General features: G+C 38.3%; 3 protein-coding genes across 10 annotated transcripts; 2 read left to right on the top strand and 1 right to left on the bottom strand.

Annotated features, from left to right (window-relative positions):
* The first annotated feature begins 229 nt into the window (after window positions 1–229).
* On the top strand, window positions 230–84,791 carry NBEAL1 (neurobeachin like 1). Of its 8 annotated transcripts, none has more exons than XM_082763872.1 (55): window positions 230–339; window positions 831–1,130; window positions 17,413–17,504; window positions 22,668–22,829; window positions 24,200–24,281; window positions 24,502–24,629; window positions 26,548–26,630; window positions 27,833–27,918; window positions 28,639–28,945; window positions 29,900–30,006; window positions 32,993–33,079; window positions 34,491–34,574; window positions 36,085–36,183; window positions 36,287–36,867; window positions 38,194–38,326; window positions 39,015–39,134; window positions 40,332–40,635; window positions 41,562–41,647; window positions 42,083–42,172; window positions 44,369–44,540; window positions 45,512–45,645; window positions 46,088–46,247; window positions 46,344–46,446; window positions 47,176–47,332; window positions 47,957–48,115; window positions 48,465–48,624; window positions 48,901–48,989; window positions 50,044–50,622; window positions 51,152–51,327; window positions 51,708–51,861; window positions 53,768–53,896; window positions 54,494–54,799; window positions 54,911–55,060; window positions 55,932–56,089; window positions 56,702–56,826; window positions 57,852–57,978; window positions 58,928–59,076; window positions 59,930–60,063; window positions 60,925–61,026; window positions 62,304–62,399; window positions 62,507–62,631; window positions 63,916–64,056; window positions 64,150–64,280; window positions 65,531–65,640; window positions 66,146–66,263; window positions 66,976–67,073; window positions 67,390–67,506; window positions 67,987–68,076; window positions 69,321–69,430; window positions 70,022–70,194; window positions 70,853–70,947; window positions 72,952–73,068; window positions 73,743–73,904; window positions 75,011–75,159; window positions 75,848–76,677. In XM_082763872.1, the coding sequence occupies exons 2-55, from the start codon at window positions 1,080–1,082 to the stop codon at window positions 76,119–76,121; spliced, it is 8,211 nt and encodes a 2,736-aa protein (XP_082619998.1). In that variant the 5' UTR covers window positions 230–339; window positions 831–1,079; the 3' UTR covers window positions 76,122–76,677. The 8 variants fall into 8 exon arrangements, 7 of the variants coding, with proteins under 7 accessions (XP_082619998.1, XP_082619997.1, XP_082620000.1 ...); XM_082763871.1 differs by having other exon boundaries at window positions 312–401; XM_082763874.1 differs by lacking the exon at window positions 230–339 and adding an exon at window positions 78,606–84,791 and having other exon boundaries at window positions 448–1,130; window positions 75,848–75,983.
* Window positions 84,792–84,926: 135 nt separating this feature from the next.
* LOC309879734 (alpha-aspartyl dipeptidase-like) lies at window positions 84,927–91,211 on the bottom strand. Its single transcript, XM_082763878.1, has 8 exons — window positions 91,065–91,211; window positions 90,899–90,987; window positions 89,794–89,868; window positions 89,134–89,213; window positions 87,799–87,972; window positions 86,252–86,311; window positions 85,637–85,719; window positions 84,927–85,117 (listed from the first exon to the last, which is right to left on the bottom strand). The coding sequence occupies exons 1-8, from the start codon at window positions 91,163–91,165 to the stop codon at window positions 85,039–85,041; spliced, it is 741 nt and encodes a 246-aa protein (XP_082620004.1). The 5' UTR covers window positions 91,166–91,211; the 3' UTR covers window positions 84,927–85,038.
* Window positions 91,212–91,232: 21 nt separating this feature from the next.
* CYP20A1 (cytochrome P450 family 20 subfamily A member 1) lies at window positions 91,233–104,247 on the top strand. The gene is made up of 13 exons (XM_082763877.1): window positions 91,233–91,344; window positions 91,618–91,667; window positions 91,755–91,921; window positions 94,759–94,904; window positions 95,583–95,750; window positions 96,457–96,535; window positions 97,985–98,100; window positions 98,516–98,570; window positions 100,015–100,135; window positions 100,844–100,955; window positions 101,599–101,663; window positions 103,641–103,730; window positions 103,897–104,247. Exons 1-13 carry the CDS (start codon window positions 91,273–91,275, stop codon window positions 104,045–104,047), a joined length of 1,392 nt encoding a protein of 463 aa, XP_082620003.1. The 5' UTR covers window positions 91,233–91,272; the 3' UTR covers window positions 104,048–104,247.
* The last annotated feature ends 9,370 nt before the right edge of the window (window positions 104,248–113,617 follow it).

Here is a 113,617-nt window from a genome sequence, read left to right as displayed (position 1 = left end):
TTGTTCAGCACACTGCTGACGTGCTTGAGAAGGGCCACACCAGTAAGCAGAGCGAAGCCTTTTCACAATTCTTTTAGAAATCTGTCATTTTAGGAGTGCTCTCTCTCTACGCGAGCTGTGTGTATGTGAGGTACAGGCTCCCTCAGGATCCCAGCCCCGGGCGCTCCGCCCGCGGGGAGGCTGTGCCCGGCCGGCGCGGCCAAGATGGCGGCCGCGGGCTGCCCGCCCCCCGGCGGCGGCCCGGGGCGTGTGCCGGAATGCGGGCGGGGCGGGCGATGTGGCGAGGCCCGGCCCCCTCCACAGCCCGGCGTTGCCCGGCCGCCCCCCGCCGTGGCCCGGGTAGGCTGCGGGGAGAGGCCGCGGTGGTGCGGGGGGGGGAGCCGGGAGAGGTCGTGGGCGCGGTAGGTGGCGGCGAGGGGCGGCGGGGCTGGCCCGGGAGGCGGCGGCGAAGCGCGGCGCTGGGCTTCTCCCGCGGGGAACGGGAAAGGCCGCGGCCGGCGGCGGTGTTGGGGCAGCCGCCGCCTCGGCTTGCCGGGCTCTGCGGCCGGCTGTGGAGCTCGGGGCTGGGGCTGCGGCTGCCGAGCCGGGGCCGTGGCGTGCCCTGTGGCGGGCGGGCGAGGCGCGGTGCCGCCACCTTGCCTCCCCTCAGCTCGCTCCTTCCGAGAAGGATAAGGCAGCGAGCGTAGTGCCAGGCACGAAAGCAACGCGACCGGCCTCCGTGTGGTTCCCGAGGTCGTCTGTGGGCTTTAAAGTCCGGATTTGTGTTTTTTGTTTTTTTTTTTTTCCTCCTTCCTCGCCCACAGGCCTGAAGGGTATGTTTTCACTTCCAGAGATTACGCCCGAAGTGCCCCTGGCGAAGAACGGACATGCTCGACTGTTGTCTTCAGTCTCTTGTGTTGTGCTACGTTGTTTACCCAAAAAGGAGAGGCTGAGACCCTGTTATTTTAATCCTTGACTTCTTCTTGGGTTATGATATAACTAATAATAAACCAAAAACTGCGGAAAGAGCACTTGAAAACGGAGCATGGTAGGATCTTGAACAGAAGTCGCTGGTGTGAGGCAGAAGAGGAAGGGGAGGAATGGCATCCCGGGAGAGGCTGTATGAGCTCTGGATGCTTTACTGCAATAAGGTAAGTGTATTCTTCCTTTTATTTGTAAATTGGGTATTTAAATTTTTTTTGTAACATCTCTTAGCACAATTCCTTTGCTTAGAAGTTGCGTAGCAACTTGCATGGCTTCTCTAAGGGTATAACTGAACTTCTTATGCTATTTACAACTTCAGCTCTTGATTTACTCTTCAGGTTGGGCTTTTTTTGTGATGAGGTATGAATTGTGCAGGGTTATGGCTCAGCGTAAGCACTTATTTTAGCTATACCTTTTAGCTATGTGAATGCATGTGTACAAATTATTTTTTCATACAGCTGTGGCATTAAGATAGATTGTATTCACTTAATCCGCTGCTGTCTGGTATTTGGTTTTAACCTTAGGGTTTTCTGTGTAGGACCAGTTTTATTTAAACTATATTAGCCAAAGCCTTCTCAAACAGCAGATATATTAAGTTAGTTCTGAGTACTCCTTTGCTGGTTATCAACATAACATCAAAGTAATTAATAGTAATGAACTTCCTTCACCTAACAGGAATGTTATTAAAATACTGTCTTGTCTCTATTTGTACTTCATAGTGTAAAGCAATTCCTATGTTTAAAGCAGAGGTCTGAGTTGCCACCAGAAGTGCTGAGTATGTGCACAGATTAGATTCCAGATTATCTAAATAGATATTCATAAAATAAGAAACATGAAAAAACATACAAAATGTAAAGACTGGGGAAGGAACCGGCCTACTGTGTAGAAACCTTGTGGCTGTGGCAAGGAAAGCTTTTGGTGGCCTTGCTCCCTGGTTTCCTTTTGCCTTTTCTCTTTGCAGTCTTACATTACGTATGCATCACAGTCTCCTAAACTTTTCAAACCAGTAAGGCATTAAGGGTAGAGTAAACATTTTCTTGTTCTGTTTCCGGGTTCATTTGTAGAGAACATCCACCTCAAGAACACATAATGCGGGATTTTAAGTACAGACTGTCTTAATACAAGCACACAAAGTGGTGGATGAGGGTTGCACAAGGCTGTCTTAATTGTAGCTTTTCTTAATTTGTCTCAGTTTGTAACCCTAATGCTCTATTTGTAGTTAAAAATAAAACTAGTGCAAACATAACAGCACGGTGTGACATCTTACTGATAGCCACGTGGGTTATCTGTTGGGTTGAAATGTGTTTGTGTAGACCTTTGCCATTTAAACTGATGTAGTTTAAACTGATGATCAATGGCAGTGGGAACTAGACTAGTACTGAAGGAGAAGGATGTTTTGCCAGTGAGTTCATCGATGTGAGAAGAACAAGGACTCCTGGAACAGGCTCCAAGAATCCAGTCTTTCCTCAGCTTTGGGAGAGACAGGACTGGGGAGATGAGCCAAACTCCGAGTTTTCGTGCTTAGACAGTCTGTCTCTTTCTTCCCTAGTTCTTCGTAAATTTCTTTTCTCTCTTACACCTTTTCCCCCTTTGCTTGAACATTTCATTCAAATTGTAACTAGTTCAGCTTTCTTTATGCAACCTCCTTGCTGGCATACAGACAACACGGAAATGGAAGGTATACAGTGTGTGCTTCAGATCAGTAAGAGGATGCTCAGTTTCTTAATAGGAATGATGAATGTGTCCTCTGGTCTGCACTAACATGGCGGGAATAGACTTATTTAGACCCTAACAGGAAAACAAACAAACAAAACTTCTGATGTACTCAGCCATTGTAAGCTGTCAGAGACTTCACTTTTGGGATTTTGTTTGATTTTTTTTTTTTTTCCTTCTAGGATTATATGTTACGGGCACAATTACATGGATTTATATATTTTTTTCTCAAGTAGAAATATTTATGCTATAAAAAAACAGCTTGAAATTTCCAGGCAACTAGAGTGACTCCAAAAACAGTCTTCACTTCTTCCAAAAAAGCTGGGCACACAACTTTTATTTCTTTCTTTCTCTCTCTCTCTCTCTCTCTCTCTCTCTCTCTATCTCATTCAGGTTAAAATGATTTCTCTCTCTGCTTGAGGCAGGCACCAGAAAAAAAGTATTCTGTTTTGGGTTGAGTTTTGTGGAGTTAAGAGCAACTGAAGCAGTTTAGGTGTTAGGGTGTAAAGTGTTGTGCAGTTGTAATGTAAATAAGATTGTTCAGTCAGTCATACATCAGGATCATCTAGAATGTGCTGTACTTGGCTTTCCTTAGAGCATATAGCACAATGGGAAGATGTAGCAGTAATCACCAGTAACATGATAAAGTTAGAAGTGTAGCTCCATAACCTGCAGGTGACTTTGTTGTGGCTGACAGCCTTCTGGAAAGGCAAGATGTCTCCAAACTACAGAAACATCTGAGTAAATGATCTCGAGTTTACATATCTCCAGTGTACAGCTTTGGGGATTGCAGCCTTGTTAGCTAAAGCAACAGTGAAATCCTTTTCTTTTTTTTTTTTTTTTTTTTTCTGTGATGCCTGACATTGGCAATAATAACTAGCCTTTTAGTTTGTCTTTTTCAGGTGATCAGGCTCTCAGTAATAGTATGTAAAATACAGCACTGTGTGCTACAGCAACAAAACTTCTAAACTTCTTACTGTTTTAAAGTGGTGGATGATAGATAGTGTTAGTATTTTACCATTAATCCCAGTAACGGTTCTTGTTCTGTGATCACTTTACATCCCACTGCAGTGACAAGCACAAGCTGCAACACTTACTTTTGTGCAAAGTAACATTAGGAGGGGATCTCTGTATTTTCATTGACGTTTGTGCACTATCAGCAATTGGAGACTTGGGCAGACATCAGCATGTAGCCAGCATATCTACAGAAGCAGTCTTTGAATGATATTGCGTGTGATGTATTGTTTTATTTTTTTATCTTAAAGTTGTGTTTTGATGGCTGCAAAAGTTCGGTTTTAGTTGGTGTTCTGTTGTTTTTCATCTAGCAGTTTCTAATGTTAGTTTTGGTGGTGGTGCTTTTTTTCCCTCTGTGATTCTGTTCCTTTAAAAGCTGTGCTCTATAGGCCAGTAGCTACAAAGCTGCAGATTTGTCTGCTGTTTAGATGCCCGATGAAAGTCATAGCCACACGTGACTGACAGTGCTTTTGGTGTTGCCTGGAAGCAGTTTAGAAGCTCATTAAATTTAGTCAAGTTTAGTTTTGAGTCACTGGGACTTAAATATCACAGCACTGTATTGTTAATTGTTTGAGCTGTTTCTGCCTCGAGTTGTTCTTTTTCTTTTTTTTTTCTGTTCTTTTTTCTTTTTTGAAATGCTGTCAAAATTGCTGAAAAAAAAAAACAATGTTAAAGATGAATAAAGATGCATATTGCTGTCATGATTGTTTTTGGTGATTTTTTTTTCTAATTTTGATTTTCTGTTAATGTACAATGCTGTTACTCACTTGAATGTTGATATGAATGCAAGCTGCTGTCTTTCATCTGAATGGAGGAATGTGTGTTTTCTGAGGTAATTGAGATAAATGTAGAATAGATAACACAAGTCTTTTCTATAGAGTTCACTAGCAAAAGTTCTGCAGCAGGCTAAGTAGACAAAGGTAGTACCAAACACTAGCTTATTGATCATCAGTTTGAAGCCTTAAATATCATCTACATAGGAACATAAAACCCTTACTGAAGTGAGTATGCAGCAGATACCTGAAAATGCTTCAGTAAGCTAAGTTTATAGCAGGAGATATAAATCTCCATCTACTGGATGAACTGAGGTAGTCTAGGGAAAGGGCTGCTTTCATGGAAGTGTTTCTGTGACCTTTTCATGTTCATGTGACTGAAGTAATCTCTTCCATTAGATCTGCTCTACCAGTCTTGCCTTGTATTCTTAGACCAGCATAGCTGTAACAGTATTACTGTTGTAATCTTAGGTGATTAACCTTTTCTTAGATGTTAATTATGTACCAGAATGCAAAATTAATTCATGTCTTGTTATCCTCTGAAGTGACTTTTACTGCAGATTCAAATTAAAGAGATTCAACCTGCATTGTATCTGTGATAATTTAACCATGTGCATTTCATCTTCTCCAGTTTTTCTGATAGGTATTTCAGACTCCTTGACATAAAGTATGTTAGGATTTTTGATTTTTTTTGTTTGCACTGTGTTACTTATGGTCTTTAAAAGCTGGTCTTTCCTAGCACCTTATGTATTTGAAATAGATGCAGAAAATGTAGCATACAGAGTATCAATGAAGTGAACGTGGCTAAGTAGTACTGTGTGTGCATAGTTACTATAGAATTCTGACTAGATCAAAATTGATTGATTTTTATACTGGGTGGAAACTCGGGGTGGGGGAATGGGACAGGAAACAGACAATAAATGTTTGGGGGAAAATATCTTCTAGGAAGAAAGAATTTTTGCTTTTCTAGAAGCTGAAGATTTTCAGTAATCTAGTTTATTTAATAATATGAACAATGGCTGATAAGTGATGCTGAAACAAGAGCTGCAGCTTACATGAAAACAAAACCTAATAATAATGGTTAGATCCACTAACCCTCTACCATATTCTTTTCTTGAAATTGTTTATTCTTTAAACGTATAGAGTAATATGTCACAACTTCATACTCCTTACTTTACTTGAATACTTACAAATGCCTCTAAAAAAACCTGAATGCTTTGCAAAAGGAAGTTTAAATATGAAGCCCTTGGCTCTTCATGAGCATTTCACAGGGCTTGTGGGTAGTACAGTAAAAGCAACGTGAAAATCTTTTTCCTAAAAGCTTAATGATCAATTTTCAGAAGAATATGCTGAAAGTTGTCTATAAAACAGGGTTGACAGCTCAAAAAAGTCTGAGAAGAGCTGATGCTTTCAAGTAATATCTATAAAAACAGGTTGAAGCAGACATTGAGTGCTGCTCTTAACTGAGGGGCCAGGACAACTTGATGAATTGTAAATCCAAAATGTAATTTAAAATCATTTCAGGATTAGGCTTGTAGTGTGTAAAGGACACTGCTGCTGGGTCAAGACTCATGCCAAAGTTTTTTGAATGTGATGAAAGCGCTGTAAAAGGCTTTTAAACTGGGTTGGCTCCTTTAAAAACGAATCTGCTTTGTTAGGCAGCTAGTGAAAAGCATGCAAGATAGTGTATCATCAGAATTAGCTATTCAAAGGATGGTGGTGCTGTGTTAGCTGAGTCCTGTCAAGACGACTTTCTCCCCTTTCAGAATTGTAATTGTGCCAGGCAGAGTTTCACACAGTAATTGGTCCTGGGCTTTTTCTTAATCTTTCGTCTTCAGTAAAGTCATGCTTTCATTTCAGCACTTCCTTATCTGATAGGTGATACAATAGCTTGAAGGGAAAGCCGTGAGTCTGTCTGTTTGTCAGCCAGTTTCTAGCCTGTGCTTCCCCTTTCAAAGGAGGAGTATTCGATCTTAGCATCATTAGTAGATTCCATGTATTAACAGTTATAAGGCTAATTACAACGTTCTGGTCTTTACTAACACAGGCAGCTGAGACAATCACATCACTTTCTGTGATCAGAAGAGCTGACTTGTGGATAGCCCAACTTCTTAAGAAATGTACTTTCATATGTTGCATTGTATTGCTTTTTTTTTTTAAACCAGATACAATTTTATTGAGATAAATGTGCTGCCCTTTTTTTTCTGGTTTGGTGAGGGATATCTGTAAGTTATCTTTCCTTTTTAAAATAATATTACAGCATGGAAAGAGAAGTCATACTTCTTATAGGAGAGCATTTTAGTTCTAGATCAAAAGCTATACAGAAAAAAAAAATAATGAAATGAGTACATGCGGTATTGTAAAAATGTCCTGGTGTATTTCAAGTTCTGTTATTTGAGTTATTTTCTTCCTCGTCTGGGAAGAATCTCCAGTGAGATTCTGGGTCCTTATAGGGTGCCTCACAGGAATCATAAGACTTGAATGATAAAAATAAGTGGTCCTGTGGGAAACCACGATTTCTTTGTTAGTCGGGAACAGACCTCTGTGAAGAGTGAAGTGCTACAGGCAGTGGTGTGCTGGCAGTGCTAGCTTCTCTGTAATTCTATGGCTTTCTCCAAGATGGTAACACCATTGCAATGCAAATGCTTGAAGCTGGAGCTTTAACACAAACACACACATTTAACTTGCTTGAGCTAAACTTATGTTGGCATTATGAGGACTAAACAGTTCAATTAAATTAATGCATGCTCTGTGCTGTGAGAAGAGTCTGTGAAAGAGTAATTTCTGTGCATTCATAGTACTAAGATCTGTATAGAACTAAAAGAAATTTGATCCTAAGTTGTGAGAATTTAGGTTCCTTTGGATCCTTTCAAGGGGGGAATTCCATTAGCATCGTCCACCTTGTGTTAGGCCAAAAATGACAAGAAACTGGAATGATCTTTATATTTAAAGAAAAGTTGGCTTGGAGCAAGAATGTACCAGTTTCCTCAGTATGTGGTGTGACAGACTTGGTAAGCTGACCTACTAACTGGCTGTCAAGTGGTCCTTTAGTATTGTCAGGCAGTCCTCTCACTACTCGTTCATGAAGTATTGTTTCCTGACAATATTTTGTAGTTCAGTCTTAGCCACCTGAGTCAAAAAATGGGGATTTCATGTGGCATTCAGCAAGTGAGAGCAAATACATGAGTTCCAGAGGAGTATTATGAAATTATAAGGGAGTATTAAGTTTATCTTAAATATTGTGAAATTTGGCTTGACTTTAACCTGTATCTCTGTATAAAATCAGAGTATTTTTAAACACTAAAAAAGTTACGATCAGGTCAGCTTTTAGACAAGTTTCTTGTAAGGCTACATAAAACAGTATGATTGAACTGAATTTGTTCAACTAAATGATGTTACACTTTCTTTAAAAATGTGTTTTTATTGTTTTTTGTTTTTTTCAAAATTGTCTTTAGTTGTGATGAGAAGCATGTAATTCAACAACAGCCTAATCTTTGGTGTTAAATTGGAAGTTCTGTGAAACACTGACCTTTGCATCCTAAATGTGATCTCATCCTGACTTCAGCTTGCAGTTGTCTTCCTTCTTGTGCAATTGCTGATTTGACAGTGATTCATATCACATTGCTATATATTGCCTTTGTTACATTAGATAAAGAAGTATTCAGCTAACAGCTAGATGAATGCTTGATCAAACTAAGTGTTCAGTAAAAGTAACTCTTCATAGACCACTGTCATGTAAATTCATTCCTTTGCCAAAAAAAGTGAATGAAGATTTATGCAACGATTGCGTAATGAAATGTTCTATGCATAAAAGATTGCTTTAAATACGTCTCTGCCATTCTGCGAGTATGTAACTTGCAAAAGAACACGTCCCAAGTCACTTGGGGCAGTGGGTTGGTGACACTACCCTTGTTCTGCCTTCAAGATGCTAAACTAAGAATGGATAAGAGGTAAACAGGAACAGTTGGTCTTCCATTCTGATTTTACTGTCTGCTATTTAAAGGGACTTCTCATAGTTTGAGAGCTAACATAATTAGTGCTGGTGTTGACAGTTGTTCGAACCAGAACAGGGACTCTGCCACAGATAACGCAGGCTTCAGATTGAGATGAGACAGCAGATATATCTAAACAGAACAGAAATGTTAGAAAACCCTAGCATTTTGCTAGCTACAGGGAAATTATTTTTGTTCTGTATTATATATTTCACAATACGTACATGTAGCTGCTTTACAGTTTTAATGAGAAACATCCAGTTCAAAACATACCAGCAAATGTAGAAAATATTTCAGAGGAAACTTTTAATGAATTGAAAGAATTCAGTGTCTCTTCCAGGGATTGATTTATCACAGTGCAAGAAAAACAGCCTTCTGGTTCTGTGTGATGTACTATAAGAGTAAATACAGGAAACATTGGGCTGTTGTGTGGTATCTGAGGTATGGCACTTTTCAATGGATCATCTGATTCAGATCTGGGGACAGCATGTGTCCTGATAAAATAATATTGCAGGATCAACTCAAATGTGCAGTGTGTTTGTGCTCTAATACACAAATGGAACTGGGAGGAAGGCTTGCCAACTGCCCATTGAACAGCATTGGAGCTTAATGCCTGAATCCAAATGTTGTCAATAGATACTGTTAAAATATTTACAGGCTTTAGAAAGGCTGAACAGCTGCCATGAAAAAGAGCTTCTTTAATTACAGAGTTTTTCTTGATGAAAGAAATTTATATAAGGAAAAGAAAACCAAACAAACATCAAAGCATGCATACATCTCAACAATAAAGATAGGAATCCTTTTTTTTTTTTTTTTTTTAGAAGTCATTTTTTCAGCTAATTTTTCCAATTTATCTTCCAGTAAAAGAGAGGCTGCAATAGAGGAAGTTGGGAGATACAGCAGGAACACCAATAAGTGAAAACCAAACTTGATTATTCTTATATTAAATGCTGTTTTCAGATGCTCTATGCATCTGCAAATCCCAACATCAGGAGTTAGATTTCTGTGCTGATAAAATATTGGCTTGTATTGATAATTTCCCTGATATTTCAAGTATTTATGATAATCTGGTTGTCTGGTTTATGACTGAGGATTCCCTGTACCTGTAATAAGGAATAAAATGCATTAAATAACTGTTTGACCACTGAGTAACACTGTTAATTGTGAATGAGTAAATTTAGGAATTCAATTAAACTGCAAGAATAACTAATAATGCTATTATCTAAAAGTATAGTATATTTTAAAGCAGTTGAGGAAATTTAAGAGATTTAGAAGCCTTTACAGCTTCATTTAAAAACTTTACCTAAAGGATGTTTGAGGGAGGCATAAACAAAACCTCAAAATAAATTCATTGTTAAATATTACTTCTATATAACACAAAGAGAGCATGAAATCAAAGCAGGTGGTAAACCCTTAATTATACAATGGATAGTAATTTAACAGAGAAAATATACCTTTATTTAAATAACTAGTCCTAGTAATTCTGGAATTTGCAAGGGGCATGGGGATGAAGACAAATCTTTGAGGACATATTCCTGAAGTCTGGATGAAAGCAGTGAATACATTTGCTTTTAATTGTTAATGTAGGGAGAGCTAAGTACTTGTATTATTGTCCAATAACCTGTTCTGCATAAGAACCTGTAAGAGCGTCCCATTAATACATTTAAAAACTAATAGCTAAGGCAGGGGTTGAAAAGGTGGCGCTTATATTGGAGGTAAGAATTCAGCAGTGATAGAAGAAACATCCATAAAAAGCAGAGTAAAAAGGGGGCAATTTGACTCCTTTAAAAAGATTACAAGATTATTCTTAAATTAGAAGTAATCATTTTAGGAAACCATCATACCTTCATATAGTTTTCTATCAATTTTCACTTGGAATGTGCAAGGAGAGTAGAGGAACTGAAAAAAGTTTTAAAAGTTATTGGAACTAGAAGCATTAAACAAAGAGTAAATCCTTGGCTCTTCTGGAAGAGTGATTGTAGCTGTAAACTGACAATCCATGTGGGACGTCAGCCCAGAGTTTCAAGTGACATAATCTACATGAGTTTTGTAGAAAATGGTTGTGGCAGGTGCAGGCTGTGTAAGTCACATCACCAACTCTGGTGATAAGTGCTTGGCTAAAGTGTTCAATTACACAAAACTTGGCTTTCATTTACCTGTGTTTTTGCTGAACTTTTGACTAGGTGGAATGAACAATTTCCTTGATAAATGACTGAAGCTGCGTGGGAAGTGTCAGTTAAATGGTTTAGCAAGTTCTGAGAAGCAAGGAGGAAAATGGTTATATTTATGGAGCTCCTTAATATATGTCTTTTCAAAACTCTTTAATTAAGTCTGTACTGTTCACATGCTTTCAAGGGCAAACTTGGAATTTGGGAGAGAAAATATTGTGATGAGAAAGATGCATCTTTGGTATAACCTAAAATACAAAAATGGTTTTGAGAGTGCCAGTGAGAACACTGGCTCAGGTATGACTGCATACTGTTGTGTGTTTTTTTTTTTTTGTTTTTTTTTCCCTCCCCAGGTCCACGCAGCTTTGGATGTGCTGGATAGACAAAGCTCTTGAGGAAAAAGCAGGGCACAGAGAAGAAGCATGATATTTGCAGAAACCTGATCTCATTATTTACCTGTGATAATAATTTTAAAATTGTACCAGCAGGAGTGAAATGGATACCAAATAGAATTGCACCAGTAACACAAATTCTGCTATGTCTTAGTTTTTGAGTCTTTGATTTTTTCAGGGTGCAGAAAAGCTCATTTGGGGTTTTTGTACCTTCAGTTTGTTATTAGCTGTAGTCCAACGTTAATCTAAGAGACAATGAGGTTGAGAAGACAAACGCAAACAGTTAAATCCATGGCTAAGGAAATAAGAATTCACTTTAGGCAGAATTAGGTGGAAAGTAACCGTGTGATGCTTTGAAACGAATACAGATTTATTTGATAAGTTGTACCCAAGTTCTCAGAAGTTTTCTGTATCTGCTCAAAGACTCGACAATATCTAGCTATTAATTAGGTGAAATAATGGTGCACCGCCCTGCTTTGTTTTGGTCTCTCCCTGTTCTTCTATATTGTCTCTTGCATCACAGTGAAAGTTGGAAAGTGATGGGGCGAAAGCTGGCTTTGTGCGTTGTTGCTGCAGCTCAGTCCTTTTCTTATTTAAATTGATGACGGAACTTGGAATTTCAAAGCAATCAGGCATTAAACCCTAAACCTTTCTTAAGCTATGGTCTGCATTTGCATTAAATCGAGGCTTATCTTGACACTGCAGAATTTTGACACCATGTCATTCTGGTTGCATTTGGATTATTCAAAATACTTCTTATTCCCTGATTATTTTTTTAAATACATCTTCCATCTGTTACTGCTTTTCGTTGTATCAATTTTGAGGGGAAAAGTGAGTTAATAGATGATAACACTTCACAGCCTGGTAAATTTCTGGTAAGTGCACTGTGCAGAGGACTCTGGAGCACAGAAATGCCACATGCCAGCCTGTACGCAGAATTTACCTGTAGTTCTTTCTAGCAAATGCAAAGAAATTGAAGAGCTCTGGTAACTGGGCTCATCCCATGGATGGTGGCAGCCAGGTGCCACTTCCAAACCACAATTCAAACCTAACAAACCTGATCCCCTAATGAATAGCTTCTTTCAAACTGTTGATTTTTGCGTTATACAGACTAGTTCTGTTACTTTTAATACCACCTTTAGATCACGGGTAACACGGGTAAGTTGAATAGTCTTTCCTATATAATATTTAAATGTTACTTATAGTAGGTACAATTCAGCCTTAACACCAAAGGATTGCTGTCAGCTTAAACACAGTGCTTGGGGATGGGGGCATTAGTTACTATAGTACCAGTGCTGGTGAGATTTGGTGGCAGTGCTGGTAAACTGAAATCCACTTTGCAGATTGACTGACTATTACACGCAGCGGTCAAAGCAGGCTGGCTATTTTATGCCTGCACGTTGCATTTAAGGACTTCAAACAACTGCCTTGTGGGATGAGGCAGGCAGGCGCGCCCTGAGCTGCCCTGAAGGGAGATTTTGCCTTTGGAGCGTGGAGTGCGGCACTGAAAATAGCCTCGGGTGGATCCAGCTTTTGTTTTTAGCAACTTCCTCAACGTGGCTGTAAAAATTGTGCTGATCTTCGCCCATTGCCCTGCGTTTTTTTATTTGAAGCCTCAGCAGAGCATCATCTTCGAACTACACATAATAGGAAACTTTTGCAGAAATAGAGGGTAGCTAATTAGTACATTTAAAAAAAAAAAACAAAAAAAAAAAACACCACTTACATAATTGCATCAATAATGTTGATTTGAAGTCGTGGGTAAGTGTCTGCACTCCACAGGCACATGGCTGAAGACTTAGTGGGAGGACTTCAGTGCCAGGTTTGTGTAGAAAGTTTACATTTAACTTGGAGTAATCTGTAAGAGTTCAATACTAAATAGATTATTAGGAATTTTAAAAATGTTTTCACTGATGTAAAAATTGCCTTTTCCTGATGACCTTTTTGCTTAGGCATGCTAGTTGCTGAGAAAAAAAAAAAAGCTGGATTAGCTTTTTTTCACTTCGTCAGTCCTCATAAAGAGTAGACAAAGCTATTATAACTTGTAGATAACTTATTATATCAAAGATAAGAGCTTGTCTCAAGTTAGTGTAGATTTTACTTAGTTTCTTTAATTTTCATTGCTGTAGAGCGTATCTGTCAGAATGGCTTTAGACAAATCCTTTTCTTTTTAGGCTTCGCTTTAGTGCTGGTGTTAGGAGCTTGTTTCCCAGTTGTGCCAAGGCTAAGTGCGGCCTTGCTAAAGTTTCTGTATAGTGCAACTGTTAAAACAGCAGACTCTATGGGAAAATTGCCGGTTGGCAGCATTTAGCTGCAGTATTGTGTTACGTATTGGAGTACAGCGTGGAGATCAACTGATCTTACTTAGCAACTCTTTTCCTTTTAGTATTGCACTATGCATGTTGAAAAAACAATAACAAAGACTTCTGGGTGTTTTGTTGTTGTTGTTTGTTTTTGGTTTTGTACCTGTTGGAAACATGCTAGTGCTCAGACCTGGCAGTGTTTCATTTTAAAGGGCTGTGGTGACTATTACTGTGCTAAGGAAATTGTATAAAAATGGAGGCCTAAAGCATGTTTTTAAAAAATAGTAGTATTTAAATAAAGGGAGGTATAAGGAAGTGTTTTTACTTTCAGGTGCTCTGAGCTGGTTGGTTTAATAGGCTTAAAATAATTCTTTTCATTAGTGCAGGTGAATGATTGTTGCTATAGCAGTTTCACAGGCCTTTACTGCAATTCAGTGAGCTCAGAAGCCCAAGTTTAGGTCCTACGTGTTTGTGGTTTGCTTCACAGTTACCACCTAAAGAGCTTTGTAGTTGAGTTGTTTTTTTTTTCCTCCTCTTCTCCTTACAGCTTTGCACATATCCTTATAGTGACACAGCTTTGTTAAAAGTATGATTGTGTCATTCTGAAGAGAAACAGCCAACTGAAGGTGGATTTTAGCTTCTGGGAATTTTGAGCTTTGACAAAAAAAATTTTCCTGAATTTTCAAAACATGCATTTTCTATATATGAATTATTCAGATAAGAATGTGTGTATATATACGTCTGTCTTGCACAAAAGCTAGCCAAGTTTCAGGTAAAGAAATTAATTGCTTAAGGTAGTGACTTAAAAAGCTGTAAGGTTTCTACAATCAACATTTTGTTATTTTCTAGTGATTGGAAAGTTGTAATTAGTGGAAGATGTTTTATTACCACTTGCATCTTTTTTTTTTTTCCCCTGCTTTTACTGATGTTGTCCAAACCAAAAAGTTCCTTCTGTCTTTCTTGCTGACCTAATGGGGCATGTCTGCAGAGTGTGTGTGTGTAGGGAGGAGGTTGGGAAAGAGTACCGAACTCAGCTTGGTTTATCACGGTATGTCCTTGTGGTGTGTTATCAAAACATAGCTTGATTTGTAAGCTGTGTTTTAAAAGCATGGTATATCTCCAGCTAGCACAACTAAAAATAATTCAGAGCTGCAGTCTGACATACAGCCTCCAGCTACCTGTCTGCAGAATGATAACAAAATGGTAATTATGAAAGCAGTGAAAAAGAGAATATATTCCATGGGTTTCACCGTTTTAACTGGTGACAAGGCTTTTGAGTATTTAAGATGCTTTGTTATGGTCTGCTGAAGTTATACATCTTCCTTAGGAGGACAACAGAGAAAATGGGAGAGCTAACAAGTTACAGTGAATTGTTTGGAGCTGGGGTTGCAGGTCAGTGATTTGCTGCTCTCAGTAGCGATGCAGATCTGAAGTACTCCCATACGCCTGGGCTGCAACCTCCTGCTGTGTGGCTACACAGCCGTTTGTCGGATTGCAGCATGTGCTGTCGCAGAAAGTTCTTCTGTCATGAGAAAAGAGGGCTTAGTTGAAAAGGGGAGTGGGAAGAGAACAAATCCACTGATGACTTCAAAAAGAAAACCATCACAAGGAGGAAAAAAAGCAGGGACAGGGAGAAGAAAGATTATGAAGAAAGGTGAAATCAGAAATTAAATAGAAGAAGGGGAAAAATCTAGGGAAAATGAACAAGAAAACATAATGAAGGCAATGAAAGCAAATAGTCTCTCAGAAGATACATATCTAGCTGAGAGTTTCATTTGGTGCATGTTGTCACAGTATCTGAACATATGTAATTAATGGTGAAGTAAATTGTGTCAGGGTTTCTGGTACTGGTAGAGTTAAAGAGGGTCTTGGAGGCAGGATGAAGGGTCTAGAATGCAAAGGGAATTGCTATGCTTTACAGTTCGTGTAGATGCTGTGGAAAGAGCACTGAAAAAAGGTTTGCAGTGCTTCACATTCTGGGTTTGCATTTTTATTTTGTGCTGTTTTCCTCCTGGTAGGCTCTTTTGCATGTAGGTGTCTCGAACTGAGAGGACTCTCTGTGCAAGTCTGTCTTGGTGACTTGTTCTTTTACCTCAGCATTGCCCCCTGAATGCTGTGTGTGTTTGTGTTGTTTACAGATTGCTCCTTGGTCTTAACATGGCAGGGAAATAATCTCTTGTTTGGGAACATCTGTGGTAATATAAAGGCAACAAGGAAAAGGGAGGAGGTATAGAAAAGAGAGAAGGGAAGGATGAGCAAAACTTCAAAACTTTTTGAAAATTTTATAACTTGTGGATTAGATTCAGTAAAATCTAAAATACAGTATGCAAATATTTTAAAACAATTTAAAAAACTATAACAAAATATGGGACAGCATGGATGTGTGTTAATGGACACGAGCAGAATCCGTTGCTCAGTCCTTGTTAAGGAAGTTGTTGGTTTTGGTCTGGCAGCTTGCTACTGAAAGTTAAGCAGATTGACTCTTAAAGTGAGACTGTTTCAAATGACTTTTTTGAGAGAATTTTCCTTTTTTATTTTTTTATTTTTTCTTGTTTGTTGTTTTAGTATCCTCCTTCCTCCCTATCTGTAAGTCAATTACTTTGAGGTTTCAGATAGGGAACAGTGAGGTGACAGAAGAACATATTGGCGGCTGGGTTGGTCACATTCATTAATTATTAAAAAGGTAGCAACCATGGCCTCAGATTCCTTGCGCTGCATTGGTAATGGCATTTCATGTTCAATCAAAAGACAATAATGTAGTGAAGCTGATTTTTATCCTGCTTTTACTAAAATTGATTTTTTCCTTGATAATCCCAAGTGTGGTACTCCCACACTGCTTTATATGTAGTAAATCAGTTGTAAAGTGGATGGAGTAGGATTTTCTGTAAGGAGGAAGAATCAAGTTAAAATCTCTCTGGCAGCTTTCCTGAACTGAAGAGCTGACACCTTTCCTATGCGTGTTCATAATGCAAGGTGTCCCCTTCAGAGTGTATTATTAATGTCCCTTGATTTTTTTTCTTTGTTTGAATATCTTGCTATACTTAGAATGGTCTGATGTAAATTATAAGCACAATTGTGTTTGGAAATATAAAGCTTGTACATGCTTTTTAGGTTTAGGGCTACCACACCGAGATGCAAGTTTTCTGATGTGTTTGAGTTTGCCAGGGTGTGACCCCGCATGTGATACCATCATGACAGTGTGGCATAAGAGAAGCCTTGTTATTACAGCAAGTAAATCAGTAGAAGCTAGAATAAATAGGTTTTTTGTTTGTTTTCTTTGGTCTTATCCTAGCCTGAAGTTGTCAATGTGTTATCAGCCAAATGCTTCTGGCAAACGGTTTACCTGTTGCTTTTGCAAGTCTTGTCTGTTTGGCACCCTATAGGTTCTAGTATCTGCCCTCCCTGCTGGCACTGTATCTACTCCTGAGGGATTGCTGGTCATGAACAAAATGCATGTGCTCTACCAAGAACAGTTTGCATTTATAATCTATTTTATAGATATCTAGTGTACAAGTAGCTTGTACACTAGTAGCTCTGCATAGCTTCTGGGAACGCTTCATCTGATCTGCTGCTAGCTGCTGTGTTGATCAATGAATGAAGAAGAATGCAAATTATTTTTTGTGCTTAGAATTGTCACGAGTTATTGCTTAATTTCATAAGATTTATACAATGTTATTTACTAGTTATCTACTAATTTCCATGCTCTCAAGAATACAATATACTAGTAAATTTTTAAAGTTGGTATGTATTAGAAAACTAGTAACCTCTGAAGAGTAAGTAATGGTTGTTTGGGGAGTGGGGTTGGGAAGCTGAAATACATTGGTTGGCATTGACACCAGTAACATGAACTAACCAATAGATACCCAGAGCAAGAATGTCACATCGTGTAACATCGCTGAGAATTCTGAAGGACACAATTTCTTTAAACTACTTTTTAAAACTTTGATTGTAAAAAATGAGTCTATTCACTCCTTTCGCCCAGCTGAAATGTGTTAAAGAAAGCTTTCCATTCAAGTTAATACTACAGAGTTGCTGACTAATGATCTCAGGTACTGTATTACTTAATGTTCTCCCACCCTTTTTTTCTTTTACAGAAAGATCCAGATTACCTGAAGCTTTGGTTGGATAGTTTTGTTTCTAGCTACGAACAGTTTCTGGATGTGGACTTTGAGAAACTGCCAACTAGGTATGTAGAATTACAGATCTGTTTACCTTTGATATCTGAACCAGACCTGGCTGAGAGCCCAGTCTCTTTCAATATCAATACCGCTTTTAAACAAAAGAATGCTTTTAATTGTTGAGTGGCACTCCTGTTTTTTGAAGGTCAAGTTGGGCTGGGAATGATGAAACTAGGGAAATACTGGTGTTTGTATTATAGCAGCAGATGGCATCTCGGTGTTCACTTGTTCCTGCTCACAGAAATATAATCATTCTTCCTTGTGAATTTGTGGAATATGTATTCATTATTAAATGTTACAGATGAAATAGTATTAGTATTAGTATTTGCTATCTGTACCAGTAGTGTCTGAATAGAAGTAAGGTCTAGGGAGAGAGGTCTGTAATATTATTTCTGGCATTGCTTCAAGAGTGAGGATGAGGTGAAATGCTCAATTAATTTTTTTTTTTATCTGAAAACTTTCTAAAAATTAAAATGCACAAATGATGGACTTTCAAGGGATCTTTGCATCTGTGAAGACTTGAGTTCAGTGGCAAGAGCATTAGTGACTTCACCTATGATGTTGACCGCAATCATGAAAATATATTCATGAGATGGGTATTGAAGTCTAATTTCAGGTATTCATCTTTACTATTTTGAATTTGCTTTCTGTGCTCTCAGGATTGTGCTTTCAAGACTAACTAACTTTGCAAATGAGGAATAGAAACCTTAGACTGGATTTCTTTGAGATGCTTGCATGAACTAAGGGTTTTAAGAAAAAACAAATGTTAGAGCGCTCAGAAATCATGAGAACCGGTGTCAGTTATGTGGCTGTTATCGCTACCCGTGAGTGAATACAAAGAATGCCTCTCTCTGCATGATGGCTGCAGTCCAAGCCCTGTTGAAATCAATGGAAATTCTCTAATGGACTTTGGATCAGATCCTGTTTGAAGTGTAAGTGATAGCCTCTCCTGTTACAAGGAAATGAAGAATGCTGCAACTGGATCTCACTGGATGAAAACTGGGCATCTAATCTATTTCTATGAAATTTTTCTTCTTTGTGCTTATATTAATTCAACCACTAAGCAAAAGCTACAAATTAATTCTGTACTCTTTCAGAAGATATGTTATCTTTGCAGTGAGATATCAAAAATACATCATGTGTTTAGTTCAGGAAAAAGGTTTTTCCTTTAAGACAAGCTATCTTTTAACATACTATTTAATATTGAAATGTGATCAATGGAAGAGAAGGGTATTTTGGTACTCTTCTCTTTTTTTGTGCTCATGTTTTGTTGTTTTTTACAACAACTCAGTAAAATTTTAAAAGGAAACATGAAGCTTACCTGTGCAGAATAATAGCAGCATCTTCATTGTGCTAAATAATGGTTTTGTGAACGTAAAATCCCATATTTTTCCAAGGTTAATGACAGGATTAGTGGTTTAGCCTGAAAGAATAGTTTTGTGTAGATTCAGTCATTTGTACAATAGATGTAGAGAAAATGTATCAAAACAAGGTAGGAATGAAGGCAAGTTATTCTTGTGCTTTGATGGATGGATTTAAAAAAATTTAAAATTAACAAAAAATTCACACAAAAAAAACAGGGACTGACATGACCCTGCTTTTTTATTATGTAAGTTTTGGTGTGCTTTCCAGCTAAGTGCCTGAAAGACCTTGTGTATTGAAGGGCAAAAGCCAGGAAATGATGAGCAACTGTGTTAGGACAAGGAAGCTTGTACAAATTGCTGGACAAAATTAACCTTTTGGAAGACTGCCATGGAGTTTCATGTCAATGTAAAACATGTTTTGTTTTTTGTTCAAGAAAACAACACTTAAGAAATGTAATAAAAATATTAGTCTTTTTTTTTTTCTGAAAGCAGTACTCTTAAGTAGGAGTGTCACTTGCTGATTTAACTGATAAGACTGTTTCTTCTATAAATCAGGATATATTATTTCTTGAAATCTGTTTTGGAAATTGGAAAAATGCACATAATAGAGAACTTGGAAATCTCAAAACTTGGCGGATGAGTGTATCCATTGGTATGATTTGGCTGTAATAATAAGTAGAGTTTATACAGCTCAGTTATACAAAAAGTTATACAAATTCAGTTCTACCTACATCTTTGTGCATCTTCCCTATATTTTTAAGTGAAATGGTTCTCAATGGTGTCTACAGTGATTTTTTTACTGGTAAAATGAGGATATTGCACAAGAAAATAACTGCTGGCAACTTTGAACATTGAGCACAAAGGATTAATGCACATCTCTTCCTAAAAACAAAACAAAACAACAACCAACACAACAAACCAGCCATCTCATCAGTATTTACACTGGATAGGATAAAATGTTTACCAGCTGGTGGGAGGTTTTTTCCCCATCACTGAAGGGAATAAATTGTCATTTGGTTTAATGCTTTCAGAAACAACAAAGGTCTCCAGAGTGTTGTCATGCTCTTTTTCTGGCTTTGGTTTGCATGCTGTCGCACAAAAGAGCTTAAAGAAAACTCATGCAAAGTACTACAGACACCATACTTAATTAACATATGGACTCCAAACCCACATAAAAAAAGATGCAGGAATCATGAGAGTAAAGCTGATTACACGGTTACTAGAAACTGGCTGCTGGAAAGTGACGCCTGCTTTTCTGCAGCCTTTGTTCCAAAGCGCTTGCTCACTGCTTTGGTGGAGGTGCGGCTGAGTCCCACTGTGCGGATTTGGGCTGTAATTGGATAAATACACTGTAAAGATGAATTTAAGTTCCTTTCAAAACACCTGGGATAATAATTTATGCTGCTGCGTAACCATTATACTGTGGTGCAAGTAGATGGTAAATAGGAGAACCCAAATGCATCAAGAACTCAGATTTTTGAGGTAGGGTACTAGTAATCACATAAGACTATCAGTTAAGGTATGTTTTTTTTTTTAATTTTTTTTCCCCTTTTGAGTAGCTAGTTTATACAACAAGTCTTGTCAGGGGAAAAAAAAAAGCACAGATGTTAGATACATACGTCTAACTTTTAAATTTGTATGGTAATACCATGGTGACTTGCTCTGGGCTGGAAAGAAGTTCAATTGTTTAAGCTCTGCAAATATATTCAGTCTGAGAAATCCCAGAAGATGAGCATTTCTTGAGCTGGTCTCACACAAAGCAGTTAAATCTTAGGGGTTGGTTGATGGCAAAGACGTGTGCCGACTGTGGAGGGAAAGATCTGTGGTACATGAGGCATAGAGGGAGTGCCATTTGCTTACCTACGAAGCATTTTGTGATCATACTGAAAAAGACTCATTGGCCGTTTTAGCAAAATTACTTCTGATGTAGGACTTCAGTTGTCAAAATTATGTTCTTAATACAGAGGTGGTGAATTAGCAGCTTATTATGAGCAATACTTGTGGTCCCAGAGGGTATGGATCTGCTGGCATCTTGAGGGATGAAGCTGCTATCACAGCAGTTAACATTTCTTTGTCTTTTTTTGGCAGCTGTGCGGTGAAAAAAGCAGTTGCTCGCAGTTTTGTCAGCTAGAGCCTAGGTCCTATGAAAATTTCTGTCAAAACTTTTCAGATCCCTTGAGCAAGATCTGAAAAGCAAATCACATAACTGCAGAAGCAAGAGAATGAACAGTATTAGGTCCTCTGTATCCATGTAGGGGAACGTTTCTTTTCTGAGACCTGGGAACTTGCTGTCACTTGTGCCTGTGGAGTTGCTTTATTAAGTGGTCTCTCTTTCATATAAGCTTCCTTTTCAACTTCCTTTTCAATGTAGTTGATACATTGCTCCTCCTTTTCCTCAATTTATTGGTATCACGTTGTTGTCACTCACTGCATTTCCCACTGCCTTTTGAAGCATTTTCTTACACAAATATGTACATCCATGTCATAACGAGTTCCCAAGTTAGCAGTGTTTCTTGCGTGATTTTCTTTGGTAATTTTTCCCTGGGCTTGGCTGTATTAAAAGCTTTTGTAAGCTGTAAGGCTCCAGCTTGTCTTCCTCTTCCTGTGTAGGGTTTGGAGCAAATGTGTCAGGGTAAATGGCTGATGCCACAGGCAAGCTCTGCCATGTGAAGCAGTGGACGTACAGCTTGCTGAGAGACAGCTGCCCTTTAACATGAGCCAAAAGGAGCTTCAATAAACAGTCTTCATCCCAGAGAATGCTTTAACACACCTATAAATTACTACAGTGTTGCTGAAATGGGTTACTGTATGGCTATTCTAGAAGCACTGGCTTAGCTACTGGTTTTATTTTAGAGTTATTTTCCTTCTTTTGGTTCTCACTGGTGTATTTCTACAAATGTTTAACAAAACAATGAGTGAGAGTACCTAATGTCCTCCAGGGCCCTGTCTGGCCTTGATGGAGTTGTTGAATTTAAGACCAACACAAGAGTCTTTTTTTTTTTGCACCTAAAAATAGTTAGCTATAAAACAAGATTTTAAAAAAAAAAAAAAAAAAAGTGTGTGCGTGGCAGGGGGAGCTATTTGCTGAGTTAAGGACACTCAAAGTAGTATGGATGGGTCAGGCTTTCATGCAAAATCCGTGTACCAGCAGTCAGGTGAGTTGCTGGGAGCTCTCCCTCTTGCACATTCAGATCCTGATTTTCAAATCTTCCTTCATTTAATTTTACTGTGAACTGTTGTGGTTTTTTTTTTTTTCTGCATTAAATCTAAAAAGCTATTTTTTCGGTATTAAACCTCATTTTTTCCTAGTTTGGGTAGTTTGTGTAAGAAATACGTTAAGTTTCTCATGCATTATTGCCAACTGGGCTTCTATAACTACTCAGAAATTGGCATCTAACTTATTTTAGTCTTAAGTACAAGGTTGAAAATGTTCCCTTGTGTTTAGTTTCATGTTTTATTTCACTGTGGCCTTGTTTAGGAATTTTTGCAGGCTTTTTGTTTACCTACTGAAGATCATAGATTTCTCTGTGGTGATTAAAGCAGATCAACTTGTGTAAGAGAATTTAGGAATCCACCTAAAGTATTCTTATCTTTTTTTTTCTTTGAGGAAGAGAAAGCTCAAGCTGCCTTATTGGCACCAGGCATTTCCTTGTACTTCATAGGAAGTGCTTATGAACAATCAGTTGCTACAATTCAGTAACCTTTCTTATACAGGTTTATTGGTACTCTACATTAGCTCACTGAAATAGATGCTAATGTGTCAATCCCATGATTAAGAATTCTGTGTGTTTGTTTTTTTATTTTTAGGGTGGATGATGTCCCTCCAGGAATATCACTGCTTCCTGACAATATTCTTCAGGTCCTTAGGCTCCAGCTGCTGCAGTGTGTCCAGAAAATGTCAGATGGACTAGAAGAGCAGCAGCAGGCTCTGTCACTTCTGCTTGTGAAATTCTTTATCATCCTTTGCAGGTATTTGTTTTGGTTGCTACCTCAACAAGGATATTGTTTTGTTTCAGTATTCTAGATGCAGCCTATAGATTCTAATGACATATACAATGTGATTTGACACTTTCTAATAGAAACAAAGTGCCACTTTTCACAATCTTCAAACTAAAGAAAGAGGGAGCAACACAGTCAGTGATGTTTGCTATGAAAAATGGAGTAGAAGGGGCTTAGACACTAAATTCTTTGTAATTATATAAGATATATTTATGTGAATTGAAAGCATGGTGTACCTGGTGTAAGAAATACTTGTTAAAGAAAAGGCACACTTTAGCTAGTGTTGGATATGAAAGAACTTGAAAGAGGATTGTACAGGAAGAACTGCTTCACATTCTTAACACGCTTATAATTCCATAAACAGCTTAGGGATCTGACTTACTCTATTAATGCAATTGGCTTCCTTCTGAGACTTATGCTTTATTTTGTAATACTGTTCGAGCAGGTAAACGCTTCTGTTTTTAGGGATGTATTTCTCCACATTTCTTCAAATTTTTATTGCAAACTGCATTGAAAGAGGAAGAGGATAACATATATAATAGGGATTCCTCTGTTCTGAGAGGTACTTAAGCTTTTTTGAGTCCTTTGATCTTCCTTATCCCTAAAACAGTACAAAGAGGTGTAGGGCAGTGTTTAAGTATCCTAGAATATTAAAAATAAGTTGAGTAGATGGTGGCTGCTGTGTTTATGAATTACCAGCTGTTTTAAGTCTAAGTTGCTGAAAAGTTCTCCTTACATCATCGCTTTAGTATTTCATCTTTGTGACGTTCCTAAAACTGAGAAATAATGCCTCTTTGTTGCTGTTGATTTATTTGGTGTTCTGAATGCCTCTTTGTTGCCGCTGAATTTAGTGTTCTAAAATAATCTTAGATGTTTCTTTTCCTTGGGAGAATTTCAAGTGCATGACAGCTTCTAGGTAATATATTTGCTTAAACTTGTAGACAGTGTACATGACTGCAGTATCAGTCTCCTTGTAAAGTTCTAGTAATGTGGACGAAATTGAATTTATTGTCTCTGTTATCAGATACCATTTATAAGCTTTCTATTTAAAGTGTCCTGGGAATCTGCTTAACCTCTGAAACCCCAAATTCCAGATAGAGCTGGCCTACAGCTGGGAGACTCAGGCCTTTCTTTTCCTTCCTGTTAGAAGAAAGCTTGTGTACTATGTTACTGTGACAGAAATAAACATTTGAGTACATGCAGTCTTTTGGGGAGTAATTCTGAAATGCTGATACAATTTTCTATGATTATAGATTGACTACTAAAACAAACATTGTTTGAACTAGCCTCAGATAGATAGTACACTGTGTACATTTGTGGTTTCTGTGTTGCCTTCATAGAAATTTGGCTAATGTGGAAGAGATTGGAATGTGTTCGTACATTAACCACGTTATTACCATGACTACATTATACGTTCAACAGGTATGTGTTTACTAATTGTCTGTTATTTTCCCCATCTGATACTTCCTGCTCTGGCTTATGTGATCCCCCTCTAAGTAAGAAAGTGTTTGTGGGGGAGAACATGAGGGTTCAGAGCTTCTGGAGGAGTACAGGAATGAATTTTAATTAATTTTTAGTTATTAGAAATCGTCTGACAACAGCTTTTTTTTTTTTTTTTTTTTTTTTTACCCCCCTTCTGCAGTTAAAAAGCAAAACAAAAGAGAAAGAAATGGCAGATCAGACCCCAATAGAAGAATTTGTGAGACATGCACTGGCTTTTTGTGAAAGTCTCTACGATCCATATCGAAACTGGAGGCAGCGAGTTGCAGGGTAAGTGGGGATCAGGACTGGATCATAAACTCTGTTTTATAACTGCAGATAAATTATATATATTAGGTTTCTAACAGAACTACTGCTGCCTTATGTCAAACTACAATAAAATGTAGTTGTGTGCACAGCTGTTGTGCTGTTGCATTGTACAGCTGTTTGAGTTGATAGTCATAAGCATTTGATTTGATGCTGTGTTAGTTTTTTTCAAAGACACTTGAGAATAGAGTTAATGATTTTTTTTTTTTTTTTTTTTTTTTTTTTTACCAAATTAAACATTGAGCAGGCACTCTTGAAAGTGAACTTCAGTGCCACCAGAGTTGTCAGTACTGGTATATCCTGTTCTGTTCAGTGGTAAAACAGCTCTGAGTCGTTTTGAAAAGTGGGTAGAGAGCCAGGAAATGGGCTTTCTGAGATAAACTTCTGTCATTTTAGGCTCAGGCCCTGCTCTTAGAAGCTGCTAGTGATTCACTTTCTGCTGTAACTGGCTCTTCAGAGTCTAGCTGTTAAAAATTCCTATGAGATTTTTCATGTACAATTCTCCCTTATTACTACCAAATTTATTAGAATAATGTTAAACGTATGTGGTCTTCCACAGTATAGTCAACAAGTTTTTCTGCTGTGTCTACAAGTCCTGGAGTTGTTGATTGCTCCTTGCTGCTATCATTCAGAGCTGCTCTTCCTTTAGTTCCTTAGTTTTATTTCTATCAGGAAACTTTTGATATGCATACTAAATATTGGACTTATTCATGGAAATAACTAAAGGCATAGAAAGAACACATCTCATCTTACCTAGTCTTGTAAAATTTAGGGTCCCTTTTCACAGTTTATATCCTGTAGAACTGGGCTGCATTTGTGCAACAAGTTGCTTCTGATTCTACACATACAGAGTGGAGGTCACACAGAGTGATGTACCCTGGTTTCTGGGGTTTCTTTGTAGCTGGCAACCTGTGGTATGTTATAACACTGCATGGACTGCAGGTTTTAGGAGGCTGTCTTTCACGGTAGAATCACGATCTTAGAGGTTTTTTCCAACCTGAATGATTCCATGACTAACTAGTCCAACGTTTAATCTAGTATTATTTAGTACTAGGTTAGATAAAACAAGCAATACTAAAGCTAGTAATACTGTCTTTTTTTTCCATAACAGCTTGAATCGCTGTTCACGAAGTAAACAGAATATTACAATGAATCAATATAACCACATTGTAGAAAATGTTATATTTTCTGAAACTGGATGTGATTTAGGTACATTTCAAAGACTACATGTATTTTCTGACAGTTTAGAGTTATTTGTTTTTGTTTTTTAAATGAGGTTATAAATCTCACGTTTTGTTTTGAGTTTGTAACTGACCAACATGAAGCTCTTTCCGTTGCTTTTTCCTTTCAAAAATTTGCTCGTTTCTTTAAACTATTGGAACAAGGAAGCCAGAGGGAAAGGGGCAGGTGAAAGCAGTTGAATTAGAGCAAAATAAATTTTTGAAGATCACAGTATAAATATGTTGCATCTTTGAAAATAAGTTTGTAGGTGTATTGGTAGAATTAACTCCCTTTATTTTGTTCTCCCTACCTCTCATAATGAACTCACAATAATGTTTTGTCCCCATTTCAAATTGCATGGCTAAGAACTTTGGCAGTCCAGCTGATGACTTAGTTACAATAAGCAAAGACTAAATAGGACTTGATGGTTTTTTTGTTTGTTTTCGACCAAACCATATGGTAAAACAATACATTTTTCAAAAGAGTGGAACAGTAAGTAAACTCATGGTTAGTTGTGATTCGTTTTTTCAGGGTGAAACACTTCTTATTGTTTTTTGGACCCGCAGGCAAAACTTTTAATTTTTGGCAGGATTCTCTATGATGAAGTCATGAAGTAATAAATTATAAACAAAGTGTCTTATCTTTTTAAATGTAATTTCAGACGTATCCTAAGTACAGTTGAAAAGAGCAGACAGAAGTATAAACCGGCTTCTCTCACGGTTGAGTTTGTCCCTTTCTTTTATCGTAAGTATTAGCAGCAGCATGTTTGAAAACGTTATTCTTTGGAGGAGTGAAGTTAATAATTCTAAGTTCTATTCCCCAAAGAATGTTTGATAAATCTTACTTGCATCTTACTTGCTTTCTGAGGCTGAATGAATTGAGATGCTTTTTCTTCCTTTTTGCTCTGGGCAGCACCATCTTGCCATCCTTACTTGTCTTTGAAAACCTGGCCTTTTATTTATTTATTTTCAGGCTTCTTTCAGTGCCTACTGTGGTTTAATAGGGTTGTCTCTGTGAATTCTCAACTTTTCCATATATTTAAATTGTTGAATATGTGCTTAGGACATTAGTAGTAATAGGTAGGACACGGTAGTACTAAAGACTTTTTCTGGTCTACTCAATATCATGATTTTCCACATTCTACGAATGATTTTAATTTGTCTCAAGCTCCCCAAAAGATTCAGAGGCTATAAAGTCAAGGAAGTAGTGGCCTTTGTTTCCTTTCAAGACCAGGTTGTAAAAAGAACTGTGCAATTTTCTTTTAAAAGAAGACTTATGCTTTCAGTATGTATAGAAATGTTTCTTACTGGTAACTTGTAGTTGTCTTAAAAGTTACATTATTATTTTAATGAATATGGAATTCTTACACTTTCAATTTCTGTTTTTTGTTTAGAATTTCAGTTTTTAGAAACCCAAGTCATTAACATTTTTATCTTGCAAGTTACTAATGTTTTACAATGGGTAATTCCGAATAAGAGTCCTTCCTGGTTTCAGTTGCAGCTTCTATGAGTGTTGTGTTAGTGTATACTCACTGCTTTGCGTATTAGCATGTCCTCAATAATAAATAGTAAATAATAGTAAATAGCCCTCAAAAAAGGGCTTATTTTCCATTTTGGTACAGTTGCTGTACCTCTATACGTCTGTCAGGCTTCCTGAAACATGTTTTATGTGAGTTGAAGGTTTGGCCTAGTGAATTGCTGATAAATGTAATGTTGTCATGTTCTTCTGATAATGCTGAAAGGGGTGCATTTGTGTCTGTCATTTACATGGAAAAAAAGTGGAGATCACATAGTTGACATTTTGTATTAAGTTTGCATGGTGACAAGGAGCAGGGGAGCTTATTTTTTATTATTCCTGTGTTTTTGAGAGGCGCGGGGGACAAAAACTTTGTATAATTTATGTGACCAAAATAAGGAAGCCTTGTACTTTTTATTTATTCCAATCAGAATGCTTTCAAGAAAGTGAACATCTCAAGGAAAGCCTGAAATGTTGCCTGCTACATCTCTTTGGAGCTATTGTGGCTGGTGGTCAGGTAAGGATGTTCTAAATTTTTTTTCAGCTGCTGAAGTCTTCAACCTCCTTTTCATTGTTAAAGGCTTACACATACCCCCATAATCAAGAAGAATTTGCTTACTATGAATTAGTTGTTAATCTTGTGAAATGTGAGGCCATTCTGTACAATAGTATCTAAAAGATAAAAGACTGGTTCTTTTTTCAAATAGCAGTTGCTATCTGTAACTACAGGTTCATAAGAACTTGCTATAATATTTTTGCGTCATAAGAATTATATTCCTTTGCAGATAGAAACTTAGTTTAGTTATAAAGATGTAAATTTTATATCATCACATGGAATTATTTCCTTGCTTATTTCCTTGCGTGTTTCAGTAGGAGGTACAGGGAGTTTGTGTGAAAACACAGATCTAAAATGAAGTTTCAAATTAAGGTTTATTTAATACTAGGAGGTTATCAAGGTTACTTCATAAGAATTTTGACATCTGTTTAAATGATGTTTCCTTTTCCATATAAGCATTCTATTTTGAGAAAGAAGGCCTAGTTAAGTGGACAAAATGGGTCACATTTTATCTGTAGCCTTCAATGTAATTCAAGCAGAATGTTTCATATTCACTTAACAATTACAGTGCATAAATTAGAATGGACACAATATCACACGTTGCATGATTCAGGTATTTTCAAACCAGCAGTTTCCATTTGAGTTGTTTTCATCCTTAATTTTTTTCCCCGTGGGTTTCAGAGGAATGCTCTTCAAGCAGTATCTCCTGCTACCATGGAAGTTTTGATGCGTGTTCTAGCAGACTGTGACAACTGGGATGATGGGAGTCCTGAGGAAGTGAGCAGAAAGGCAGAGCTTACTCTGAAGTGCCTGACAGAAGTTGTCCATATCCTTCTTACCAGCAGTTCTGACCAGCGGCAAGTGGAGACCAGTACAATATTGGAGAACTATTTTAAGCTGCTTAATTCAGACCATTCAGCTTTACCTAATTCAAGGCGATGTAGGCAGTGGGAGAGCAGGTTCATAGCTCTTCAGATCCAAATGCTGAGTGAGTACCCACTTGTGCAGTTCCTTTAAATATCTCTTAATAACTCAGAAACAAGTAATGATTCAATCATAATACTAATATAGCCAGATGCTTTACAAATAAGTGTTTCCCTTGCTATGCAATTGAAAATTTTCAAACAATTCTTCTCGTTGATGTTACTTTAGACATGCTCTTTCACAATCATATTGAACCAAAGTGTCAAGGTTCATGGACTGCCAGTTTCTGTTGAAAATTTTTTTGCTAGGCAACAGCTGATGGTCTTCATAACTGCAGAGTAAGGAGGGTCTGTAATAAAATACCCATATGATGTCCATTTTGTGATGGTTTGCTTTTCAAATGGCATTACTATAAACACTGGCCAAAGATGATGGTCTTAAACAGTTGGTGCTAGGTCATTGGAGGATTAAAAAGATAAGCATTCAGGATTTGTGTTCTTTTTTTTTTTCCTCCACTTTGTTGTTCAGAGTGGCAAATATAAATATAGGTATTTCCTTCCCCAAAACTTCCAAGAAAACTGGAGTAGTATTAAGGTGACAAATGCTTACAATGAAAAGCTGCTGTAGAATACAGAGAAACTGCTTGAGGAGGAAGCTAGTATTTCTGTGCTTTAAAAAAAAGACATGATGGTTAGGTACTTAAAAATGGCAGTCTTTAAACAGAGCCCTAAAACAATCCAAGATATTATATAGATCAATTTTTTTCCAGATATGCTAGGTTATGTGATTTTTACAATGTCAAAATGTGTAGCTTTAGGTCTAGTGCTCTGTGCTTAAAATGTACATAATTTTTGAACATAGAATATATGGTGTATAGTTTGTTGTAAAATTTTTTCACGTTTATTATGTACCATTTCTGATTGTGTTCCAAAGGTAACAGATTAAAAAAAAAAAAAAAAAGCTTAATGGATTTGGGAAGTATCTTGTTTTTGATGGCAGTTCTGTTTTAATTTTGTAGATACCATCACAGCCATGTTAGACTGCACAGATAGGCCTGTTCTGCAGGCAATTTTCCTTAACAGTAACTGCTTTGAGCATCTCATTCGACTGTTGCAGAACTGCAAGGTAAGTTTTCTCTTATCTGTGTTTTTTAACAAAACCAGTTTTGCAATGTTGCAGTTATATTAATTCCATTTATATATTCCTTCTAAATAAGTTATGATCTTTTTAGTGTCTACATGCTGAAAGTAAAACTTTAGTTTGGCTAGAGCCGTAAATACTGTGAAAGATCTGAAAGATCTAAGTTGGTCTAATTGTGTATTTTTTGCTACTGAAGTATATTGCTTGTCTGTATTATAATTAAAAATACTCATTTTGAGTTCTGAGCAAAAAGACCTTTATAGACACTGCTCAAGCTGTTACAAATGTTCTTAGATTGTTCTTCTCCTACGTAGGGTCTAGTGTTTACAGTAACGCTTATTAATCTTGATCCCAGGATTTGCAAGCCAGCGTCTTCCACTGATTCCTCTGTAGATTTAATTTTCTTCTTCATATTCAGCAATATATGAAAAAATTGTTTGGATTATGATTTAACTGTACTCATAATCAGTGGTGGAATGCTAATTTACTTGAAATGTTTTGAACAGTGTTTGTGTTTTTTGTTTGTTTTTCATCTGTTCTGAAAATAGTTCACCTTTCCATTCTCCTACTGTGTTTGGGCATCTGTGCCTATTCTTATACTGACCTTGTACTCTGTAAGAAACTTCTTTCCTAGTTTCTTCTTAAATCATCAAGCAGTGAGACAATTACCTGTTCATGGAGACTCTGTCTTTGTTCCTGCTCTTATGTAAACAAGTGGGATTTATAATTTAGGAAAGCAGGAATGCTTACTTTTTTTTTTGATTGTTCCTTTCATTTCCACTCTGCTTGTATGTCTGTCATAAGATACGCATTTTGGAGTTTTTATCTTGCGATAGTCTTACATGCTACTGTGATGAATTGGCTATCAATGCTGCCAGGTTACCACATAGGATTTTTATTAACTTTTTTGTTTTTTTTTTTTAGTGAAAATATCCCCAAGGATGATAAATGGGAAGGGGTGTGTGGATCTGGGAAAGATGTTGTGTTTTCCAGTACATCTTTACACTTTTTGAACATCAAATGGCAAAGATGAATTTAGTATTCGAATTAGGATTTCCCCTTGTTACTGGAGGAAGACGACCCTATTTCTAGATTTTAATTTTTTTCTTCCCTGCGCATGAAGACCTTGTTACTGGATTCATTAGCAAGCTGTGTAAAACACAGTTCTGCAGTTCTGTGTCAGATAGCAGGAGAGCTCAGACACAGATATGAAACTCGGGAATGTATTTGATCTTCAGCAGATTTGAAGAGAGAAACTTACATGGAGAGAAAGGAGGGTCAAAGAAAATCCATACCACTGTTTCTATTACTATAGCTATCTCAATTTGAGGTATTCAAGCCCATACTTTAAAATCATTTGCTCTTCATCAGTCTTCTAAAACTTAAATCTTTTTTTTTCCCCACATTTGCTGGTTTTAAGCCTTATGGACAAATTGTCTTGCCTGAACTATGCTCTAGGATTAGAGATCACCACAAGAGCTTCTTAAAACTACTCAGTTAAGTTTTGGTGATCTGAATGTCACCTTTAGTCTGTGATATCCAAGAAGAGGGACTGTATTTTAAGAGGTATCAGAAGGGGCTCCTTCTATGCTAAGACATGTAACTAGTTGCTCGTAAGTCCTGAATCTGTTCTCTTTGATTAAATTCTCTTGGAGATCAGACTTTGAGCAAAGCACAATTACCTCTAGCAGAATGCCTGGTTGAAAATGTGTGACTATTGTCTGAACAGCTTTTACATAGAATACTTTTGACATATATTGTCAGAGTTAAAGTAACCCACCTGAAAAAATTGCCTTTTTTTTTTTGCACGTCTGCATTTCCTTTTGTTTAAGGTTCTTATTTGCACTTGTTAATGCTATAACCCTCTGAATGTATTGTTGTAATTCTGAAGTATTAAGTGCTCTTGACTGTCATGTACTTTTTAAACTGACTTGTATTTCTATGTGCTTTCATGCCTAAGTAAGTGTATCTTGAGTGTCCTCCTTTTTTTTTTTTTTTTTACCCTTATTTATGGAAGTTGATTTCCTAGGTTGCTCCTCGAAGGAGAGAATGCCTAATAGGTAATGGAAGGAAATGTATGAGGAAAAAATGGGGAATGCTTAGTTTTCACCCACTGAAGGAAAGATATATATTTTTTTGTGGTTGTTATTGGTTTTGTTTGTTTTGTTTTTAAAAGGATTTTTAAATCATTTTGATCATGGAATATTTAACATGTCTCTTTAGAATGTAAAAACAGAAGAAAAATTTTAGTCTTGATTAGATTATGACTGAAATTTGCACACAAAGTGACTGCAATGGATTATGAAGATACTTGAGTTTCAAACTTCTGAATTCAGGTGGAGAGGGGAGGAATCTAGCTGCTATACACAGAGCAGCTTATGCTTAAAATGCATGATAGGTATATGTTTTATTTACAACCTGTCAGATTCTTAAAATAAAAGCAGATATTTTACCCTTCTTCCTGTCCTGAAGGCTTATGTGCCCCAGAAATTCTACTGCTGTTGCTGTTAGACAGTTTAAATATTTTGTCTAGATATCTTCAGCCTTCACGTAGGATGAGACATAAGTGGGCACCAGTGAGGCACCTGTATCCATTTCTTTGCCAACGTTCCGTTTTTGTCTTTATTTCTTAAAAGTAAATTTTCATCATGTTGCATTTAGTAAATGAAATCAGTTGCTAAGCTGTTGACCACTTTTAACTTCTAGATAGGTCTGTTTCCTTGTCTTAGTGATTACATACTGACATCTAATTCAGGGGAAAAAAAGTGCAATAAGTGTCCAGCAAAAATACAGAGTAATCTTCAGTGTTCTAAGAATTAACAGAAGATTAATGTTAACGGAGGATTGCATCTCACCAGTGTGAGAACTCACTTGTATGTTAAACACAAATCTAGGGCAGCCTCCACAGGTTTGGCTGGAGGTAACTGTTTAATGCAATTATTTCCATTATTCTTGTCTCTGTTTCTAACAGCTGTTTTTAAATGCTAACAATAAAGTGGCAGACAAGAGTGAAAAAGACCTTGCCAACAAATTACTGACAGAAATGAATGAGGACCAGGTACCTACCTAATCTGTATTTTGCTTCAGTTGAGGTTGAGACACAACGACAGGAAAATTGGTTCCTGTGCTTCACCTTAATGATCCTCTTTAAGCCTTTTGCAGCAATCCTTATGTTGCTGCAGCCATCAGTATTTTCTATCTGTGGAAAGTAATTTTCCTGATTGAATTCAACTTCAGTTTTATTTATCTGCTTCACATTGCAGATATTTCAATAAATTGAGCATCAGTTATGCATTTTTAAAAGGTGAAGTACATGAATGAAATCTAAATTCTATCAAGCTGGTGATTTTTTTCCTTCCCTTTCCTCTTTTTTGCTTCTTTGTCTCAGCACTGTGGTGTTTTGGATTCTGGGGCCTTGTTTGTGAATCTCAGTGGTTGTATTTGATGTCCTGATTCTGTGCTTGTCATCAAGAACAGATGTTCACAAAACAATGGACAGGCTGAATCAGGGAGGTAGGAATAGCCTGTTGCTTTAATTTTCCCGTAATGTTGTGGAAAGTACCAGATGGAAATTGTTGTTATATTAATTTTGTAGTAGAATAATTTACTCTGATGAAATATGTAAAGATGCGAAGTACAAAGTGTGGTAATCTACAAATTGTGATTATAATAGGTTTGGCTTTTTTAGAAACTCAGTGCGAGACTAACTGCATGTAAATGTTTATTCACATCTAACGGTCTTCTGATTCTTGACATTTCATTGTCAAAATATTTCTGATACGCAGTTTAATATTTCAGGGATAATGAAACTGAGTATGTTTGCACAGTTTTGCTCTAGGTTTACTGATGGACATGAGATGGTGCTCTGATTTTTTTGACCTTAAAACCAGCATAGAGATACCACCATAAACAAAAATTAGAGGGAAAAACTAACAGCAAAAAAAGATAACTTGAAATGGGAAAAGGAGATGTTAAGCAATGAGATGAGGTTATGGATGAGGACGCCACCTTACTGTGCTGGTGTGACTAATCTCTTATAATTTGTGTGTGGGTTGCATTGGTATATAGGGACTTAGATGTTAAATAAAACACTTCGTATGAAATGCACATGCCTGATGGATTGTCAAGCAGCACACACACACCTTACAAGAAACTTCTTAATTTGTTTTCCTCCCTCCCTCTTGAGGTTGTCCATTAGCTGCATGAGGAGAACCTGTTTGTCCATCAGAATATTTCAAGTGCAATGAGTTTTGTGAATGCTTCTCTCTTCTTCCTGAAGTATTGTCTATTGTTAATGCAATCTTTCTTGTAGGCTGTGGGCGTTACGAAATCTTTATTGGTGGGGAGATGATTTTTGGAGCATGTTGGTAAACTCTTGGTTTTCATCTTGGCAGAAGGGAATGGTATAGATTTTGGAATAGAATGGTCTTTGCACATTTGTACGTAACTTCTATATCTGCTACTTTCAGGTGTTTCAGGGACACCTAGACTGCTTGGCGGTATCAACCATTCAAGCCCTCACAGCAGTAATGCTCAAGTCTCCAGCTGCTAAGGTAATGGTACATATGCAGTGGTCTACTTGCAATAGACCTCCTGATGCTGTCTCCAGTTAGCATTTTTATTGAAAAATTCTTGATAAGGAATCTTGCTAATTAAGATGAGCAACTTGTGTCTGCTAATTTCCGCCAGATAGGAGCAGTTGATTGGCATCCCTTATCTTTTTATTTGTTTCCAGTGGCTGGATTTGAGATATTTTGATATCAAAACTGGAAGAATGGAGCACTAATGGTATTTGGAGCTGTTGTAAAGGGAATAGTACATCGTTACTTGTCCCATGAATACCTGGGATAGAATTAATGAGTATTTGCAGAGTACAGCTTCAGGGAGGAGTAGGTATTGTAGCTTTACTGTGTCTTTAATCCAGGACCATACTGCTGTCTAAATGGTGGTCTTGCCATTACCCTGCCTTTCCTTTGTAGTTATTCTTGTTGTTTGATAAATAGATAGGCAGTGGTTAGTTTGTGAATCTGACTAGAAGCTGAGGCTGCAGAGAAGTAGAGTTATTCTTAGATTGCTTAGTCTGTTAGATTCACCCTGTGGCTGAATGATTCCTGGCACAGGGAAAGGGGTATGACTGCACAGTGCAGGCCAACATAAGACTGGAAATCACCTGATTTGGTTGCTACTTTCAGTACAGTCTGAGTGAGAAATGATAAGGTAGTAAATTAGGCTCCTCCAAAGCATAACTCAGAGTACTCATATCTCCACTGTCTCTGGGAAGCCCGGTAAAAGTTGTATGGTAGGGTTGGGAACTCGTAATTCACAAAAGTCAGTAAACTTTTTACCTGTGCTTCCACTGCAACATACATATCTTCGCATATTTGCTTAAGCAATTGTATCATTTCTGCTGATACATTCATCCATCTATTTTAATTTCAGCACAGAATACAGTGGGGAGAAAAATATGCATTTTGTATGAGGTGTTTTCTGTCTACTAAGTTTAAAAAAAAAAAACAAAAAAAAAAACAAAAGTACTACATTCTGGATTTTGTGGCATGATTTATTTTTTCCTTCACATAGAAGTGACTCATTTAAAACAAACAAACAAACAAACAAAAAAACTTTCCTAGAACACTTTTCTAATTTTTGGAATGTTTAGGATGGGTGATTTTTAATCAAGCTGGTTTAGGAAAATCTTTTACCCTGAAAATATCTGGATACTTAAAATTCTCAACATAACCAGTCCATTTCATTGTAGTTTGTGTTAAACAAAATAAGGCTATTGGTATTTTGTGATAGACTTAACATTTTGAGTATACCAAAGCAATTATATTTTTGTATAAGTAATTACTAAAATGTAATTTTGATCTTTTTCTGCATGCTGTAGTGAGAACCTTCTGTAGCAAAATGGGCTTATTAACGGAAGGATTTCTAGCCTGTAAAATATTATTTTTGCATTCTAATTATTTTGTATCTAATATTTTGTTAAATTAAACTTGTTGCAGTAGAAGAAAAATTTGTGTCCCTTCTATTTGTTATTGAGACTTGGATTTTTATCCTCAGGAGGTCTTCAAGGAGAGAATTGGTTATGCGCATATATATGAGGTACTAAAATCGCTGGGTCAACCCTCACGGGAATTACTAGAAGAACTCATGAATATGGTGAGATATGCTTTCTCTGAATGCTGTCTAAAATGCTTATGTCTCTTCAGCAGTAATTCTACTTTTATGGTGTTTCATATCTGATTTTTCTGCTGTTTTTCAGGCTGTTGAAGGTGACCACATGGCTGTTGGAATACTAGGCATTAGTAATGTCCAGCCATTATTGCTGCTTATCCAGTGGCTTCCAGAGCTGGAGTCACACGACCTGCAGATTTTCATCTCAAATTGGTTGAGGCGGATCTGCTGTATTAACAGACAGAGTCGTGCCACATGTGTCAATGCGAACATGGTCATCCGTATTATTGAGACATTAAATTCCCATTCTGCGCTCCACTGTACTTGTGCAGAGAACCTGATTGCCCTTTTGGGCTCTTTGGGGAGCCAGTCAATGGGATCAGAAGAATTGCTTCAGCTAATACGGCTCCTGAGGACAGAGGAACCAAGGCGGGCTCACCCTTACGTTGTTCCAGTGATGCGAGCCATTCTGGCAATGGCCCGCAAGCAAGGCATGGCGAGTGCCTTGCAGTATTTCAACTTGTATCACAGCATGGCAGGAATTGCAGTTCCATCAATTCAGAAGTGGCCAGGCTCTGCGTTTTCTTTCAGTGCTTGGCTTTGCCTTGACCAGGACCAGGTGGACCCTAGCGCAACTAACAAAAATGGCAAGCGGAAGCAACTCTATAGGTACGGTTATCATAATGACTTCAGCAGCACAAATCTAGGTCATCTGTTCCCTGTGGCATATGGCACCCTATTACATGCGGTATTCAATCTCTTCTTCATAGTATGCAATATATAGCACTTAGTTTGGTTAGTTTGCAAAAGGGAGCAATATCATCCGTCGCCACAGCCAGGCTGTGTTAGGAAATAAGCATGTAGTTTCTCAGTTACACTACTTTCTTATCTGTAGTTCTTGTCTGCAGTTTCATTATCCACGACTCTGAATCATGTTTTTAAGGTACGTAGCTTAAAAACAACAACAGCAAAACACCCCAAAACAATAGTCTTCCCACTGTTTTCTGTGAAGGCAGTGGAATCTCTGTTTCATACAAGAGAGCAACAAAAAGGGCACCTTCATCAGTTTAAATAGACATTGGCATGGTTTGTTCTTGATAGTTTATTTAAGTGTGGGTTAACTATCTGGGTACAAATGTTCAATAGGAACGTCAGCAGTATTTATACAGCAGAGCCCTGATGAAGGGTGCCACCTGATGAACTGTCATAACACTGTTTCCAGTTGGTCAGTGTGTGCCACTGAAGTTCTTAAATCGACTGTGGTCCTAGAAAACCATGGTGGAATTACACTATGAAGTTAAAAAAAAAAAAAAAAAAAAAAAAAAAAGTCTACTTACGGCTTTTTTTTTTCTATGTGATGCTGCTATACCAATAACTGGCTGTTTTTCTATCATTTTATGTATAATTTTGACGAAATTATGCCAGATACTTGAAGCTGTGTATAATTTCAGTACAGAATCTGTAGCTTCATTGTAGGGCAATATTGATGTATTTTTGTTACAGGGCATTGATATTGGCAATAATGAATGCACATATTCTGTATTGAAATTAATACAAAGGAATATTAAAAATTCCAGTGTCTTAGAAATATTAAAAATTCCAGTGTCACTTAAAAAAAAAAAAAAAAAAAAAAGATTTCTCATGACACGCCTGTGCTTGCAGGGCTTATTTATAGATAGTTGCTGATAGCTGATCTTCATTATACTGAGTGAAATAAGTGTAGTCATTGTTATATATATTATTTTGCATTAAGGTTCTTGCTGACAGATAATCACATGTTAAGAAAAAAAAAAATCCTTAAAAATCACTTCCCTTCCTTGTAGTAGTTCTGTGTCTTGTTCTTTGGAACAAAAGTGATAACTAGTCAAATAGTAAATATGTGAGCAGCGACAAACAGCTTGAGTTGCTTCTCTCCTAATGAAAATACTGTTAGGCGACTTCCAGTAGGTTTGATGGAGTAAGTCCTTGACTGTGTGTTCTGTTGTCTTTCTATAGCTTTTTTACGGGAAGTGGTATGGGTTTTGAAGCCTTTATTACGTGCTCTGGGGTATTGGTGGTTGCAGTTTGCACAAAGAGGGAATATACGACAGTGATGCTTCCAGACCACTGTTTTTTTGACTCACTCTGGGTAAGATTTGATACTGAAAAACATTGTTTAGGACAGTACTGTTAGCTCAGAAGTCACAAGGTTTTTTTGTTGTTTTTTTTTTTTTTGTTTTGTTTGTTTTTTTGTGGTTTTATAAAAGGTCTATAAAGTCTATTTTATCATACTTGGTTTTGATCTTATGTAATTAATTAAACTCAAATGATACAAGCATTTTCCATGTAGATTAGCAGTTGATTAAGATAAATTACAACTATATTGTTATGATCATTGTTATTGATAAGCTGATGATTAGTGTTGTGTTTTTTTATAGAGGTGTGTTTTTTTTTTTAGTGGAGTTTTTTTAACGAGCAGATTTTTTATATTTAATTAAAACAAGCATATTGGATGTGATGCTAAGTGCACACTACTGTGTTTATGCCTTGCCTTTTTCTATTCCCATATTTAAGGACTGATATGCATTATCATGTAAGAGCTATACCTCTTTTCTTCCCAAAACCTGTTTAAAAAGTAAACTACTTGGAAATAGAAGCAGTTGACAGCTGGTGGTATCTTCTTTATACTATGGATTTATTTTCCAAAGCAGTTTCTTAAATGGTTTCCTCACCAGATTAGTAGAGATGAAGTTAAATAATAATGTACAGTCACTTCTGTGATTCTGTCATTTTCATGCAGTACTTTTTAATAATGTCTTATTTATTTTATTAACCAGCACAACATAACTATTGTTCACATGCCTGGAAAGAGGCCATTTGGTCAGAGCCTTGTATACATCTATGTCAACGGACAGCAGAAGATCTCTGCTCCACTTCGATTCCCTGCCATGAATGAAGTAAGTTCACCTTCTGTGTCGTACCCCTGTCCTGATGAACTCGCATAGAGGAACGAGAACAGAGTTGGCTTCTTTTTAATAAGAAATTTGAGTAAGTTTATGATAGTTAGCGTATTGCTATTATGTTCGATTTTGGTCAGTGTGCAGACTATCAAATTGGCGAATAAGTGTAACTAACCAAGTAATGCTTGCATAGTCATCTCAGTTTAAAAACAAAACTAAAAAAGAGTTTACCTTGTTTAGATGGTAGGGGAGTTGTCAGACCTCTGCAAGTAGGATTGGTGTGGTAGTACTCACTCAGAAATACTTACTTGTATTTTCTGTGCGTCCCTATAATACAGGCTAGTCTTACACCTGCTTTGTTAGCTGGATAAGCAGTGTGCATGCAGCTAATCTAAACATTTCAAATGTGTATGTATTTAACCTAAAATCTCATTTAAGCCATCAAAATGAGTATATACCATGTTCAGTTTTCTTTGAAAGCATTGTCCATTCTTTGTGTGGAACGAATCGTTTTTAAATTGGGGTACAATACTGACCATTTTTCCTCTTTTTCTAAGTCCTCCTTTGATATTTGTTAAGTATTGTGAGTAATTTTTGTAAACACTTAGTAAACATTTAGTAATTTAGTAAACATTTAGCGAACATTTAAATTGGACATGGTCATGGTATAACAAGTAAATGCTATTTCCATTGCAAGATAAAACTCTAGATTTTGGCTCAGTTGTAGAAGAAGCACTATTAAGTAAGGTAGCTAAATGTCAGGCAGGTAAGCCTCCCCATGAGAGCATCTATTTGAATGGAGTAACAAGAAGAATACAGTAGCATGTATGCTGCGGCTAGTATTTTCAAATATAATCCAGAAGAGAAATATCTATCCGGGTATCTTACCAAGGTACCATCCTTCCTGGCTCTGCTCCTGCCAGCTTTTTTTGGCACGCCAACAGCTGAGGTTACCAAATTTGCTTTTGATCGTAGAAGGGGCACTCTCTGCTGTTATGGAGAGCGCACATTCTTTTTATACTGTGCTGGATTACTGATTCTAGAGGACATGCCAAAACTTGCTACTCCTGATTTAATTTATTTAGTTCTGGTTTGCCAGAGTCTTCAGATTTGGTTTGCAAACTGATGGGGTGGGGGGGAGAAGGAGCTTAGATTTACAGTGTGTCTTTTTTTTTCCCATGCTTGACTGTCCAGCCTTTTACTTCTTGCTGCATTGGTTCAGCTGGCCAAAGAACGACGACTCCTCCTCCATCTCAGATACCAGACCCACCTTTTTCCTCCCCTATCATGCCCCATCGTACGTCACTTGGGGGCATTCTGTCTCCAGGAAGTTGGGGTGGAATGCTTGCAAAACCAGAGCTGATCACCAAGATGATCTCAGCAGGGACTCAGGATAGTGAATGGGGATGTCCAACATCTTTGGAGGGACACCTTGGATCAGTTATCATCTTTCATGAAGCACTGCAACCCTCTCAGGTGAAAGCGTTGTATTTAGCAGGTAAGCAGTGATTGTACTGGTTTAGTGGAACAAAATGGATGAGTTATGGAAGTACCCCACTGAGTTTTGCTCTATACATACACATAACGATGAAGTGAAAATCCAGAAGAATTGCAGAGCTAACCTAAATGGGTTTGCTAAGAGGGACTTACAACAAAGCTCTAAATGGAATTCTAAGTATTTTTAGTTTTATTTGAAATGTTAGGTTTACTTAAGCTCATCTATTTATATGCACAAACCTGCCAAAATTAAAATTTTATATAATATTTTCACTGTTGAGTTCTTAATTTTTTCCTACTGTTTGCTTACATGTGTGCTTACAGTTGAAATGATTTAAAGTTTTGCTGCTGTTGATAAGCCATTGAGGTGATGTATGCTTGAGGATTTTTCCACAAAAATCAATCAATTTAGGGGTGATTTAAAATATATGTATATATTCTGGTAAGCTATGTCTTATGGTTTACGGTGTTAAGGCAGTAAGTTCCATAATGACCTGCACTTGTTAGAGATAAGCATGGAAGTACTTCCGTTTAAAGGAATTATTTTCTGTTACTAAACAAAGATGTCTTGAAGATTACTCACTGTCTGGTCATTTGGGCTTGATGACAAATGGATTGGTGGCAAGTATCAGGAGACAGGTGTTTTTAAAGACAGAACCATAGCTGTTTATACAGACTAAAATATCTTTAAATAGCATTTTATTTAGCATTTTACCAAGAATATGTGTTTCGTTTTAAGAAGACTGTATTGAATGGATGACTTAGGTCAAAAGATTACTTCAAAGCATGTCTCAAATAAGTGTGTTTTGGAGTGTCCAATTAAAGGTTCCAACAAAGAATAGTTGTATAATATTCGTGAATATCAACATTAATATCCAGTGAACTCTTAAAAATGAAAACTAATAATTATGTACATTTATTTTATAGGTCCAAACTGCTTAACTCCATGGAAATCTCAAGAGTCTGAAGTAGCAGACCTCCCCAGTAAGGTGTTGCTTCATTACACACCAAAGGTATGAAATAATATGTAGTTTTACTTTGTTTACACAACCTGCAATAATTTTCAAACTTGTTCTAGATTGTTTTGCTATTGCTATTTGCCTTATTGTTTTGCTATTTCTATTTCATTAGAACAAGTGAATATAGCATTTTTATGCTGTGGTTAAGGAAAGATGAAGAGCAGTGAGAGCTTTTTTAAACTGTTGTGCAGGGTAACCTATTAAAGTGTTATTTTTATTTGGCAAAAGGACAAAATTATCTTGTGCAATTGCAAATGTCAAATCTAAGATAACATAAATTATATTCCAGGGGTCCTAAATTGTTTAAATACTACCAACACAATGACACAAACTTTCTGAAACATACGTCATTTAGAAACCTTATTTGATGTTGAAGCATCTGTACCTTGTTTCTTAAATAATACTGTAGCCTTTTAATTTGTTTAACAGGCCTGCAGAAATCCAATTTGTCTTGACCTGTCTGCTAATCTCTTACATGGAAGACTAACTGGAAACAAAGTAGTGAACTGGGACATCAAGGTAAATGCATACTGAACTGGCAAAGCCTGATGGAAATGTGATAGTAGCCATACATGTTCACCTACCTTTTGGAATGCTGGAGGTTATTGTCATATTGCTAATGACATTTAACTGATACAGACAGGTTTTGTAATGACAATTAATGGGCTAATACTGTAGCTGGAGTAGTGTTGCATTACCTTTAATGAGAATTTACAAGGGTTGCTGCTCTTAATGGGGTTATCTGATTCATACGGGCCATGCAAATCATCTTCGTTTAACTTTTGCCAGCATTTATAATAACAGTACTACTGTTTCTTTAGTATTGGTGATTAAAATTTTACATTTTCTGGCTAAATCAGTTTCTAGTCTCTTGCTCAAACATTCTATTATAGCAAAACTGTCCTATCTGTATTTTTTCTTCGTTTGTTTTTTCTCTTCCTTCTTACTCAACACTTAGGGGGATCCATATGTTCTTCTGGTTGATCAGCTCTCTAAGACTGACAGTTCAGGTCTGACGTTATACTATAGACTTAAAACTCACTGTGAAGTGCACCCCAGCTTAATAAATATTTTCCTCTACCTGTTTGCTTATTAGTTCCAAAATCACAAGCACATATTAACATAAAAAATTCAAGTCAGGCTTCTCAATGTCAATGAGAAAGTCAACTTATTTTCAGCAAAGGAGCTTGATCTAGAAACACTGACATGATAAAAGGTATTTTAATTTAGATGGATTATATTCAATTCTGTTCTGTAGATGATCTTTTCTTACAACAAAAGTAAAGGTAAATGAAGGTAAATGTATGAATGCTGTGCATATGCTCTAACTAGTGGAGATTAATGTTAAGAAAACTCAAATACGCCTGCTAGTTAACTTCGCTTAATACTTTGCAGAAAATGTAATTTGTTGCCCTTATCCCCAGTAGTGGGAAGAGGGGTGGGTGAGGATGGTTAATATCTCTAGCTTCGTGGGAAAGCATATCGAGAGTACAAGTCTTAGAAAAATAGTTGGACTTCATTAACAAACACGATGGGATTTGGCACCCTCTTGAGAAGGGATAAAATGTGATGCTGATCAGGAGGAGCTCATAAGGAGATAGCTACAGCCCGAAAGGAGTTAAAGCTACTGCTGGCTTTAGGTTCAAAGAAATTCTGTTTTTTCAACTTTCAAAAATGTCGTGGTTATTGTTTTGCCCAGCTAACTAGAAAGCTTCATCCATGAGATAAATTTTGCAAATTTTTTTTTTTTTTTAAACTTCCTTATTTTCTGTTCAATTATCATTAAATTCACCTTAATAAACACGAGGATACCTGGACTGGGAAGGAACATCATAAAGACATATGTAATACAGTAACAATTGAAAAACTGGAACATGATGGAGGTAAAAAGAATGGTTTCCTCCACTTCTCTCCAACATTTCCAGGAAGGGAGAGTGATATCCTGCATTAATAGACTGGCTTACAGAATGTTGTTTTTATTTGTTTTTTAAAACTTTTAGGTAACAATAGTTTTCACTGAACTAAGCTGGGCAGGTGAACAGGTATCTCTGGCTAGCTTTCTGGTTACTATCTGAGACCCAGATTTTTTTAAAGTGACATTTGGAATCACTTCTAGGAATCTTGTGATTTGAATATATTATACCTTAACGCAAGGAACTTTATTGGAAGTGTTGTGCTACCCCTGTTTGAGAGGAAGGGAAATAAAATGTATCTTAGGAGACTTGAATTCTAAAAACGAGGATTAGAATTGAGGTATATGTGAAGTTACTTTAAAAAAATCAAACTTGATTTTTTTTAAATAGCCTGAAATTGAAATCTTGCAGGAATAGGATTAAAACACGGATATATAGTTTCCTTCCTGCTTGCTGCAAGTAACTTAGGTAACAGAAAAATATGTTTCTCTCTGTTTTTGAAATATTTTTAATAGAAGATTCTGTCCAATAGTTGTATCCTTCAGGTTCCTGCGTTGTTGAGGGGAGGTGGAAGGAAATGCAAAAATACACTTTGAGAGCAAGAGCAGGCATGTGTAACTACAGCGCCTAAAACTACAGCAATTCTCTTGTTAAATTCAGTATTTTAAACTAGTTTCAAAGTGACATGAAATAGTCTGATTTGTGAGTTCATAAGGTTCCTTGTATGTAGAGTGGATTTTGGTTACGTAGTTCAGAGGGTTTTATTTATAGTGACCTTTTTCTCCCATTTCTCTTGATTTAGGATATGATCAACTGCATTGGCGGAATAAATGTGCTGTTTCCGTTGCTGGAGCAGATCAGTTTCCTTGGTGGACAGGTGCCTGAGAAGTCTGAAGGGGAAACTCTACCACCTCCAGAAGCAGTGACTCCTGTAGAGGGTGACTGGGTGGTATTGGCATCCACAAAGGCATCAGGTAGAAAAGTACAGTTGAGATGAAATTGTTCTTAAGCTTGATTTTAATTAAAAATCTTCCTGTGAATGACAGCCATTCTATTACGTGCTGGTTTTCCAAAGTAGCAATGTACAGCTGACAGACTGTTCCTGTTACTCATATGATATGGTTACTGAACGCCAGCAGTTCAGCACTATGTAAAAATAACTTAATAATATATTGCAAATATAAATGTATTTGATAGCATTACTTTTCTTTTAATGATTTACTCTTATATTAGCGTCAAAATATGCAGTTATTTTTGTTTCTCGTCTGAAAAAGTGGTTCTTATTATTTTGAGAAATATATTTTTTTAATGTAAAACCTGCTAATATCAATAGGAGGAGCTTTCCTGCAACATGAATGCTGGGTCAGACAGCCAAACACAAACTTTGCAGTATCAGAACAGTGCTGTGTAGACTTCAGTTAAACTTTCATTTTCTTAGGAAAATGTCCACAGAGACAAATCAAGAAAAAAAAAATCCACTCTACTGATATAAATTGGAAATGAACTTTTGTCAGCAAACACTGGGAAACCAAGGCTTGCAAGGGAAACAACATTTTTGTTTGTTTTGAATTTGAGATGGTGGAATAAATATCTATATTTGTATATTTCCCTCCTCCCAATTCTTACATATGTCTAGAAAGTTTGACTTTGCAACTGCAGAGGGAGAATAACTGCAGCATATGCAAAAGCCTGTAACTGAAAGGAGAGAGGTCTGTCTATGCTATAGCCAGATAGATGAAGCAACTGGGTCACTTTGTTCTGGAGGGGCAAGGAAAGACTGATTCTTCATTGGAAAAAAGTCTAAAGACAGCCTACAGCTCTGGAAATAATGCATCAGGAGTAAGGAAGTTCAGGAAATAGTGACGAATATAAACACTTCATCTTACTTTTTCCCTCACTGTCCAACAATCATCCATGAGGCTTTTGCTACTGTTCTGTTTTGCAGAAGCACGGCTGGAGAAGAATGTTGTTGCAACTTTCATCTTGGTGATAAAACACTTTATTCAGAGGCATCATGTTAATCAGGAAAATCTGATTCACTCCCATGGAGTTGCCACCCTAGGAGCCTTGTTACAGAAGGTGAGCAAATTTGAGAAACAACCCATAGTAATGAATGTTACAGCTGAGTAGTAATGCAAGTTATGAATGAAGTCCTGATTACTTTGAAACATTCTTAATTTGTACAGTATGCAAGGCTTCTCTCAAAGACTTACTTCATCTATGCTCTTCTTTCTCATATATCTGAAAAACAAGAAGATATAAGGAGTTGATCTTGGTCTACAAAGTGAAACATGGTGTTTAGTCTTTATTTCCTCTTCTACTTTTTTTTTGGTTATTGATACTGTATTATGTTTTTTTTCAAACTAGACTGGTTTGCATGTATATTATTGCTTTAATAACTGCAGACTTGCTATAGAAGAGAAAATCTTCATTTTCTAAAAAAAAAAAATGTTTAAAAAAAGAGAATATCTTAAGAAACTCTTCGTATTTTGAGTATTAAAACATGGTGTTCTTTTGAAAGGTGCCAAGCAACTTAATGGATGTGAATGTACTGATGGCTGTACAGTTGTTGATAGAGCAAGTCTCAGTAGAAAAGAACATGCAGCTTTTACAACAGATGTATCAACACTTACTTTTTGACTTCAGCATCTGGAACAGTGGGGACTTCCCCTTCAGAATTGGTGAGCTTTTGGACTTCAGTAACTGCACAAAGACGCAGAACTTTTCACTTGACATAAATCTTTATCCAGGCTCTAACAGGAAGCTTTATATTGTAGGGCATATACAATATCTTTCTACAATCATCAAAGACAGCAGAAGGCTCTTCAGAAAGAAGTATGGAGTACAGTTTCTTCTAGACACACTCAGGGTTTATTATGGGTATGAGTTTTACCTCTTATAACTCCTTCTCATTTGTTATGTGTAGCTGTTGTGTCATGTCCATGTCTTTCACCCTATGCCCCCACTTGTCCTAGTGAGAAAAGAAAGCTGCAGTCTGGCTTTTAGTGGTTCACTTCATTTTCAAAATTGCATTAATATTTTTCTGCTCTACTTATTACTAATCCTTGACTTTTATTATGGGATTATATAAAATTTATGCCAATGATACTGGAAATGGCTTGGAAAAGTCATTAAAGTTATTAATTTGAAGGACTTGTTATCAACAACACAAATTAAGTCACAGATGATGGCCTTTATGAAAAGAGAGGATGCTCATCATTTTAAGACACTTCGTTCTTTTATATACTTGTGGCATTTGAAGTAGATTTTTATTTTTAGGAATTTGGAAATTTAGTTTTCAATCGTGGTGTAGACTTGAAATAATTTATATCCACTTATGAATATAAGTATGTAATTGGGGAAGATTGGCTAGAGGGTGTGAGGGAGGAAGATGAGGTCCTGACCTGTATTCAGATCAGGAAAAGACTACATTTCATGTTTTTTTATAGGCTTGGTAAGTCTTATTGCTGCTCAGTTGCCTTACTTCAGTAGAAAGATTGTGCCGTAATATCAAGATACATGAAAAATTCCAAACCAGCACAACCAAATAGCTATTACTGAATCATGGAGCACTTGCTTGAGTTGTTTTTCTTGTCTGTTGATGCGTAGGAGTGGCTGTAGAGACAGTGATTTGGCTCCTGATGACCTGAGAACAATACGGACATCCCTTTATGGACTGATCAAATATTTCCTAAGCAAAGGTGGAACACATGAAGAAATACAGAGCATCATAGGATACATTGCTGCCACCACTGAAGAGGAACAGGTATCCAATATGACATAAATTAGTACTTTAAACTCGAAGTGATTTGGTTTTATGATGATTAGGAGTTGGTCTCAATGATCCTTGTGGGTCCCTTCCAACTTGGGATATTCTGTACTGTTCTGTTTAGAATTCTTAATGTTTTGTGTGTTTAAAAAGTAGGCGCAAGACCACAAGCATAGTGTTACTTAGTATATAGTTCTATTTAGATGTAGCTCAGGCAGGTTGTATGTAGAAACACACTAGAACCTTGACAAAAGTGCTCTGCAGGTGAGGGGCAGAAAAGCACATGTGTAATACTGCCATTAGAAAAATTCCTTTAGGTTACAAAACCAAATGAATTGCAGTTTAACAGATCACTTGTTGTAGTGATACAGATCGCTATTTTGTAGATATTTTCACTACTTGAATTTGCTTTGTAGTTCTGATTGCAGTTTGATAAAGTGTTCTGTATATACAAAGTAGTCCAAAGAAAAACACCCTAATTTTAAATGTGGTAATAATGAGCAGACAAGGTACATTGTATAACAAGTGAAGGGTGAAATTTAAAAGCTGGGAAAATTTCCCCCATGCACAGGATGAAGTCTGCATGAATTGTGGATTCATTCAGTGGTCTTAATTTTGCAGCTTTGTGGAATTCTGGATATTCTCTTCAGCCTACTTCATTCCAGCCCAACCCCAGACCAGCTTTTTTTACTGCTTTTTGAACCAGGAAATGCTGATATTCTTTACGCTTTGTTACTGCATCAAAGATACTCTGATCGGCTTAGAGAACTTGTGTTCAAGGTAATAAATTGAATGATATGTTCATAAATTAATCACTGGGACATGAATCTGTTTTCCAGTGGTCTGGTTGCAGAAGTGCATGCACTTGGAAAGATGCTAGTTGTTCAAGTTGAATTCTTTCTTCTGATAAGTTAGCTAGATATTATTGCTTACTGCCATAGTCGCAATGGAATTAGTGTTCTCTTGATGTCAAGCATAAGTTTAAAAATTAGTCTGTGCTGTTTGAATTTGTTTTTAAAATTTATTTCGTAAGCTATGGAAAAGCATGCTATGTCGTTCACTATTAAGTTTAAGAGGTCTGGATGTTTCCTTCTGCTTATATTGCATTTGTGTGTACTGTTTCCTGCAGATTGTGGAAGAGATGCTGAAATGTACTAAAGTTTACGAACGCAGTAAGCACCGTATGAGACTGAGAGAAGTGGGATACTCTGGACTGGGACTCCTTCTGAATGAATCACCACTTCCTGTTTCTCTCATAAAAAACCTTCTTAACCAAGTTCTGTATGCAGGTAATTGGGAAGTGTTATGTCTGCTATTAGTAAGCTCCTGTTGCTCAGAGGTGAACATGTTTGGTTTTTGCTAAGGAAGGAGAGCTGTTACCTTACAGATCTGTTTTTATTTGCAGTCCACAGTAGCCTCAGTTGTTTTCTTAGTTTCCTGAAGTTTACATCCAGGGATAGTAAAGGAAACAGAAGTGACCTTCAAAGCTATTTTTAACGGATAGCTCTTACGTTCACTTGCATGGTATAGTTTGATATACGTATATTCTTCTTTCTCCCCTACAGATCCTGTTGTGAATTGTAAAGATCTCATAGCTGTAGTGCATCTGGCACATAAATCAGATATAAACGTGAGAGTGGTCATCTGTAGAAAGGTTAGTTGTCATCTTTAAAACTGGAATAATGTTAAGTCCATAAGTTATACAGTTTGGTATCTTATTTATTTGGATGTTGTGGCTGTGTTGGTTGCTGCTGTTGCTGCTTTCTTTAGCAATAACTTAGGATGTTAGGAACGAAGCCAATCTGTCACTTTATGTTGAACTTAGTGTGTTCAAGTCCTTTAAAAAACAAAAACAACTTTTTTTTTTCAAAGTTCAAGTCCTTTAAAAAAAAGTTCAGGTCCTTTAAAAAAAAAACAACTTTTTTTTTTTTTTTTTTTTAAAAAAAAAGGAAACAAAACACAAAGCCTCTATAAAGATGCTCAAATAGCATGTTTTTAGGGTTTAGAGGTATTGGATTCCTTGAATTACTGAGTTTTCTCAAAGGATGCATAAGATCACAAACATGGAATACATTTTGTTTGTATTCCTAATGTGTTACTTTGATAGAACATATGGTTCAAAAGAGCAGTTGTGGGTGCAGGGAAGAGAGTAAAAAGTACTCTTTCCTTAACTGAGCTCTCTGGCTTGTGTCACTGAAATTAGCAGTACTGTGAGGTACTGTGCTATCTGCCAAAGTTTCTCAAAGAAAACCAAATGTATGCTATCAGTAAGCTATTAATATTGTAGTTTTCTTCATTGTTATATAATAGTTTCTAATCAATCATATTTCACATGCCAGTTATTTTATTTGTTTTGTAGACTAAGTGGCTGCATACACCTATTTGTTGTGATAACTGTTTTTTCCAGGTATTATTGCAGAAGAGTTACTGAAATATGGAGACTTACTGATATGCTTTGATAGCTTTTTTCCTCTCATTCCTGAGATGATATTTCTTTTAAATATATACATTTCTAATGAGAAGAGTGATTTATTTATTTATTTATTTAATTGGTGGTACTCATGTTTTCTGTTAACCAATTGTGGCCCTTTTACAAGATCTTAAAAAGGCAAAATAAATTAGACATTTTACAACCTTGTAACTTGAAAGAATTAACGCAGTTTCAAGCTAAAATTAATATGTGGGTATGGAATATCTTCTATCTCTAGGTTTTGCACCTTTTACATTCCCAATTGGATGCAGCACAACAGATTTCTCAGCAGCTAGGCTGGCAGGACACTTTGGTTAGACTGTTCCTGAAAGAAAAGTCTGAGGTCCGGATTGGCTTTAGAGAGAACAGGGCTGATTCCTCAAGGGAGGAGGAAAAAAAGCCTCCTGCTGAAGATCTTCAGAGACACCATGCTGATAAGATGGAGGGAAATAAAGCTGGTAACTTTGCATCTGTTAATGGTTTGTTTGATCAGTGGAGTTTAGAAGACAACAAATCGTTGGATGTCCCAGCTCATTTCTCTGCTATGCCTCTGGAGGATGCATCCACAGGAGAGATGTCTTTTAGGTCAGAGGACCAAGAAGAATTGTGGCACAGTAATCCTTCACATCTGAGTTTAGATCTGTCCAGTGTTGACTCGTACGAACTGGCTGATGTGAATCAGATGACAGATAGCCTGCCCAGCACACCGTCGCCTATAGAGAGCACAAAACCATTTTCTGGACAGCCTGACAAAGATCTGGGTGTCATAAATGATGTGGGCTTCAGTGCTGATCTATCTTTATTTGAAAACCAAGGAGTAAGTAATTCTTTCCCTGTGTGGTTAATTTCTCAAGATGTCTTCAATTGCTTTTTTAGTTGTCTCCTTAATGGGATAATCATTGTCATCTTTTTTTCCTTTCACCTTCCAAAGGGAAATAGCAATACAGCTCTCTTACAGTGAGTAGAGGCACCTGTAATGTAATGTCTTTTTTTGTTTTCTGGTTGGAATAGCTTGGGCAAGGGGGAAGAAGGGAAATAAAAAACAAACAACAAAAAACCTTCAGTATTTCAACATCCCTTTATCTTCCAAAGGAGAAGTGATACAGGCTTGATATGAAAAAATCAAGGGTAGCTAAAATTTAGGTTTAAGTAATGATGCAGAAGTCAAGTCAGTATGTATTACAGATTCAGGGAAGCCAGTGCCTCATATTTGCATTTTCATGTATTTAGTGATTAGTCCTTAGACTGCACAGTTCTCAAAAATGCCAAAACATGCAAGCATAGGGACTGTGATGAATTAAGCTTTTTGCACTAGAAAGGTTGTAAATATTTATTTTCTTTTGTAGGGAGGTGATAATGAACTGATACAGTTACTTACAGACATTCTACTGTGTATAATGTGGAAAGGCATTGAAAGATCTGATGATGATGCTTGGATTGAGAGAGGACAGGTATTTTCTGCACTGACCAAACTGGGAATATCTAATGAGTTGTTGCGACCGTCTGATGAAATAAAACTCAAGTGAGTGTACAGCTTAAGGACAGGTTCTGTCACTTTTTTGATGAAAAAGGGAAAAAAGGGTCTTTATTTAAGGTAGAAAGGGGTGGATATTTATTATCAAGATATAACTTTCTTTGCTCTATTTTCATATATTGTCAATATATTTTGCTACCTATTTGGCAGTGTAACGGGACTGTAAGGTTTTGAAAATCTGTATCCCAGGCTTCATGCGCTTTTCAAAATCTCTTTTACGTGATTGGCTTATCAAGAAGACTATAGTTATAGCTGTGGAGTGAGAGATTCAATTAAATACTTAATTGGATTTTTTTTAAAGCCACTTATATTTGGAACATGTAATAACTGCTTTGGGATTTATTTATTTTTTTTTTTTTTACATGCAGCCTGCTGGAGAAGATGTTAGAATGGGCAGTCACTGACAACAGGGATTCAAAAGCTCTCCCTACACACGCTGAAAATGCCTTCCGGCTCTTACTAATTGTACAAGATTTCCTGCAGGCAGAGGGAGTAGTTAATTCAAATTTGTGGACAGAAAAGGTACGGTAACTGCATAATGGAAATACTGTATATAGGCTGAAATAGTAATGAAAAAATTGTCAACTTTGATAATTTTACTTCTTCTAGGTTTGTATTTTTAAACTAGATATTAGGGAGTGAGGGCTCATATTGAAATGAATTAGATTGTCCCTTAATGAGAAAACAATATTCCCCATAGTATATATAACGTTATTGTTGCAAGTTAAATAGGTCTATAGTGGTACTCTTTATTGAAAATCTAAGTCTTTTCAGACTAGCAAAGATCTGATAGGAGCTAATATAACAATGTCAGTTGCAGCCTAAGAAAATTTGGTACCTCTTATCAGAACGTATGACTCAGTGTATGCATCCTGAATAAAACACTAGCCAAAACCTTGATTGCAATTGCAACGTGAGGAATATCACTGCTAGGTTTTTACCCATATTGGAGTTTTACCATGCTTTTGTGCATATATTTGTAAATAGGTTAATTTTACATACCTTGGGAGTCAGAAATATGAATTCTGAGGAAGTAAATGACTAGCAAACACAGGAAGTAATAAGATAAAGAAACTTTGTCTTCCTGCTCTGTTTCCTGACTTCTTGATGTAAATTTTAGAGATACGTAGTTTGCCTTATTTTTTCATATTAGAAGCAATGTTTTTTTTTCTTTTACTTTCTGAGCAGTGTAATTGCTTTTCTATTTTTTGAGGCTGAAGGCAAGAGAAGTATTGTATGGAAGCCTAAATTATGTCATAATAAATCCCTAAAAAAAAAAAAAAAAAAAAAAAGAGAGAAAAAAAATAAAAAGCTACTGTTTACTTGTTTCTAAAAGTGTAATGTTAAGAGTCATCACAACAGAGTAATTGCTAAGCTATTTTTCATGATGCATGCTTAGAAACAAACACAGCTTAATCACAAAGCTTACATTTGTTTGTTTGTTTTTAGAAAGTCTGCTCTAGGTGAAGGTTTTGCTTTTAGTTGTGACTTAGCTTTGTGAAATCTGATTAGGAATGAGTTCTGAACTTTGGAGCAATAGGATTTGTGCTTATTGCCAACTCTGAATTGAAAATAATAGTGCTCTCATAAATTATCTTCCACTGTGCCTGTAATAGCACTGTAATATTTTAAGATAAGAGCTTTCAGCTAAGCACAGAAGCCTTCACATGAGTTTGGGCCTTAACAGAATAGAACGGAATAACAAATATTTGAGTAATTTATTAGGGAATTCATCAAGGTATATTTGTTCTGAACAAACATGTCTAGATGGTAAAATGTGTCACTTACCTTAGGAATAGCTTCTTTTAATAATAAAGTTTGGACGTCGCCTAATCTACTGACAGAAAGGAGTGTTTCCTAACTTATTTAAGATACTGATACCTATGAAGCTTCAAGCATTATACTAAATCAGATATTCATGAAAGAAGCCTTGCTTTCTTTCTCAGTATACCATACATATTACTGTTGCTGGTAAACTATGTTAGTATTACATTTACATCGCATAAGACAAAACAAAAGAAAGAAATATAAACCTATAAATACTGAACCATAAATTGCAAGTTGGTATGATACCTGTAATACTGCAACTAAAAAGGCATGCGTACCAATAATCCTGTTCCTGGAATCTGTAACATTTTTAAAGAATTGGCATTTCCTGCAGTTAAGTTACAGGAAGAAGACAGGCATGTGTATGCTGTTTTTGGCCTTACTGGGGAGGTACTTGAGTTAACATACTAGGCTAGCCATATTTTATAGTCATGAATTTTTTCAAATGACTGGTGTAGCTGCAGTCTTCTGGGATTTTATGGTTTTGAGTAAGTTCGAAGTGTGAATTCTTCATTTCTTTGAAATTACTATAACTCCAGCTGGAGTATTTGCTGATGATTTCTGACTTGTTTTACTTGCCAATCTTCTGCTTTTATGATAGCTCTTGGAGGAGTTAGTGACTCTCATGGATAGCCTGTCAGTCTGGTATTCTGCTGGCCCAGAAGCAACCTGGCTTTCACAGGTGCAAGTCCAGTTACTCCTTGGATTCATTGCACAAGACAACTTACAGGTTTGTTGCAAATTCCTGCAAATGGCAATGTTTAAAGTGCTCATTTGGTGTAACTGTTATGGTTTTGGGGGATCTGCTTATGCCATTGAGTAGACTGATAGCAGTCTTTCATCCTTGTATATGCAAATATTTTATCAGGTCTTGCCTTTTGCAAGCTTACTCTGCAGTCCTGTCAATGTGCACATCCTGAGTATGTGAACAAGATAGAGGGCAGGCTGTTTGAAGATGGGGCAATGTAAGTGCTAGTAGCAGTAAGACGGCAATCCGAATTGTGACTTTTCATCTTTACAGTAAAATACGCTGAGTAGTTTCACGTTTAGATAGAATAAGTGCACAAAAACCTGAGTCTGAAATAATGAACCCATCAGAAAAGCCAGGACTGTTAGTTTAGGTATGTGATTGTCTTAATGCAGCTAAGTGACTTGGGTTTGGTCATCACAGGATAAATAAGTGATCAGTGCCTGTATACAATGTATGTGTGCCCTCAGGCTGTCTGAGATACAACAAGAATATGTACAGTCTCCTGTGCTAAAAGATAAGTGCTCAAAATTAGTATTTTGAGAATTGCATTCATTTTTCATTGTTTTTCCTGTGTAGGTCTGTGCTATGGCAGCAGCCAAACTAAACACCCTTCTTCAGACTAAAGTAATAGAGAGCCAACCTGAAGCGTGCTACCTCTTGGGGAAGCTGGAGAGCATCTTGAGTAGATCAATAGAAGAGAAAACAGAAACGTATTCATTTTTGATTCCCCTTGTTCGGACGCTGGTATCCAAAATTTATGAACTTCTCTTCATGAATCTGCATCTCCCTTCTTTGCCTCCTACCAATGGCAGCCCCTCTTTCTTTGAGGACTTTCAAGAATACTGCCGCTCTGATGAGTGGCAAGTGTACATTGATAAATATGTAAGTAGTAGATTCTTTTTGTAGCATCTTCTCCTCTTTTTGGACACTGCAGCAGAGGAATTCATATTCAGAAATCATGTTGCGCTTTCTGTTTTGTTTTGGTGGAAACAGATTATTCCAAATATGAAGCAGTATGAAGAGAATTCATTCAGACATGGTCATGAGCAGATGGCACTTTATTGGAAAGATTGTTATGAAGCGTTTATGGTGAACATGCATAAACGAGATCGGGAGAGAGGAGAAAGCAAGCTTAAATTTCAGGTAAGGTTTTGAACTCTTCTAAGAGCAACTTGCATCTCAGGATTCACATCATAAACAATGGAGAAATTGAATTCCAAGATGACCAAATTCAAGTTACTGCAAGGATGTTGGTTGTTTTGCTGAAGATTTTATGGGCAGTTTGACTATATATACTTCTAGTATATGCTTTTTAGTTCTGTTCTTTATATTTAAGCGCCATATCTATAAGCAGAGTTACTCCAAGACATTAGGTCGTCCTCCATAGTACAGCAACCTAGAATTATGCTCAGCTATTAAAACCTCTTCCCTGTTATGAGATGAGTTAGTGGTGCAAATTTAATCCTGCTTCAATGAAAACACTTAAAACAGTTAGCAGTTCTTACTGTGTGGAAAAACTGTCTGAAGTGACCTGTCCTTATAAGGTTCAGAATCCATTAAAGTGCTAGAATTTACCGTTAAACTACAGCAAATGTCATAGCTAAGTTGCATTTCTCTTATTTTCCCTATGTTGCCTTAAGATTCATGTAGTAAGCTTTTCTTTATTCTAGTAACTGTAGGTAGAATACGGTATGAATCACATTCTGGAATACCAGAATTTAAAGAAAAAGCCTATTTACCATAATTGGATTTTGCCTAGTGACCACTTTTCTGATAATGAAAAATTGCCTTCATTTGGATTCAGCATTGATAACCCTCTCTTCAAGCCTTTAAGTCAGTGTTTGGTGCCATTTCTTCCAGTACTAAGCTTTTTAAAATTTCTCTTGTAAGCAGTACCTTAAATTTTCAGAAATGTCTATTGCTGAACTTCTTTTCTCATTCTTCATTTGCAAGCATTCTTGCAAATTGCAAAACTGTTACTTCAGTGCTAGATTTATTTTTAATGGTCTTTCAGGAGCATTTTGTGGAACCATTCAGCAGAAAGGCTCGACAGGAAAATCTGCGGTACAACAGTATGCTAAAGCAACTTAATAGTCAACACACAGCTACTCTGAGACAGTGGAGAGCAGCCCAGCTTTACTTGCTCTCTGAACGTGGTCCTTGGTCAGAAATGTAAGAGCAAAGTTCTTTGAATCAAACTGTATGTGACGTTTGAAAGGAATTTTCTCAATGATTTACTCACTATTTCGTATGGTTAGAACCTTGTCAAATTGACTTGGATAGCCATTCTTGAGATGTAAAGTTAATATTGAATTAATGCTTGATAATGTTTTCTGTATTTTAATTATCAAGGTAAGTTTGAAGTACAATGTTGAGCTGTTACCTGGTTGCTAGATTTTTTTGCCAAGTGACAAATAAAAAATTGCCATTTTTATGCATAGAGCTAATTTCAATTTAAAAGATTACAGTTTGCCTGTCTTGTCTTTTGGGTGAGCTCTGGATAGAGATTTTTTTTTGTTATCTTCTAATAGTTATTAATAGAAAGTGTAACCAATTTGCTGCGTTTCAGTAGAAACTAAATACTGCTTACAAAATGCTTTAGGATGATAAAAGCCACAATATCAAATTATAGTTAAGATGCAGTTTACTGCTTCTGTGCTTTGCAGTCTACTGATGGGGGGGTGACTTCAGGATTTTTCTAAATACGTATTCTTTTGTAATTAATTCATTCATAGTTGTTTTTTAATCTTTTAACTGTTTTTGTGGATATTCATGTTTTCACAGGAAACAGCATCCTATCCACTGGAAACTTTCAAATGTGGAAAATTTTTCACGTATGAGACTAAAACTAGTGCAGAATTACAATTTCAACTCTCATCAGGATGCTAGTGACCTGAGAGATAATTTAGGTAATATTCTACTGTATTTACTAGCTTACACGGTTTCCTCAGTCTTCACTGATAGATCTGTGTATTTAAGAATCAGTATATTGTAGGTACTTAAATCATGATTTGTCTTTATTTTTCCTATAGTAAAATGTGTAACATAAGAGAGGTGCTTTGACCTGAAACAGCATCTTTCCCTTGGAAAGAGTACTTCATTTCCTCTTGCTCATTCAAGTGTGTATTTTTACTGAAGGAAAAAATAATTAAGAACTCCTTTGCTTTAAAATAAGCAGTTGCATACCTTTCTTGGGTAGTCTTATTTTTTCAAGAAAAATAAACAATGAGATCAGAATAAGTAGGCAGTATTGTTTTAAAAACTTTAAACATTTGATTAAAATGTGTAGGTATGAACTGTCTTTTTTTTTTTTTTTTTGAAGTGTACCCAAAAGCTGTGTTGTAATCTTTTCTTAAGATGTAATGGTGTAATCTTTTCTTTAAGTTAGGGTTCTTGGATATCAAGATGCAAACAAACAAACAAACAAAGTCATTTAAATCTCAGTCTTGTAAACCCAAGTTAGCAAAAAAAAAAAAAAAAAAAGTGTATTTCCATGAAGCCTGCATGCTGTAAGAGTGTTTGACAAAACACTACAAAATATTTAACTGGAAATGTCCGCATTACAGTTGAGTTTAAAGTTTTTCTGAGGTGTTTCTGTATTCTTCTTATAGTTAGGTGAAATTCATAGAGGAGGGAGAGAGATAATTGACATATATAAATATACATATGTAATGATACACTTCGGCATTCAAATTTGATTCTTTTCTGAACTGTACTTTTACCAATTAATTTGACATATATTTCAATGTAATTGGAGGAGCATTTTTGAAATGTTCTGCTTGCCTAACAGACTTCTTCATTTAAGAAATCTGATTACTTGTTACTCAGATAAAAACAATATTCAACGGTGGAAGATACACTCAGTAGTTTAACTTTCCAAAAATGCTGTAGCAAAAAAAAAAAATCTGAGCTGATGATGCGTCTATTACAATAGGTGTGCACCAGACACAGCCCTCTAGTGAGTCTCTACTTCTGGAAGTGGTAAAGCAAGTGAAAGTGAGTGACTTGGAAGATGATATACTTGAACTACCAGAGGAAGACACAACAGCCAGTTCCAGTATGTAAGTACAGGGGCACAGAACTGATGAAATTTGTTCCCGTGCATCGGAAGTGGGAAGGAATGGGAAGCAAATTCTGGAGTTGATTAGCATGCAAAACTTCCCTCTTTGCCTGTTCTTAACAGTCCAGTTCAGGGCTCTGATAATTGTGAACATTAGAAAGCTGCTATTGGATTTCTTGTTGTAAACAGCAATACATGAAGAACCTCAAGGAAGAGAAGTTCTGAGTGCAGAGTACTCAGATTACGGAGAAGATGCTTGTGAGGATTCATCAGTGATTCACTGTCCACAGTTCGTCTGATGCCGCAGAGTTGCTGAGGCTTTCTATGATGTACATGTACCTTGGTTATAACTCTCAAGAAATGGTCTACCCCGCAAAGCCATAGACCAGAGTGGAACCAGCTCTTGCCTGCAGGTTCTAGAGCTGTTCTATGTGGCACCAGCTGTATAATGTGGATATTTGCCTAACTGCCCTTAATGGAGAATACCCTGATTCTCATTCAGGGAAGAAGGCCTGCTGCACTTCCTTCATGTTCTTTTGTGTTCATGGTCAGGCAGAAGGAGACGGCAAATGCTTCATTCCAGTAACTCCAGTTACTGGATGCATGAAGTTGTGCATATGCTTGTGTGTGTATGCAGTTTGAAGTCTGATAGAGACATGGCTTTTTTTTTTTTTTTCTTTTTTTTTTTTTACTTGGAGTGATACTTCAAGGGGAGTCAAGTTCATTGAGCATCAGACTGAAATAGCAAGCCTGAAGAACAAGACTAAAAAATACCTAGTAGTCTAGTCTGAAACATTCAGGACTGCTAATGAAAGTAACTTAATATAGTCATTTATGATGTACTTGTAATGCACTTCAAATTTGATTCTTCTCTGAACTGTGCTCTTGCCAAGTACCTCAGCAATTATATTATCTACCCAACCCCATAACACTTAGTGGTATTTTTGTAGGGATGAGAAGGATGAGCAGAGTCAGAAAGAAAAGCTAATATTGTCTGAAGACTGTGAACTCATTACGGTAATTGATGTGATACCTGGCAGACTGGAGATCACTACCCAGCACATCTATTTCTTTGATGGTAGCCTTGAAAAAGAGGAAGGTAAGTGTGATCAATAGTTCCTTCTTTACAGTGCAATTCAGCATTCTGTTTTTAGTAAACTTGATTTTTGAGAATGAGTGCCAAACTAATTGTGAAAATAAATGGTGAGGATCTGTAATTAATATTCCTCTTGGGGGTCAGAGGTCAGCTGATGACTTCAAAATCAGAAATCTGGAACTATACATACTGACCTGTTAAATTGATTCAATATTCTTAGCATTTCTTTATTAAAAAAAAATAAATAACCTGTGTGCTGACTGTCTAGCTAATGAACAAAATGTGTCATTTCCTCTAAGTTGTTTCTTAAATGGCAATTATGTTCTACATGACAAATGTTTCACCTGTACATTGATTAAAAAGTTCTAGTAAGTGATGATTAAGAAGTAGTAGTATGTAAAAATTAACACGAACTTTAATGGAATATGCATGGCTAAGTATGAAAACAGTGAACTGAAACATTTGACCAATAGATGTAAAGTAAAAAAAAAATAAAAATAAATAAATAAAGAAGAAATCGATATATCAAAAAGCTGGCCTTTCGGAAATTCTATCTACAAAAATCTTCTGTTTGAGCCCAACTAAGAAATGAAAGGGGTTTTGGTTTATGTTTTTGTCAATACATTTTTAAAGTGTCTTCGACCAGAATGCAAAGACATTCTCCATCCCATTAGATATTTTCTGCTGTCTCAATCTTTCAGTAGAAAATGAAGCTAGGAATATTTTCTAGCAAAATGGTTAACTAAGCCATGTATAAAATTTGCTCTTTCTAGGGTGATTGAAAATAATACTGCATTGTGTGTATATGAAAAGTTTTTGATATATTTCAAGTCAGTAATCAAAACGTTCTTCCTAGGGGTTGGTTTTGATTTCAAATGTCACCTTTCTCAAATTCGAGAGATACATTTGCGTCGGTACAACCTGAGGAGGTCGGCTTTGGAGATCTTCCTTATGGATCAAACCAACTACTTCCTCAACTTCAATAAGGAGGTACACATGTCCCAAATTTCCTTGATTTGTGTTATTAGCACAAGTGTCAAATTTTAGTTCACTGATTGTATCTAGTGTGAGTCTGGTGTCTTTCATAATACTAGAGCATTAATAACAAAATATTTGCTAGATACAGTCATTATGGGAAATCAGACTGCAGTCTCTGAAAACCTCAGTCTGGCATCTAGAAACTGAGTAACTGAAAGGATGAATAAAGCAAGACTTTCTCCTGTCTCTTTCTCCTTAATAATACAGAACTATTATTCAACCAAAGTTATATCAGTAATAATCTAACTTTAAGCCCACGCATCTTAAAAAATAATCTGAGTATATTAATTACAAAGTAAAAGAGCTTTTATTTTACCACAACATTGGAAATCATTGATATTTCTGTATTCCATAGCGTAGGATTAGTGACCTTTGTGTTCCTCTGCATTACTCTAAGTGATCCATTGTGGAACTATCAGAACTTAAGGTGATTTACGTACTAGTAGGTCAGTTTAAGAATAGCTGCTGTAAAATGGCTGTTTAAATAAATAAATCATTGTAGTAGTTTGGTAGGGAACATATCAGTATGGTGTAATTTTATTTGAACAGCAGTCTTCCTAGAAGAGTTCCATGGGAATAATTTTTTTGGTGTAGCATCAATAAAAAAGAAGTTACTTCATAAAGTATACTGCCTTTATATCCTGAAATTGAAGGTTGTTATATCTATACACACCAAAGGTTTATACAGCAAGAGACAGGAGTGCTTAAAAGTGTAACCGCGTTCCATTTACTTCACATTTTAATTAACAGAGCAATTGTTTAATTGTCAGCTTTAATTTCTAGAACAAATATTTCTATGCTGTTTTCAAACAGGTAAGAAACAAAGTATACAGTCGAATATTGTCCCTGCGCTCTCCAAATATTTCTGGAACGAGATCTCCACAGGAACTCTTTAAAGCTTCAGGTTTGATGCAGGTATGAGACTTGAGCATAAACAGTCTAGGGCATTCCTCTGCTTCTTGAAGGAATCCTGGAAGGTTCCAGAGTTCTGAGTGTTTTTTTCAGTATTTTAGATGGCAATTGCCAACTTCCGTACCCTCAGTCCAGTATCTGAACTTTAACATGCATATTTTTAGAATTGCTGTGTTTTGTGTTTGCAGTCAGTGAGTTTATGCCATGGTAAATGGATAGAGCTCAGCTCTGATGTGATTACAGCAAGTGTTCCAACAAGAATGGAGAATATGCAGCAGACTTTCTTCTGTTTTTAGTCCATGGTTCTTAATGTACATTTTGGAACTTCTCTCAGTACCCGTGCAAACAATGTTCCCTGCTATCTCTTCATTATAAGGCTTTCAACAAAGCCTGTGTGAAGATTGAGTATGAAGTATGGTGTTAAAGGAATTGGTAACTTTGGTATAATAATAAAATGTCAAAATGTCTATATTACCCTAAACATAGATAATTTATCTAAATAGATTAAATATATTTTTATTTTCCATCTGTTTATGACATGATCATGGTTTTCTCTGAGGGAGCTTTACAGAACAGATAAAGAATATTAGGAGTACTTCACTTTTTCTTCACTTTTTTTTCTTGCCCAGGGACATGGGGTATCATGTTGCATACCTAAGTAGAGAAAAACATTTTCTGTAATGAAACGTCTCCATCATGCTACAGAAAGATTTTGAGACCTTCTGAACACAGCCCTGTCTGTTCTTTAGTTTAAAATACAATAATAGAACAGAGGAGCAAGGATACTAAATTTACAAATTCCTGTACTGCTAATCAATGGGAGAACAATTCATAAATAAGCTTTGACCTTAAAACTTTAATGGATTTCAAATTTCTGTTCTCCTTTTTCTCAATACCTGTTTTACCTTCTTTCTCTTTGTTTCTTTCACTTTTGTGTTGCTTCCACTTTTTTATTCTGGGGCAGCTAATTGTCAGCTGCATTGTATTTTACAACAGAACTGGTATTGATCACAGACACAATTTCAGTGAATTTCAACACAATCAATGCATTTCAATGAGATATAATGCTTCAGTGAAATGCAGTACGATCACTGAATCAAAGGGGAAATAAAATCAATTATGAGAAATTTGAACATTCATACCATATTTATAGACTCGTGCCTTTTACTTGTGAATACTATCTCCTAGCAGATAAATACTGACAAGACGTGTATTTTGCAGTAGTAGTAGCTTTGATATAATGACTTCCGTGGTATCTATTTTTTCTTTTTGTCCTTCAGAAATGGGTGAATAGAGAAATATCCAATTTCGACTACCTTATTCAGCTGAACACAATGGCAGGACGAACTTACAACGACCTTGCTCAATATCCTGTGGTAATTTAAAAAAATTAATTTTTTAGTTTTAGCTGAGGGAGTGCACTTTTCCTGTTTTTAAAAGAGGGATCTTTAATCTGTTTGATCTTTGACTTTACTTTTTTCAGTTCCCCTGGATTTTACGAGATTATACTTCAGAAGAACTGGACCTGAATAATCCAGCAGTCTTTAGGGATCTGTCCAAACCCATAGGGGTGGTAAATGAGAAGAATGCTAAGGCTGTGAAAGAGAAGTATGTATCTGAAAGCTTATATTTCTGTCTTTTCTGAGACTCGAGGCTAATAATATGTGTGAATAAATAAAGTGTTGACACTAAAATTTTTAAAAGCTAGTTTTATAACATCACAGATGGTTTTGCAAAGATTGTTGATTCTTGGTTCCTGCTGCATTCAGATTAGTTAGCTTATACAGCACTGAAAGGACAATTTACTGTTGTTTCTCAGAGGTGGAGATGAGAAACAGTATGTAGAGATGCTCAATTTAATGGTCCAGCAGTTTGAAGAGACATACTGTGTCCTATATCTGTTTCAAGATGAGGAATGTGAAATCCTACTGATGAGTTGAGCTGTCTGTGCTGAAAGGTAGCACTGATCCCTAGATCTGTGCCTCCTGTTCTTTCTTTTTTTTGAGCATAGATTATTATCTTTGAAATAAAATATAACTCAGTCACTTCCAGCAACTCCTCTGTAGGTAGGAGTGACAAGTACTTACATCCACACATCAGTGTAGCTATCCTTCCTTTTTGCTAGTGTGAGGAGTGAGTGCTGTCATACCAGATTGCATTTGCCAGGCTGCTTGCAAAACCATCTTTTTTCAGAAAACTTTGAACACAGAGCATTTTCTTTGAATGATGAGGGTCTATCCCTGACTGTAATGAAACTAGTCTCCTAGCAGTATGTTTAGCTGTAATTTCTCTTTCTGGCCTTGTGATTTAAAGAATATATCAGCCAGATGGTGGCACAGTGCTGTAGAGAGTTTGCCAGTAGAAAAGGAAAATAGGCATGAGTGTTAAATAAATCTCTTCTCTGCATCCTGAGACAATCACACATGCTTGTTTTTTTTTTTTTTTTTTTAATCTTGCAGGAAACTCTCTCAAGTCCTTTTTCAGTAATAAATATTCAGCCTTATTCATGTGTTTCTGTTTTTTTTTTTTTTGGTTGTTTTATCTCTTATGTACAGTCATGCTAAATCAAGCTTGTCTTGCCCTTTATCCAGTTTCTGATGGCTGATAGCAAATGCCGAGGGAAGAGTATAAGAATGAGTATGAAAAGGGTGATCCATCATCTCATGTACATTTCTGTCTTTCTGTAGTCTTTTGCTTGGGGACTCAGAGACAGAATTTGAATTCTCATGTTTAATAGAACGTGATGTATTTTCATCTTACAAATTCCTGTGATCATTTCTTTTGAATCCTTTCCTCCAATAGGTACAATCCATGTGTATACCAGCTGTAGTGCTCAATTCTATTTATGGTTATAAATATTTTCTTTATTGTTTTTTTTTTTTTTTTTTTCAGATACGAGAATTTTGAGGATCCCCTTGGGATGATTGACAAATTTCACTATGGAACACATTACTCAAATGCTGCTGGTGTTATGCATTACCTCATTCGGGTAGAACCTTTCACAACACTTCATATCCAACTTCAAAGTGGAAGGTATACTGTGAGCATGTAAACAGCACCTGTATTTTCTTCCTTATTTTACCAAGAGGATGAATGGCCTGATCTGAGTTCTCTGACCCCCCGCAGGTTTGACTGTGCTGATCGACAGTTCCACTCTATTCCTGCTACCTGGCAGGCACTCATGGATAACCCCAATGATGTCAAGGAACTTATCCCAGAGTTCTTCTACTTCCCAGAGTTCCTGGAGAATCAAAATGGTAAATAGATTGCTCAGAATATTCTGCATAGAACTCTCTTCTTGTATTCTTCTGAAAAGAAATACAAGCAGTTACGAATGCTGTGGAACACTCATTATTTAAGTTTTATAATGTATTTGTGTAAATTACTTCAGTCATCACACTGGCTTCAAACTGTTTAGTGAGACACCAGTTGCATTAGGCAGCAGCCTGAACGTTGTTTAAAACTTAAGATTGGGATCTTAAGGATGGCTAAAATAGTGTTGTCTGCCTAATGTAAAAGATCAGAAGTACTCATTAGGGTATTTAAAAATGAGAAAGTTAACAAAAGAGTTCATACTGAGCAGATAGTGGAAGTTAGTGGAGATTAATTAGTATTTGTTTTATTGGTTTTGTTGCGTGATAGTCTGGACATCTTCAAAAGTGAGGTCTCATACTTGTTCCAGGCAATTGGTGTATTTGCTGCTTTTTATTGTTACCTACCAATGCAATGTTAAGTCACTTGATTTTAGAGCTATGTAAGATTCCAGTACCCATCAGAAGAAGGATGTGTGCATGCGGAGAATAAGCTGTTTCAGTAACATGTAATGTTGACTAGAAAGACAACATTGCATTCTAGTATAGGACTCCTAGCTATTTTTTTCCTCACATTTAGTGCATAGGAGAATTGTTCTCCCTACTAGATGATTTAAAAATAGATTTGTGTGTTTATGCTGCTGATAATTTTGTCTGGTAGCTACAGTCTACTGGAGTTCTAAGTTATAAAAATTTGAAACACCTAAGTCATGCTTTCAAAAGTTATTTAAATATTTAGAGTTATTCTAATGAAAGCTGGTGGGATTTAAGGCTTAAAAGCCTTGATTCTGCAGTAACTTAAACCTCTAAGTAACTTCATAGCTGTGAACAAATACTCTCTTTTAAATATTTTGGACTCTTAATCCTGGTAAAATAAAGCAAGTGCAGATATGTTTAAAGTTAGGTGTGAAAATGATTAATGTTACTTTTGAGATTGGCACTGCAGCTTTTAAATCATTTGAGTGCTTTGGTTAACTTACGTTTCACTTAACATTTTAAAGATTCATAGCAGAACTTAGTCTCCTACATCAGTAGTAGGGTTATTGTAGATTTATATAAAGAATTTTTCAATATCCTTCCCATGCATTGAGAAAGAACCCTTTTAATCTCTATAAAGAAATAGAGATTTATTTTATTTTATTTTATTTTATTTTTAAGTATTTTGTAGTAACAAAATTCTCCAAATTATTCATTAGGTTTTAACTTGGGTCAGCTTCAAATATCCAAAGAAGTGGTGAATGATGTTGTTCTCCCCAAATGGGCCCACTCTCCAGAAGACTTCATTTGTAAACATAGGAAGGCTCTGGTAAGATGATGGTTATGCATCTGAAATAATGATAAAGAAAGTATATCTACACATTGTCACTGTGGCTCAAATATAAAATACTTGGACTACGTTTGAACTGGAGTTGGTGTTGAATTTGATGCTACAAGTATCACTAGAATTTTCACTTTAAAGTCCTGTTCATGTAAATAAAATGCTTGAAAGGAAGGAAAAAAATAAAGCCTGAGGATGCTAATGATTTGGGAGTTTGCTGCCTGAGGAGATAAAATGCAGAATTAGGTGTTTTTGGGTGACAGGGCTTTGACATCTTAGATGTGCTGCTTTGCTGTATTAAAGTTCCATCTTACATGGCAGTTAGTGCACTTAATGCATATATATATATTCTAATGCTTCTGCTCTATATGCTAGTATATACCTAGTTTGTAAATACTCTTAGTTTAGGAATTAAATCTTTTTCACAGAAAATAGTAAATACTTCAAGAAGGGAGCAGACTTTTCACATTACAAGAGTGTTTTTTTCTTCCAGGAATCTGAGTATGTTTCTGCTCATCTTCATGAATGGATAGATTTGATTTTTGGCTACAAGCAGAGGGGACCAGCTGCAGTGGAAGCACTCAATGTGTTCTATTATTGTACTTATGAAGGTACAAAGCAGTATGCTTTTCTGTCATTGTCATCAGAATTGTGGGGTTTCAGTATAAGCTACAGAGGACTTGATTTGTGATCATGCCACATAGTAGCATATGGTAAAGCAAGAGAATTATGGCTGAAATGTGGCAGCATAACTTATAATTTGTTATCAGACACCTAGAATATTTGATGCTTTGATCAGAAGTTGTGAACCTAAAATGTTAATAAAGGTTTTAAAAGAGGGGACTATTTCAAGTGCTTGTGTTTTGTTTCTAAATGTGATGGGGACTTTTTGTTGTTGTTGTTAGCTCTTCGTTCGCTTGACTAAAAACATTTGTGTGAAGGGGTTTCTCATGGATTGGGGTCAAGGAAAAATGTATAAATAAATAATAAATACGTTGAAGACGCAGTCTATTAATACCAAAATTGAGTTTTGGGTGGCTTTTGTGTGCAGTGTACTGCATACATGAAGTATATTAAATCCATGTGGCAAGACAAAGCCCTGCAACTCTTGCACTGGCAGATATACTTAGAACTCCACATGCAGAGTAGAGTTTTCAGATTGTATTTTATGTGGAGGCATTGTTTGGAGGCTTTCTTGGGGGAAAGGCTGAGAATGCTGCAATTAATTTGTTTTGTTACATTTGTTTGCCATGTCTTTGCTCAATATATTGTTTAGTTTATGTTTCTTTTTTTCTACCCTTCATCTTTCTTGTTGTGATCCAGGGGCTGTGGATTTGGATGCTTTAACAGACGAAAAAGAAAGGAAAGCTTTAGAAGGAATGATAAACAATTTTGGGCAGACTCCCTGTCAGCTGTTAAAGGTAATGCTGTTTGTTCCTTCTCAGTCAGATCTTTGAGGTTAAATCCAACTGAATTACAAAGGACTTGTAAAAGATAATGGTTTGTAATTTTAAGAAAGTTAAGTCTTTGCCACATCAACATGTATAAGGGTCACATTGACGGAAATTTAGCATAGCATTTTCACAGAAATTAGTATTCTTTCAGGAAGTGAATTAGGTGCTTGTCTGTTTTCCTGTTGATTGTCAATAAGATTCTGAGTACCATGTATGACTTGAAGAATTGGTAGATTTCTCTAATTTGATTGTCTAATTTGATACTCCTTCAAATGTCTTCTAGGAGCCCCATCCTCAAAGGCTGTCGGCAGAAGAGGTAGTGCAAAAACTAACTAGAAGTGATACCTCTACTCTGAATCTCTTCCAGCACCTCACTGAACTGAAGTCATTCTTCATAGAGGTAGACACATTATTCAAGATTGTCTAAAGTCTAATCTGAAACTTGTGATCTACTTGAAACAAAAAGCAGTAACCTAGATGAAAACAAACTTACTTCCTGTTTGAAGGAAATATTTTTAAATACAATTTTTGTCTGCCTTTTTAGTTAGCTTTGTAAAAGTTGATATATTTGTATCTGCTGGCACCTTGTTTAAGTATTGAGTTAGCCAGCACTCCATGAAAACTAAGAACAACACTGGTGATATCTGGAGGCTCACTGAGTTTGGTAGCTAAATTCACTGATTTGGGACAGAGCCAGGGTTTAAGCTCTGGTATTTGTTATGCTCTATACCTGTATGAACTGAGCATGTGTATCATGTCCAAGAGTACGTTACGGGTCTGGTATTGATTCCAGAGGCTTTGGGTCTTACTCTTTACAGGTTCTGTATTTGTCCCTCAGCTCTTGTTTATAATTAGACCAAAATCATGTCATTTCTCTTAGGGAATCAGTGATGGTGTCCCCATTGTCAAAGCTGTTGTCCCCAGGAATCAGTCACGTTCCTTTATGTCCCAGGGAAGCCCAGAGATCTTGGTGAGTTACACGTGTTAATATTAAACTTGGAGACTGACAGCAGTCAAAACAAATAGGTGCATTTTTTTATACAAAGTTTTTTTTTTTTTTTTTTTTTCATACAAAGTTTGTAGAGAAATACTTTCTAACTGTTCCTGTTGAAATGTGTTCCTTTACCTATGATGAACATCAGCTATCAGTTAAAACTTGGTCTTCTGGAGAAGTCAGACAGATTTGTTGAATGGCATTTAAGTGCTTATGAGACATGAGAGTAAGTAGTGGTGAGGTGTATTGTAAGTTGTCTACCTGATCCACTTCCATAATAGCAATCAATCTCCTAATGTAAAGCAGTCCGGCTTTAAAACAACAGGGTTAGTTATTAATGACACCATTACATTTATCATTATTTTCCAATCCATATCTTAAACTGTGCCATATCTGGCATGTGCACACTCCAAAGGCTTATACTGTTCCTAAAATTAAACTTCGCACTGCCTAATACAGGCTCTGATACTATGGCATATGTCCAAATGATGAAAGGAGGGTAGTGTTGGCATATTTATGTCTATATGCATGGTCTGCATAATGGCCCCTGTGCAATAATATCTGTGTTTTTTAGGAAATAATACTTTCTGATGTTCATATTTTGTAGGTCAAATTCATTGTCCTGGCTTCATGTAGTATGTTTGTCGCTTGGAATCTGAAAACATCTAAAATTCTCATTGTATTTTTTCTAAATATATGATGAAAATAATCTTGAATATTTCAACTTCTTCCTTGCTTTCTCAGAAACAGAGCTGTAGTACAAATTTTTTTTAAAACTACCTATTTTAATATGTTAACTATTACTGGTGACTATTTCAAAGAGAAGAAAAAACTTAAATGATAGAATCGTAATTAAATGTTTGGGATTGGAGGGCATTGGTTGGTTGTTTTTGTCTTTTTCTTCTTACAAATCAGCTTTCTTTGACCTGTCTACAACATGCAGTATTTTTACTTGGTAATAAGTACCACATGTGGATTATAATCTTTGCAAAGGAAAGTAGATTTGCTTTTTTGATCCTTCCTTGTTGAAGCTACTTATCTGAGCTGGACTTTGTTTTAATGTGCAAGGGTGTGGGGTGTTCCTTTTTTTTTTCTTAGTGGTGAACTCTCAAGAAGTCTGTGCTTTTTTGTTTTTTGTTTTTTTTTTCCTGATGTAAGCTCCAATATCAGAAAATAAGTCTCTGGGTTTCACCGATTTTAATTCTATGAAACTTTTTCAGGTAACAGCAAGTCTGAATTGCATTATTGGAACCCATGGTTGGCTACCTTATGATAAAAACATCTCCAACTATTTTACATTCATCAGAGATACCACAGTGACAAATCCCAAGTAAGCAAATGGTGGCGATAGGTACAGATAAATGCATCTGTGGTAACAAAATACAGTAATTGTCTGATAATCAATGGACTATACTGTTTTCATTGGCCAAGTTTTCAGCTAAGAATATATCTTCTAATGTTCAACAATACTAATGTTCGAGTAAAAAGTCCTCTAAGTAGCATTTCAGGGTTCTCAATTCTTAGAGCTATTTCTAATTCTATTTTTTCTAGTTACCGTATCATAAAAACTCATCTTGAAATCTGAGATGAATATTCTTTGCACATTCTTAAACTGTAGTGAAAGCACGGCACTTTTGTATTTGATTTTTGAGAAAATTCTTTTTTTCTTTAATATTCCAATATTTGCTAGGGACATGAGTTATCTGTACAGAATTAAATGACTGAAAAGATGTAAGGTGAAATCTGGTTTCCACTGATGGCAGTGACAGTTTTGCCATGGATATCGGGGGGCAAAATTTCACCTTTATTTATGTATAACTTCTTCTAAAGATAGAACTTATTACTTTTGAAGGATATAAGAGGTGCAAGATAACTTGATTTGAACTGAGTTTAATTTCAACTGCTCATCATTTGCCTACAGAACACAGCGCACCATGAGTGGTCCTTTTGCACCTGGGCTGGAGATCACCTCTAAGTTGTTTGCAGTATCGCATGATGCAAAACTCCTCTTTAGTGGAGGACACTGGGACAATAGCATCAGAGTGACATCTCTTACAAAAGGAAAGCTGATCGGACAGCACATCAGGCACATGGGTTAGTACCTCTATAGTGAAATAAAAGGTTTTATGTTGGAAAATAGGAGATTTTTTTTCTCAGGAGTAGTCAGGCATTGGAACAGGTAGCCCAGGGAGGTGATGGAGTCACTGTCCCTGAGGGTGTTTAAGGAAAGGTTGGATGTGTTGCGTAGGGACGTGGTTTAGTGAGTAATATTGGTGGTAGGGGGACGGTTGGACCAGGTGTTCTTTGAGGTCTTTTCCAACCTTAATGTTTCTACGATTCTATGTATTGCACCGTGACTTTTGTCCTTCTTGATCAAATTATACTCAGTGCACCTGGGCTGGTAGGCATAGTGGTCATAAAAGAATGGCAATGTAACAACAGAGGAATACTTAAACAGTAATTATACACATATATTTGAGTATGGCTTTTTAGTAATTGTAGTGATGGTTTAATATAGTTTCAAAATAAGACTTCCTTTTTTAGGTAACAAACATGTTTAAATCATGCTGGTACATCTGGTTGTGTAATGGTGTCATTGGTTGATACAATCTCATCAGTCCTTATTGCAGCAGAATGCTTCATGCTGGCTGTAAAAGAGGATACATTGTTGACATCTTGTGTGCTTTTTGTCAAATTGTGGAGAAATTAGTCTTAAACTATATCAACTTCTTGTTATCCTTTCTTTGTCTAGATATTGTGACCTGCTTGGCAATAGATTACTGTGGAATCCATTTAATTTCAGGCTCCAGAGATACTACCTGTATCATATGGCAAATAGTTCAGCAGGTATGTTGTTTAGGCATACTCTGAGAAGCTGTTTCTGCATGCTTCTTTTGTTTCATTGTTTTGCTGTGATGGTTTATTGATTTCCTTTCTGCCAGCTTTGCAGGGAAAAATAGCCCATAAAACCTGATTAACTTAGTAATTTTGTTAGTCCCATTATCTTCTATGTTTGAAATATTTACTACATACATGAGTTACTATATAGCTAAAGTACAGTAACGCTGATCGTTCTTTGAGGTTACTTTGCTCTATTTAAAGGCACTATCAAAGATTCCACAGGTTATTTTCAGGATAGGCTAATATCATCCCTATTGTACAGACAGAAGAATGGGAGAACAGAAACACTGCTTGAGACTACAGGAATTAGAACAAAGGCTAAAGCAATGCTTATAGTTAGGGATTTTTACATTTCTAGGCTGCTGTTAACTGTAATAGTTGCATTTTAACATTGTATTTTCTCTGTGGGAAGTACTGATGCATGGTAACCAGGAGTTAGCAAAGATATCACTAATATGTTACATGAATTTACATAGGCATTTTAGAATTCTTTGATATTGTTTTCACCCTGTGAAAGAGGTTGTGTGATGCATGTGTGTGCTTACACTCACTGTGAGGTATCTCTATTGTTATGCATTTTAAAAGTTCATTTCTGCTGCTTCATGCAAGTACAAATAGCATTAATTGCAGAATGGACCTGTTACATGTTATGGACAGGACATTTGGTCATGTCACCATGTTCTTACCACTGAACCTGAAGTTAGCACATTAAACCATATGTGGTACATAACTGTGTTTAGTGGATGCATGCTGTGAAAAGTTAGCTGTCTTTTATGATGAGAGTATTTATAGTTTTTTTCAAGACATATTCTGTACTTTGTACAAAATAGTGCATCATCAAAAAGGCAAGACCTAAGTGCTTAAAACAGATTTATTTTTTTTTTTTCCTCAAGACAGAATAAGTGTTAGAAACTTCATAGTTTATCTTTTCAGAGTGAGTTGAATGATGAGTCCTTCTCTGGAGATGATTACCGTTTAGAATTGTTTTGCTTTAGTATTTTTAATTACTTTTTTATTTAGTGGATATATGTGATGTTTTATGTATTGTAAATTCTTCTCATGAGAGTTTTATCTTGGTCTTTACAAAGTGACAGTAATGTTCTGCAGACTGCAACTTCTGTTCTACTTCTCTGCCCTGTATTGTCTCTTCTTTCCCAGCTCTTTAATCTGACACTTGTTCTGCATTTCCTGTATGCTTCAGGATTTCAGGACTTGGTTGGCAGATTTCTAACACACAAACTAGACTGCAGAGTTCTCTGCAGAACTCCTTTTCTGTAAGCACAGATCTTGCCTCAGAACTGGTCTGAGAATGTCTTTATATGCTTAGAGTATGCTTACTGGAACGAAAGTATTAAATTGTTTTGACATCCTGCAGTCATGTGAGCAGTTAGCTTACTATTTTTAATGGGCATTATTGCAAGATTTCTATTTTATATCATACTAGCAGCAGTCACTTAGAAGTATTATTTACTTGCTTTTCCCCTAGAAAATAGAACAGTTACTTTCATTTTTAAGCAAAAAAATAGCTAATCTCAAGGAATATGAAACCTATGAAGGCAGTGCTTAATTCTGTGGTAAGCTGTAAGAATTGAATAAGCCCAGACACATGGACAAAGAAAAAATAGGTGGATGGACAAATGACTCCTGTTAGGACTGCTTGCTGTGGTAGTTGCACACACAGTCATCTAAATAGCTAGAAAGAAATCAACTAAGTAATTCTGTCGTTCACATCCACATAGTACCTGTATGTGCATTCATTCCTTGATTTCAGTAAATAAGACTGCTGACATAAAAGAATAAATTGAAATTGGAATGGGTGAGTTGTGCTTTTGGTTTTGGCCTATGTCAAATATACATATCGCACAACTAATGCTGAAGATACCAGAAACTTATTTTTGTTTGTCCTTCAGCTGCAAGAGAATGTGTCATTGCACTTTTTGTTACTCTCAGGGAGGAGTGCCTGTCGGCCTGGCACCTAAGCCATTACAGATCCTTTATGGGCACACTGATGAAGTTACGAGTGTTGGCATCAGCACTGAACTGGACATGGCAGTGTCAGGATCCAAGGTAAGAATTTTAATACTTTTCCCTTCTTTGCCATTTCTTCGATAAAATGGTAGAGCACGTTTGAAGAATAATACCAAAAATGTGACTATTTCACATTGTTTTTTCTTCAGCCTTGCACATCAAGAACATATGTGCCATCTCCCTTGCTGCCTACTTAAATCAATCTGTCTCAAACAGTGCTCTACACAGCATAGGCCTCAGCTACCCATGTTGTGCTAGTTTGTACAGATGAGCTTTTAAGTGTATGGACTTATTTGGAGAACTTAACCTTCTCACAGAAACAATTCTGTGACAGCTCCTTCCCTGCTTGCTTAACCTTGAAGGCTCTTTGCAGCTTACTCAAGCTCTGCATTTCTGTACTGCACTGTCAGGCTTCTGAACTCTGTAATGCACATAATGCCCAGTCATAAATGTGGCCTCTAAAACGGCTGATTTGTTGTCTATCCTGCCCCCTTGCTCTGTTTGCATTTGTTTTTACATATGCCTATAGTACATGGCCTTGAGGGGGAAGGATTCCTCATGCAGGGTTCCTAAAGCTCAGAAGTCCTAATCTCCAGTTAAGATTTTAAGTACTTTAAAAATAATTCATTTCTATTTAAATACTCATTGTATCTGTTACGGTAACTTACTTCAGAGGTTGTTGCCAAAAACTTATCTAAATTTGGTCTCTGCAGGATGGGACAGTTATTATGCGCACTATTCGGAAAGGTCAATACATGAGAACTTTGCGACCACCTTGTGAGAGTTCCCTCCTGCTGACTGTTCCCAATCTGGCTGTGTCCTGGGAAGGCCATATAGTTGTTCACACCAGCATAGAAGGAAAGACCACTCTTAAGGTACTTAGCTTCACGGAATACCTCTGTTTCTTTTGCTGAAGGTTTTAATCATAAATGTGCATGATTTTACCCTCATTATTTCCTTAAAAAATGAGGCTTTTTTGATCATGACATGTTTTTTGTTTGTTTGTTTGTTTTAAGTTTTGCTAGCCAATTTTAGTGTAATTTGATGATAAGGTAAATCACAGACATACTGTGCTCCTGTATGTTTCACAAGAATCTCCAAACACCTGCAAGGCAGATGCCCAGGCATGCACTAATTAATCATCCTGTGAGACCTGTGTTGAAATGCAAAACTAGGAGTTTTGCAAGTTCCACTACTCACAAAAACAGAGGTTCATAAGGGGAGAAGTAAGTTGTAGATGCAAGATGCTCAGGGACTACACCAACGTTTCTTAGTTTTGGATTGGAGAGACACCTATAAGGTTTGCTATATAGCTTACTCTGTCTATTGAGTGGCTGTGTAGTTGTTCTAAGTGTAGAACTGTTATGATTTCTGTGAGAATGGGAATTTTCCTGTAAGACAAATTTATTGGATATAGGTATTCTAGCTGCATTGGGAAGACTGGGGAGAGATGAAACACCAAGGTGTTGCCAGGCTGGAAGAACTTCAGAAGGTCATGTTAGCCGTGTCTTCAATCCATCAAGAATTTGTTGCCTTGTCCAAGAAGTGCTTCCAGCTGTAGTTTGACAAAATAAACTTGTTTCCTTCTGCTTTTCAATTCAGGGTGAGGTGAGGGGGCTGAAGATAAGAGGGCTCTTTCCTTCTTCCTTAACAAAAAAACACCAAAAGATAAAAACACCTGTCCATTAAGTCCATGGATGTTTCCAGAAAATTTCGAATTGATTACATTGATAGGTAGGATGTTGTTATGTTACCTCAAGAGGTAATGAAAAGTAACTTCAAAACTTTCCATACAGGACCAGGTATACGTACATGTAAGACATGGGCTCAGTTCTCATATCACTCAACAAGCAAGCTGTTGTCAGCGATATTATCTGTAGGTTACTGTCCAAGTCGACTCTTATCGGTGAACTAAATATACAGATAATAAATTTTTAAGCCAACCAGTCCTCTGTGATATATTTATTTTTGATTTATTCAGGATAAGAATGCATTACATCTCTATTCTGTCAATGGAAAGCATCTGAGTTCTGAGACTCTGAAGGAAGAAGTGTCAGATATGTGTGTGACGGGAGAGTATATTGTGATGGGCAGCTTACAGGGATTTCTTTCCATACGGGATCTCTACAGGTAATGTGCAACCAATGAATTGATTGAGATGCAAATAGAGAGGTTCATTTAGAAATGGCTGTTGTAATATTGATTCTGCTTGGTGCTATAGGTGGTAGCAATTGCTTTTTTTCTGTGTTCCTGAAGAGGAAAAAAAAACAACAACAAAAAACACCTAAGGGGAACTAAGGTGGGAGAATGAAAAATGAGAAGTTGTACCAGTCTACTTTCCTCCCACACATATATCCCAACCGTAGACCTGTTGCTGACAAAACTTAGAAAGAGCTGTGTCTAATGCAGGCAACTTGTGGTTGTCCCCGTGTCTGGTTAGTCATTGGGAGCTCAGCAATAACTTGGTATCATGATCAAACCTTGTATAGTTCTGCACTGCTCTGTAGAGCTCCATTGGTTCTCAGAATGGGGAGTGATCTTTGTCACTTAGGCAGTTGTAGGACTAATGTTACTGATCTTCCAGTCAGAGTCTCTTAATTTTCTGACTTAACCTGCTGTGTCCCTTCTTATTATTGAAGCTGTATTCTGAGCTTTGATTTGAGCTTTCTGTAAAAGTTCATAATAATCAGAATTGCAAACTGGATCTTTGAGAAACTCTTTTATAGCACGTCCTATGATCTGTGATCTCAACTGCAATGTGATTCTTTTCAATATGAAAAAAACATACATAATGTACTTTGTCTCTTGTTCATTTCAGCCTGAATCTGAGCATCTCCCCATTAGCCATGCGACTGCCAATTCATTGCATTTCTGTCACTAAAGAGTATAGCCACATCCTTGTTGGCTTGGAGGATGGCAAGTTGATTATCGTTGGTGTTGGCAAGCCAGCAGAGGTAAAACCCACCATCAAGAACTTTTTCTACCGAACAGTGGGAAGTTCACTTATTTCTGCTTTCCAGCTGAGCAAGAGGTCTCCTCTATGGCAGGGTAAATTTAAGAGCAAGTTTCAGTTTTCAGTGGGAAAGAAATAACTTTTGAGACTGCTGTACTGAAATTTCTTATAAAGAATCAAAGATATATAGGGATCGCAGATGGGAAGCTCAGCTGGACTAACTTGCAGACTTTATCACTGACATCTGAATAAGCAAAATCTTAGTAGCTATTCTCTTCTGTATGTGATAGTATTGTCAGCCACTTTCTGATGAAACAATTTCCAGAAGAAAAATGGAAACTAAAGAGAGCAAGCTTATTTTATTTTTTTTATGGTTTCCATCAGATGTCCTTTAATATGCATTGACTGACATTGGGGAAAACAAATTACTTGCTGTTAAGAGTGTCTAAGTGTAATGCGTAAAGAATTACTTGTGTAGGTTCCCCATATGCTCTGTGCTCCATATGGTGAATATAAACTTGTTGGTACTGCATATGCAATATCAAATACAGAGCATACATCTGTCAAATAGCTATGCCCATTTTTTCTTGTGCAAAACACAGGTTTTGCTCTAAGTACTTCTTGTCATAACTTTCAAAGTGCTTTAGTTAACTTAAACTTGCCTCTCTTTATAACTTGATTTCCATTGTGCTGCAGTGTATTTACTTGAAATTGTGGTAACCGCTCTTGCATGACCTTTAGTACATGCCAGAAGAGTTTGTCCCAATTTTATAGTTGGGTTGTAAAAACAGAGCAGCTTTATTTATCAGTGTTTGAAAATGTTTTAGCTAGGAGATATGCTGTTTAATATTTTAAAAAGGCTTCATGGAATGGTAGTCTAATCTTGGTTGCAGCAAGTAGGGAGGGGAAGTTTCCACTGCCTTCCAGCTGGACAGTTTTTTCCTACTGTAGAGTTGATAAAGAGCTGCTTATGATGTTGTTAAACATATGTTTGTAACAACAGCTTTAAAGTCACTTTCACTTCTGTTTCCTAATCCATAGAAAATATCTTTTGTAGGCTGAAATGTATGTATTTCATTAGACTGAAGGCTTTCAGCTCTCTCCTCTTCAGTTCTTAATCACATTTTTCTAACTGTGAAGAAGGTTTTGTTTCAAGGTCTGGATTCCTTTTGTGAATGTAGAGGTTTTCCAACAACTTTTTTTCCAGGATTTTCTGTTTATAACTCAGATGATCTGCAAGCTTAATATCCATGTAAATAGATTATATATATATTTATATACACACACACATATATGAGGAACAAAATTATGTCACAGATTTTCTAGTTTTCTATAATGGCATCAACCAATATACTTGCAAAGTGTGTGTGTGGGGGGGGGGGAGGGGTATTTATTTATTTATTTGTAGTTAGGAATTAGAAGAATTTTATCCTTATACAGAAGACACTTTAGTTTTGACTATTGATGGTGATACTGATCCATAGGGTTAAAAGGAAATAGCTTGTTTATTGTGCACAAAGTGAAATGCTGCTTGGTGTTAAGATTGGCCTTTAGTCTTTCTGCATCAACAGACAGCAGCCACTATGAAGTAAAGTATAATAAATGTTTTTGTGTTTTTAACAATCTCTTAGCTGTTTGGGATGTTGCAAAAGCCTGTGGGATTATCACCTGTAAGCAGCACTGTGCCTTTTCTACAACCTTGCTGCTGTGATGATACGGTTTTTAAGCAAGTTTAGCCATAGTACTAACTGTTGGGAATGGTTCTCAAGCTTGTACTGTTAAGGCATGCATCTTGTTTATTAAATTGCAAGGCATTTCATAACCTAATCAGCTGCCAGGTTAATTGCTACTAGCCAATCATAAGTTCTATACTTAATAAGTGAATTAAATGTTTCTTATAAATTGTTGTCAGATGGCAGATTCACCAGGTGCTGGATTTGATGGCTTCTGGTTGCTTGTTATCTATGTTTACTTACGGGATATTCAGTATGAATTATTTCTGGTTTAAATTTTACTCTGAGCACTTCACCCAGGATCTTTGGAAGCTGGTGTAAATTTGAAACCAGGAGATATCCTTTGTTTTTTCCTTCCTTCAATCTGTCATAACTGTCCTGTGATACTCCATCACTTGAAAGAAATATTCAAGGATCAGTTTTGGTGATCTTTTCCTTTTAAATTCTAGCAATTTTCTGTTTGAATTCTCTAAAATAAAGTGTCCTTTCTGCTAATTTGATTCATTTTTTTTGACATTAACCTCTTTTTTTTTCTTTCTTCCAATCAAAATATCTAAACTCAACACTGTTTCTAGGGTGTTAAAAGTTGGCTAAGTATTGAATATGCATTACTAGGCAATATCCCTTTAGCAGTTCGAAGTCAAAGACAACAGGGATTAGTGTTTTGTCTGTTGTTTGTTGTTGTTTGTTTTTTTTTTTGTCAGTCCCAAGAATCATTCCTAAGTGTAAACTTTTGGTTTGTTTTTTAATGACTTTTGTTAGTGTAATTTTGTTTATGCAGTACATTGTAATGTCTGCATTTCACCAAAATCAGTGTCTGAAGTTCCTTTTTAATTTATCCACCTTATCCCTTCCCCTTCCTTTTGTTTCTCTGAATTACTTTTAAACAGATGCGCTCAGGTCAGCTTTCCCGAAAGCTGTGGGGATCAAGCAAACGGCTCAGCCAGATTTCATCAGGAGAGACTGAATATAACACTCAAGATTCCAAGTGATTGCTGCTTCTACCTTCTCTCATGGATGCCAGAAACATATTTAATCTTTTGGTCACTTTAAATGTATATCTCAGCTTTCAGGGGCTTGACTGTTAACAGTCTGTTGAAGACGAACTTATGGTAGAGGTTTAGTAATAAGCGTATGTACCCATGCAAGTTAGCTTGCTTGCACATTTTTCCTTAACCGTGTTGATTTGGTCACAACAAAATCCCTCTCTAAACAGCTGCTAAAACAGTGTTTCAGGAAAACAAAAAACCTAAACACACAAACCAAAAACACCAGACCTCCAAACCCAAGCTTGCTAATTGAACTTAAGATAAGTACCATTTGATTTAAAGATGAATAGGGCCAGATGCTCCTTGATCACAGGAAAGATATTTGGCATTGCTTTCACAGCACTGTAATTCCCCAGCAGTCAGTCTAAAATTGTCTGTTGCAGTGGTATGATTCAAAACTGGGATAGCTGACAATTATGACCTTTTCAGTATGTTTTTTAGACCAATGAACAACTTACTGTGATTTGTTCCTGTAAATGCCTATTGCTATCTTCCTTTATGTAGTTCCAGTTTTAGTCTGTTCTGCAAGGAACATCTGTGTTGCACTACTTGATTATCAGAAATTCTTTAAAGTACAGACGTGAATAACTTCAAAGAAGTTGAAGGTGGTGAAGGAGCAGAAGGAGGTAGGAAATACTTGCTGCTGAAAATTATTTATATTAAGTAGACTAAGATGCACACTAAGAAATCCCATAATATAGTTACTATCTTGAAGAAATAACAGGAAAAATCACATATCCCTGTTGGTCAAAGATCTATCCTCTTCATTAGTAAGGCAACAAATTTTCGCTGCAAAATCATTTAAACAACACTGCAGAACAACTTAATGAAAAAGCACCTGTTTGTTTCTTGGCTTGGTATTCACCAAACCAGTTGTTATCCATATTTTTATTTCTGTAAAACAAGCAGGAAAACAGATGATGTATCCGTTTTCAAGATGTGTTTAATAACTGGGGGAAGAAAATATCAGATCCTTACATGCTCTATACACAACAAAATGGTTACGGATTTGTTGCTATATTTTGGAAAAGCCATTACTGAATGTTTTTTTGTTATGTAATATATGATGTTGGAAGGGATTGTGTTTTCCTGTCATTCTGGCGTTTTTATAATATTAGTGATTTAAGTTATAAACCTTATACTGCTGGAAAAGCCTGGTGCTGAGGGAAAAACATGATTTTTTTGACCGGTGTGCAAAGGTATGTGTGCATGTGTGTATATGTGTCTATGTATATATATGTATATACATGTATGTTTGTCTGTTAAAAAGAGAAGATATTCCCCTTGCATCTTTTACCGTAAGGAGAGTATAAATATAAGGCAGAGCTCTAATTTGATTGCTAGCTAGTATATTCCCTTTTGGCTACCCGTCTCTTCCCTCTGCCATCACTTTTTTGTGTTATTTTTATTTATTTATGGATGTGAATGTGTTGTACCTCCTGTAAAGGTTATCAGGTATTCCCTGTGACTAGGGACCTGTTGAACTACCTGAGAACTCCATTATGTATAATCTCATTTCATTAAATTTTGGCATAATATTTATTATCTTTATAGAAATAAAGTTAATCCTTGCCCCGTGGAAAAAGATAATCTTTAAAAGTCCAATTAGTTTCAAGAAAACTGTTTACTCTTCCTGCTCTTAATGACTGATTGTGTGCTCTGTAAAGAAAGTTGTGTTGTTTTTTCTTTTGTAAATGAAATAGTAAATCAGCCTTGTGAACAAGTGGGTCTATCCATAGTTGCAATATTCAAACTGATCACTGTGACAGACTGGATTGTCTGATTGTCAGGAGAAAATCAGAATAATTTCCCTGAGTTGCTTGCCAAGAGAGCATTAAATTTCCAAAAGCGAAGTGAAATACTGTTTTTAATCACTTGCCTATCCAATGAGAATACTAAGGATACTCTGGAAGTATTAAATGTGTATATGAGAATGTGAAGTATGTTTGTCCATTATGATTTCATGAAGAAGGGATTTCAGGGGAGCTCTTTTGAGAGTAGTTCCTAAGAATTGCAGCTTTGAATGTAAGAATCTTCTGTGTTGTGGGAAGTTGAAAAAAGAAGCACATCATTTGGGGCATTGCAGTGACGTTTTTTGTAAGTACACATACATGTTCTGCTTAAATGCATATATGAGATTAAGTGTATGCTTGCAGGGGAAGGGAGTGGAGATTTTGGTTTAGGTTAGCAGAATCAAGTGGAAAAAAGTATCGAGATATGTACTCACCAAACCCTACAAAAGACCTCTGTCACTTGCACAGAAGATCACATAAAGGTTTGAAATCATCCTCTGTTTTAGACAAGTTTATACAAGAGATGGATTAATTTTTTTTAGTAATTTAATATTCAGGAATACTGAATACATGGTGTCAGCTTAAGTAAAATATATAGTTGAAATAATTGAGGATGAGAGGATTTGTAGTGAACAGTTTTGACATTTGAGTGCTGTCATTTCAGTGCATCATGAGCATTGGGTGATCTTCACAAATATGTGGGACAGGCTGAAATGTAGACAGTTTCAGGGCTGTCAGGCTTGAGAGCAGTTTGTGCTCTGCACAAAGTAGCAGCAGAATGAGGATGGGGAGAGATGAACTCTGAGCTACTTCATGCTCTATGCAGAATGGCAACATACACTATTACCTTTTCATCTTTTATGTGGTCCTTGAGGATGAGGGGTATATACCATCACAGTGTTTTTGGAACGACTCCAAAGGTTTGAAGGTCTGCACTTTGCCTTTATTTAAAACCAGCTTTAAATAAAAGATATAGGTGGTAAGTGTGAGCATTAGCTGGTATTTTGTTTCTGTTTGAACTTAGTTTTATGTCTTTTTCAAGTAGAAAATCATTTTTCTAATCAGCTGTTAAGGTTGACTGAATTGCAATCTATTATGTATTAGTGAACTGATCTCTTACTTTTGATTCCTTCAAGTTAAGTGAAGCTTTGGATCCCACCATGTTGCTTTTCATGTAGAAAAATGCGTACTTGTGAAGTAAGATTATCCTCTGTTTTTGAACTAATATTTATTTAAGTGTTAAAAAGTAAAGCTGTGAGATGAAACAATTCTGAATAGGAATTCAGAATAAACATAGTTGTTCATAACACTAGATTTGTCAAGACCTTCTTGGTGGTACTTTTCTTGCATTTAATTTTTGGAACAACTTTAATGATATTTATCAAAGCTAAATATATACTTATCTCTGAAGCTGAGTAAGGAAGCATCTGTGTAACTATATATATATATATGCATATATATATATATATACACACACATGTATTGAAAACTTTCTTTTGATGCTTGTGTATAGTCTAGATCAAGCAGCTAGCAGTATTGATTAAATTTTCCATAGAACTTAAAAGTGTATACCAAAGGATGATACTTAGAATACATCTCTCCCTTATTTCAAGAAAAACGTTTAATTTTCACAATTTACTTGTAACTGTTGATAGTATTTTTAATTGTCTTTTATATCTATAGTGAAGAATCTCATCTGTGCAGTTTTTATACTATACCAGCATTCAGAAAGTGAAATGTTTGCAGTTCAAGGTAGCATCTAACTTATGCGGATTATACCATATTAATATACTTGTTATCTAATACTAAATCATAGGATATCTAGAAACCATGTCTTCTATCACCTGTGTACTTTACCAACACCAGCACAAAATAATAATCCCAATCTTAAACTACATTTCTCCTGCATATAAATATGTATCCTAATGTGAACCTAAGGCCTAATCTAATACATATTGTGAGATTAAAACACTATAAAGGGTTATATTTAATTTGGTGGGAATTTAAATATTCAGTGCTTTCTTGAATGGGCTTTTCATGCCTTTTGGTTTAAAACCTATGGAGTTTTCAGATGTAAACATGACACTTTGGTAGAAGTCAGTTGCTTGTGAAAGTTCTGCTGAGAATGGACTTAAGCTGTGCAAGTATATATACTCTCTGATCTAGTTACCAGCATATATTAGCAAAACCTTCAGGAAGTATTATAGATGGGAGAAGTGGATAGTTCTCAAATGAGATATGCCACATAGTGCTACACTTCTGCAGACCTTTTTTCATTCATCTTGCTGAACTTGAACCTTGTTTTTGCAGTCAGTCATATTTGGTGCTGTAATAAATCAGTAACAGCACAGCAACTATAACGAAGTTAATGAAAAGGCAACCCATCAACAGATTGTATTAACTTGCATTGCTTTAAAATTGTGCACATTTATTTGGCTAAGACTGTGCAGGTCCAGGCAGTAACACAAGACATACTTCCACCTTCTAGGAGCAGAAAGTTTTTGTGCAGTCATATGCATGTGAGTTCATCATATTACCAACATCAGACTCCAGTGATTGGAAGATATCTTCCTTTCTATCTCAAGGAATCAAATTCTCCTTGTTATTACTAATAGGTCTTGGAGGCACATACTTTTAAAGAAAGCCAGGGTTTCATGAAAAGCTACTGCAGTTTATAAAAAATGGTAGAATATTATTGTCCCCTTCTTCACTACTATAGTCATCAGATGCCTGAGTGGCAGTTCAGCATGATCTGCACAGGTTTACTTTTCAGTCAAGTGCTACTATTCATCTTATTGCAGTCTGGAGCACCCCATAGGTGAGGAACTGCTTGTGGTGCTTATTCAAAGATACCCTTTGTTCAGTTTTAATTCACTTTTTTTGCAGTGCATCTGTAGAAGAAAACTCATGTTTTTCTTTTAGTTACTGTTTACCTAAAGGGCCCAAATAGAATAAGCATTTCAGTTTTCTTCAGGAGAGAATTCCTTCAGTTGTGTGTGCTTTCTATTTTTGTCTTCTGGACTTGGGAAATTTGGAAGGTATTTCCAGAGCTTAGGTCTGTGACTAGATTCTGTGCAGACACAATGTCTTGACTTACGTTTTATCCCAGAAGCATGATCATCAGTAGAGATTATAGTTTAATGCTGCTAAGGTGTCTTGAATTTGAAATATAAAACATCCAGCCATATGTATCATATATCTAAGTGAAGTTAGAGGCCACTTGTGTATTTAATTTCCTATCTAGTCTGTATTTCCTCTTGAGGGAGCCATATTTTTTGCCTTGAGGAAATGTTTAAAATAAATTTAATCATGTATCTGGTAGTACTGCTTTAATCATATATAGCTTTGAGCTATTACTTAAAGCCATGAGGAAAAAAAATCAAGGCAAACTTGATAAGTTCTGATTCAACCCCTAGCTTATGCAGGAGCATCTTAATATAAAATTAGAGAAACACTGCTTGTAAGACTTACCTCCCTTTGGTCAGTCTTTTGTTGGAAGTTGTGCTGCTACTTAGTTTGCGTGATGAAATTTGGTAAGCAAGACACTTCAACATGTCTCAGCATTTTTTTTTTAATTACTAAAGCTAATGGGGCAGTGCAAATAGAGTCCTTCCTTACAGCAACAGTTAATCGTATCTTCTGATTCTTACACCTTGTGCAATTATGTGATTACAAATGGATTTTTAAATGCCAAAAAATGCCTTTTTAAGAATTAAATGTTAGGTCTGAGGAGTGTTGAAAATATCTGCTTTCAAAAATATGCCTTCGGGCCCTGTAACAAACTTGCTGTCAGTCTTCTGTGCAATATCTCCCTTCTGGGTGCTTTAAGTGTATACTGTATGTCTTATTTCGGTTTGATCAGTATGTTTTGAGAGTGTGTATATTGGCTAATGATGGATTTTTTTTCTGTACAGCATGGTGGAAGATGTTTTAAAATTTTGCACTTTTCTAGGATTTGCAAGTTTGTAACCTAACAATTTTTAACATGCACACTTTTGTACATGATCAGCATTGTATATATTTAACATGAGTCTGAAGCCAATAAAAATAATTGAATGCACAACTTCTCACTTTATTAATAGTGTAAAAATGAAACTAATGCTGTGGGAGTACACTAAATGAGCAATTCTTTTATTACACAGGTAAAACAAGGGAGCAGGAACAGCTGACTCAGTGTCTTGACTTAATTGTGTTAAGGTAACTTTTTTGATGGGGGAGGAATCAAAGTGGAGATGCATGGAAGGTACAGAACATTTCAGAGTAAGGCTATTCTTATTCTATTATTACTCAAGTATTGCAATAAAAATGTCATTTTTCTTGGAAAAGAAATGTGTCTGAGAAGTGAACAGGGTGGAGGAAAAGAGTCCAATAATGCATATTTATCTTTATTTATAAAGTTAAGGCTTGCCACCCACCCTAGGACTAGAAGCATCTCTTCCCTTCCTCCTCATGTGCCGACTTCTGCTGCAGAATATGCAAGGCTACAGCTTCTGGAGATTACTGTCAATCAGGAGGAAACTGAAATCTGTTCCAGGCTCGTGTTCAGTTGGTTTCTTACCCCTGTAAACAAGATCAACCATGCTGTAAGTTTGCACAGCAGCTAGCAGTACTGCTCTTCCATTTGTTACCAGGGATTGAATGAGGCATCCTTGTTCCTAACTAGCAGCTTTGACTCCCTTCCTTGCCTCCATCCTGGGATATACAGATTTGATTTCTTAGTAATGGTCATACAACTGAAGTCCTGAGACCCCTTTTTCTATAAAACGGTGTAATTAGGATCAAATTAGCATTCCCCTGGCCTTCAGTACAGACCACAGCCTGACTGCTGGGGCACTCTGGATGAATGGTAGTTATTCGATCAGAAACATGAGCATCAATGTATGTAGTGCCATAGCACTTCAGAGTGTTGTCATACTGACTGCTCTTTTGGAACATTAAGCAATACTCATGTGTTCCCTAAAGAGAAATGGAAGCAAAGGATTAAATAACTTCTGACATGAGGGATAGGCAGTATGGGCCAGGAGTTTAACAGAAATCTCTCTTTTTGTATTTCACTCAAATTCAAATGAAGCCATTTACCTCAAAAATAGTCGTGCTCCTGTTACTCCTTGTAAGGTGGCTTTGTCTCCTTCTACTAGCAGCATTGCACCTTCCCGCAAGCCCTAACATGGAAACATTTTAATGTTATTTTCAAGTTATTTGAAAAGCTAGAACACTTGTCACAAGCAGGGCGGTTTTAAGTGTAGCTCCTCATGACTACAAACAAGATTTCCTGGCTCAGTTTTTTTAACAAAGATGCAAAGACAAAGGTAGGTGGGTTATTTTATTTTAGAAGCTGGTTTTCTTGTGTATTTAATTTTGCTTTTAAGGAAGGCTATAGAAACCATTAAGGAGAAAAAGAAAAATGTTCCACAATTACTTCTGTAACCCCCCATTCTTAGATTCACTTTTGTCCAAGCAACAATAAGCTGGGTTTGTTAGAGTGCAAACTTTATACTTCAAGTTAAAAGCTGGCACATGGAACAAATGAGCAAAATCCAAGGCTGAAGCTGTTAGCAACAGTATAACTAGCCTTTCTTGCTAGAGTTCTGGAAGGCTTGTCAGGAGGAACCCACACTGAAAACTAGCAAGGATGCATTTAAAGTGCTTACCATGCTACAGCCATGACTTTCCTGACTGGAAACTACTACTTACCAAAACTGGAGGGGTATTTGGTTCTTCATGATATTGGCGAATTCTTTCCTCTCTTGTCTCCTGCAATAATGAGTGTAGATTTAGCTGCCCAGGCAGTAAAGTAGAAGTTAAAGCCATCCAAGTACTATGACACTCAGCAACTTCTTAATGATAAGCAAAGCAGGCACTTCCCCTTGAGGAGAATGCTTTAATTAGACTAATGTATTGAAGAAAGTGGCAGGATTGACTTCAGTAGATACATTTTTTCCCTTTCATCATTAGCAGCCATTGTAGCTTGATCAAACAGAACTTGCATAGTCCCAACCCCTGAAAGCCCGAAAGCTTCCAGTTAATTCATCCAGCTTTTTTTTTTTTTTTATCTTTTCAAATATTTTTTCTATGTGCTCACTCTCAGAACAAGAGTACAGAGGAAGCAGATGTCTGAGGTGCCTTCTTCATGAAAGATGATAGTGAGCCAAGGATTTCCACTAATTAAATATCTGTTTCTTCCTTCTCAAGTAGGAATCACAATGAAGAATTTGCTTTTGTGAATGGCTCTGCCATGTTTCCTGAGGGTTGCTGCTTCTCAACTGAACAACAGCAGTTAAAAAAATCAAACCAGAAGGCTTTGTTGATAAGGAAACATAGGAACACAACAGGTACTTGTTGCAGCACAGAATTTCCATCCTCCTCTCGGAAAAATAGCAGGCAGTCTTTTTCCTGTAAATATCTCTTGCTTATCTAGAGACAAGCGAGCAGATTAAGTGACCACCTACAACTTCATCTAAATTCTAGAAGCACATCTTGATCTTCCATCTCTTCATTATTCCCTTATTCTTAATACTTCCACTAGCCACAGAGAAATTCTGATTACAAGGGCAAAAAGTATTTGGGCTGTTAATGGATGCACTCCAGAAACTGTTTCCTGGTTAGCTCCTGACTAGCTATTTAAGAAAAAGCTCTTCCATACAGTGGAGATGTCAATCTCTGTGCCTGATGTTTAACCATTTTTCTTTCAGCTATACTAGTATATGTGTTTACTTAGTACTGGCTGTTACAAGGTGTACTCTTTGCAGGGACACTCACACGTAGGTATTTTCTTATATTACAGGTTTGCATGCAATCTTAAGCTTTCCCTGTTCTGATAGCTATTTCAGGTGTTTAGATGTTTAAGCCTCTTAAAGTATGCTTAAATTAGGTCTTCTAGATCAGGAAGCAAAGCAGCATATTCCAGGACTTTCCAGAAACACTGCATTTCATCTTCACATTAAGTTTTTTTTTTTTTTTTTCCCCCCCAGTTCCATGCCAGGTATGAACTAACACTATTTCAGACATTGCAAAGCTGCTGTTTGTGAAAAACACTGTTCCACCTCAGTACCACTGTTGCCAGCTCCTCTTCCCACTCAAAGAAAAGCTTTAGGAGGGAGTAAAATGTTATTGCCTCTTTGGTTTTTCCAACTGTTTGAGGGAGCAGCTGTTAAGACATTCTATAGCTTTGTAATCCCTTGCAAATGCACACTATCATTACACCTTGGTGCCCTGCATTTGCTGTGGCATGCTTTACTTACACCCATGTGAGTGCTTTTATCATCTGGATCCAGGTAGTGAGGGTTAATGTTAAAAGGAACTAAACCTAGGGCTTGCAGGGAAGGCGGATAAACAATTGGCATGTCATTGGTAGTATTGATGCTGACGGTAGCAACATTAGTTCCTGCACTGGATCCCATGTACGGAACCCCATCCTGAAAGACAAAAGCAATGATTAGTATGAGGTAACACAATTGGGAACAACATTTTATAGCATCTTCTATCAGTCTTGGAGACTCAGCAGTCAGATCAGACTTAGTCCTTCTAGCTCATCTCACTGCTAACTTCACAAGTGAAAAGCAGAAAAAGAAGAGCTCACAGTTTGAGGTGGGCAATAGTTTCTATGTAATAATAGTTGGCAGAGAACTAACTAGGGAATGCCCTGTACTCACAACAGGGTGATCCTCTCACAAGAGGAAAACTTGCAAGGTTGTCATTTCAGACAGACTTTGCTATTAAGAGATGCGGCTTGCCTATGTTGCGGTTACAGGAAATATCAGAAGTAGCTTTTAACTAGCTTCTAAACAGGGTATTTGGGATCACCCAAAGCTGAGCACCGTGCTGCCGCATTGTGTATTTGTGTATATTAAGATGGCCTATCTGACCTTTATTCTTGGCAGCTGGCCTCTTCAAACATTCTGTGGCTTGCATAAATTTGTCTGAAGTAATTCACAGTTCCACATTACTAGGGGAACACCTTGCTTCTGTTGTCTTCTACTGGTGACCTATCTTTGCTGTGCTTTATGAGATTCACTATGCTAGAATGGGCTGCTGACTGGAAGGGCTTGATGGCATTCGTATCTCTCAATTTTATGTCAAACAGACACCCAAGTTAATTACAACACTTTCTCATTTACTTGATTGTCTAAAAGGCACAGGCAGATTAAATTGTATTGTTGGTTTACTATTAGATAACCTGCAGCTTGAGCATATCTATTAACAAGATGAAAAGTGAACATAACCTGAAAAACACGGGTTTTGGCCAATGATTAATTCCTTGCACTGCTCCTCATTGGTATTTTAAGTTGAGGGGCTTACTTCTAAGGTATGGCATAGCATTGTACATCCTAAAGTCTTGCAGTCCCATATCGTAGAAACTGCTGTAGGATGGTTTACTGACCCTAGTCTTTTCAGTCTTTCATGACTAATGACAGCTTCATTTGGCCACAGCTTTCAGATCACCAGCTTGCAAGAGATGGCTCAATATTTGAAGTACATTAGAAACAAAGACGTAGAATCAACTTGAATTTGTCTGAACAAATGTTTATGCATGAGATCCTATCATTCAGACTTGGCCTGAGTCATCTAGTTGTTACCTCAAGAACTCTCTTCCTGATCTCCTGTATCAGACTGTTGTCATAGAGAGCTTTCAGGAGACGGAATGTGTTGCCACCTCCTGCAGAAAAAGAGTCCAGCTTATTTAATGTGCTTTACCATTGATTTTAATTGATGCCATTACAAGCTTGCCAGACTCAATGCTCTGTTCAGGACAGTATCCTGCTTTGAGCAACAAAAAACCCAGAAGCTTCAGAGGAATGATTGTCTGGCAGGCCACGGGCTTGTGTCCCAGGTCCTTCTGACAAATGACACTGGCTCTTTGACAGCAGATACTATTCTAATACCCTTGAGTGTGGTGTTAGGACTGCGCTCAATCTGAGCACAGTAGGCCTGGATCCTCTTAGTCTTGATAAAATGATGATAAAACATCTAGAATCATGTTTTTAATGCTGAAGTACTGTTCAAGTAAAGAGTTTGAAACTTACTTAAGGAGCAGTTCCATTGATAGGTCTTCCGTACTTCTATTCCCACCACTAAATTTAGGGTCTTACTGTTCCCAAATAAAGTACTGTTTTCTGTAGCTGCTTCTAATTGTGAGGTGAGACTTTTTCATGCTTGTCTCTACAGTACCAGCTCTACCAAAGACTAATGCAGCATCTTATATAAGCCCTCTTCAGAGAGCAAGAAGTAAAACTTACCAATAAATATTGCTTCAGATTTCCTTACCGCTTCCACTGGATCACAGGATTCATGAATGCTGTCCAGCCCGTAACCTTAAATTAAAATTTTTTTTACCTTTGCTGCTTCAGTTTGGAGGAGGAATATACGTTCAATCCCCCCATCCTGTTCTCTGCCCCCCTTCCACCCAAACATCTCACAATACAACCAGGGAACCTTCAGAGACCTCTACGAGGAAAAACGCTATATACCCTATGTTCATGCAGGGCTTCTGTGTGCAGCTGTACCAAAGCAAATGTTTCTTTTAAAGATATAGATGCTCAGTGTCTAAAAGAGCAGAGCATTTCAGTCAGCAGGTGCTGGCTGTGGTACGAAGTCCTGCTGAGCACTACCAGTTAGCTAGAAAACGAGGAAAAAGCTGTCACTGCCCAGTGCGGCTATGAGTCTGAACAGTCTGCCATTGTTGCTCTATCAGTAGTAGTATGAATGTTGTATTTGAACATATTTTTTGTAATGGTTAAAATGTTTGGCTTTGACAGATTTGCTCTGCTGTGGTTCACTGAGTATGGCATGTGCCAGGAGCCCCAGAAGAACATGGACAGTTGATAGCAATCTTTCTGCAAGATAAGGAGCAAAGTGTGATACACCAGGAAGTGAGTATTGATTGTTACTACAGTAACAAGTCCAAAGTTACCAGGAAGGTTACAGACACATACTAGGGCTGTTGCAGTAGGCCACTCTGGCAAGATCTTTGCTCATAGCAAAGCTCAGTCACTGCTCATCCTGCAAACACCTGCCTGCAGCACATTACAGTAATGGTCTTCTTCACCTAGCAGTAGGTGCACAGCTTGAGCAGAGGCTTAATGTATACGGGAAGAAGTGTTCCCCCGTGTCATTACGGAGGATAAAAATACGCTGCTTTGCATCCGGGCGTACGAGCTTCCTCCCTGAAGTGGTTACAAGTGTTTGCAAGGCGCTTTCTGCCGGAGGCCTCTGAAGTACCCACTTCTAGGTGAAAGTTTGCAAGCAGCTCGCTCCCTGCTGCTCTCACCCTCTCACTGACCGGAGCTGAAGCAGGATTCGCCAGAGCTCCCCTGTCCCCGTCCCCCCGGGGTCCCCCCTTACCCAGGCTCTCAAACTTCTCCCTGGCGGTGCGGGCGTAGGCGTCCCGGTCGTGCAGGGCGTAGGGCACGAAGAGCACCCGCTTCACCTTCCTGCGGGAAGAGGGCACGGGTTTGCTGGAGCCCCCCAGGGCTCTGCCCCCCTCCTCGGGTCCCCCCCCGGCGCTTACCCCCCGAGGAAGCTCTGGATGTGCTGCTGGCAGTGGCCCAGGTACCCCCCTCCGTGCAGGGTGGAGTTGGAGACCAGCAGCAGGCGCCGGGGGCACCCCATGCCTCGCCCTGCCTCAGCCCGGCCCGGCCCGGCCCGCCCCTTCCTGCCCCGTGCTGGGGGCCGGGCCTCTCCCCTGCCCCGGCCCCGGCCCCGGTCCCGGCCCGGCCATGCTGGACTTCGCCATCTTCGCCGTCACCTTCCTGCTGGTCCTGGTGGGCGCCGTGCTCTACCTCTACCCGGTAATGGCGGCGGGGGCGCGGCACGGCCCCGGGGCAGGCAGCGGGCGGCTGCGGGGCCCGGCCCGGCCCCTGCCATCGGCCTGGGACGTGGCGGCCTGGCCGGGCCGCGCCTGCACCCTGCTGGGCGTCAGCGCCTTGCGGCACCCCGCGTGTAACCAGCCCCCTCGAGCCCCTCTTGGGAAGGCTTCACTGCTCGGAGGTCTAGCGCTCTTGCAGGGGAGCCCACCTAAAACCTAAGTTCAGAGAGGCTGACGTGTTCCCTTTGCTCTCCAGGCATCTCGGCAAGCATCGGGTATCCCTGGGCTAGCTCCGACTGACGAGAAGTAAGTGCTTCCCATCTGCACCTTGATCACGTTCAGCCTCGGCACTGTGTGCGGCTCGTGCCCAGGTAACCTCCTTGTGTTCCTCAGGGACGGCAATCTGCCGGATATCGTTGCTAGCAGAAGTCTGCACGAGTTCCTGGTGAACCTTCATGAGAAATATGGCCCAGTGGTCTCTTTCTGGTTTGGAAGGCGCCTTGTTGTCAGCATTGGCTCCATTGATCTCTTGAAACAACACGTCAACCCCAACCGGATATGTAAGTGCCCTCTGCCTTGTCTTTGAGATTATTTGTTCCTTCTGGCCTTGCTGAGCATCTATGTCAAACAAAGGCAGCTGGGATTTCGTTCTGAGTAGAAAGAAAATGAACCTTAAGTTGCAGCAGACACATCTGTGGTCCTGCTTACTGGACTTGAATGTCAGCGATCTAGAGTTGCTGCTGTCCAGTGGCTGTCAAAAATTCCTGTGCTTCTGCCTTTTACCTTCTGCCTAAGGGCAAATATTTGTGGAGAGAGAGCATCACGTTCGTTAGTCACTTGAAGCAGCCAGGTGAAGATCCTGTAGCAACTTGAGGTACAATTTAAAAGCAACTTGAAGTATGATTGAAGATGGGGAATATTGCTAAATGAAGTCTGAAAAGAGCTCTGATATTCTGTGATAGCTTCCGTGTGCGGTTCAATGTGGAGATTTTTAAAGTGTTATTTCAAGAAGTTCTTTAATTTTCATTTTACTTTGAGATATAGAGTTTTGAGTCAAACACTAATGATCTTCTAGCCTTGGAAGTGGTTAGTGGAACTGGTTGTTGAGTTGACCTGCTTAGTCCTGGGAGAGTGTTTTAATTTCTAGTGTAAGCCTCTCAGAGGTTTTGCTTCGGAAGGTGATCACAGACAGTAAGTTGACTAGGCTGATGTTTGGGTTTAACCTGCTGTTTTTCCAGTTCTCATCCTCTAGGGTAGATTGAGGTGCTGGTTGCACACCTCCGACCTGATAGTGTAGGTTATTTTCAGGCACAGGCAGATATCTCAGCATCACTTTACGCTGGGGTCATGACGGGTGAGCTTCTTGTACGTTTGCATGTCAGACTCAAAAAAACGCTGATGATCTGGGAAAGGCGTAGGAGTTAACAAAGATCAGCAAGACATAGCGGATAGCAGTGGCACACCAGAAGGTGGAAACACACCCTGAAAAATCTGAATGCACTCAAGTGTGCTTGGGGAACATTGAGCAGACACTTTCTCAAAGTTCAGAGAAATGGTGACAGGCCCTTGAGCAGACAAGTTTTCAGAAATGTACTGAATTTGGGAGAGTATCCAAATACTGGAGGAAAACAAATACAGTACCTGGGCTTAAACGCAGGAAGTTAGGTGACCAGGGCAGCTACAGACTAGTCTGACCTCATACAGATGCTGAGGGCTAAAAAATACTTTTTAAGGAAGGGATAAGTGGGAAATGCAATAAAATGTGGTCATACCATGCTTCTTTGATAATCAGATTTCCAAAGAAGGAAAGTGATAGAACGGTATTGCTAGGCTATCAAACCATTAAAAGTCTGATATGCTTCACTAAAAGGTGTAAACGTAATCCTAGTTCTGTTTTCAAGACCAGGACGAAGCACAAATGAAGTCTGTGGAAGTGCTTGGTAGGACAGTATTCTGTTTCTGAGAGATGGTTTGTGGAGGATGGCCTTGTGGAGTCATTAGTCTCCTGTAGTTGTGGAAAAACAGATGTTACCCAAACACTACAAGATGAGGGCAACCGTCTGCAAAGGGCAGCCTAGTCTCTGAAGTCCCAAACTCACAACAGTGAGTGTAGCAGTGGCATAGGATGGATGGTTTGTGCTAGGAACAGGGAAGGAAAAAAAACGGAGCCCATCACTGAACCAGCAGTTTTCTTTCACACACACCAGGAGAACTATGCAATTTCTGCAGATGATGGTGCTAAGCATCCTCTGGCCTCTCCAAATGCCTCTGCATGCCAGATTGCTTTGTGGGCTTTCCCATCAGCAGGGGATGGTGGCATGAATAGCAGCAGCCACTTCATGGCAAAGTACCATGGAGGAGGAATTGTCAGCAGCAGCTAGAGTCACACAACAGCCTGTTCCACGTGCAGAGCCACAGGTACCATCTGCTGTGCCACAAGGCATATGCGTACACTTCTTGTCATTTGAAGTAGGAAACAGGGCGAGCTGTAAAGCTTTAAAACATTGGAAGGAAAATGGCATGAGAAAAAAAGCATTTAGGAAAGTTTACTGTGTTCTTGCCTCTGGCCTCATTAGCTGCCTTTGTGTTATTAGCTGGTAAGTCCTCTGAAAGTAGGAATTGTCTCTTGTTGGATGTTTGTCCGGTAGCATAATGAGGCCCTGATCTCTGCTGGGAATGTTAGACTCATCCACAGTAGGTTGAGTCATAGGTGTCTAGCCTAGCCTTGATGTTTTCTGATGCCTCAGAGGCTTCTTTCTCCATGTGGGAGAAATAACAGACTGTGATAAATAGTGAAAGTCTCTTTTGAAACTTTCCCGAATGCTACTTCCAAACAGTTCCTTAAAGATTCTGCCAGTTCGTGAGACCAACAGGAAATTGTACAGAAACAGAAAAGCATGTAGTAGACCATGCCTTATTGCATGTTTTTGCATTGACTACTAGTGTACTTCAGCAGGTTAATTAGGTAGAGGCTCCTGGTGATGAAATTCAAAGTTAAAGATGTAACTGAAGCAAGCTGTGGTTATAGGAGATGGAGGATTTGTGTTTTTGCCTTATTTATACACTGCTGCAAGAGTCTGTGTGCAAGGAAGATGGAAAGCGGTTAGATGTAGAAGGCATTCTGTAGCTTAATGGGGCACTGTTTTCTGTGAGAGACCTGCAGCTTCTCCGCTGGAGGCAGCTCTGGCTGGCTAAACTCTTGTGAGCTGGTAGGGCTTGTGTGCTTAGATGTAGTCGGAGCAGGAGGGTACCCCAGTTGTGAAGAGGCAATCTGCTAGGGGGGCTGCAGATCAGGCAAGAGAGATGGAGGAGAAGGGGAAGGAGTGTACCTACCACTCTTGCTATTGTGACCAGGTGGTCGTCACACTAGAACAGTGTTTCCTTTACTTGCTTTCAGCGAATCCCTTCGAGGCAATATTGAAGTCCTTCCTGAGGTACCAGCCCAGCCTGAATGGGGATACAGGAGAGAGCCACCTGAGGAGAAAGCTGTATGAAAATGGTGTGACCAAGTCCCTTCAAAGTAACTTAGCTCTCATCCAGAAGGTAACTTGCTTTTCTGCAGCAGAGAAGCCCTGTGTGGCTCACAGGGGAAAGTTTAATGAGAATGATTACTAGGATAAAGGAGCTGCATTCAGATTTGTGCTGGAACTACAAGCATCTGAGACATAGAACAGCCTCTGCCTGTTTGAGCACAATGTGAAAATTTGGTTTCTGTTAGCTCCAGTGGGTTTGGGGGAAAGGGTTGGCCTTGTGTCATTTTATGCCAAGGCATCAGATGCAGTTAAAGGTAGCATCTGATTTCTAGATTTATTTTACAGAACAGGAGGGAGGAGCAAGGAACCAGCTGTTGGAACCATGAACAGGTGGAGAACTGCTCTGTTACCTCAGTCCAGCAGCCAGAATAAGGTCCATCTTCCCAATAGTGAGCTACTAGTATTACAGAGTTTAATGTGTTTTCTGCAACAGAGGGAACAATAGAGATGGACAGAGCTGTCTTACTGGGGGGAAAACCATGCGGCCAGGCAGGATATATGAGACTAAAATGTTGCTGGTTTAAGATAACAATGAAAGGAAACCCTGAAAAGAGAATAGATGAGTGCCATGGCCTTGAAAGCATGTTCTGCCTTAGCAACTTAGGGTGGGAATGCCTCCAGTTTGGGATATGTTTTGTAAATAGGCTGCTGCTATTACTGCCAACTAATGGTTCCTTTCCTCTTTAAGTTGTCAGAAGAGTTGCTAGCCAAATGGCTCTCCCTGCCTGAGGCACAACATGTGCCGCTCTGCCAGCACATGCTGGGCTTTGCCATGAAGTCTGTTACGCAGACAACTATGGGCAGCAGTTTTGAAGATGACCGGGAAGTCATCCGATTCCGCAGACACCATGATGCAGTAAGTGTCATGAAGAGCCAGGAAATTTCCTGTGCCATTTTTCCAAGCCAACAGCAAACAGTTTGCATCTGTGTGCAGTGTAGTAAGGGATAGCACAAGCTACTGCTGAGACATTAACATTAAACTAACATTAAGGTTAAGAGCTCTTACTCAGTTGTGCCAAACCAAAACAATCAGAAAGATCCTACTGCTAATCCTGCTGTTATTAGTCTAAGGCCAGATATTTCTAAAGGGTGTGTGAGAATCAGGAACCCAGATCCAATGGCAGCTGGGAGGTGTTTGGTACCTATGTCAGTTAAACTCTCTCCAGGGAACGCCAGTGGAACTTCACATTTTCAGAGATCTTTTGAAAGCTCTTTGGCATTGTGAAGAAAATTAAAACTGTGGAGATGTCAAGCTATGTCCACATCTGGGGATGTTAAATCTGTTGGTGATAGGATGGGAAAGAAGCTATTTCATCTCCTACTCAGGATGCCCATGCTTTTTCCCTTACAGCTTCAATTAGAGTTTTTTCATTTGAACTCAGCTTCAGCTATTATAAATGTAATAAATGGGATGAGGCATGATGCTCTAAAGAGGAGACCAGATTCATATTCAGAGAAAGTCTTTATTTGATGTTTTCATTTTGTTGAATACGGAAGAATAAAAGAGTCCCAGCATTCGCCTGTGGTAAGTGGTGGTGCTCTTCTCTCTGTCCTTCTTTCAGATCTGGTCGGAGATTGGGAAAGGTTTCTTGGATGGGTCCCTTGACAAAAACACGACTAGGAAGAAGCTGTATGAAGATGGTAGGTTCCTTCCAAAATCACAGTCACCCCCCTGCTCCACTCTGATAAATGCTTAGAGTTAGTTCGCATATGGAAGCACTGAATTCGTCCAGCTGTATTGGCTTTTCTGCAGTTGATCACCATGACATAAGCTACTGGATGTGTCCTCCATAGATGTGCAGAAGATCAAAAGGAATCATTGTTTTGCAGTTCAGTGACAAGCCTGCCATTGTACAAAAAGTGTATAGGACTAGAACTCTGCATCTAGGTCTAGTTCTGAGGTCTTGGTGTGCTTGCTACCTTCCTGTTCTGTGTCCTAGTATCTGCTTTTGACCTCTGTTGGAGGCAGGCAACTGTGCTAAGTGGAAAAAGATGAGGTCTTTTGGTCTGGCTTGTATAATCATTCCTATGATGCACCATTTTATGAATGTACTGCCACTTAAGATTGATTTTTTTTTTTTATTCTTCAATTTTCCAGTCTTTTTAGTTGTTCATAGTTAAGACTTCTTAATATTGATTGATAAGATGTTACAGAAAAGTAGCCTGTATCTAGATTTGCTTGTAAATCCTTCAACCCAGTGTTTCCTTCCTCATGTTGCTGATTCTGTGGGTTTAAGAGCCTTAAGTCAGATACTACCCCACTAAAATGGGCTTCTGCCACAGATACTTGTTCCTGATTTGTATTAAGGATGCAATTTCACAAACTCCGGTTGGTAAGGTTTGGTGTTTAAGCATTGCTGGCCTTCCTGTACGGAGAAGAGATGAGAGAGGACAGATAGATCTAAGATGAAAGGGTTGCATTGGATCTTGGGAAATCAAGTTTCAGATCCAGCTTCTGCTCCATGTTTCTTGGGTTATCTGAATTAGGTCACTTAAATGAGACATGGACCTAGATGCTGTTGCCTAACTCTCCCCAGTTCCCAGAACAGCCACTAGGAGTTAGGCACCCAAATATCTTCAGATAAGTAGAACCTTTGTGCCAAAATCCACAGACATTTTAGCTTTCCTCTAGCATTATGTCTATAGAACCCCTAGCAAAAGGGAGAATATCAGTAGTTGGAGGTGTCGTGGCACTAGTAATTATAACTCAGCAGGCAATGCAAGAAGTTATCTGGTTCAAACATCTTATTTTTTTATGAGAGCTGTTTAAACATGTTATCTGGTGGTTATAGTGTTGAAACTAACTTATTTGACCTTCCTTTACATGATCTCAACTCACAGATTACATGTCTTGATTATACCTGTAAGGGCGACTTGTTGTAGGCAGCCTGTGATATTTGGTTCCTACATTTTCAACTAAATTAGAGATACACCTTCCAAACTGACGCTAATGTGTAACAGAGCCTGCTTCTGTAAGTGAGCCCAGCAGGGACAGCTGGTCTGAAAATCTGCTTGGGGAGATGGATTCACGTCTCTGCAGCTCTCAATCTGACCAGGTTTTAAAATAACCATTTCTTTTCGCTTCCAAAGCTCTGAAGGAGATGGAATCTACCTTAAGGAAAGTCACAAAGGAACGTCGAGGCAGATCATTCAACAGGCATGTCTTTATAGACACTTTGCTGCAGGGGAGCCTGAGTGACCAGCAGGTCTGTGCAGCTGTTATGTCATTTGGGAGTAATGGAATTCTAGTAGATTGGCAACTCATTACACTGTAGCCTTTGATTAATCTAAGCTTTTGCATCTGGCAGGGGTCAGATTCCTTACTAAAGCAGCATTCTCTCTGGTTCTTTTTCCATTTCTACAGTGCTTAATTGAATTAGACATCAGTAGCTTTCCTTGTCACTGTTTTCATTGCTATTTTTATAAACCAGAAGTGTGTTAGTATTAAGCATGTCTCAAGTGCTATTACAGTAGAAGTTCTGTGGAGAGTTCAGTCTTCTAGATGAATTTACTGCTCTCTGCACTAAAGGGATTTCATGTGCTTGAGTGGAGAATGTGCTGCTTCTTTTTAATCTTTGCATCTTACAGACTTCATTCTCTGAACTAGATTTTGTTTCCTAGATTCTGGAAGATGCAATGATTTTCTCCTTGGCAGGATGCACAATTACTGCTAACTGTGAGTATAGATTGCAGGTAACTTTCTATCCTTGGACTCGGTTGCCTAAAACTGAGAATGATGACATGAGACTTAATCTAGACTAATAAAAAGTGATGCTCATCGTTCTGTCACTCTTGAGCTACACATGTATAGAAGCAGCTAATTTTATAGCAGACATTCAATACAGCCTCACAGCTAATGAGTTGAAACTGAGGTTTGACAACTTTCCCATTCTTTTGGTGAGCCTTAGAATTTCTTCCTGTTGTTTTTTGCTCAGACTCAAGTGATGCTAAATTTGATGAAAGAGCACCAAAAATTGCAAGCCACAAAGATCATGATATAAAATAGGTTCTGGTACACAGGAAAGAAATCAGAGCAGAGTGCTAAAATCTGACTGGCTGCTTTAAATCTATGGAGGATAGGTATGTTCTATATAGGGAAGGTTTTCCAAGGAGCTACATTGGGATTTAGATTTTAAAAAAAAAAAGGCAAATGAAAATACAAACCGGGGCTGTGTAAAATCTCTTATGATATGAGGATGATTTAAACTGAACCCCTGATTATCAGGCCCTCTATCTTAGCCAGTGGGACTGGAACTCCAAAGAAAAACTCTCAGGTGCTGCTGGGTACGTAGAAAGTAAAAATGGCAGCTATGTTAATAACATCCCCAGAGAGTATACTCTCCAAGTACTTCAGGAAGATAGTCTTTTAAAGAAGCTTGACTCCTTAGAGATTGCCAGAAAGTTCTCAGGAATAGACAGTTAGGAATGGTAGAAACATTCCCTTGTAGCTTTAGAGAAACTGCATCCTACACACTTATTTCTTATGCAAGGCTTCTTTTTTTTTCATTGTGCTGTTGAAGATATCTCCTGAGAACCTCACAAAATAGATGTGGAGGAGAAAAATGCTGGTCATCCTGGTGTAGAGAGCTATATTGTTCTTCTCTCTCGCTGTCAGGAGCCCGGACATTGGGTGCCTGGCATCACTTGTCAGAAGTGTGCTGAGGAAATCAGCTAAATAAGGGGGTTTTCCAATGCTGTGGACAAACCAGCCTTTCAGATGAATGTTTGGTCTAAAAACCCTGGTTCCCTAGAAGGGGTAATTGCTGGAGCATCACAGCTGTTAGACGTACTGGGAAAGAGAAACTCTTTGACTGATGCTTTGCTGGGCTGTGTGGTCCCTTCCCCAGGACTGTGAAGTGAATGGGTCAGTCTCCTGCACAGCTTTCTAAGTTCCTCATAGCATTGGAAAGAGAATTTAAGCTTGTAGAGTCTCTTGTTACACAAGAGTTCAACCTCTTCTTCTCCCTCTGAACAGAGAATCAGTACAACCTGCTGAGAACAGAGGTCACCCTTTTTGGGGTCAGAAAAATAACATTGCAAATACAGCAAGTAAGAAAACCAAATACAGTTAGTGAAGTTTGAATTTTCTTGAACTAATATTGTCTTGGTTTCTTCCCTAGTGTGCACCTGGGCAGTCTATTTTCTGGCAACCTCTGAAGATGTCCAGCAGAATCTATACAAGGAGGTGGACCGTGTTCTAGGGAAGGGACCAATAACGCATGAGAAAATTGAGCAACTTAGGTGGGTCCCTTGAAAGGAATTGCAGTGGAAGGTTATCTTGTGAAGTAGGGACAGGGGCTTCATGTGCTGGAGGCTGATGCCCAGTCTACACTGGACCAGCAGAAGACATCCAAAAGCTACTTGCATCTTTTCCTGTAAGTGATCAAACCAGAGGATGACTTGCAGAGAATCTGCTGTAGGGCTCCAGACAATGGGGACCAGGCTGTTCTCGTCAGGGTGCCTATAGGAAATTCTTTAGGTTCATGGGCAGGGGAGAAGAGCACAGAGTCAGTGCCCTGGCTGCCTGAAAAACTGTGCCATTTTTTTTTAATTGTGTGTGGTGGTTCAACTGGGTGTATTTTGTATTTGTACTGGCGTAAGGGTTTCAGTAAAGGAGAATGCATATGGATTTCCTGCTGCTTCTTGTATGGCTGAGAGCTCTAGGAAAAGGAATAGTATGTTTATGCTTTTTAGTGGGGATAATTTGGTTTAAAATCTGGAAAATGTTGCTGATGAGATTTAATGCTTATTGGAAAGATGCTGGGACTACTTGTCAGGAAAAAAAAAAAAAAAAAAAAAAAAGAAGCTCTTAATTGTGGCTGGAGAAAGCTCCAGGAGCAGACTGTGACCCTGAATGCAGCAGGTGACTCAACTCTTCTTGCCTACAACAAGGACATGGATAAGCATCTTTCTGGGAGGGTTAAATTGACCCAGACTTATTGGTTGCAGATACTGTCGGCAAGTCCTGTGTGAGACAGTGCGAACAGCAAAGCTTACTCCCATTGCTGCACAGCTGCAGGAGCTGGAGGGCAGAGTTGACCAACATACTATCCCCAAAGAGGTAGGGCAGTACTAGGCCACCCTGGTTTCCTGGAGGGGAATTTGCTTTTTCCTCTTCTATCATACTTCTTCCCATGGAGGGCTGACAGAGGGAGAGCGTTTCTTCCGTCACTCATTTAATCTGAGCAGCTGGTCTGTCATCTGTAAGTGCAATATAGTCAAAGTTTTCCATGTGGTTCCTCTGTGGGATAGGCTCTGGGATTCATGTTCTCTTCCTGAGCAGGTTTGCCTCTGGTTCTGGGTCCATCAGGGATGAATCATCCTTTGAAGGGGTTTATGAGCTCAGCTGTGCAAAACAGTGTATGATTTCAGGACTAATCATATCACTCATGCTTCCCACACAGAGTAGTACCCTCCATTGCAGAGAATAAAGTAGTGCATACATGCATGCCAGTAAGAGTAAAGGAATGGGATCTGGCCTTCTCTAACTGCTAAGAGTTACAGTATGGGCCTTAAGAAGTTAAAATCCTAATGTGTGTGTTTATAGAAATCCGTAGATGAATACATGTATAACATACTATGTTTTTAAACAACTTACTGAAATGAGCGGTCCACAGAATAATTGTCTGGCAGAGTTGTCCAAAGTTGTCTTTAATCATGCATTTCATCCTGGTCTGACATATTTGTCCTCATTTTCTTTGCAGACACTTGTACTTTATGCTCTTGGTGTGATGCTGCAGGATAGTTCATCTTGGCTGTCACCATACAAGTATGTAGAATCAAGATCTTTATTCCTTTCCAAACTAATTCCTTTCCTTTTTTAATTGATACTCTTTAGATCTTACTTCCATGCACAGCCTGCTTTACTGCAGGACCTGCCTTAAGCAGATTTTGGAGATGAAAGGCAGTCTGTAAGAAAATCTATTTATGAAGATCTTGATTTGTTGGTCTCCATGGGCAGGAATATGGGGTAATTCAAGTTACGATCGTCCTGGGCTCCAGTCTGTTTTTGTGTGTGTCTGTCGGGTTTTAATAGTTGTTTTTTGTTTTTTGTTTTTCCCACACACACTGCTTCCCTGACAAGCTTGTAAATTCTTTTTAAGGTTTTTGGAGGAAAGAGGGGAGAAAGGGAGAAAAAGAATGATTTGAATGGTTATGGAATCACTGCTTGTTAACATGAAACAGTGACACAAGGGAGGAACAGCCAGTCGGAAGTTTTGTTTTCAGGGGGAAGAAAGTGCTACTTCATTACTTTGGGAAAACAATTCCGGATTTCAGGTAGTATTTTGGAGGTTAAAGAAATAAAATGCTGTAGCTTACTGTGGCCTCTAGGTGGCAAATACTAACATTAGTTTGACTTCTTTCACTTGGGCTAGAAAAAAATATGGGTCAGTTATTCTAGAGAGAGAGAAGAGACAGCTGAAATCTAGGAGAAAGAACAGAGCCCTTGGAACAGTGCTTGTCTGCTCCTGCAAGCATAGGTCTTGCAAAGGGGTCACGCATTGATGCACGACCTATGAATATCTCGGCAGGGATTGATTGCTCAGTAGGATAGAGCAGGCACTGTGTTTAGGAGAGGTTCACTGGGGGCCACAGGGAAATAACAGGTGAGGAGTGCTGTGAACATTGTTTATTCCAAGAAGAAGGAGGGTTGAGATTGTGCTTGAGCCTGAGACAGATCTGTATGTATGTACATGACAGGGACAAGAAATCAGCACTTTGTGGTCTTCTGTCCTACCTACCATATAAAAACAATATGTATGGCTCTTTGTCCTCCCTATTTATTTTTAATGGCTAGACAGCTGTGATTTCTTTCCTATTACAGTATCTGCAATGTGCCACTTCAGAAGGAATGTAAGCCTGATGTTGCTTTAACTGAGGGTCAGCACCCACATACCTGTTCACCTTGGTAGAAGTAGAGCTTGGATGTTTAGGCAGGGACCCGAAGACTTGAAGTATAAGAAGAAATATTTAACAGAAAGTGAAAGAGAACTACCTCCTGGCCATTAAATTTCCTGGGGTTTGTTTGTTTGCTTTTTTATTCTGTAATACCATATGTTTAAATTTAATGGTATTCTGTTAGTCTCCTTTGGGTTAGTGGATTGTGGGAATCTCGTTTTAACTTGTGCTAGTCCCGAATAATATTTTTTTTCACAGCCTCCACCATCCTAATGCTGGAAGCCACTTTTCTCACTTGAATGAGTCACCAGCTTCCCTCCCCCAGCATATACACATACACACACACCAGCTGCTTGAAGAGAAGGGCGAGGGGCAAGGAAAAAAAGGAAAATATTTTTGGAAGTGAGAGAGGGAGGGATGCAGAGAGATGGGGTGGGAGAGGGGGAGAGGGAGACAAATCAGGTTGTGTGTGCCCTGGAGGGAAATAGGTGGCAAGTTAAAGCATCAGCTCAGCTGTGTACTCGAGCTAAATACCCACTGCTGAGAGTTCATGCATATTAGTTCTAACCCTGTATCACAGTAACTCAGTTATTCAGCATTTTGACCAAGCTGGGGCACAGCTGACCATCTGGAAACTTAGATGTAGTGATGCACAGTTGCCTTCCTATATCTGTGTGGAATTACCCAGCATGATTTAGAGAGAGGAGGCACTAGATTGATGCTGTTTGCAAATTAGTGAGATTCTGTATTTCATTGCCAGTTTCTTACTCTTGTGTGTGTGTGGACATGTGTCCAGAGGAAGGGTTCTGTGCCCTCACAAAAAGCCTCTGTGTTTTGTCTTTTGTAGATTTGACCCAGAGAGATTCAATGAGGAATCAGCCATGAAAAACCTTTCCTTGTTGGGTTTCTCAGGAAGCCAGGAGTGCCCAGAGTTGAGGTGAGCAAAGGGAAGCAGGTCTCTGCGCATTTCTGTGGTAGAGAAAAGAGGAGTTTGTTTCAGCCCATTCCTGTTACTGCTGAGACAATCTGTCCAAGCTGGCAGTTGTTCGTTGGCAGATTTATATCATGGCAAGGTTTTTGTTCTCTTCTGCCTCCTTCCTCAGGTTTGCCTATATGGTGGCTACAGTTCTGCTCAGCATCCTAGTAAGGAAACTGTACCTGCACCCAGTGAAAGGACAAGTCATGGAGACCAAATATGAGCTGGTAACCACACCGAAAGAGGAAGCCTGGATTACGGTGTCCAAGAGAAGCTAAGAACAAGCAAAACAAGGGTCTGAAAGTGCCAGTAGTGAAGTCCTGGGCAAGTGTCATAGAGGGAATCGTGCTGGCAGCACAAGGACACAGCCAGGGAATTTTACATGCATATATTGTTACCTTCCACATTCTTAACCACATATGCTTGGGTACTTTTTCTAACTCAACGAATAGTCATATTAAAGTAGATTTAATCTGTATGCTTCTTTACAATTACTTTTTGCCCAAAGCATTGTAAAGGAAGCAAAAACAAAAACAAACAAAAACAAACAAACAAAAAAGCACTTGCAGCAGTGTATATATGAATTGCTGGGTTCCAGCTAGTCAAAGACCAGGCTGCTGGTTAGTCTAGTCCCTTTCCGACAACAGCCAGATCTGGATAAGGAAAGGACTGTGCCACAGGGAATACTTCTTTGTGGATCCCAGCCAGATAAGACCTTGGAGACACAAGGACACAATCTTTCTCTATATATAGGTATTTTTATTCAAAGTGTCTTTCCTACCCTTGAGCTAGAGCTATAACTGTCAAGAAGAGCAGATATATCTTGTGAGAATTATGTGTGAGTGTGTGTGAGAGAAAGAAAAAGAAAGTGGGGTGGGAATTGCACCATCGGGTCTCATGCTGAGTATGTAATCTTGCTGTGCTCTAGGGTTGCAAGAGAAAGGATGACTGAGAAATGCTAGTAAACAGGAGGAATAAAATTGGTTTGGCCCCTGAGAAAACAGAAGCATTAGTAATGATATAATGAAATGAAATAAAACCACAGAACAAAGCCCTGAGAAAGGGATTCTCTATCCTGACAGTTCTGAGGGCAGTGTCTAATCTAATCAGCATCAGAAATTGATGACAGATGCTTGCAATTCATTGAGCTCTGGGTCAGCATGAGACTGGACATGCAAGTACTGGAAAGGGAGAGTGCTGATTTTATAGGGCTCTGAATTAATGTTGTGCTTAATAACTTAAAAGCCTTTCAGAGAGCCCTCTTTCAAAACGTGTGTGAGCCAAAGCAGCCACATGTTCACGTGCTTTTCCTGCTTCTTTCTCCCTCTCTTAGCTGTAACAGGCAATCCTGTGGAAGATTTTTCAGAGCCCACCTGAATGGCTTGCAAGGCAGGGACCTCTTACCCCTTTATCTCAGTACTACTTATTGCCATCCAACCTACTACGGTTCTGTTTCTCTTCCCATTTTACACAGAATCACCCTTTACCTGATCTCAGTAGGTCTGTTCCCCGTAAACCTGACTTCTCTGTTAACATGAGTTCCAAGCTCCCTTCCTATCCAAATGCGGTGTTGTCATAGGTGAACTGTTGCTCAGTCTGCAGCTACATGTGCCCGAGCTGCTTTTGCACGCAGCTACTGATGCGTCACAGAAAAGGTCAGGAATGTGTGGCTCCCAGTTTCACTGCCTCTGTAGACAGGGCACACTTCACACAGGTATACCTGTTTCTTCACGTATCTGAGTAACAGCAATTCCCATTTCTACAGACGTTATTTCTTTCACTGTCACCTTCCAGGTCAGGAAATCTGCTGCTTTTACAAAAATGTTTTGGCTGTTGTGTATCTGCCAAGTGCTGGCCTGAATGCAGTCCTTTCAGCTCTCACAGGGTTAATATCTGATGCCGGCCTCTGTGGGCACCAGACAAAGAAAATTCAGCTCTTGGGTTTAATGTGTCAGCTCTGCTTTTGGTGGAGCTGTGGAGATTCAGATTCCACCCCCCCCCGCAGTGCAGTGTGTGTTGGGGGAGATGTAGGACAGAGATTCTGTTCTACTGCTTTTTGTCTGCTGGGCAGGAAAAGGAGAGTTGTGCAGTTCATCTTGCTGCCTCTCATGCATTGATTTTTATAATGAACTGCAAGAAAGCTTTTGCTAATCTGACCTCCATTTAACTGAAGGTTGGTCATGTCCCCAGATGGCAATTCATGTTAGACTTTGCTTCACTGCTTATGTAGAAATGCCTCTTTCTTGAAGGCTGCAGATGTTCCCTAAACCTTCTGGAGAAATCAGTGTGGTAAAGGATTTTACTTTAAAGCATCCCTGGTGTACAGAGGAGGCAAAATAGAAGGGAAGTTATTGCCTTCTTGGAGAAAAAATGGTAGCATAGCACTGTCCCTGCTAAGAACCACACTAGGAATAGCTGACTTGGTCATATAATTGACTGGCTAAGATCTGCTTTATTACAGCCATGTGCTGCTAGGGAAGCTTTCACACAGCAGAAAGCTTCCCAGGAGTAATTGTTCAGACTTTGTTAACAGTGTTTCTCTGCCTTGCTGGAGTTGCATGGGCCAACTGACTTGCAATAGTTTTTACCCAGTTGCAGGAATCAAAAATAGGAGTAATTCTGTATAATTTGTTACAAATTTTCTGTCAGTCTGCACAGGTATTGCATCCTTTAAGACAGTATTCTCAGTGTGGGCCAGTAGCCAAAAGGGAGTTTGTGGCTGCTAGGAGACAAGAGTGTGGCTCAAAGTGCTCAAGAAAGCCAATGGTTAGTTTGCATTTGCTCAAAACTACTGCCAAAAAAGTCCCTGGCTCATCAGTTAAAGGTATGTGTGAAGTGTTGGGAGAAAGAAGGGGAGTGAGGATCTCTCAGGCATTCACTATACATTGCTTGGAGTGACACCGAGGGCACAGCCACATTGTTTGCTGCAGTCTGTAAGTTTCCATTGGTCACTCTTTTGTGTTGGTCATTTCAAACAGCTTAACTCTCAAGATGCAGCACACCACTGCTCAATCCAGCTGTAGCTCCTTTTCTTATGCAATAAAACCCCTTCTTTGTATGGGAATCTTCCGTAGATCAGAGCTGTCTCTGAAGGTTTAATATATTTCAGTTGGAAAACTGAAATACCAATTTTGTTCCATTTCTCCCCTCACCCCTTGTCCCACATGCACTGTCAAGTGGTTCTTTTTTGGCCTGGTTTCCTGAGGAAGGCCTGTGTTCAGAGTGTGCCCCCACCCCACTTATGTCTGACTGCTTCCCCTCTCTGTGCCTCTCACAAGAAGTAGCTTTGAGCCCTTGGGTCAAATAGCTGCATTTGGCAGGGACTTGGGTTTGAAATCTCAACACAACCTTGTTCCTACAAATTTTGTGAAAAAACGGCTGGTCATAGGGAAGAGAGTGTATTCTAGATGTGTCACAAGATTGCATCCAAAGCCAAAGCATTGCTAGATGCCAGCCTGCAGAAAAACCTGAGTCAGAGCCTGCAATGTAGCAGAAACCTGAGAGTAGATTCTCTCAGAAGTCCAGTCAGTAGGGAATTGGGTTTTGTCACTCCTGCTGCTCATAGACCTCACACACTAAAGACACATGTTCTGGCCATGACATGGGGGTGCAAGCAGTATTGCAACCTGTGGAAGAAAATGCCATAGTCTAGGAATTGAGAGGAGGAAGGTTGCTTCTATATTATAGGAAACTATTGCTTTTTATGCTTCACATTCCTGTTCTGCACCAGAAAGCTACTTCACAAATTCCACTGGGTGGTTTTGAAGAGTATACAGAAAAGCTGTCATTTCATTCCTTGGGCTTTTACTGTAGAACAAGCTTCAACAGAGGGCTACAAATTAATGGAAGGCAAGAGGCTAACCTGCTGCTCTCAGAAGCAGGCAGCCAGCACAGGTGCTGGGAGCAGTCAGGCCATTCCAAATTGATTGTCATGGCTGTTTCTGTCTGACACAGGTGTATACTTTTGCCCCTCATACTGGTTGCAACTGGTGAAACAGTTAGTAAGCTGTCTGCTTCAGTAAGTTACCTGAGCTTGCTTCCCAGTACCTCCAAAATGTCCATGAGTGATGTTATGTCTAGGTTTTAATTAACCTGGGCTGCATATAGAGTTATTATTGCAATGTAGTAATATTCCTCATCTTTTCCCAGCAGTTCAGGACTTGCCAGTAATAGCTGTGGCATGCAGCTCAGGGCTGAGGACTGTACATTTTATTTTCTGTCATTAAATGGGAAGGATGGTCTTTGCAACTTCTGTCTTGCTTGCTGCAAAAGTAAGTGTCAGTTGTTGGACAGAGTGGATGTTTGCTAATTTAAAATACCTTGGGCTGCTCTTCTGCCAGCTCTCCCATTAGCTGTGCAATTACATGAACCAGGGGCTGCTGGCAATGCAAAATGGGGAAACCACTTATCTGTCTCACTGCATAGTTAATTTATCAACATTTTGGTACTCCTTAACCCACAATTAACTTGTGTTGCCTTCCTAATCTCTGTCTCAGGTGCTGTGCACGCATTCTCATTTAAAACAGGTGTTACCACTCAGCATGGCTGACCTTCCTGAGGTTTCTGTTATTTCTGCAGGAAGGGCTTTCTGGCAGGCACCCTTGGATATAGATGTATCCTAATCAGCAGAGTGAAGTCTACAACTTACTGGCTTCTTTTCTAAGCTCAGATCCTCCTGTAGCTTGGGGGCAAATGAAAGCAAGTAGAGCAGTACCTTTACGAAAGCACTTAGAGCATACAGGACTTCACTCAATTCCCTACCCCTTCTATCAAGAATGACAGAAAAGGATGAAAAAGGCTTGTAATGAGGAGTCAAATCTTCATCACTAGTGGGTTATGCCACCAGGAAGTAGAACTGTTGTGGTTACCGTGGCAGCTTGTCGCTGCTTTCCACTTGTCCAAATCAGAAATTGCTGGAAAATATTATAGGTATCTTTCTCTGTAGCCTAAGAGTATGCACCCATCTTGGCATCTCTCTAGTTGAGCTCAGGACTGTTTTTTAGCAATCAGTCTTCAACTAAACAAAAAGCCTGTTTGACATCTCTTAGGATTCAATGCCAGGTTTTTGGCAGCAGCAGACGGAGAAGAGGAACTACCACACGCAGGAAAAAAAAAAAAAAAAAGATGAAGAAAATGTTCCTCACATATGGAGGGTGGGGAAGGAGAGAAGATAAGGGTTTCCATGGCAACATTCCTTGAAGATAAGTATATTTAAATCTGTGTGAATTTTAGCATTCAAAACACAGTCGTGTTTCCCACAAAAAGATTTGGGGGAGGGCTGGAGTGGAAAGATTTTTTCCCCTGCTTTTCAGGTCATTCCTCCTTTTACATAGGAGCCTGAACCTAAGATAAATTAAGTACATGCAATTGCTCTGATGCTAACGCTCCTGTAAAGAAAGGCCTTTCCAAGAGCAAGAAGCATTGGTCATGGTACCGTATCTGCACTGACATCTCTGGCCCAAGCATTTGATCATGTCTTTAATGGGAAAAGTAGTTTAATTAGAACAATGTTAGGCCAGTGCAAAGTCAAAAGGACAAACCTACAGCATTCCAGGTTAAATCCCGTGTAAATCAGAGCAAGACCTTTATGGTTGACTCTCAGCTAAGTGATAGTGGTTTTAAGGTAACTGAGGTCTTTGGCCTTGGCCAAAGAGGAGAGGATGTAGAACTGAAAGAGCAGAGGAGCTGGGTAAAATGCGTCCCTGGTGAGTGCCTTCGTTGCCACAATGACAGTGAAAAATCATTGTAGGTAGCCAGCGGATGTTCCTGTGACACTATTAGGCAAGAAATATTTACTCTTTATGAGTTATCAGTGCTGGGGCTACCCCTGAATCTCTGAAGCTTTTCTGCTCCTATCTGCAGAGCTGAGCAACTTGGAGGCACTGGCATGCTCTGTGCTGCTCTCACCTCCCTGCTGGAATCCAGGCAGGTCAGCTCTGTCACAAGCCTGGCAGCGAGACAGCCAGTGCTGAGCCTGCTTGGCTGCCAACTTTCTCATCTCACCAAAATAGGCTTTTTTTTTTTTTTTTTTTAGCAGTTGCTTCCAACTCAATAATGACTCAGACACTGCAGCAAGGGTAAAGCGATCATCTTCCCTTTCAGCCCTTTACAGCAGAAGGCCCTGGGTATCCTCTCTGAAAAGCCAGAGCTTGCTGGGCACAGCCATCACCTGGATTCAGTTCTTTAAGTTACCTGATTGAACCAGATGTTCCTACAGTGCTGTGACCCTGCTGGCTACAGGGCTGTGTTTCAGCAATAGACTAAATGATTCCTACAAGTTCTTTGTGTTTAGCAGTCTTGGGGAGAGGAGGCTGGGAGGAAAAGAATAGTCATACGTAAAGAGAGGATGAGATTTGTCCATTAAGGCTCTTGCCCTGAGCAAATTTCCCTAGGCTGAGAATCCTATAAAGAAACAAAGATCTATTGAAACACTAAAGAGAAATGTAGTAAGTCATATTTGGGTATTTATCTTCTGAGGTGAGAGAGGGGAAACAAATAAGGGTGTCTGAAAAGCAAAGTTCATATTGTCAGACTGGAAATTGCCACCTGGTAGCATTTTGTATTGGCTGAGACCCTGATACAGAATAAACAACACTCATCTAGCTAAGGTGACTATGTCCCTTGTCAGCTTCCCTGTGTCTTGATTGATAAAGCCTACAGGCAGTGTGGAAAAATGAACTTTTTATGGATCCTCTATTGGAATTCACTGTTAGCAGATACGTTATTGTAAATTCTGGGACTAACGTTCAAGCCCTGATGTCAGCACTAACATGAAAATGCATACTTGGGCTTTGTAATTTCTTGGACTGAAAAGCTACTGTCTTGCTGATGCAGGGCTTGTTAGCTGTGAGTTATTGATTAAATATATCATGTTTATTCCATCCCTTCCGTTCAGACTGCTGTGGTATTTTGTGCTACAAACTGATGCTCTAGCTCCATGCATTTGCCTTACAGCTGAACCCGGGGAGATGCGACAGCTCTGGGATATCTAAATAGCAGAAGTGCAGCAACTTCAATCCCTGTTTGGCAGCCTTCAGCATCCAGTATGTCACAAGCTGTTTCTTACTCCATCTTTAGGTGCTTGTAGGATAGCCTGTTACAGTGATGGGGTTCAGGACACCATGGGCATTAGATGGCAGTAGGTGGATTGCTGCCCCCTTGAACTGCTCCATTGTTGCACCACATATGAACATCCTCATATATTTCTAAGCTTCTGCAAAAACAGTTTCCAGGCCAAAAAAATGTGCCTTCTGGCAGGCTGGCTGCCTGCCTGTCTTGCCTGGGGAGAAAGGAGGTTGCCCACTGTGTGGCAAATTACCTTCTGACCATGTCCTGTCTCTGTGGTGTGGCCGTCCTGTTTTTGCAAGCTCTTCCAGGAATCTGAATGGGGGAAAGGTGCCTTGGGAGAAGAGTGAGCCCTGTGAGTTAATGCGAGCTGACAGGGATGCCTGCAAGAATACACCATTGTGTATTGTAGAAAATCAGCTGGACCAATGGTTGCAGCTACCCCACGTTCATTGTTGAGTGAGGTATTTGGGAACAGAGAGGGTGTTTGAAGCACTTAGTATTTCCGTCATGCAGAATTCATATTAAATTTGCAGGAGCCTATGCCTTGATTTGATGGCATTTTTCTTGTTAAAGAAAGGAGAAAACTCATTGCTTGCTAACAGTCTGCTCTAAATTAACCTCAGGCGTGGGCCCAGGCCTGCAAACCTTTGTATGACTGTGACTATTATTTATGCTGTGTGATTGCATTGAATGCCATTGACTATTCATATATTAGCCTATGACGTAGTTGTGGCTTTTAGTAACTAGAAACTAAATTTTTGAAGCTGTTCAGGTGTTTGGATTTTGAATGTCCCATCAAGCACCTACCTGACTATTTAAGTGCCTAGGCGTCTTTGTAAATCTGGTATTGTCATAAAGCAAAGAAAAGGATCTGGCCTCTGGTTTCATACCCATGTAGCAGCACCAACCAGGTAGGGCCTGTTGCTGGATGTGCGTAGTTCATAGTGAACCTCTTCGGTGTTTGAGGAAGCTTATTGGTCCCTTTACCCAGTAAAGGTAAAAACACTGCAAAACCTACATCCTGCATTAGCCTTTATATATCTTAGAGCTGTACTGTTCCAGTGGGGTAAACTGAGTCGAGCAATCACATTTTCTCAATTACCCTCAAGAACTAGAAATCCTTATCACCTCTGTGTTTCTTTCTCCCACTACTGCACTGGTCTTGAAATTGTCATCACAGCTAAAAATCCTCATTCTGTAAATTAAACTGTGATTTAAAAAAAATGTAACCGTGCAGCTTCCTCATAAAACTCCAAGTCTTTTGTCGATGTGACTCACTCAATTACTCATGTGGGCAGACATTCAGATAATAAAAGTAGTTAATGGAAAGCAGTGAGAAATACTGCTGGTTCCTGAGGAGGTAGGGGAGGGGGAAGGCTACTGCGGGTATTTTATCCTAAGAACTGCTGAACTCACTGAGCTCCCAGACATTTTTTTAAGATAAGGATTTCTCTGGTCTGCTTTTTTTTTTTTCTTTGTATAAAAACAGCTTGAAAAATCAGATTGACAATAGAGGAACAAAAGTAGCCTGGCAGTATATGTGTGCTTCTCTCCTCCCCTTCCTACATATTAGAAATGATAGCCAGTCTCTGCCCCAAATCAGTCTCTTCATCCTAGCAATGTATATACTTAAACAACACTCTGTGAATTCCTGAATCAGAGTACAGCTAGCAGGTGATTAAATGAATCCTTTGGCTGGAGATGTTGCATATAGAGACTCGGACCAGAGTTTTCTAGAATAAATAATGGGTCCCTGAGATTTGGTGTACAGTAGGCCAGGTAATACAACTACAAAGCAGATTTCGGTTGGACATTTCAGTGGATGCACAATGGAGGAATATGGGCACTTTTTGTAAAAATAGTGAGATACCGCATGGATGTGAGAGCCCCCTTATGCAATGAAATTCTACATGTATTATGGCTTCAGGGAGACTTAGAATTAAGACAAAAGTAGAACTAGTGGAGGAAGACAAACTAAGTAGAGCTGAGGGCTGCCTGTACAAAACAACCACAACAGTTAATTCTTGGTTGTGTGGCTCTGAGGCTGCTAGGTAATGGAGGGGTGTGCTACTGCAAATGGCTGTGTGAGCCCCTTCCAAAAGAAGAGAAGAGTGGAGTGTGAAAAGGGAGAGGACATGAGGATGGGCTCATTCCTCATGCAAGAGGAGCTGCGAGGGAGACTACGGCTTGACTTGTAAAATAGAGCTGCTGGCACAGAGAAGCAATGCATGGGTGTTGAGGCTGTGGACCTGAGCAAGTAAGCTGTCAGATTATATTTAGCAAATATACACTGCAGAAAAGCGCAGAGAGAGAAGGAGGGGAACTAGCGCATAGCTGAGCTCCATGGGTAGCGAGCACATACAGCAAGGAACAGGGCTGTTTGGAGAGGATGAATTGCTTCGTTGTTCCTGATTCAAAAAATGTGAGGCCAGGGATCTGCACAGACCCATATGATACCTTTGAACAGTAGAGCTCAGCTTTTATTTATCCTTCAGTAATAGCTCAGCTGCAGACTGTTAGGTGAAGGGCAACCAATGTGTGGCCTGTGAACCCTAAATTCACCTCTGGCTCCATGCTAGGGTTGTCTTCTGCAGCAATCCTATTCCCTAGCTTTGGAACCAGTAGTCTGATAGGTCTTAAAGCCAATGTCACAAGCTGCTGTATACTGCAGCTGCATGCTCAGCTCAGCTCCAACCCACTGGAAGCTTGCTACCTAAGACTGGCATCTGCAAAATAGGTGAAATACCCTGCCCCATCTGAAATCGGGGGTGTCAATCCAT

The sequence above is a fragment of the Aythya marila genome (genome assembly GCF_965140915.1).
Source record: "Aythya marila genome assembly, chromosome: 6".
Taxonomy (NCBI): Eukaryota; Metazoa; Chordata; class Aves; order Anseriformes; family Anatidae; genus Aythya; species Aythya marila.
The sequence above is the reverse complement of the archived record's forward strand: the minus strand, read 5'-3'. Positions and strand labels throughout refer to the sequence as shown.

Bases quoted from the DNA above. Each gene is read 5' to 3' on its own strand.
- LOC309879734 (XM_082763878.1), bottom strand. From the start codon at position 91,165: ATGGGGTGCCCCCGGCGCCTGCTGCTGGTCTCCAACTCCACCCTGCAC. The intron at 86,312-87,798 runs GTAAGTAAAGCA...TCATTATTGCAG, and splicing joins ATAAAAGCACTCACATGGGT to GAGACAAGAGAGGAAAGAAT. The intron at 85,118-85,636 runs GTAAATGGCTTC...TCTTGTTTACAG, and splicing joins GGAGCACGACTATTTTTGAG to GGGTAAGAAACCAACTGAAC.
- CYP20A1 (XM_082763877.1), top strand. From the start codon at position 91,273: ATGCTGGACTTCGCCATCTTCGCCGTCACCTTCCTGCTGGTCCTGGTG. The intron at 91,668-91,754 runs GTAAGTGCTTCC...TGTGTTCCTCAG, and splicing joins CTAGCTCCGACTGACGAGAA to GGACGGCAATCTGCCGGATA. The intron at 95,751-96,456 runs GTAAGTGTCATG...TCCTTCTTTCAG, and splicing joins TCCGCAGACACCATGATGCA to ATCTGGTCGGAGATTGGGAA.
- NBEAL1 (XM_082763872.1), top strand. From the start codon at position 1,080: ATGGCATCCCGGGAGAGGCTGTATGAGCTCTGGATGCTTTACTGCAAT. The intron at 36,184-36,286 runs GTGAGATATGCT...GCTGTTTTTCAG, and splicing joins TAGAAGAACTCATGAATATG to GCTGTTGAAGGTGACCACAT. The intron at 65,641-66,145 runs GTAAGATGATGG...TTTTTCTTCCAG, and splicing joins GTAAACATAGGAAGGCTCTG to GAATCTGAGTATGTTTCTGC.